Raw genomic sequence first — 132314 nt, 5'->3', positions numbered from 1 at the left:
GTTCCCTTAATCAATGGAGAGCTCTGGTGTGGAGTGGAGTGGAGTAAGTTCAGGATTCGCGAACTTTGCGAACGCTGCAATGGCGGCCAGATCAATTACCCAGCAAATCGATTTCAAGTGGCGGATCGGGAACGGGGGCAACCTGATGTGATGTCCTCCATCTTTACAGTGGAGCTTCGCCTATGGCATGCGCCACTCACTTGGCAATTAATATGCAAAATGCGGCAAGCCCATGAAGCCAGTTCTCTGGGGGCATTTTGAAAAATGCCAGAAATCAATGAGGGTGTGGCAGCCGACGCCTATAGGTCCGCACCAGACCGACTTTTCGGACCCATCCAAGATCGGATCGATATGGATATGGATGCCTGGAGACGATGCAGATGGAGATGGAGGAGTGGGGCAACATGCTGGCGAAGGCTTCTGAAAATTACCGCGGGCAATCTGCAAAACGAGCGGACTGCTTCAATTTCCACAGTCTGATGTCTGGAAGTTTGAAGTCTGGAAGTCCTGAAGTGCTGAAGTCTGGAATCTAAAGACTTCAGTCTTCTGGGCGAAAATATCGGAGCACCGAACCCATAATTAAGTTGAGTGCTCCGCCTGATGGACAGCTACAAATTGATCGAAATGCCCAGCAAAAGGTCATAATATCTGGGCAGCAACAATTTTAACAATTTTAGCCCGGCTTACACGGCTTCTGTGGCGAAATTCGCGGTCAAAACTTAAATGCAGCCACCAAAACGCATAATTATTCCGCGTCATTAACATAATCTGACAATAGAACCTTCTTCTTTGCCCGAAAATCGCAGCACATGCATATTATTTTATAATTATCAGATGCGATCGATTCCAGATTGATCCTCCTCGAATTCAGCAGGTGAGTGATCCACTAGAAGGTCGATTATTAATTATAAAGGAAAACATTTTTTCTTCTTTTTTTTGAGTCGTGCTGGAGCGCACAAATAATAGAATTTCGAGGCCAAGATCGCTGACTATATATAGGGACATCGAAAAAAACGAAATATGAAAACGCACAGCCATTTATCAAAATTTTACAAATGAATGATTCAGTTGTTTTATTTTTTTTTTGTTTTGTTTTTTCCACCATGCCGCGTGATTTTAATTAGTAAAAAGCAAATACATTTCGCTCGATCTGTATGGGAATGTTCAGCGATCGAAAGGAGGAGGCTGTGCTCAGCGTTCCCAGAGTTTCTCGGCACAACAATATGAGAATTATGACAACTGATCTGATAGGCGACACCATATAGGGAGCTCTATGCGCCTGCCAGATTCCTCAGCTCCTTGAGCGAATGCATTATTCATGAGGCAGAGGACTCCATTCCTGCAGTACCTTTCCGCTTGGAGGTAGCGCCAGTGGTCCAGTGGTCCAGTGGGCCATGTGAATTGGCCACGTCTTCGCATGGAACGTGGACCTTTCGATGTTGGCAGTTGGAGGATGCAGACGACGACGACTGGCAGGCGACAGTGCGCAGATAAGATCTGCTGGCCATGTGTGTGCCCAGTGAGCAGCAGTGCCAGTAACCAGTAAGCAGTAACCAGTAACCAGTACCCAATGCCCAATGCCAGATACCCAACTTCTGAGTCCCAGTCCAGTTTCAATGGCTTTGGAAATTTCTGTGAATCGCAAACGCAGCGATCTAATCGCAACTTGTATCTCGTGGGTCCACCAAAGCTGCCAGGCTACCGCGCTTCTGCATCGAGTCCCTCCCCCGCGACAATCTCCTCCAGATGACCAAGTTGATAGCACCGGACTGTAAGCGCCACTTGGAGCGGCTCAACCTCAACCTCACCATCACCATCACCCTCGCCGCCAATGTAAAGTAGATCAGGGAGGACCCAAGTCATTGGTCCATCGATCGTTCGGTGGGCTCCCGATGCTATCCTATCTGCCATCTCCAGAATCAATGGATGCTCCTCACGTAGCCACCGGGGCATTCCCAGGGCCTGCCCTCAGCTGTCACTTTACGGTTATGAATTTTATGATTTACGATCGCCGCAATTGAATTTTATTGACTTTTCAACAGTTTCACCTGAGCGTGCCTCAATCGGCACCTCCCATCGTCTTGGCCTTCTGATTGCCAAGGCTTTTCCCTTTTTTCTTTTTTTTTCTTTGCTTTCGTTTTCGACTTTGGTTAATTGGACTCGTGTGGTCCGAAATGGGAAAGACGCCAGAGTTCTGCGGAGGAAGAACCAAGCAATTGGTAACCAAGTATTATAGCCTGGGAAATTAAAGTCTGGCCCATACAAACTCAATTAATAGCAAATTCCATTTGCTCTAGGCCTTTCAATACCCTCTACCCCTTTTGTAATCCATCTCAATATTTTGCAAATATTGTAGTTGCACCTGCATCCTCGTAATTTTTTGCAAAATCTTTAAGGCACCGAGCAGTTTTTGTGTCAGTTTTGAAGGTTGACAAAAACGCCTGATTCCTTCGAGTGCCTTTTTCTCAGGCCATTTATCAGCCATCTGATTTATTATGCTTTTTTGCTGGCTTTCTACCAATTTACTGTCATAAACATGGAAAAAGTTTGCCCAAGCAGCTGTTTTTGCTGCTTAGTTAAAAGTCAGAAAGCGCTAAAATCAAAGACTTTTAGCGGTTTTGCCCTGTAGTGGGTCCTCAAGATCAAATAATCGGATAGCTGTGACTGCAGTCGGTGGAGTACTCAGTTGAAAGTTGGTGGTAAGGATCGCAAACTTATAAGTGGTCTTAACCAAATAAACTTTAAACCAAACCAAGCTTAAGAAATTAATTTCATGTAGTTATTATCGGCTAACGAGTTCAGTTGTTATGATAAGCCACAATCCAGAAAAGATAGTGAAATTAAAAATGTGTACGAATAAAAATGATGACTATAGACAAATTGAATTTAAACATGATTTTGCAATGCTTTCTACTTGTAACTTCGGTTTTTTAATTACTTCATAAATAAAAGCTGTTAATAGTATTATGAAAACCATGAATCTTTGAGTGAATCATAATTATAATCTGTTGATTGTATCAGTCTAATGAATAATATGGACTTTAATTAGGATCTCATTTCTAAGTTAACAGACATTTTCCTTCATCTGGTTATCTTGAGATCCCCTGTGGCTTAATGAATATGAATAACCATCATATAGTATGTACATCTAGATCTGACTGATTAGGAGACCCACCTGCGAGGCCGACGGAAAGCCTCCGTATCCGAATTGTGTGTAGGCAGCCATTTCGCTATATGACTATACGACTATATAAGACCTAGTCTTAAGATACTCTCTCTCTCTCTCTCTCTCTCTCTCGTGGGCAGTCTGCTGAAGGATATGTGGTGGAGCTGCTACATCAAACGATGTGCTTAGCGGGTTAACAGCTCAGTTTCGACTGGGTGTGTTCACAGTGGGCACTGGCACGATAACGACCATAACGACATTGGGCCAACCGAAAGTATCTCGTGGATTTTTTAGGTATTTGCAGTTGTATCTGTCACTGGCGGCGTATTTCCGTTAGGATTATTTGGCTAGCACTCGCAAAACGCGGCGGCAACGAGAAATCGACGAAATATCGACGGCAAAAACGCGGCGCTCTAGCACACGCTCCCTTTCACATGTGCACCTTATAACGTTCGAACACGAACTGGTTGCGAATGCCGTTGCTGTTGGCCGTGTTGCTGCTGTTGCTGCTGTTGCTGGTGTTGCTGTTGGGGCGCATTCCGCTGCAGTTGGCGCGGGAGCGGGACAACGCTATGCTGCGCCCCCCAGAGGAGAAGAGGAATGCCGCTCGCCTTGGAGCGCGCAACAAAACAATGAAGAGCCGGCAGACTGGAAGTGCTAGCACTTTCGGGCAACGCCCACCCGGTTCTCCGGTTTTGTATGGTGGTGGCATTTGGGCCGCTCTCTCCGCAATTCCAATCCGATTCCCCGCCAGCAGCTCGTATTCGCGGCACACACTGGAAGCGAGGCCATCGCAACCACCAATCATGGTGCTCCATGGACTTCGGCTGGCTGATTTAATGGACAGGTGCGAGGTCGCCAGGCAGAAGAAAGCAGAGGAAAAAAAGAATACAAATGAAATGGGGGGAAGGGAACGGGAAGCGGAGGGGAACGCGTTTTCACAACTGTCGATGGTCTTGTTTTCCCCACAATTCCCGGCAACGCCCATTTGTTGTGTTTGGCTAGTCATTTGTTTGTTTACTTTTCACAACTGTGAGCCCATCGCACTGGAAGTGCATGCGATCGCCAGCTGGAAGTGGCAACAAAGTGCTGCGGTGGCCAAAAGTGGCGACACAAATGCGTTAATAAGATCAGCAAATTCCAAGGCACTCGCACTGCACTTATCGTCTGTCATCATCTTTATCGCTGAATTGCGCTAGAGTTAACTCCCATTATCGATCCTCACTAATTAATCACTCCTAATCGGGTTTGTATGAAACATTTCCAGCGATCTTCGTTTAAATATCATGCCACTTGAATACCAGTTACTCGAAATATCAACAAGGTTTTAACTTTTTATAGAAGGAATAGATATCCTTACTCAAGCAGTCATCATTTCTACTTTTAAAGCTTTCGTAATACATTTAGCATATGTATATATAATATATATTGTGGCAATTGAATTTTAACGAACCTATGAAATGAGCATCTTAGAAGAATTTTTCTACATTTTCGATGTCTTGGCAAAGAGAACTTATTTGTAACACAGTGAGCAGACAATTAAGACACCAACTAAACCAATTGGTATGCTACTTAAATATGCTAGCCAATTAATCTCGCCCACTTAAAATCTCCTCTAGTACACAACCAAATTTAATTGCAATTAAATAGCATTTGACGTGTTTCCGAAAAACAAGAAAACACTGACCTAATTTTTTTGACGAATTGCACGCAACGAATGTTTCTGCACATACATATGTTGTAAATTGAAAAAAAGATTTTTCTGATATATATTTAGAGATAACTTAAACCTCATGTGCTTTGCAGCAAATTCGGTATTTTAGGAAATCATAAAAATATATTATGCTCAGAAAATTGACTGTCAAATTTAGGGCAAGGAATGGCACACTTATTATGAACTTTTAACTATATTTAAAAAACAAATAAGTTTAGTGGGTGCAGAGTACCCATGAGCACGTGAAAGTGGTGGTTGTGGAAAAGTTTCGCTATTAATGCGCACTAACATATTTGGACATCCGCTTTACGATCTATTTTTTACGATTACGATTCTCCGGCAGGATGAAGGACACCCAGGACACGCATTCCGGAAGTGGAGTGGCATCTCCGGCGAGAGTCCGCCGTGGATGTGATGCGATATGATGTGCCGTGAGGTAAACCTCAAATGTTTTTGCGGGTGCCGCGGATGTTGGCAAGCTTGTTTGCAGCGTGTTTCTGTTTGTTCTCGTTTTTTTGGTTTTTTTACGTTTGTTTATTTTTATGATAATGTAATAAAAGCAAATTAAGCTATAAAACCGAAAAAGTGCGACTTACACGATGGAATTGCGCCATAAGGTCTGGGCGTGTCCTCACCTCGCTCCGCACAAGATATATGTGTGGATGGAACGATCCACGTGGTGCGAATGGAAGTGTGGGTGGAGTTCGGAGTACGAAGTGGCTACGGCGAGTGGGTGTGGGTTTGGGTGTGGGTGGGTGGTTCTGGGGTGGTGCACCACCCACCGCGGCCAGCATCGCCGGAAAATGAGAGCAGCGTGTTAGCTCAAAGCAACAAATGACCAAAGCTGTTGCCCCTGCCAAACCCAAACGTGAATTAATTCCAAGGGAAGCCAAGTCATGACGAGGCCAAAGGCAAAACCCAGCGGCAACTGCACTTGGCCAAAATGGGGAACTATTTCCAGAACCCTCGATAATTTTATGTTCTTGATATTTTACAAGAAGCTATTGACTAAAAGTAGTCAATTTGCTTTAAGAGTTGGCTAAGCCATACATAATTACATGTTGTTTTAAACATTTCTTTCATTTGATCACTGATTTGTATAGGCAAGAATACATATTATGTTTATTATGAAACAAATATTTTCAGAGTTCACTGGATTAATAGATATATATATTTTATATATTTATTTTACTACCAGATAATAAAAACTAGCAGTTGTAAAGGAATATTACCATTCCTGAGATGCCTAAATCAGTTTCCATAGCAAAAGGCCTTAAAATACTTCAAAAATTGGAGGACCCATTTTTTCCGAGTGCAGCGGCAGCAACAAGAGCGGAGAGTCCGTTCCAAGTGCCCCTCCGGGTGTTAAGTACAATATTTGCTGTGTTGCGCGTTTTACGAGTGGCGCTTTTGCAAGTGGGGGCGGTGTGGAGGAGTGGAGGAGTGGCGGCGGGGGCGTGGCAGCGCCGGGCTGCAAATGCAATCAATCAATGGGTCAGCATGATGGTACACACCAGACGACGACGAGTGGCAACCACATGGGGCGTTTCCATTTGCGGCAGCCACACACTGACCACCCTCTGAGTTGGAGAATCGAGTGGCCAGAATCTGAAAGCAAAAAAACAAACCCTGGAGCCGAGATGCGGACTGGAATCGCAATTGGCAGTTGCCACTTTCGGTGGCAAGAAGTGCACTTCACTTACAAATCAGTCGACGGCACTTAAAACCTATTTTGACAATTGAGCTGTCCGCCAGTCAAGCTGACAGCGCTCACTTTTCACGCCACTCGATAAGTTATTCGTGTACTCGTATATACACACATATATACATATACTCGTATTTTGATCAAGGATATAGGCGTTTCGGTGGTGCTATTTCCTCCACCGTTTTATGCCGTTTTAATTGCAACATCTGTCACTGCGGTTTATGCATATATCAATTTCAAAATAGCCAGCAAATGGCAAGGGCAATGATTGCATTCGATGGTTCCAGAACCCAAACTCAAACCCAAGCGCCGTGGAAAATGAAATATATTTTTGTTTTTATTATATTCGCCGGCAAAAACTGTCACAACACTCGCCGTTGACGCCTGTCGAGTTCGGTTCCGTTTCAGTTTGGCTGGGATCCTCGTGGGAAGGGATGAGGATGAGGGATCCGGGTCTGAAAGAAGGGTCAGGATGCGATACGCACCACACACTCTATGTGGCAACCTTTCCCTTTTCTCTTTTTTCGCTCTGTTTTTGTTTTTTGGTTGTGCCGCCACGTTTATTGTTGTCATTTTCAGCGGGCCCGACTTTAATGGTTGTCGGAAAACATTAAAAATTGTCACATGAATATATCGCATCGGTAGAAACGCGTAATTGAGTTCTACTCATTATGCAATGTTTGGCTGATAGAATTGTAAGCACATACACATGTACCATTCACTTTCGAATGTGCACTGATTTTAGTGACTTTAACGGGCTCAAAATGTGCACAGGAATAATGATTTAATTAAACAAACAATCGAAATCGCATTTCAGGGGAGATTAAACGGAGATGGTTTGTAACCATGATATCTGGGTACTAAAATATATTCAAAATGAGCAATCATTTCATAATCACACGTCACAGGTTTTAGAAAGTTCGACGCGCCTTAATCCTTTTCCAATAACTGTCAGTACAAAAGCGAGGATATTATAATCAAATTATTAGTCATTAAAGAGAAAAGCTGCTTCAAGGTGTTATATGTTATGTTAAAGTTAATTAAAAGTATACTAAAAATAGTTAACTGCCCAAGATTTATGTTTATTTTATAGTCCATAGTAAGTTGGAGGTACAAAATGTGTTCAAGAGCAAACACTTTACACTTTTAATTAAAAATGGTATAATCAATAAATAAACCATAACGAAATCTATGGATAATATTGGAAAAAGGGGAAATGTTCTAATTAAATTTATATACTTTTCTTAAAAGCGCGTAACTTCTAACAACAAAAGTAATTTATTTCATTAAATAAAATATTATTCGCTATTAATATTTAAGTTTCCCCTTAACCCATTAGCCTCTGCCCTTAATCGCGAGTTAATAATTATTATCAGCTTAAGTTTGATGAACTCGTCACCCCAAAGTGTAAATATTTTGAATCAAAGCACTTAAATACCGATTCATTGTTGCTGAAATAGGTGTAATTGAAAATCTCTTAAGCGCCTGGCAAATATATCCACTCCAAGTTGGGCGAGCAGGGGCACAAGGACGCAGGATGCAAGGACGAAGGACGAAGGACGCGGTCTGAACTGCAGGCGCTAAATGAGTTTGTCAATCAAAATGCAAATGTCACCGGGGAAGTGACATAATCCCACTTGGGAGTCGGGCTAAGCCGAGCGAAACCATCCAAAATCCCGGTGCGAGCTAAAGCATTTGACCACAGTCCTCAGTCCTTAGTACAGAATGGAACCCACTCTATAGAGTATATATGGCATATGAGCGAATTCCCGGGCCCACCGACGGAAATGGCAACATATGACGAGATCTAAGTGGACGTGATGCCGCCGAATACAGCGAGAATTCAGCAGGGGATGAGGACCAAGTGCACCAAGTGGGGGTGTTAAATTGCAGTAATCGGCTCATGGGCTGGGCGACAACGTTTATGTTTTATGTGCTCATTTATAATGCGCAGTGCTCATTTGGTAATGGTTCAATAATGACTGTCAGACTACTTAAAAGGCTGCCCAGGATTGCGTGGCATCGCCAACATCTGCTGGGCATTACGGCTGCCCGGGCATTGGACTTCTTCAACCAGCCGTGCCAATCCAATTCGAACGATTCCCGGTCACAATAAATCTCCGATACTTGAGCAATCCGCGCTGACAGCTGCCCCGCATCCAAAAAGGGCCTCGTGTAATTTTAGGCGCCACTCTCCAGGGGTCAGGAGGAACTAAAGGAGGTGGGTATAAATAATGTCGAATTGCAGGTTAGAAATGAGCGAATCTTGGCTAAAACGAACACAGAAACAAACTCAATCCGACCACGACTTCGATGTGACTGGGCCAGATAGACGGCCGGCATTAGTTGGCACACTCGAAAAACTCAACGGACTCGTGAAGCCACTGAAAATGTAGTCAGGAGAGAAATGTTTATGACTTAAGCTGGTTTCTTCATAAGCCTGTTGAAGATTTATTAAAAAAAATTAAAACATTTTTTTTAGCTATTAATAACCATGACTTAGATGCTATTTTATCCACTCCACAAGCGGTGGTACGAATAATTCTTCGAGTGAATCCGCCAGTTGGCAAAAAAAGTCATAAAGTCGAGTGAGCCCAGTGCCATTCTCAGGCCCATTCCCAATCCTATTTCCAATCCACAGCCATTCCCACTCCCGTTGCCATTTCCCAATTGCCAATTATGCCGCCGCAGCAGCCCATTCCATCTTATAGCCATCCTATACCATTCCATCCTATAGTGGCCCCATCCTCCAGACAAGACAAACGCTGCAAGTTGCAAGTTGCAAGTTGCAACTATCGAGGATCGTTCGCCGTCGATCGCTGTCTGCATTCAACACTGACGCCAACCGGTGTACAAAAAGTAAAAAAAATACTAAGAGCTGGATATCGAGGGAGGGGGTGATGAAAAGTATCTGAGGGATACACCAGTCAGTATGCGCAGCTACAAGATGGCTGCTGCCAATCCTCGCCCGCACCAATGCCAAACTGCCTCGCATCCGAGAACGCGACTCCCGTCTCCTGGCCAGACGTTCTCTGGTCGTGCCCAAATGGCATTCGATGGGAAAATGAGTGCCTCCAGATACAGATACTCACTCGCCGCACTTCATATGCCACATAATTCCATTTGCGACGCTTATCAGGCGCCACTTTGCCACACAATCGGTGACAATTGCATAATCCGGCTGCAAATGCCGAACATTGCTCTAATCGCACTGAGTAGTCACTTCTCGCCTACCCGCAGATTGGAATGTCTTTAGTTGGGAGTTGGGATTTGGTAGCAGGAAAAGCTTTTAGTTAATTAATGTCCTCCAAAGAGCACGCTCGACTTCATCGCTTTGAAATTTCACACACTAGGTATAGTTTATAGGAAACTAAAAATCATATGAGTCGATTAAAAATGATATGACTAAACTGATAGCAACAGATCAGAATAATCATCGAAATGGTTTTGAGTATAAATTTGGTAATGAAGTATAATGCTAATAGATATCGTAATGTAATACTTTCATAGTATTACCAACCTAAACATTATTATTATACTTGTAAACTGCCCAGTTTACTGTTTCAAAGAACAATATTCATTTATTTAAGTATTATTGTGTGGAATTTATTATGTTTTAGCAAATTAGCAAGCAAATACCTTGAACAAACATGAGTTATATACTTTCGCTCGTGGCGAAACACGGCTCTATCTGGAACCCCAAATAAAGTGATAAATAAGGGTAATTTATTTGGGCACATTTATGAGGCGAGCGCGCTGCCAAGATACATTTAACCATTTAACCATCGGAAAGCGAATCCAAAGAGTGCGGGCATACAAATTAGTGCGCATCTGCGCCATCGAGGCATCCTGGAATTGAATCCTGCGGGGGAGAGATAGGAAGGGAGGAAGGGAAGGATATCCAGAGTACAACACATCTTGACATTTGCATCTTGAAATGCAAGTGAAAGATACAATCCCAATCTGTGTATCCAGATGCGCCATTGTCACTGTCATCGGCTGTGGCTTCCTTTCGGCTAGAACTCTGCTCTGCGGATGATAAATGACGTCGATTCAACAAATTGCCACACATACATGGCCCAAACCAAGCCCCAACGAACCATTTTGGCCAATTGAGATGGAAATCAACTCGGTCTGTGCCCCACATACACGTACTGCATAGTTAACTCCCCGATTTCGGTGGGGATGGGGATGGGGATGGAGATGGAGATGGAGATGGTGCTTTTTCCGCCCGATCCGCCCCTGAATTTACATTTGGCTGTCTCAGGAATTAATTCGGAACTGTTTTAATAATTCTTTGCATGGGGAAGCTACTTGGAAGCAGATGGATTCAAGTGGAATTAAATTTTATGCAAATTAACTACCACTTTGATTTACAAGTAAGAATGCCGATGGGAATTTGTCCATTGATTGTGAGCTTTTGTTGAAAATAACATTCGTCATAACTTTTTGCTCAATAAATAATGACAAATTTAATAGGTAAGCAAACTTATTGATGTAACTCTATTTTCGAATCAGCGTTTTTTGAAATTTGAAGAAAATACAAGATCATTATTTTGTGGATATATGTATATTGTCACAATATATTGTTTTTTCATTCTGAATTTTATAATTTTAATTTATGAATCACTTAATACATCATAACTTATAAAAAACTGCAATTTTCATATTAATTTTCACAAATAGAAAAATTTGGGCATGCCAAAAAATACAACGGTATCGAAAGTAATTTGCATTTACTTAAATCGATATCAAAATGTAAAATTTATAGTTTATTAGGTAATATAATGTTATAAAAATCTATAATTAGTTTCCTTGATTTAAAGTACTGGAGTTTAGCATTCAATTTCATTAAAAGCTATGAAAATTCGAAGAAATCATTCCGAACTGCGAGTTACAAGCCTGCCAGCCTTCTGTCATGCTGCAAAATCAGCGAGCTTTTTTCCGCGAAGCATGAGGGATGCAGCACTCGCAGTGCGCACAGTGCCCTGGTCGAATGTTTTTGTTTGTTGCGTTTTTTTATTTATTTCGTGTTTAAAAGTGTTTTAAAGTGAGGTTCCAAGTGCTATGGAGCTGCCGAAGGAGTTGTCCATTGCGGAGATCCGTAATTACATGTTGGCAAACGAGTGCAAGGTGACAAATCACGCCTTGGTGAAGCACTTCAAGAAATTCCTAACTCACCCGCAATCGCAAAGTGAGTCATTTGTGTGTGTTGTCTTTTGGATTTTGAGACCTGTTGAATGGCCAAAAAACCGATAGAGACTGGGTTATGAAATGGATGTTCCAATGATTAATTGCAGATGAGGCTCGCAAGCGATTCAAGACCTATGTCACACTGCTGTCCACCATTAAGAACGAGAACAATCAGAAGTTTCTGATATTGCGCAAGAAGTATGTGAACGAATGCCCCACGGATGAGGTTGTGGAGCGCGCGGTGGCCGCCGCATCCAGTGTTCCGGAGCCCTCGAGTCCCGGCGGCGCATCCCTGAACTTTGACTCGCCCATGAGGCAGCCACCGCCATACAAGCCCCCACCCATGGTCACCTCTCCGCCAGCAGTTTCCATGGCCAAGGAGCACCAGGAGAACTACCAGGATTGCGTGGACGAATTCACGGCTGCCATAAAGCGCATTGAGCCTGCCCGCTTAGAGAGGCAGTCCTCGGTCAAGTCTGAGGATCTGGATCAGCAGGAGAAGCGGGAAAAACCCTCTCGCTCGAATTCCATCGATGTGATCGACAACAAGGAGAACATACCTCGCTTCTCCTTCTCCTCAGAGGCCTCCTCGGCGTCCAGCACTTCAATCGAAAAGCCGGAGATGGCTGATCCCACTGCTCCCTCTGCCGAGGGCGATGCGGCCGAGAATCCCATCAGCGTGAAGGAGGCCACGCGCAAATTCAACCGGATGGCGTCCGAAGAAGTGGCTAAAATCATATCGCCGCCAGCCAAGAAGAAGCCAGAGAAGGTGAGTGCCTCAGAACCGGTTAGCCGGGGCATTAGCTACCATGCGGGTAATGGTTAATGGAAAGGGCTCGTCTCGGGTGCGGGTGTCTTTGGGGCCCTTCCCTCCCAGCTCTGCCACAATTCGTTCCATTTCCTGTGCGTCAGTGGGAAGATTCGCTGCAAGACAATTCAAATATGCGACGTTTTTTGCACGGCTTAGTTGTGATTAATTAGCACAGAGCTATGAATGTTTTTATAGAAGTGTCCACTGTGGTAGACGTAGTTCCACTTAACCAGCTTTTTTTTTCAGTCCATCGTGGACGAATACACACTGTAGAACGTGATTGAGAGAAGTAGTAGCTTTCCCATCCCTGCATATGACGGAATGGCAACAAAGAACGGCTGATATTCCGCTACAAATCAGGGTCAGATTAGATCTGGTGGCCCTGGAAACCGAGAGCAATTATTGTCAATGCATCAGTGGCTGTCCCAGGCTTTGGGCCACCTCAAGTGGAACTGCTGGCGGACTGCTAGACGGGCAGAATGGCAGAGTGGCTGGCTCAAACTAAGCCGGTCGGTCGGTCACCCAACTGTCTGTCAGTTCCCAGAGCCATGTCACGAATTGCCACCAGCACAGCCCGAATTGAATAAATCCATTAATTTTATTAGTGGACAATATAAATGTAAGTCTCATAAAACTACATGCGCCTGCATCGTTCCGTTTGCCTTCCTGTCCACTTTTTCTGTCCCGACTTTGTCGCCGCGCATTCAAAAGCTGCTGAACTGGAGAGCTGGAGAGCTGGCGAGCTGATGCCCGACATGTGTACGTACATGTGCGGACACATGTACTCCGATTCCGAATTCGATTCCCGCCCGAGTCCGATGTGTTTAGTAACTTTGTTCCATCAACTGGCCATGACGACACTTGGCAAGCTGTTTTCCCCGCGCCCCTTCATTTCTTTATTTTTCTTGATGGCCCAAAAGCCTATTATGTGTACAAACACATCGAGGACTTGCCAAGTATGAGTTACGTGAGAAATTTTGCGGCCGGCAAATGGTATGCATGCAAACACTCAGAAAAATGTCCAATCAGATGGAATTTAAACTCACGGTATATTTTGTATTTTAGTTGTTATCCAAAAATAACAAGTTGCATTACCAGAAACGTTTGAAACAACATTTTTATGCCATCTAAAATCTTTTTTTGGTTTCTGCGAACAAAGTTCTTATATAAATCATGTATTCCATGACAATTGAGAGACTAAGCTGCTTCCTTTCGAATACCGAAAGTCCTAATCAAACCCTTGAACTACAATTTTTCAACTGAAATAAATGGGAAATTGAAACCTTCAGCACTTCAACAAAATCCACTCCAAATACATAAATAACTTGTAGCGTGTCCATTTCGAGGTTCTAATTTAAAAGTATCAATCTCGGAGAGCATGTGGCAGTGGAATTTGTCAAGCGTTACGGAAAAATCGTTCCTTAGTTAATGTTACAAGCTATAGTAGTGCAATTGGGCCGAGTTGTCAAACAACTGTCATCCACTTAGGCCTGTCAATCACGCAATTTAGAGTTGAAAACGAATATCCCCAGTGCATAAATCATCCGAATCTGTCTGCGAGACGGATGGTCCCATCCGCATCCGTATCCCATATCCCACTCCATTCTATTGTATCATGTTTAGAGCAAGATGCTCCGCAGCAGTGGATGTACATCAAAGTGAGATTGTCAACGGCACGTCAGACGCTATAAAACCCCACTAAAACATCGGGAAGCGAACTTAAGTGCCTATTTGTACAGACACTCGGACATGGAAAAATCAAACTAGTCCTTATATTGGAAATCTGTTTCAAAGCATCACGGCCGCAACTTTGAATTTCTCACGTATTTCATGTTTCCGGATTTACGCAGCTCATTTCTGAGCAGTCAAATTAAAAATATCAAAAATTAAGTCTAAATTAAATGGGGGTTTTTTACGTGCAAGGCAGGCAAAAGCAGCTGGATAGCAAATTGGTTTTACTCTAAAACTTTGCCTAAAGATTCAAAAATAAATGTATGTATGCAAAAAGAAGTCGTTTAAAAATATGAATACTTGATTTAGATGAATGAATTCACTTGAATTGCTGGGCATAGGCCAATATCGCAAGTCATTATTAATTTGTCTGCAACATGAATCCGGCAAAAAGAAGGGCTATCATTCACTTGATACGGATCGGGTTGATAGCTGCTATTTAGACCACTGAGAATAAAGAAAGTATCTGTGGCGTTTTAAGCGCTTACAGCTTGTTAACAAATTGATTCGCTAACAAGACACAGCATCATTTCTGATGGCGCCAACCGTCTTCACGCAATTATTAAAATTCAGTTGTAAACAATATTGGGATAGGTTTGATGGATGCCCGTTTTCCCTATTATTCATCAAAGAAACTAACTAATCATCGCCAGACGAAAAGAAAGTGGCTCATCATGTTCCCCAGGAGTTTTAAAGGCGGCATTCTAGTTCATGGGATTCATGGGATCGAAAAACTGGGGAGCAAGTGAAGTAAAGTGAAGTAGATCCATCATGGTGTGCCGTGAAATTTTTGGCGTTGCAACTGTAACTATGGGATCTGGAGCCTCGGCTAGCTGATCAATTAAATTCGTTTCGATCGTTTTTAATTAGCCCGATGATTTTGCATTTTGTGCGCTCACTCAGCACCGTTGTGCGATGGCAGAGGATTGATTAATTTACGCCCCAAAACAACAAGCGGATTTAAAATGGATTTTTTGTTTAAATAACTAATATTGATAGTACCATAGCTTGAGTGTTTGTTTTTGATTGATGAAATTTGAGAAGGTTAACGGGAAACTACATAAACTTTTCGGTTCAAGGCTGAAGTTCTCATGAATTCCAGCTAAACCTTCAAATCTAAAAGTAGGCAAATTTGTGGCATCGTGTTGTTAACTGAAATAGCAATGCTAGAATTCCAAGAATTTTTTGAGCAATCTGAAACCTAAATCTTCGCCAAATCAATTAAAAACTAAAGGAATACAATTTTCCTAAAATAGTAATTAAAATTCTAAAGCCAGCTAAGGTTTCTCTAGGCAAACACCTTTTTCGCTTTCAGCCATCAAACTAAAACTAATGCAAACTCCTCTTGATGTTTTTTGAATCTAATTTAAGCCCCCTGCCACTGCAAATATTGCCTGAAAGCAAGGTCCCTCCCCAAAAGTCCTCCTGCAGCATCAAACAGACCGCATATATATTCTTATTAAAAATAGGAGTTCTCCTCCGGATTCCCAGAGTGCATATAAAACTGCCAGGCGACCCACATCGAAATGGGGCGTAGGCGGGGTCGGATGCCCTGGGATCGGGGGGCGTGGCTGTGGCTGGGGCTGGGGCTGGAGCGAAACGAACCCAGCGGCGAAAACCCTTTGCATGAAACAAGTTGGTGAAACATGTTAACATAGCCAATAAGCAGCAATAGAAATTAGTTAGGCAAAGCTATTCTCATCACGGTCATGCCAGCCACAAAGGACCCAATTAAAAATGTAAGGAAACAAACCAAAAGTTGTTATTGCTGTTAAACAACAACGGACTGTGTCCCGAAGCGGTTAAATTTACAACAGCAACAATTTCCACCCGTTCACCGCCAAAGTCCCAGTCCCAGCCACTCCCCTTACTGGACAAAAAACGGACGGAGTTGAATCCCCGTAGCCTGTAGCCCGTAGTCCGTTGCTTGTGCCCTGGAAATGGAAACACGACCATTTTGTGGCATCGGTCCAAAGGTAAGACTCGCCGGGCCAACGTAAACACTGAAGGGACATGGCCCAGACCCCGAGTTCCATATCGTATCCTCTCGTCCTGTGCAGTAGCACAGCCAGTGTCCTGGGCGCATGGCCATGGCCACATCCTGGCAAAGGACAACAGCCAGCTGTGTGATATAATATCGGGCATAAAGGGACACGGGACATAAGAAAACTGGCCAACAAACAAGCGATTGGGGAGCGGGATGAATTGGGTGGCCTGTACGATAGACAAGGGCAACCGGTGCTCCACCCCCAGGTCCCCAAGTCCCGGATTCAAAGTTGGAGTTCGAGCTGCTCTGGGCTTTGCCTTTTTTCCCCTTTATTTGTTTTTTGTTTGTGTCTCCTCCCAAAGCCATAAAAAAGCAACATACCATTAAATGGGGAGTCCTTGCAGTCGGAAAAATGTACATCATTAGTTTTCAAGGGTTTATATTTGTTTTATTAGAAATAAAATAATGAAGTACGTAGGAATACCAGAAAAGTAGTGACACTGTTCCTAAAAAATTACCAGATACATTATCCTTTCATATACTGAAATCTCTATACTTCATAACTTTTTAATACCTTTCTAATGTCATTTTAAGACAATAGATTCGCACTGTATTACAAGCCCATCTTTACTATAGTTAAATATCGTTGAAATACAAATCAGTAGTAATGTTGCCAAACTCTGAATACCTATGTGGTATTATGTTGAAGAGTACTTCACATTTACCTACTACTTTAATTGGCTATCATATTGGTTTTCCCAAGTGTGGTGGGCGTTTCAGTTCGGTTCGGTTCGGTTCGGTGGGTCTGGCCTTCTGCTGAATGGGGTTCTGTTCCGGGTTGGGCTCTTTTGTTTAGCATTGACATGGCCACTTGGCCAGAGGGCCTGCGTCTCAATGTTTGTACTGTTTTATGATGTTCGGCTGCTGTTTCTGTTCCTGTTACGCCTGTCGCCTCGCTCGCTCAAATGCCCGAATCCGAGTCCGTATCTGAATCCGAGTTCCAGTTCGCCCGTATTTCGATTTCTGGAATGGCTTTTGCAAATGGCGACTGCCCTTCGCTTACCTGGGAAAGCGGACAGAAAAACAGCCGTCCGTAATTGGAAAAACGTGAGCACTCCGGGAGTCAAGTGGCGTGTAAATAGAATGAAGGGGATGACGGAGGTCCTGGCACGCGTTTTGCGCATCCTGCGGCATTCAAATGTCGTCGTATTTATTAGCTGTGTTACGATGGGCCGGGATATTAGAGACCCGGCAGAGTGGGTGATGTTGTTCAGGTGAAAGTTGGGAGCGGGTATTCCGGAGATTCCGGGCATACCGGGTATTGCACAGCTTGTACGGCCCGCGAACATTACGCGAATGGATAATTAGTTGCCGAAAATGTGTTGTGCGCTCGTAAATATGAGGCACACATGTCGGGGGCTTCCATTCTTATTGTCGCTGGCACATGTGTTTGGGAAGCATTCGCCGCACTCCTCCTGCATCCGCGGAAACCCCCGCCCCTCGGAAATCATTAGAGGGCTCATTATCAGCAGCCGACTTTTGCGGGTGTGTGGATGTGTGTGTTGTCTTCTCCCCCGCCGCCTCCGTCGAGCGTAAAAAACTCTGTAAATCACCGAACCAAAAAACATCTACTACTTTCCTTTCGAGAGGGAGATGCTCGAGAAGAACCCAGCGCACTTTCTGCCTTAAGCACGCGCCTAATAAATAAAAATTATTACCTTCATAATTAGTGGAGGAACATGGCGATGGCGCCGTCGAATGCGTGAGCATAATTACCATCCAGCTTTTACACCCTCGCAACAACACACATCCCGATTCCATCCCCATCCCCCAATCTCGTGGGCATCCCATCTTGACACTCGGAAAAATGGGCTGACTAGATATGGAAATCCTGCTTCAAAGTGCTAGCTTCAATTCATATTCTTTAGTTGGAATTTCTATTCAGTGATTTGTATTAAGTATATTTTTGAATACAAATATATCTAAATTGCAAGAGATTGTTTTCTAGTTACTTGAATAACACCAAGCCTATTTGTGTTTATCCACAATGACTTTAAACATATTTAAATCAAATTGCTGATTATCATTAATACAATATGGTAGGTGCTGTCATTAGAATAAATGTAGCACTATTCTTGTTAAATTTTCAACGACGAACAGCGTTTTCCTTCTGGTTTCAATTTGTGCGCCTATGCGTGCTCGATCTAATTAGGAAAAACTAGATATTTTTGAAAGTGCACCTCCTGCCCGAATCCCATATCCCATATGCCCATATCCACTGGATGCCACACACTGGGATTGTGGGGCAATGTTAGCCGTGTGTGCGAGTGGGTAAATTAGAATCGTATATTCCGGGAGGCGACGACTGTGTTGGCGTTAATGCTCTCAATGGGCTTTCTATGTTTTATTCCCGCTTCGTGCCGATGTTTTTCATTTTCGTTTTGGTTTTTCTTTTTTGTTTTTGTTTTTGCTTTTCTTCTTTTTTGGATTTTTTGTTTTATTTTGTTAGCAGTGGTACAACGCCTCCGCCCACGCCCTCGCCCCCGCCCCCACCCCTACCTTCCCCGCCAAGTCGTAGACAAAGTGGCAGAAACATGCATAATTAATTTATGCCCCTCCGGGCGCACCTCCCGCTCTTCTGCTCCATTCCTTTGCAGCAATTAATCGAGGAGAAGGATTCACCGGAGGTTACGCTGGCGCATCCCAAGGCAAAGGAGTGGATCGTCTCGATGGCGAAGGCTAATTACCAGGAGCTGGCCAAGATGGCCAGCGAGCATCCGGAACTGGTTAAGCTGCAGGTAAGCCACACTCTCGCATTCCTTGGCCATGGTCTAGCCACTTTTTAGCCACCTTTTGCCACTTTTAAGCCACCTTTTAGCCACTTTCCACCCACGAAACTCTAACAAATGCGACAAGTACAAACTATTCATAAGCATTAATTACGACAAATTAAGCAGCAACGCGTTGTTTTTGCCATGTCGAACAACACTTAAAAATGCGAGGAAAAATATAATAACGACAACTGAGGGACCGGCCACAAAGAAGGGGCGTGGCACCCGCGGGGGGCGGTTGTCGCATAGCGAGCTGAAATACAAAAAAAAATAAATTAAATAAGCAACAACAACGGCAGTCGCCAGGCGACAATTAATTGTGAAATATGTTTTCAGCATTTTTAGCACTTGTAGCGCATGTTAAGAAGTGGGCGTGAGCACTACTCCGATCGACCATAGATATAGACAGAGACATACGCATAGATATAGATACATAGACATAGGCGTAGATATATGGCCTGACATTGGGTAACAACTGACGAGTGATCATCTCGCAGAGCGGGCTAGAAGGTGACACAATCGCATCTTTTCGCACTCCTGTTGCAATTGAGGCGCCTAATTGTCAGCAAAGGGATAATTGCATAAAGTTAGATACAAGGACATAGAATATCAAATTTGCAGCATCGAGATTTTATAAGAAAGATCTGTTGTCGTTACTCGACTTTAAAAGCTAAACAATTCAGCAAGGAAAGGGTTAAGGAATCCGCTTAAAAGCTGACTTTCGGTGGTTTTGGATTGACTAAAAATCATTATTACTAATCATAAGCATCATATTTTACATATTACATATAAATATTTATATTTTCCTTGTTCGATCTCAAAACTAAAAAGGAGATAATATAGTTCTGTATTTCTCAGATAACTTTTGATTTATTTGTATTTATTAGGTTTTTTTCCAAAGGGGGATTTAAAATTATTACCTAAGCTTCTTTTAGAAATTGTTAATTGTTAGTAATCAAAAATGTTTTGACACGATATCTGAATGAATTTTCCCCTAACTTATGACGGTGAAGAAATTTTGATTTAAAATATCATAAATAACAAAAAACAAGGGCTTCGTTTCTGATTGCTAGACTATTTTTAGTGACATGGGGTATATTAAATCTGGGCTATAGGAAATAAAATGCATGTGCGCTACAATATCTATGAACCTAGCGCCTTCAAAGCTATACATATTAAATAATTAGCATTATTTTGGAACTCAATTTGTGCACTTTAACAATTAGGTGTCCTGGGCCACACTTTCACTTAATGGTTTTAATATCTGGATTTCATTACCGGGTATTCCCTGGTCCATCACCCCTAGACCAGTTTTTTACACTTATTTATGACGTGCGTGTGACCCCACTCAAAAAACTCAAAAATTGGGGAAGAGCGAGCTCCAATTCTCGAGGGGTCGCCGCAAATGAGACATGGAAATATGGCTCCGCTCGCGACATCTCGAGATTCGGATTGGAATGGGAAAGGGCATGAGGACTGGGGGATTCTCGAGCAGGCTCAGTGTGAGAACTCAATATGGGATATGCCAGATTTGCTGGCCGTGGCTGCCTCTGGTGGTGCCTCTCAATTAGACAGCGTTTTTCGGAGTTTTGTACATCCCCGGGTATTTATGTCCCACATATAGCCATATATATCCAGCACTGATGATGATACTGGGGCGTCGGCCCCGTTGCAAGATGATTTATGCCGTCCGCAGAGGAACATGGGCCCCTGGGTTTACGGGTCTCTGTGGCGATGGCAAAGGCGATGGCAAAGGCGAAGGCGTGGTATATTATGTTCGCAAGCGGACTAATTGCCGTACAAATGCACTGTTCCCGGAAATAATGAATTCCGCACTCTGCATACGCATTCGCATTCGCATATGTACATGCAAATCTTGAATCTTGAGTCTTGAGGGCCATAAGTGCAATCAATTAATGAGTGAGCCACCAGCACCTCGGAGGCCTTTGGATGAGCAACTGCCAACTGGCAGCTCATTTGCGGCGCTTCCAATTCCTTGAATCACTGAAATCGCAACGAGACGGAAATAGCCATAAATCACACCGCGATTGCCACTTAACCTAATGCCTCGAGTTCCTTCGGGCTGCTCATTTTGCTCATTTTACTCATTCTGCTGAAGACAAATGTGAATGGCCGAAAAAACGGTTGTATCTTGTGGCTTTTTAAATGTTCACATGCGGATAATCGCTGCACTATTAGGTAATGATATTTTCTAATGAGCACTATGGAAAGATTAAATTTCTATCTATTGCACCTTAAAAATGTATTTATGTGATACCTTGGTGTATTACTCGTGGCTCGATTTTCTATTAATTGTGTTTTTTTAGTACTCACCTTGTGGTGCGTTTCGTCACTCAAATTAAATTCTAAGTGAAATCAGTTGGGGGGCCCAAAGTTATGCAGATGGATTCAGTTACACTTGTATGCTAACAGGATTATGTACAAAGTCCGGACTCACATGCCACTGACCATTTACATATGTACGCGTATGTAAATAAATGGGCGAGAATTTTGTGGAGAAACTTCAACTAAAAATTCCCCAGTCATCGGCGGCAGGGTGTAAAAAACGAAAAAAAGGGGAAAAAATATTTTTAATTTGAATAAGTAATTCGTACAACGGGCCAAAATCAAAAAAGAAACAAGTCGAAACAAATGCGAAACAAGGAAAATTCAATTTACCCGCATGTCAAACCGAATTGCCGGCTAGGTCAAACACGTTGATGGATGGACGGCCAAACGGACGGACAAACGGACATACGGACGGACAGACTGGCTGGCTGGCTGGCTTACGGCATGGATGCATGGTTGGCCAACTGGCGGGGGTGCGGCGGAGCACGGGGAGGAGGCGAAACCCAACAGTACAGCGGCAACATCACGGCACCACCAGCAACGTGGACAAGCTTAAATTGCAAAACGGTGCATGCTTGTCTATTTTGGGGCGGTCCCAACGCCCTACCAAAATCGGATGGACTGCAAACAATAGAGCAAAGCCCACATGTGTGTATTTATATAGAGGAGCACCTGAGTGCGCAAAGGAGCGGGGTGCAGAAAAAAGAAACAAAAAAAGGAATATATATACATATAAGTTGGTAAAAGTACACACACGAGCCGAAGTTTTTAATTAATACAAAACTTGTAACATTTTATAAGCCGCTACTACATATTAGCAGCGACTGGCGTTTTGAATATGCACATACTGATACATCCACCCATGTGGTTTCTATGCCCGGACAAGGGCATTCCATCAGCCCATGCCATTCCGATCCGACGAACATTAGGCACTGTGGATTGGCTCTGCGATGGACGTGGACTTGTGGATGTGGATGGCATGCCCAGGTGGACTATTTAACCGAATTCAAATGTGCATGTCCGTTTACACAGAGTCATGTCCATGACTGTGCATCTAACCCATGGTTCCATGCGGCAATAGTGACTGTGCTCGGTCCAATGGCAATGGCGATGCCGATGCCGATGCCATGTTGCCAGTGCTTGATTGCTGATGTCGTATGCCAGAAATTTAATTAAACTTGGGATACAAACAACCTCAAGCGGCTGGACAAGCCCATATTTGAGTACGACTACATTTCAGGCAATCGCAATCGCTGGCCAGCGCTCTCTGTGTTCCGCCATAATGTGTTTGGGCATTAAAATATGTACAGGCATTTTGGGTAATAAAATGGGAATACAAATGGTTTTTCTAAATACAAGTACCTCCTCCTATTATAATACATGTTGTAATACTAAAAAAAGAGATAAATTTATATGCTTATAAATAAATAAGATAAAATGCTATAGTCGAGTTCCCCGACTATCAGATACCCGTTACTCAGCCAGTGGAAATAAAATTAAAAAACAAAAAAATTCTAAATTTGAATGCCGATTTTTAGAGAATTGCGCCAGAAACATTAGAGGTATGCCATTTCGAAATCCGATTAAGATAAGTTGAGTAATGGAGTATAGAACTTCAATTTTCTTCTAATTATGAGGAATTACCTTTATCTTAACACACCAAGATGTTAAAATATCAATAAATTTATGCACATAAAATACCACCCAAAAAAAATGGAACAAACCAAAACACCATTTGCGGCGAATTTCGGCAAAACACCTGCATTTATATACGGCGAAGTGGGAGCACGGCGGATTTAAAACACAGCGAATTTGTCGCATCGAGACACACACACACATGAAAACGCGCGTCACCCGCTTGAATGCCAAAATTAAAAACCGTAAATTCGAATATTATATTGCATTTTGCGTTCGCACGTTATTACTAACATACTAACTAGCCGACAATGCATTCATTTTAAGTAGAATAACTCCTTTTCGATGTTTATTTAACATAAAATTGGCAGCTGCCACTTTCTGAAGCTCACACACACACACGTGTGCACCGAATCACGTGGTTTTTCACTTCTTGCAGGGTCTTTAATTACTCAAAATCGAAACAGAGAGATTAAGTAAACAGAGAGATAAAGATTACTTAGTATTAACACAAGTTTTAACTAATTCCGTACGCTTTTAGTTTAATTAAACTTATTGAAACACGTAATGCGAAAAAGCATCCGACTGAGAAAAGCGCAGCTAAGAACTGGCAGGTAACGGCGTACTTAGAGGAAAGGAAGAAAATGGAATAAGCGAGGATCCAACGGAACTTTGCTCTCTTTCGCTCTGATCATGTTAGCTACTGCAAAATGGAGAACTATGCGAATAGAGAACTATACCTATATACATACATAGGTAAAGTGTATGTAAACTAGAAATGCATATAAAATAATATCATTCTTATGTGTTATAAAGTAAATTGGAGTGCTTTTATTATAAAATACATAAATAATACTGCAAAATCACATAATAAATACATTCCTGATTTTAAAGCTGGCAATTTGACGGTCATCACATCAAAAAATTACAAAAAAATTAAAAATAAAATATAGATTGAGAGTGTTGGAGTGGGCGTGGCAAAATTTTTTTTTGGCAAATTAATAGGAATTTAAAAGTGTGGGTGTGACAGTTTTGGGCGGTTTGTGGGCGTGACAAAATTTGAAAACAAGTAACGGGTATTATTATATTTAAAGTGCTAAAAAGAACCAAGGAGCTCAACTATAAATAGCTTGGTACACATATTCATACTTTTATAACCATTTTGATGTAATTTTTTAATTGAATAATACTGGTGCAAAACGCATGAAGTGCCATTAAGTGCCCAAGATCTAAGGAGCATCTTCAAAGTCCGCCTGCCACTCAGGAAATCCACACATCGTGACCATGAACTTTTCAACAGGTCGTCCGCAAGGCAATAAAACGTCTGACACCTTTGACAGTCCCTGCGGCACACTCAGACTTCTGGATCCCCTCCAGCCCATAATAGTAGTGGTGTCTATATGTGTGTCAGCGGCATTGGTGGCGCCTTTGGCCAAGTGGCATATGATTGGCCCATTCCAGAATCCCGATTCCGGGTGGGAAGACATCAAACCAAACGGCGGCAGTGGCAGCGGCAGCGGCGGCGGCTTGTGTGAAAGATACTTTCCATGGGCGTCATTAAATCGAGGTGACAATTCAATCAACAATCCGTACGGACAACAAACACCGGCAAAAACGTCAAATGAGTGAAGCCTGAAAGCCGAAAGCCTTTCCAGAAATCAAATCAAATGTGTTTACGACGTCTGCCACGTTGGTGGCTCAATTTTATGTCGCTGTGCGGCTATTAAATTTAATTAGAGCTCTGTGCCGCCGTTGGACGTGGATAACGCATAAATGTCATCAAAATATTTCCCTGAAGGGTGGCTTTATATTTAGTCACTCTGCAGTTTAGAGTTCACCCAATGTCGCCGACGAAGTGCTGGAAATACTGGCAGTTGACATGCGAAAGGATTCCCTTCTGGGAAAGAGCAGTGCCAGTGGCAGTGGCGGTGGCGGTCGTGTCATCCGGCCATCACTCCGCACTGCTGGAGGTGATGTACTCGGACATAAAACCTATTTAATTGTCGTTGTAGATGGTCTTTGAAGTCGCTTCCAGATTTGGGTCATGAGCTTTCACTTGGTTTGGTTCCTGCGTGGCTATGGATTAGTTTGATGTGATTACATACTTGGCTATTTATAACTCAACTCAAATTAAAGCCGTCTTTACAGAATATTCAATTAAGTGGGTAACTGCTTGAAATGTTATAATTGAAATAGTACTATAATTAAATCAGTACTTGCTACTATAAGCATTTGGTAGTGGGATTAAAAGCACATCGCTGCCACGGAGCACATGTGTAACTGTCCACTCGAAAAGCGGTCTTTAACTGTCATTCCATGCCAAGTGGCGATTGCATCCGGACCATTCTCCGCCCGCGGAATTCGTCTTTATTATTATCTCACTGGCATTATTGGGTGGCGCTGTTGGCGCCAACATCTTGCACGTTCCAACGGATGTCTCCTGGGCAGAATGTGGCCAAAATCACCTCTACACGGTTCCGAACTGCCGATTGTCTCCACAATTATTGTCATTCACAATTACTGCAGGCTGCGTTGGTAATTTCGCATTTAAGCCAAGTCGAATTGCCCATACCCTTTGCCACAGAAACCGTCGAAATGAACTGATATGTACTTGCCTGTAGGCAGGGATCGAGTCACAAAGGATATACACTCGGTTATGACCAATGCGATGTATAATTCAAAGCCAGCGAGTGAACGGTTATGACCATTAAGGAGTTTTCAGGGCCCAAGGAAGAAGTCTTTTAGCGTGTTTAGCTCCGTGACTGGACTGGGATTGGGACTGGGACTGGGACTGCAACTGGGACTGGAATTTCTTATTTTTGTGCCATCCGAGGAAATCGGCGACATGTCTCGAAAACGTGAATCCCGGCAATGCTCCGTTCACCGATCTCCGTTCCTCGGCCCGCCGGTAAAGTGTCAGCAAAAACGAAATTGAGCTTATCTGTAAATGCATCGGCGGGAGTTCGTCCAGACTGAAGAGACGTCCTCTGCTCGACCGGCGAGCATCTTCTTGATGCAATCGTGCAGTCGTCAAATTAGCGACATTCGAAAAACTTCCCAGATAACTACTACGAAAGCCCCGAAACGAAAGCCACAGAAGAACTTCTAAAAAAACAAACCAAAGGGTACAAGAAAAAAAACAGAATCTCAGGAGCCTGTAGCCGTGTGCATTTTTTGTTCCTTATTTTGTGCCTCCTGCCACAGAACCCACCAGAGATCTGTCACAGCTCTGAAAAAAAACCAAAACCAAAAACAAAGCTCTGGTCCACGATCATTGAGTCCGTTCTACGTGATTTATTTGCTGCCTCAATTGAATTGTTTTGGAGTGGACCCAGCCTCGATCCATCCTGGATCCTCTGCGCTCCACGAGGAGCACCTACTTTCGCATAGTCAATCAGCAATGCGATTTCTATGACTTGATTGACATTTCATGAGCCGGCCATGGACATCCATTTGCCGCAGTTGCCGCCGTCGCCAGGTAAAAGAAAAAATGGGGAAAAAAGGAAGTCAAATAAAAATATATAAAAAAGAGGAACAATGGATGTGGCAGACAAAGGAGTGGAGAGCGTCAAAGTCATTGACGATCATCCCGACTGATGATCCGCTGACAATTCCCAAAACGACAAACTCAGGCGCCATGTTAACCACCAAGTAGTCCGGCAGACAATCGCCTCGCCTGGCTGACGAAGATGGATTCCTGACTGCTCATTCTTGATTCCTGATTCCCGATTCCCGATTCCTGACTCCTGATTCTTCATTCCTGATTGACTGGCTGCCGAATGACCATTGTTCGCTTTGGGCCAAGCGATCTGAACTGATTACAATCGCCCGAGAAGGCAGTAGAAGGCGATCGCCGAACGCTTTGCATTTTATTAAACACGATCCTTTTGATTATTACGCCCCGTTTTTATTTATTTATTTTTTTTGTTTTGATGGTCCCATAGCCGGTCAGTCGATCTGCGATATCGGTTTGATGGAGGTCATTGCTGCTTTATTTGGACATGCAACTTGTCACGTTTAATGGCATGAACCGGCGGAATAGCGTGTGTGTGCGATTATCTCTACACTGGGAAAATAAATCAGCAGTAACTCAGGGATTATATCATTTACCATCGATTTGCCCGTATGCACATACTTCTATATTAGTGGGTATATGTTAGTGGGTATGGCCGAAATCCAAGGAATAATAATAATATTAATTTTCCCAAAGAATCGATTTGTTAGGGTTAACTTTTTTGGGTGTCTTTTATGAATATTTGGTCTGGGCAATCATTTTTGGCCAGTGCATCCATATCGGCGAGTGTGTGAGCACCTCGGCAAAGCAATCAACGCCGATCCCAGCCAGGAACGTATGTATATTGATTAGCTTTCGCCTTGGGAGAATCCGTGTTCCTGTCGCAGCCAGTGCCACCGTTCCATGTACTAGCGCCAGCTACCGATTTCCGATTCCCCACCCTGATTCCCCGATTCCCCGATTCCCGAATGGCCAAAGGTGAATGGCGATCCCCAAGCGCAGATACTTAGCCTGGCCCATTCCCAATCCCAGTCCCAATCCCATTCGCAATCCGGATGCCTGTCAGCGGCGGCAGTGGGGCCCTGCAAATTTGTCAATACGTATGCCAGCGAATGCGCAGAAGGCTCAGCCGGGTCATAAATTGTTGAAAATGAATATGAATAATCCTGCATTGAGAACATTGAGAATCCAAACCAAACCAAACCAAGAAAGGGAAAAAATGGGGAAAATGGCCAGCGGGCTGGAGGAGCTGGTTACCCCACACATTGTTCCGTATACACCTCGGACAAAAGGAGGTGTTGCCTGGTTGTTATGAGTTTTTAAATCCGACTAAGCCCATTCGCCAACATTTATTCGAATTTAATCGATTTTTCAAATTGACTCCGCACTCGCCGTTCGCCGTGTAGTGTAAACCCAGTACAGAAATCGCTGACCGCCCATCGGTACGCCCATATTGGTTTTGCCTGTTTGTTTATTTACTCCTTGCTTTTTTAGTTACTTCTGGGAGATAAAAAATAAACAATTATTTATAGCCCCTATCCTTTCAACGGCTGCGGGTTTCTGCACAGGGACTGGGCCACTTTGGGCCTATTCCGCGAGTGTGGCCAAAAAGTAATTAATTCGCTGGGCTGGAACGCGTCAAATGAATTGAAAAAGTACAAATGATTGCTAATTATGGAGGGGATCGTTAAATGAAGTTATATTTCTCACGTCGTAATGAGCCGAAACTGCTTAGCAGCCACTAAAACTAGCCTTAAACATATAGCAATTCCCAGCCAGTTTTGTGGCCCATTTACAGCGTTACCATTTCCTTCACTCGTCCAATCCTCCACAATTACATAATAGTTTGAAACAGATGAAATGGCATTGGTGCGTGGGCTCCTGGCAGCGGGAAACGGGAAACGGGAAAGGGTGCTGAATGGAACAGGGACTTGTGCATAATTAATGAGGGAACCCGGGCAGGTGTGCTGGATGCGTAGGACGACAACCGTTGCTGTCAAACATGATGACAAAAGATTACATTTCGCAACTTGTGGCAGTTGCTGCTGCCGACCCAAGATTTGCGATGTTAGGCTGGCGGAGCAGCAGGCAACATGCTTAAAAATTTACATAAAACTTCTGATAATAGTTTTGCCTGCGCCCTGTGGGATTGCTCTGCCAGGGGCTACCCCATCCCCATCCTCGTCCTCATCTCGTCACCATCCTGCTCCTCCTCAGCCAGAGTTCTTGGGGTTCGCACGTTACCTAAAATCCGTGGACTGATGCTGCGATAGCGACATCATAAATTACGAAACTAAACTTTGTGCGAACGGGACGAATGCAGATGGAGCTGATGATGAGGACGATGCGACTGGAGCCTGGACTTTGTGACTCCAACCTGGAGCTGGGGTCTTACAAAATCGAAAAGAAAAAACAGTATAAGAGACATGCGGCGGGTCGCGATCGCACAGGCGGAGAAGCCATCTCCTCCAGGAATAAACCTCTGCTGGAAAAATAAAAGCTGTGGTGCTACATTTTTGGGCTGAGTGCAATTGCTTGTCAAACAGAAAAAGGTTACGCTGCCCAAAAAGCCAAATCATATAAATAAAATCGAAAAGGCAAAACTCTTGACCAGCTATGCAAAGAAGTTGCACCGGAATGGACGCCGAAAATCGTAAAATCAATTAACTATATTTATTTAGTAATAATTTGGAGATTATGTTCTCTGTTACTTCAAAAAGGAATTCGCTATAAAGTTTAAAGGAAGAATAAACTTGGGCACTTTTAAGTACTATGTAGCATCTATAGATCTTCGTATCTATAGCCATTAAGTACCATATCATTAATATCAGAGATTGAAATAGCTCCTGCTTACATTTGGAGTTTATAAAGTATCTTCTTATCCAGCTTCAGCTAATCACGGCAGCTGGCGTTAATCGCGGCCGCTTCATTAAGCATTCGCCAATTACTCAATGGCCGCTTATCGAGAATTCAATAATTAATTAGCAAAATTAACAAACGATTACGAGGAGGAGTCGTGGACGTTAACCGCTGCCAGCACGATTCGCAAAAGGGAGCAAAAGGGAGCGGAGTCTCGGCCGCGAATAACAAAATTCTGTTAGTCACGCATGCTAATCTTCGTGTTGTCTCAAAAAAGCTGGCAACTGGCAACCAGAAGTTGGCAGCACAAGTTGCAGCAACCTCAGCAGCAGCAACCTTTAAAAATCGGCAGCGGAAACGACAAGGCCAGAGGTAGAAGAAGACCAGGCCGGCGACGGTGGTGGCCGCGACTTGGTCATGAGCTTGGTGGCTCGGTGGCTTGGGCCACTCTGGTGGCTCCTGCGTTGCCCCGCCATCGATGCCGCATTGTTGGGGCCCGAAACAAATGATTATTGTGGGGCCTATTTAAGGGTAATCGTGTCGTCTGAGCAGGAGCCCCAAAGTCCCAGGCTCCTCGTGAGCCTGTGTTGGGTCCTTTGAGTTGCCCCGGTTACCCCGATTTTTGCGATTGCTGCGATTTGGCCTCCGATTTGCTGCTATGGCTTTACTATATGCCTAGAATAATTAAGGACGGTGCCACGTTTTTGGGTTAATTATGCTCGCAGCCTAGACAGTCGCACACTGAGCGAAAAGAGATTGCCATCTAGATTCCAGATTAAAGATTCATTGAAAGGCGGAGGCTTCTGAAGGTTTTTTATTAACCATTAAACATGGTGGGTGAAAATTCATGACCAAAGAGTAATATTAAGTTCAGAAAAGACTATTTAGAGGTACTTACGCCTCATACAGCACCATCTTGAATTTCAAGTAACTAATTTACTTTCAAAAGTAATGGCAATCTAGAGAAATATGAGGCACATCTTCAACACGTACTAACAGATATACTCAAATTTGCAAGAACTTTTGAAGTTGCGTTCAAGTTAATAATAATTCATATTAGCTGAAGTGGCAACTTCTACATTCTTCCCTTCCAAACGCCACTTTTTTACTGTGCATGCCATGTTCAGTGGCTCAAATTAAATACGCCATTTAATAAATATGGTGGCCATTATCGGATAAGCTTCTGGATCTTTTACTTAAACATGTCACTTCGCATTAATCTGGAGCCGTAAGGCCTGTGCTGGCGATCTGGCAACAGGTAAAGGCCGCCGGCGTCTGAGAACCAGTGGAACCAGAGGATCCGACTCCAACGAATCCAGTCTGGGGGCCACACGCAGTGCCCCAAGTTTTGATGGGATGTTCGCATGCGCATGCGCAACGCCAGTGGCTCCAAAATGACCTGACGTACTGGCTGACTGGCTGACTGGCTCACCTCGAACTGGGATCTGGGATCTGAGATCTGGAATCGGAGTTGGAGTCGGAGTTGGAGTCGGAGGTCTGGGCCTGCCACAGAATCGAGATTATCATAAATAATGTGGAGTAACAGTTCCACGCGCTGTGAATGCCTAGGATGGCCAGCCATGCCCATTTGTTGCACGTTCCGCAAGCAGTTTCTTCATTTTTTGTTTTTCGATTTCCCAGAAAGGATGAGATGAGGTCACTGTGGCCCGCTCACTCTTAATGACGTCTAATTTGTCATCGTTGAGGAACTAATTTTTTAGCCCGCTGATATAGGCCCAATAGAGCGCTACCTGTCTTGAACACGAACCTCGGACCTCGAGATTTCTGCGTAAGTTACGAAACCGAGGGTCCACTGTGCCGCTGGGACCCTTGAGATGGTTTTTTCGGCTTGGGTTCGGGCTTTGGGTTTGGTTTTTGGGTATGGGGTTGGGGTTGGTGGCTGATGGAGACGCATGTGAGAAGCGAAATTTACATAGCCATAGTTCGTGGAATAATAAGTATTTCCATTTAGTCGCTCGAAAAAGGAAACCCAAAACCGAAAACTCGCGATAAGATAAAGCTGTTTTCGCTTAAACGAAATCTTACCTGTAAATCCATGGGTATAAAATTTAAAATGCGGCGTGAAATCTATCTGTTGTGTGTAATTTGACAATTTATTTTATCGCGCAGTCAGTAGTAACAGGGACTAATTTACATTTTGGCCACCAAATGAAAACATTATGCTTGTAATGCGCATTTATCTGCTGATGATTTCCGAGAAGGTTAATGCGATATTACACTTTAAGTTGTATAATTGTGTCATCTTTCTGAAAAGCCCTGTTTGTAAGCTTATATATAAATTTGTTATATTTGGACAGAAATCGTTTCACCAGCAACAGCTCTTAAAATCAATTTAGAATACCTGTTAATTTGTATACTTTGAAGTTTAAGCGGTAAAGATAAAACTTAAGTGCTTCTTAAAACAACAAAATAGTATCTTTTAATATTCTAGTTGTCATTCCAAGAGAAATCATTTAAAGAATGAGATGTCAGTTATCACTAAAATGTTGTAAATGAAAGACGGACGATAAAATGTTAGGGTTTCAATATGGAGAAGATATATTTATGAGTATTATAAATAAAACTAAATGTCATTATCCATGTCCTTTTCATTGCACTTGATCTAAGCGAACTCCACATATCCCATGTGCCTTTAAAGCACTGCCACTTCTATTTAAGAGGCCTAGGGAAAGTACAAGATAGAGCCTGCCACAAATCGGCTAAACGATGTGTATAGTGGATAATGGTGGCAGGAGCAGGAGGAGCAGAAGCAGGAGGAGCATGAGCAGGAGCAGGAGTGGGAGGCGCAGGAGCAGGAGGAATGAAGAGGAGGAGGAGCATGTTTTACCGATTAACATATCCGGCGCTTATACCTGTGTACATTTCTGCCTGTACGAATGTACATAGCCACAAACATTCAGCGCTGTTTAATGTTTAATGTTTTATACTTTTTTGCTGTTTTAGTTTGGTTATATTTTTGTTGTGTTTTTTTGCGGCTGCCTAGCGCCATCTGATTGTCTGGCTGCATGTTCAGCGGCCATATTAATAATTTTCGAGGCGTTTTTTGATTTAGGGAGCATTTAAAGCGTGAACGACTGCATCAATAATTTCGCTTGCAATTTTATTGTGCATAAATTTCATTAATTTATAATTTTGGCCGTTGCCTGGCTGCGGCTAACATCCGACCCGCTGATCTCGCTTGCCAGTTGCCAGTTGCCAGTTTGCAGCTATATGGCTGTGCCCCTGCCACTTCACCTTGCCTCCGCGGCGGAGCATGGGGCATGGAGCATGTTGCGCCAATGTGTTGCCGCGGTCCGTCGACTGGGGCATAAATTATTTTCCGTAGTTTTGGCAGGCGCCCGATGACCGCGCGCTGCGTAGATTTCGCGATTTTGCGATTGCGCATAAGGTGAGGGTTATTCATTTGCCTGCGTATGGCGACTCCAGCTCCTCAGCTCCCCCAGCTCATCCCCAACTCCATCCTCGCCCCCATCGCTGCGAGGTCTGCTCTTCTTCGGTGCGAATCGCTGACCGCCTGTGCCGAAACATATGCACTGGTAAAAATAGGGGCGAGCCAATGATCGATGAAACAGTTATTACATATTTAGATATTTTTCTATATTCTAGGTATATTTTTTGAATTTAAAATTTTTTTTTTACCTCAAGAGTTCTTATATTTAGTGCTTATAACCAAAGAGAAATTTTTGGGGGTTTTGATTGTTCTCAGGATTTACAAACCAATTGCTGCAAAAGCATTGATAAACTTTCATACACAAACTTTCGACTTATTTCTTGGTAAGTAAGTTGCTCGACAGTTCCCCATAATCAAGCCCCTTTTCTCGCAGTGCAGACACATGGCTGATTTGGCTGTAGGAGTATCTGCGGTTGTTGCTGGCGTTGTCGAATTCTGGGCAGATGCTGTGGAGCTGCAGGCTTCATTGAGGAACTCGCGATTTGGCTCGGGCTTATGCTGGTTGTGTATGGAGTGTATGGTGGGAGCATAAGTATTTGGCTGGATCTGGAGAACGGAGAAGAGTCCTGCAACTGAGCAACTGGGCAACTGGGCAACTGGACAACTGGGCCCGGCATGTCGCCTGCAAATGTCTTCGGTTTGTGGCCGCGCAGTTAATTATAAACGCTTGGACATTTTCGCTTGAGTTCGCCTCGCATCGCATCGGTTTGTTTTCATTTCCAGATGCAGATTACATTATGATTTATGCAAAATAGTAAATGCGTCTGATGGCAACATGCGCCAGCTGCCAGACACGAAATCTCTGGCCAAGCCAACCAGCTCCTCCTCTTTGGGCCATGTTCGAGTGCAGCCATCGCGATCGGCAGCGGCAGCGGCAGCGGCATCGTAATCGGAATTAGATGTTCCACTAGCTGCACTACTCAAAGAACTCAGCCAATTGGCAAAGAGTGGCATTCTATGCTCATATACACATAATCGTATATCTCCATTGAATGGGAATGGGTGTATTTAGCGTACTGCGATTTTATTCGAGCCGATTTGAGGCCAATCGTAAAGCAGCGCCGTCCCACTGGCCGACAATAAATCAGGAGCGCCATGAAGAGCGGCCTCGTAAAAGTGCTTAAATTAATCATGCCGAATGTGTGTCCCGGCTTTACGATGCCCCGAACCATGGGGTGCCCCAACAGTCGCAACAGGTTGCCCCCGCTAAGCGCCATCCATTCCGATCATAGGCACCATAAACCATAAACGCTAACTTTACTGCTTAACTGCCCCGGATTGCCGGGCAGCATTTTGCAAAACGAGACGTGCATGTCCGGTTGGCCATATCTGTATCTGTATAGCTGTATCTGCATCTATATCTCTGGGTTGTATCTGCATCTACATCTGCATCCATCTGTCGTCGCCGATGGAAATGTACATGCACATGAGGAATGCCACCGGGAAAATGGCCAGCGCTTTATTAAATACTCACTTTGATTTAGCTGCGGCCAGGGCGCTGGAAAATTGCGCTTGAAATTGCATTGTTATTACATGTTTGGGTCAGCGCAAATTAAATTCCATATAGAAAAGCAATCTGCCCGGCGTCGAGTGTATTTATTTTACAAAGATCGCGTACGTGACAAGGGGGACGGGCTCGAAGGACCACGGCTACAAGATGTTTAACAGCGAAAATGTGGTGCAAGTTTACTGAGAGAGTCGGCAAAGGGTTCTGCGCTGGATATACGAGTGTATATAGGGGCAAGCCGAGTGCACTCAGAATCGCTATTAAATTAGTTTAGTGGCATTTAACTTAATCGCCTACAAGGGAGTTAAAATTTTCCTCTGCCCGTTTTTCGCTTTCGAGTTTTGCACTGCCTTTTGAGTTGCTCAAAAATTGGGCGGACGTGATTCGATTTTAAAGAAGCTCCCTGCGCTGATGGCAACAAGTGCTTTCGTCTTAATATCTTTGAATAGGCCACTCCACCTCGGCGTTTTGGCCCTTTCAAAACAACCTGCATTAAGGCCCAACTGCGCGCGTCATCAACTCGCCGATCGGCTGGCCAAATTGAGTTGTGCATCAAAAAAGCGACGGGTCCCTGGGGAAAATGCAACTGCATCGTGATGTCAGCGATGTGATACGGCTTCTGATCCCACTCCTGCTCCAGCTCCAGCTCCAGCTCCTGCTCCTGGCTCTATGGCGCTGCTCCCGAAGCGACATTCCCGATGCGTATGCTTAGTCCATATTCTTTGCATAAATCTCACCGATGTCCCCGGATGGACGGAGCTTGTAATTAAATTGCGACACGGGGCAGCTAATGGCGCCACAACATAGATTCGCTGGCAAACAAGCAGCCGGCATATGCATACAGACGTGCACTGCAAGAAAATGGTCCAGCAAAGTTAGCTCTTCGATTTTATCACACTTTTACTCCAATTAAGGGCATGCCAGTAACAAATTTTAAATCCAAATATAGCTTGGAGTACTTTCTTGTCGCAGACATAAGTTAGCTTAAATATTGAGATCGCTATCTTAACAGGGACTTAATTATGTTAATAGTTAAGCTTTGTTTTAGTATTAAGTGCTATTATTTTGAGATATGGCTTTTACCTTTCTCCCTGAACATAGATTCCTGATAATTTCGCCAAACTGCTATCTAAACTCTTCCCACTTCATTCATGATTTGGTAGTTGCTTATGTATCAGTCGTTTCTTTCTCTGTGCTATAGATTAAAGTGGGCAATTGTTTTTATCAGTGCACCCCATCGGCAGTGGAGATGGTCATGACAAAGCGGCGGGGACACGACCTCAGTTCAGTCGGAGCCTCAGCGTACAGGGCACGTTTCTCAATGAAATTCCAGACCGCTCTGGTCGAGCGTTTCTGTGTGTTCCACCGTTGTCTGCCCGGTCATCAAACATCGGACTGGGAGTCAGGAGTCGGGAATCGGGAGTTGGGAGTCGGGAGTAGGGAGTCGGAGCTGGAGACGAAGCTGGAGCCACAAAAAGTACTACGCTACTTGGGCGGCGGCGACACGAAATGAGTGGAGTGCAGTGGTTTAGTAGCCACCGCGGTTAATTAATTCTGCATGAAATTTAAGGTTTTTTGCGGCTCCGCAGCGCATAGTGCATATATGGCGAGTCATTGTCGCCGATCAGACGATGTTGGTCAGGATGTTGGCCACGTTGCTGCACGTACTCGGCTGTCTGTGGATCTCTGAGCTGCCCAGCTCCATCTCGAACTTCTGTCCGCTTTTGTGTCCCCCAGTGCTTGCTAATCAGCCGCACCTCATCAGTCTGGCAAATCAAGTCATTAAGTTAACCGAGTGCCAAATGGAGCAAATAATGCGGCATCTTGGGGGTTCGCCAGTGGGGCAGTAAAAAATCTCTCAATTAGTCAAACAATTAAATCAGCTATCGATCCGAACTTGAACTGATTCCATACCGCACATTACGTATTCAATTATGTACTCCATTTCACAGAGTTTTTTGCTCAATTGACTTCCTACTTGCCTCACATCTTAATTGTCTCATTGACTTTTAGCGTTTATTGGAAAGGAATATCTATATATTCTTGTGAATATCTATGCATTGGATTAGTAATATACAAAATATGTAAATATATTATATTAATTTACTTCCCTTCTTTTTAATTTCAGTGCCCAGCAACGGTAAGTTACTGACAACTTCTCTTCCCACCATTTATATTGCCATAATTCCATCTACCAATTTAATGCAAATGAATTCGCATACAACACCGTTTTCACGTTATAAAACAAAACAATTGACACGTTACTTTTTCAACCATTATTTCCGCGATCGTCAAGGACTTTTGTTTTGGTTCGAAACAAACCCGTTTTAATCGAAATTCATTATCTGCAGCATATTTTATTTTAACCACAAGGGTGCGCTCTCATTGCCACTTAATATAGGGGTAAATTTTGCAATTATCTTTTCCTTTTCGCGTAAATGCAACATGGTTATCTTGCCAAGTTTTTACACCAAGTATGCATACATTTTATTTATGAGCCAACTTGTGTTTTAGAAAACGCTCCACGCCTAAGTGCAGTGTGCCCAAGAATTTATGTTTAATATTTAACACCTAAATATAACAAACTATGGAAACATTGGCCCAACTAAATTTGATAATTTTGTTAATTAATTACTAAAAATTGCACCATATCCTCCCTGCTGGAATAGAAATATTTTTGCATTGCAGAAACTCAAAAACATACATTGAATTAGCTACTGCCATGTAGTCATTTGTGTTAACATTTAGATATATGGCACACGCGTGCTCGATATCTTGTTAATAGGTACGAGTATAAATGCACGAGCTGTTAAATGTCGCCGGCGGCGAGGAGGCACACACAATACACAATAAATACATAAAAAACGGGAAAAACAATAATTTAGCTTAACAACTTAATAACAAAAGAGCACTGTGCTGCGGATCACCTGTTCGTTGACGAGGATCGTCATTCCTTTGGACAGCAGTGAACCCTCATCGCCGCGACTACTGTGCAAGTGGATGGTGAACCAAAATATAAGAAACATACAGCAAAAAATCGCTAAAAAGTATAAGGAACCTAAGCCGCGGTCGCAGTTATGAGTTTCCACCTGTTCGCGAATTTATTGATTGCCACATTGACAAATGAGCCACCCTGCTGTTATAAAACCAATTAAAGGAAGGGTCCGTTTGCATGGCCGGCTCACTGGGATATTACGAATAAATTAGGTCTGGTGAGAATTAATTGGACAGTCGGGCCACCGGACACTCGGTGTGATATATAAATCATGGCAGCTATGCGGCCATAACAGGATTAGCCAGCCTCGAATTAATTTGGCTTAGTGAGCGAAAGTGCGTTCGCGGCGCTCAAAATGCGTCAGAATCCTGAATGCACTGGGAGAAATAGCCTAACGTTCGGTAAAGCACCAACAGCATATTTTAAAAACCACTTTATAGTGTACGTTTTATAACGCCTTTGAAGGCCAAGCTAAAAACTCCCAAACAGATTTTGCAATGTTGAAAAAAATCCCTTTTAAACTGAAGATAGCTAGCTAACTTTTCCACTACTATCCGTATTTATTTTACTATTTATTTATTATTTATTCAATGACTTTTTTTCTGTCATGTAACTTTTTCTCAGTGCGATGTGAGCCTAGTCGGATTAAAGTGCAAAGAGCTCTATAAATTACGAAGTTCCATTTTTATAGTAACTAGGTAAGCGATTTCTCGCAGTGCCTCCCTTTTCGCTGAGCGCACTAATTAGAGACACTCTCGGAGATGCCAATAAGTAGTCCCCGCGGCAGTGGTGGCCAGTGGCCAGTGGCCATTGGCCAGGAAAGAGCAGCTGCCAGAGCGGTGGACGCATCATTAATAATTCCGAGGGAGCGGCTAAGTCAGCCGCACGCATAATAACCACGATTAAAGCAAACAAGGCTCATTGTCGGTTAAATGACAAGTTTTGACAACTTGTGAAACGACAAGTGGCCAGCGATCGGCCCACGGACCAGTGCCCAGTGACCAGTGGCCAGTGGCCAAATTGGGCAGGGAGCAGGGAGCAGGGAACCGGGCGGAGGAACCCAGTTAAATTAATAATCCGCATAATTGGAGAACTTAACTGGCGGGCGCAAGAGAAAGAGAAAGGACATGGTGACGACAAAAAGAGCGTTATTTGCTTTGCGCTTAATATATCATTTAGATTGTTTGCCGCAGATAAAAACGCTGTGAAGACTTTTGGCTGTCATTATAATTCTTGTTTTATTTTATCGCGCCGGGTGATTATTGTTGTTCGCTTGTAAGGATTGTTAACTATGCTACCAGCATTCGGCTGACTGAATGGCGTGGCAATTAGACCTAGTTGTCGATTTGGTCAGCCCCGGTATTGATTATCATGCATTTATTACTCGCCCGGCATGAATCGAATATAATTGTTTCCATTTCACAATTATGTCCCACAAGACTGGCGGATTGCTTTCAATCGCTCTGGGAACTCGCACACCTTTCGCCTATGATAGCCCAACTAGATAGCCTGATTGCAGTCTTAAATGCCAGGGGTCAAATTATTTTCCCTGCTGATTCCAATCTTTCCGTAGGCCAACGCATAGCGATATTGTGATTTATATTGATTCCGGGCTAATGCTGGTACAGCAATTTAGGGCAAATTGTGGTCTTACTAAATATTTATAGTACTTGCGCAGTATTTGCATCATAAGCATCCACATAGTACATATATTTTTAATTACCATTTCCATTCTAACGCTTTCTTTTTCGGTCACTTACAACCATGTGCCAACATCCCCGATCGGAAATAAAAACAGGGCGTAAGTATGAACATGACCACTGTGATACGTAACTAGCTCGGAAAAACAAACACAAATTAAACTCTCATTAATGAAAAACATGACTTTGCTACTCATTATTTCAAGCTGCTGAGCTCTTGACAGTCGAAAATGGAGCGAGTGCACCTTTAATGATAAATTAATTTGCGAGTAATCTCCAGAGCACTCTGCTGCCCACCGATCGGCGACTCTGTGATCCAAAGTGCAATTACGGCAAGGAACAGCGAGTCTTAATTATAACCAGAGCTGGCCATGTTAAACATGACAGTTTTCGTGTCCTGGCGATTCATCAAAGTGACAGCTTCTGGGTTACAGCGGTCGCCGCTCTGTCAAGCGATACTCATGCCCGTTCCCGTTCCCATTCCCATTCCCAAACCCATTTTCATACCCATTCCCCTCTTATCAGCGCTATATCGAATTTCGATCAAAACGCCTCCGGGCGACGGAACGTTGGAAAACAGGCGCTCGACTTTTGGCGCTAAACGAACATCCGCACAGCGGAGTCACTACGTTTGCCACTATGCCCCCTGCACTTGGCTGCACTTCATCCAGTAGCCCGCATCGGAATTCCAGTTCCGACGACCCTCATTATCATACGTAGTTGGCACCATTAGGGCTTTTTGGCACAGGATCTTTCGAGCAGGAGCAAGGACACTCGCTGGTATGACTAGCTGCAGTTTCGTCCTGCGGATATTCGCGATATCCATCTGCCAGAAAAATTAAGTGAGGGGCTGTAATTGCCGTTGAAGCTGCCTCCTGGATGTGTTATTAACTTGTTAAGCGAAAATGGCACATATAATGGCCACTTGTCGGTCTTATCCAAATCCTGCCCAGAGGATCCTTTTGTCCTCCTTTTTTCTACTTTTTTTGCTGTGTGAGGAAGTTAAATTTGTGTCCGCTTTTCTGAGTGGTTTTGTGCGCCTTTTATTAATTATGCTTTCTGTTTTTATTTCATTTTATATTCCCAACGGATTTTGCGGAATGCAGTATGTGAGTATTACAAGTAACTTATATATAACACTTTAATCCTGCTAATTAAATGCTAGCTTAAGCTTGTGGCAATATATTTGCCTTACAACGAACTAAAATTGGAAGAAAATCGCATGTTCCATAAATCTACAAATATTTCATATGCAATAATTATATAATAATAATTTTACACTAGGAATAGAAGCATTTTAAGCTTAGATAATTGTTTGTAAGTCTGCGTATCTGTTTTTAGGCATTCTGCAACCAATTGAAATGTTAGAGATTTGGCTTTATACAATTAAGTATCTAGAATAATGTCGAGTGTGTCGAATAAGCCGGTCGTGAAAGCCTTGGAAAATGCTGTTTTTAGGCACCTTGAATAGTCCTTAAGAACACCTCGCACATTAAATGCTGTGTGAGATATTCGCAAACATCCTTTTATGATCATGAAGCAATAACGGATCAGCAAACACGGTTAAATGTCGCACGACCTAGGTATTGGAATCTCGGCTGCTGGAATTTCTGGCCACTTGGGTATGCGTATGCAGTGGGATGCGAAGCGAGGGCAGGAAGGATTCCGCATCCGAGTCCGAAACTGAATCTGAATCCGCAGTGGATGGAACGGAGGATGGCGGTGGAGGCTTCGGAGGATTCGGAGGATCCGGAGGAGAGGCAAATCGCTCTGTTTGCTTGCGGTGTGCCAATACAATGCCACAGCTGAACGAGACACAAGAATTTATGGCATTTCACTTTCAAAGACACAAAATTCCTGTCCCTTGCCACCATTAATGGAATGGACAATAAATTTAAACGTGCAGACGGACAACGTGCCATATGTAAAAAGGCTCAGACACTGTAGCGGCAACTTCCCGAAATGGCTAAAATCGCTCCGCAGCCCGCCAAACTGCGCGTGAGACGATTTGTAAGCCCGGCCCAAACCGGTCGCCGCCAAACCTTTCAGCATCTGCCATCCAGCCGGCTAACAAGGCGATAATCCTCGGACAATGCCAACTTCGATGCGAATCTCGGCCCTTTTATAATTAAACGCGGGCTGGGAAAGATGACGTCGACTTGGTTATAAATTCTATGTCCTAATAACTGAGTGATAGCAATTGGAACCTAAATGACACAGTGAAGTAATTAGCTAATTAGCCAGTATCTTAAACTTATAAAATAGTAATTTTGCTTTTCAAATCCTAGCCTACACATTTACCAAAATCATAGGTTTTTAATTTAGTTCGTCGGAAAGAAACAGGCTACCAAACTTTTAAGCACTTTTAAATGCTACTCTCTGAAAAATTAATAGTAATAGTATTTCCATTAGTAATTAATCATATTTTATTAAATAGAATATATTTCACGTTGCATATCGCCTAAAGGTTGCCCCAATAGAAATCAATCAAGATAGCAACAAATGCGAATCCGCTGATTGTTTAATTGTTTTCCCAGAGCAAACTCAGTTTTTGCCACCATGTCGCATCGGTTGAGAATTTAATTCCCCTTATCTAATGCGCTAAAAAATGCGCTAATTGAATAGAGACGAGTCGCAGTATCACTGTAACCAAATTATACTCACATTCCGACGCTCTCCCAGAGATTACCAGATGCCCAGCACCGCTGCCCACTCCGCGATTCCCAACTGGCAGCTCCTGGCCGTGATCATTGGTTGTGGTCGAAAGACAATGGACGAGATTAAATGCCAGGCTGGGCAGATTAAGATGCATCGACAGCAATAACTACGTCAGCGGCGGGAGCTGGGAGATGGAGCTTGGAGATGGAGATGGAGCTGGATGAGGATGTGGATGTGGATGTGGATGTGGCTGTGGAGCTTCTTAAACGGGAGACACGAAACAAATTTCCCTTGAAAAGAATTACATACCGATCGCCTGGATCGGCCAGACTATGGGAATTGACTGAAGCTCTGAAACTCTATTTGTTCGAAGCGATCTTGGGCCGTTCCGTTTGCGATCTTCCGATCTCTCCATCGTTGGATCTTTGTCGCCGTCCAGGACGTCCAGAAAGTCAGGAAAGTGACCGTCTTCATTGTCAACACATGGAGGATACATACGTGGGCTGCAGTGCGGCGGCAAACAATTCTATAGAAAATCAGACATGCACCGCCGCGCGCCGATGGAAATGCACTGGTGGTGGCGGGATCTGGCCAAGATCTGCCGTCCAAGATGCTCCAGCTCCGCTCCAGCTCCAGCTTCAGCTTCAGCTCCAACGTTCAGCTGCAGTTCCGTCCAGCCAGCAAATGGCTTATCGCAGTCGGGCGAATCGTTTTGCCATACTAAATTATTATGTTAACATGAAAATAATTGAGGCAACAGGCATTCGGCGGTGGCTGGCCAATTTATTTATATCGCGGAATCTCGGATACGGCAGCTGGGTCGAAGCCCCAACCCCAACCTCAACCTCAACCTCGTCCGCGTCCTCGGATCTTCGGGTTCGGCGGTCCAGGGGCCAATTGATGGCGGTACAAATAGTTCCAGAAGTGGGGCATCTGCGTCGCGATTGGGACACCGACTGCCGTTCGGATGGCGTGTTCACAATTAATCCCTCAACAAATATCTGTGAAAACTCGAAAATGGAAGCTTGCATCAGCGAGATGTAGCTAACATTAAATTAGTTGGTTTGCAATGGGGTCATCGCTACTCAATACAAATGATAAGTTAACAGAATTAAATGTAATTAAATTTAATTTGAAAATTAATTTAAAATCCAAACGCTTTGTAATGTAATGCCGCTGAATACTCATATGTATAATAGAATAAGACAGTTCCAAATGCCTTTAGTATATAACTTTACTAATGATTTAGCTTACGGTCTGCTGCTACGAAATTTAAAGAATTCCCATAGAAAGACGTACTAATCCCATACTAATTCCTTTCAGACCGCTTTGCACTGGGCAGCCAAGCACGGAAACGAAGATGTGGTTAAGCTAATTGCCGGCACCTACAAGGCGGATGTGAACGCCAGAACGGTAAGCGATTTACCTGAGATGCAGACGTGTAAACTTCAAGATATTAAAATGCCCTTTATTCCATGTGATCGCCTGCGCCAACTGTTCGCCAACTTTGCTGCAGAACGGGGTGAGTGTGATATGGACGTACTATGTATCTATTGGGGAAATTTTAATAATGTACGAGAACCGACTTATTGGCTTGTCCCAGTCGCGCGTGAATCTGCGTCATATGTCACAGAATCGCGGCGGAACATAACCCTTTCCCGGCGGAATTCTGCATTTTGGATAGGGCAGGCTGTGACAAATCATGACGAGCATATCCAATTGGTCCTCACCAGCCTGTCACCTCCAAGCCAAACGCAATCCTTTCGAGTTTACAAAATTTTAAATTGAACGCCGCTTTGTTCCGGCGAAATTAAACTCACTCAATTGTATTCAAATGTCACATCCACATTTGAAACAAAGTGAATTGTCAATCACAATCCGCAGGATTCGATGCGCCTCTTGCCAAAACAAAACAAAAACGAACCCCAAAATGGCAAAACACGCATTTGTAATTCACATGGGAATTTAGAGCGATTTAGCTCAGCTTCATTTTGAGTTACTATAATATTTCAAATTATTTTGTAAGCTTTACTTGCATTTACTCATTTACTTTTATTATTATATCTTTTATTTAGGGATACACGCCTCTACATTTGGCCACCCAATTCGGTAGAGATAATATCTTTGAACTACTGTGGAATGTGTACAGTAAGTATTAATATTATTACTAACATAAGAGTGCAACAAATATGTTACCAAAAGTAAAAATAATAACTAATATTTATTAATTGTTATATTGCTTGAAACACTTTATAAATAAGGGTTAAGTGGGTTTGTTGTGGGTTTTATGTGCAACTTATCCAATTAGAAAATTGTTTGCCGCAAATTGCGGTGTGCTGACATTTGCACAAGTTTTTTTGCGTTTTTGCCAAACTAGTAAATTTGCCTTGCATGATACAAAAAAAAAGGAAAACGAAATGGATCATAATTACGCGGAAATATTAGGCGGTTGTCCCAATAAAGGTCACAAGGGTAAAGGGCTCTGAATAGGAGAGATTTATTCTAAAAATGAATAGTTAATAGAGGGATTTCTTGGCTCCTGAAGTATTGCAACCAAGCCTTACCTGTTTTATCACTCAAAGATTCACTCTTCACATTAAGAATCGCAGAGAACAGCTCTGTTATTAAAATGCTGTTAGCGTTAGAAATCTGTTTTATCACTTACTTCTTCACAATGAGAATCGCAGAGAAGAGCTCTGTTAGTAAAATAATGTAAGCGTTAGAAACCTGTTTTATCACTCAAAGGGTAACTCTTCACATTCAGAATCGCAGAGAACAGCTCTGTTATTAAAATAACGTTAGCGTTAGAAACCTGTTTTGTCGCTTACTTCTTCACAATGAGAATCGCAGAGAAGAGCTCTGTTAGCAAAATAATGTAAACGTTAGAATCCTGTATTATCACTCAAAGGGCTACTCTTCACATTGAGGAGCGCAGAGAACAGCTCTGTTATTAAAATAATGTGAGCGTTAGACAGTCCGAAAATATTCTTCAAATACATTTTGACATATTGGCCCTCCGAAATGCACTCAAAGTCCAAAGTAAAACTTAAATTGAAATGTCAAGTGGCAGAGCTCTATTCTATTAAACAAATATGAATCCTTTTTGTGCCAATCCTGCAGAGGCCAATCGGGACATCATGGACTGGAGCGGCAACAAGCCACTGGACTACAGTCGCCAGCGGTCGAGTGTCTCGGCCTCGACCTGCAGCAGTGAGTATGAAAAGTATTTCGTCGGTGGGGCGGTGAACAGCAGCCTCCGCACGATGGGATTCATTGAGAGTAGTCAGATCACCGGCGGCACACTGAGCAGTGCACTAACCCGGGGCAAGAAGCGGGCCCAGAATCGGTTTGCCACCATCAGCGGTGGTTCGCTTGGCGGCGGCGGAGGCGGTACAGTGTCCCGCTCCCAGTCGATGATGGTCAGCCGGCGGTCCAAGAAGACCACCACCGAGGACAGCGATCTGTTGCCCTGCGAAATGGAGGGGCAACCGGTGCGTCGCAAGGAGAGCTTTCTCCGCAAGACCTTTCGAGCCACCGCGGGTGGCAGCCGTCGACCGTTGGCCAAAGATGTTTTTACTAACCCACCGGAGCACGGTTAATTGGTACACCGACTTCTCCCCAAATCTTTTAACTGCACTTACCCTTCCAATATTGCGCTAATGTATATAGCTCTATGTCACAAAGTTACAACAAATTGGTTGAGGCTGAACTAAAGTTATATTTTACACTTTTACACTGTAAATGATCCGGTATCTACATATGGAATTTTGTAATATAACTAAACTTCACTAGCTTTTAAGTACCAAAGCATGGCCCTACCATAATATATATTTTACCAAGGTGTATTAACCTACTTTAAGTAATCACACGTTTATGTACATATTTATAAATAATCGCATGTTTATCGGAAGGAAAAACATAATAAAATATTGGAGCCTCAAAGCCTAAAGCATTAATTTATGAATAAGTCGTATAAACCTAAAAAACTTAACTCAGTTCACACAGAGAATGCGCTTTCGAAAATAATAGTATCGACCCTCGTTGCAAACATCCATCAAACTTACTGAAAAGTATACAAACCTAAAGTCGAGCTAGTAATTAATGTAAAATGGGAACCTATCTATCTATCTATTTCCAATTTTGCTGCATGTAGAGATTCAAGCGATGCGATTCAACGGCGGACTCAACGGAACCTGGAGGCAGGTTGAGATCTAACGATCCTGAGTATTTTAAACTAATTAGTGTTGATTTTATACGGTGTTCAATTTATTTGCTAACTTAACATTGAATTTGCAACATTAGCTTTTATATTTAGCCTGTATATATTTAGCTTTTTGTACTTTGGTAGCTTTAAATCTTGTATTTTAGTTATATTTTGCTAGCATTTGAGTTGCATTCCCGTTTGCGTTGCTAAGTTGGTAAGTTTTCTTTATATTATTTGCGTTTATCCACATCGCCTGCATTATTTTATAATTATTTTCAAAAGTCCGCTAACCCTAGGCATATTTTTCAGTTTATGCACGTTCATTTGTTACGACCATTATTAAAATGCATAGATAGTAATGAATTTGATTGGTTTTGTCTACTTTGCAGAAATCAAGGCTCGCAAAAAGCATGCAAGTAAGTCATTTTAGCTTGCAAATTAAATTGTATGATTGAGTTTTCAATTTTCCATTGCAGTCGAAAAAGATTTGGGCTTCCTACGGATTGGTTCACTGAATGTCCGGGTAAAGAAGACCACCGAGGCGTTCAGCAATTTCTTGGGAGTGGGCAATGGCAGTGGGGTGGCTCCGACGGGCTACGGCAATGGCGGGGGAACGGGAACGGGAACAGCAAGTCGCCATCACCCTCGATCTCACCGAGCCCCTCATCAGCGTCATCATCACCACGTTGGTACGACACGGAGTCGCCATCCGAATCAGAGGGCAGCGATGAGCACACCATACGGAACGAACGGCGGCCTTCCGTCGAGGGCGAGCGTACCCAATAACCGGAACATCTACGACGGAGTACACAAGTCTTGGGGATCGGCGGACAACATACCACATCGGTCGGAGGAACTAATGCCGCCGCCCAAGACGGTCGACTATATCAGCAAGCGGAATAAGTCCTCGAAGCGTTCGTCCTATGCATCGAACACCACCGATTCGCCGCGTGACTCCATCTGCTCCTCGAACTCCAGTTCGAATCTCAATGGCGGATATAGCAGCATGCCCACCACCCCGAATCAGTTGCGTGCTCCTAAGGATATCGCCGCATCTTTCGCCGTGGATTCCGACTCGGACTCCGCCTGCGGATTCGACTCCAGCTGGTCGGTCAATTGTCGCGGTTCTTCGAGCAGCAATCCGTCGCAATCCTAAATACCTGAATACTGTTGTTAACTCAGCCTGAATGTCTACATACCACACAACTTTTAGCATTGACCATGTAATCATGAAAGTATTTGTTTATCAGCTAACTAAAGTATTTTTTAAGAACTGACTTTAAAATTTACAGTTTCTTGTGTTTGTAAAAGTTTAATTTAAAAGAATCTAACATTTGTTATTTCCTATTTTGCACCTTTTTATAGGGACTATATAATATATCATATGTGTATTTTTGATTTGAAATTAAACTTGTATGCTTTTTAAGGCATTTATGAAAAATCGTATTAATGATTTTATTTGGTATTACTTCTAATAACAATATATCTGTTTTATTAATTATATTTTAATCTTATCAATACATTGAACTTAAAATACAGAATTTGATTTTGTGTTGCGCGCGCCGTTTTAAATGAACCCGTTAGGACATTTCTCACAGTTCCGTAGAAAGTGCTCAAAATATGGTATTCTTGAAAACACCTCTTCTTCTTTTATTTATAAACGATACACGTGCGGCTAAAAAAGTTTGTTGACTTAAACTTCTGAGCCGAACTAAACCAATTAACATGGGCAAAAAGGACAAAAACAAGAAGAAGGGCAAGGGAGCCGAGAAAACCGCCATGAAAACGGACAAAAAGCAGGCGGCACGGCAAAAGAAAATGCTGGAAAAACTGGGAGAAGTACAAATCAAATGCAGCAGCCATCATATAATGTTTACTAATAAGATAAAACACTTTACAGGCAAATATAGCTGATATCATCCAATTATTGGAGGCCAAGGAGGGCAAGATTGAAGCCATCAGCGAATCCGTTTGCCCGCCGCCAACTCCCCGATCCAATTTCACCTTAGTTTGCCACCCGGAAAAGGAGGAACTTATCATGTTTGGCGGAGAACTTTACACTGGCACAAAAACCACAGTGTATAACGAGTTGTTCTTTTACAATACAAAGACCGGCGAGTGGAGGCAGTTGAAGTCGCCATCAGGACCCACGCCCAGAAGTGGACACCAAATGGTGGCTGTGGCCAGCAATGGAGGAGAACTCTGGGTAAGTTATCCATAAAATCCCTATCTCTATGAAAAGTTATTAGCATATGCGCTCCATAGATGTTTGGAGGCGAGCACGCCAGTCCCTCCCAGCTGCAGTTCCACCACTACAAGGACCTGTGGAAGTTCTCACTGAAATCCCGCAAATGGGAGAGGATAACTGCGCCCAATGGACCAAGTCCGCGAAGTGGCCATCGAATGACCGCCTCCAAGAAGCGCCTGTTCATCTTTGGTGGCTTCCATGACAACAACCAGTCGTACCAATACTTCAATGATGTCCACATCTTCTCCTTGGAGTCCTATCAGTGGCTTAAAGCTGAGATCGGAGGTGCGATTGTGCCATCTCCTCGTTCTGGCTGCTGTATTGCAGCTTCTCCGGAGGGAAAGATCTATGTTTGGGGAGGTTACTCGAGGGCCTCCATGAAGAAGGAAGCGGATAGAGGAGTAACACACACGGATATGTTTGTCTTGAGTCAAGACAGTAAGATTAAAACTATTTGACTCATATTCCTTACACTAACATCTCTTGTTTCCATTCAGAAAACGCTGGCGATGCGGATAATAAGTACAAGTGGGCACCCGTGAAACCGGGCGGATATAAGCCGAAACCGCGAAGCAGCGTTGGCTGTACTGTGGCTGCGAATGGGAAGGCCTATACCTTTGGAGGCGTAATGGACGTCGATGAGGACGACGAAGATGTCCACGGACAGTTCGGCGATGATCTCCTGGCCTTCGATTTGACCGCCCAAACATGGAGATTGCAGGAGATCCAAGCTAAGAGCAGCCCCGCTGAGAAGAAGGAATCGGAGGAGAGCAAAGATGTGGAGATGTCCGCTGTTGATAAGCCAGTGACCACCACCACGGATGGCATTTTCACGGTCACCGTTGGTGGTCCCAGTACCAGCACGCCATATGTGTCCAACATACCCAGTCTGTTCGCCAAACCCAAGACCACCAACGTGCCATCTCCGCGAATGAATCCCGGAATGTGCGTTTGCAAGGGAACGCTGTATATTTTTGGCGGGATCTTCGAAGAGGACGCCAAGCAGTTGACCTACAACGATTTCTACTCCCTGGACTTGCACAAACTGGAGTGGAAGGTGATAATCCCCAATAGCTTGAGGGCCCACGAATGGGAGGATAGCGACAGCAGCAGCTCTGACGAGGAATGCAGTAGCGGCGAGGAGGATAGCTCCAACAGCTCGGACATGGACACGGATTGATAATTTCAAATGACTATATATTAAATTTTGGTTAACAACTGTACACATGTATAAAAATGGAATATTTTTAACAGCTGAGTAAGCTCGGAGTTCTCACAGCTCCAGAATCTCAGTGAGGATGCGTTGCGTATCCTTGGGAGTATATACCCTATGACTAATGGTTCGAGGATCGCTATAAATCTCATAGTCATTGCCGCCCGGCTCCGTCTTATCACCGAAAAAGTGAATTTCCTTGAACTTGTAGTGGGCTTCGATGTGTCGCAGACAGTAGGTCTTATCCCAGCCGTGGGGGAAGACATCAAAGCTGATCTGACCACCAATGGAGTACGTGAGATCCACATCGGCAAACTCCTGCTTCAGGTCCTTGATCATTTTCTCCCGCACCTTGTGCTCAATGTCGTATTGGGCGAACATGTTTCGCTCCTCCCTAGTGCACTGCCTTCCAATGGGACACACGTTCATCATGCCATTCCGGAACTCAATGAAGGTGCCCCTCTTGATCGGCACATCCAGCTCGGATAGGTAGCGGAGAACAAAGTTGATGAAGCGCTTCAGGGTCTGCTCCCCCAGATGCGTGATGATGTTCTGCTTTCCCACCTCCTCTCCGCCCTCAATCTGTACCAGCCCGTTTTCCGGGAATATGAAGTCGAACTCGTTGAGGATCTTTCTGCCGTTCAGCTGCTCGAACATCTTCTCCAGATCCGATCCTCCGACGATTCCGATGGTCGCCCTGGGTTTCACCTGCGAGTAGAAAAACTCCTCGAACTCCGGAGTCACCATGGATCTGGGCATTGTTAGGGTGCCGTCCACGTCGAAGAGCAGCAGGATCTCATCACGCTTCAATGTTGCGGTGCTCATTTTGAATTCGACTTGTGGTGAAGCCGCAGGTATTTATTATCCAGATATTTATGTCCACGTATGATTCGAGATAAAGAACCTGGTAAGCGGCAGCGAATTGGTGAGAAATCCCCTAAAGCTTTCGATGCACCGGCAGAGAACCAGTTCCGGAACCAAAGTGCACTCAAAACTTGTATTTTAAATTCCGCATTAATACTACATTTAACTTCATTTGTAGCTAAAAAAAAAATATCAATTTAAACATGTAAGCAAATCCATGCGGCTTTTCCAGAACGCAATCTAACTTATAGAGTTCATGCTGTCAGAGGTCAAGTAGCTTGTATTTAAATAGGAATATGTACATTGCAGCTCTTTATCGAGTGAACTAGAATACACATATTTGGGCTCTTAAGTGTGCTTAAGTGTAACATAATTGGGGGTTCTACTGCCTTTTTATGTGCTGCAGTTCATCTCGCTTAATCTTGCTGTATTCCTGCAGGGTTTTGTATTTATCGGTGTTCAGCATCGGGTCCACAATCACAGGGTATAGCGTCAGGCCCACGGCGCCAATGATGCAGGACACGAAGCCGACGAATCTCCATCCACGCAGAACTGCCATTTAGCTGATTAAATTGAATGTTTTAACTGATTGCTCGGTTTGTTATTATAAAACACAAAACACCTGGTTGTTCGTAAGATGCTAGAAAACGCCAAAGGAATGGTCACACTACAGTGCTGTGCTTATGGTAAAATACAGTAATACCATAACTAGACTATAAAGGTACAATATTAAAAGCAGGTGTGTTTCAGGATAGTTTTCAATAAAAAATAATTGTTTTCCTTTGAATTAAATATTTTTTGGGAAAACTTGAGAAGAGTAGAAGTTTAAAATAAGATAACAGCTTCCAAGCTTAATTTAAGGATGTAAAATATAAATATCTTAAATGTATGTTCGTTGTTTAAATCTCACCTAGCCAATCCCCACTGTAGGTAACTGTTGGTATTTTTTGAAGTTATTCGCTTGTTATTCCTCCCCCGCTCTGGTAACACTGGCTTTCTTAAGCTGGGCTTGGGTGTGGTGTTTTGTTTGAGTAATTGTTTTGTAGATCTTTTTAGTCGATATTATTATTACTTATATCCCGAATATGGCTAGAAGCCTCGTTTTTGCGGCTCTAGTCGGCGCTTTATGTTTTACGCTCGCCAACGGTAAGTTGCGGCAGGAAAGCGAGAATCGCCGATTTCTAGGGCGTTGGTTGGGCGATGAATGTAAACCACGATTTTACAGCACAACATCACTACGATGAGCACAAGACCACACGGATGGTGTGGTGCACCAAGAGCCAGGAGGAGCAGTACAAATGCCAGAACCTGACGGTGGCCATCGAACGGGATCGAGCCCTTTTCGACGAGGTGTTCCTCAATCTCACCTGCTTCATGGCCTACAGTGCGGATGAGTGCATCCACCACATCGATCGCGAGAAGGCGCACATCACCACGCTGGATGCGGGAGATGTGTTCACTGCCGGACGGTACAACTCCCTGATACCCATCATGCAGGAGAAGCTGGAGGGAGGCTTTGCGGACTATCAATCCGTGGCCGTCATCAAGAAGGGATCCCTACCTGACTTGAATAATCTGCGCGACATGCGCAACAAGAGGGTCTGCTTCCCCTGGGTGGGCAGCTTGGCCGGTTGGATTGTGCCCATTCACACGGTGAGAATTGCACTCCTTCTTAAATAAATAACCTAAATAATTAAAAATTACCAAAGTATCTAAAGCATTGAGATTTGTAGTACCATGTCTAACAACCAAAATGAATCATTTTGCAGCTCCAACGGGAGGGAGGCATGGAAGTAGTGGACTGTAACAATCAGGTGAAAACGGCCGCCAGCTATTTCAATAATTCGTGTGCTGTATACTCGCTATCCGACAAATACAACCCCATTGGCGACAACTCTGATAAGTAATGAATATTGAAAGCCCTATTTCCCGCACTTTATCTAACAACAAACCATCTTCCAAACCAGGCTTTGTACACTGTGCACTGGAAAGATCCCCGGAGGACGTTGCTCGTCTGCAGATCCCTACTTTGGCTACGAAGGAGCCTTCAAATGTCTGCTGGAAAAGGGAGATGTGGCCTTTTTGCGCCATTCGACAGTAAATGAAATGCTGCAAACCACCGAATTCAGTGAGTCACCAGTGTCAGCCTTCTGAAAACCCATTACTGAACTAAGCTGCATTTTTAGAGAACATATCACCCGACACTTTTGAGCTGCTCTGTCGTGATGGTCGTCGGGCCTCCATCAACGATTATCGTCAGTGTAATTGGGGTCAAGTTCCCGCCGATGCCATTGTCACATCTTCAGCTCGCAGCTTCAGCGATCGAAAGCAATATCAGCAGTTCTTGAAGCGCATCGGCGAGTTGTACTCCGATGGCACCCGGGATGATCAGAGTAGGTTGGGAGGACAAGGCTTCAACAGCCGCAACAACTACAACGAGCAAAGCAACCGCAACAGCTTTAACGACCAGAACGGCTACGGGCAGTACGACAATAACGATCCCTACAGAACGCAGAATCAATACGACCAGTATCGCAGCGAACGATTGGACAGCAGTTTTTCGGAGGAAAGAAACCAGCAGGATGGCACCAACACTTCCATTCTCTATGAGAAGTTCCGCATCTTTGAGTCGAAACGATATGGCAAGCCAAATTTGCTGTTCCAGGTATGTGGATGATATCTCCCGTGATCTGAATTACATATTCTACATTCAATTGTTCTATTACAGGATTCAAGCCGTGCTCTAACCGTCATTCCTGAAGATGATCAGTCGTTTACCAAGTACCTAGGCCCTGCCATTAACTTCATCTACGGCATCCGTGAGTGTCCAGTTTCAGCGATGACGCTCTGCGTGACTTCGGAGAATGAGCTCGATAAGTGCATTAAAATGAGGGTGAGTTGAAGCTTGAATTTGTAGTCATCAAGGTCAACTAATTGAACCTTTATAAAATCCTCTTAGACTGCCCTGAAAGCTCACCTTCTGAAACCGGAACTCATCTGCAAGAAAATGCACTCGCACATAAACTGCATGCAGTTCATCGAAGCGGGCAAGGCAGACATCTCTGTTTTCGATGCCGGAGATGTCTACACTGGCGGTTTGAACTACGACCTGATTCCCTTCATGTCGGAGGTGTACAACCTGGGCGAGCCGGAGTATTATGTGGTGGCTGTGGCCAAGGAGGATGATCCCGATACGGAGCTAACTTACCTGAAGGGCAAGAATACCTGCCACACGGGCATTAATACCGCCGCTGGATGGACCTATCCGATGGCGCATTTCATCTCAAATGGATGGATACGTCCCTACGGTTGCGATTCGGTTCGAGCTGCCGCCGAGTACTTTACAAAGTCGTGTGTGCCGGGTGCCATTAGCAATGAGTACAACACAGGAGTGCCCTACGACAGCATGTGCGATCTGTGTCACGGAACTAGCTACCGATACTGTCGTCGCGATGCCTCGGAAGATTACTATGGACATACGGGTGCCTTCCGTTGCCTCGTCGAGGGCGGCGGTCACGTGGCCTTCATGAAGCACACCACGGTGATGGAGAGCACTGGCGGAAAGCGCAAGGAATGGTGGGCTAGGAATGCTCTAAACGATGACTTCGAGCTCCTCTGCACGGATGGCACTCGTGCCGAGATCCAGGAGTACAAGCGCTGCAACCTGGGAAAGGTTAAAGCCAATGCCGTGGTGACTCGCGGCGGTGTCAACTACAATGAGACCCAGATGAATGCCTACATCAACCTGCTGACCTATGCCCAACAGCTGTACGGTCGAAAGGAAGTGGACGCCTTCAGTTTTAGCATGTTCTCCTCGCCCATCGGACACTACGATCTGATCTTCCAGGACGCCACGCGGCAGTTGCAAGTCATTCCGCCCAATAAGCGCAGATACGATGCCTACTTGGGCAGCGATTTCATGCGCGCTCGCCGCATCACCGATTGCTATTCAGGTGCCTCCCAGGTGGCATTATCCATGGGTCTGCTTCTCGTGGGCTCTCTGGTTGCAATGCTCTAATTCACTAAACTCCCTTACTTACATAGATTTCAGAATTGTACAAGCATCTCTAGCACAAAGAGAAACATATCAATATTTTTACATTCCAAATATGATTAGATTTGGATCGAGATCCCTTCCGTCCGAAAATGAAACTCAAACTAGATTTTCTCTAGCCGAAAAAAACTAAAGAAGGCTAATATTTAATTTATAAAGTGCCTGTGCCTTATTATAGTGTTTGTTTGTGTACGTAGCAACTAAGTCCGTCCAAAAAATGTACCTATGTACGAGATGTAAGCCGAATCCTTTACAACCGCTTATATAAGTATACAAATAAAATAATGTAAAAAAGGAGTTATTGGACCTATTTTGAATTCAGAGTGTATTTCACATAGGTATTTTTATTTTATATATAAAATATTATGTTTAAGCCATGTATATCCATTCAAGGAATCCTATTATCTTGACCGCAATTATTGCCGCCAAATTCGAATTGGTATTACGCTGACATTACTTTAGAACAAAGCTGCTTTGAAATATTCGCTGCTAAATGTTAAATTTAACCATTACAGAGTTCGTTCTCTGTAATGGAAATGAAGTTAGTAAAACTATTGAAATTAAAGAAAATAACATAATTGCACGGCTCAGCACAGTGTGACCGTACGGCAGCAGGAGCGATGCGCTTAGCAGGGTGTAACGGTGCCGCGAACCGACGGTCACACCCACCAGCACACATCTGTGGAATTGGTAAATTTCGAAAATCCGGAAAAACCGGACGGAACCTTTCACCTTGCTCTGGACCAGTGGCACCACCCTCGAGTATCGCAAGATGTCCATTAATCTGCGCACCGTGTACGCGTTCGCCCGCGAGATGTACCCAAAGACCTCCAAGGAGACCATCCAATACGGAACAGCTGGCTTTCGCGGCAAGTGAGTTGCCTCCCTTAACGATCTTTGCGCTAATAATCATTATGCTAACACACCCACACGCTGCACACGTTGGCGCATTTGATTAGCATACAGTGATTGTTTGTTTTCTGATAGATGGGCAATTGCAAGGGCCGTGGTTCGGGATTTGGGCGTTTATTTTTAGACATTCTTCACCTTTTATCAATGGACATGCCCTTCTTTCGCCGCCTTGCATGTATGTGCGTGCATGTGCATGGGCGCATACATACTGACGCACAGTCGGGGTCAGCGCACTAGTGCCACAAGTGCAAGTTGCAAGTTACAGGTCTAAATAAGACTAACTCCTTTAAGTTTAATATACAAATATAATACATGTAATGTGGAAATACCATTTTTAAAGCTAAATAATTGCATGTTTTTGAAGGTAGCTCGAAGTAGATATATGAAGAATTTACAGATCTAAGAAATAGCAATTTCTGAAAAAGAACCAACCAAATATTTGTATGTAAAGTTTGTGGTTTCTGTGCCTTATTTTCTAACCACCATACAGCCAGATAACAACGTTTGCATGACACACCTACTGATAAAAGCAATTGCAACTAAAATGAGCAATACTGTGTTTCTATAGGCTTATCAATCCAGCGATAGCAATAGATACATAGTTAAAGTGATGATAAACACATAAATATACAAACTCCGCATACCCAAAACCCTGTAATATGCCTCCTAAAAGATACATTTGCATCTACATATATAAACCAAATGTAATAACTGCGTTCCTTTTCAGGGCTGAGTTCCTGGACAGCGTGATGTTCCGCATGGGCGTTCTGGCCACCCTGCGCTCCCGGTATCGTGGAGGCTCCGTCATCGGCGTGATGATCACGGCATCGCACAATCCGGAGCCAGACAACGGAGTGAAGCTGGTCGATCCCAAGGGCGAGATGTTGGAGGCCAGCTGGGAGGCGATAGCCACCGATCTGGTCAACGTCAGCGACCAGGAACTGGAGCAGCAGGTGGCCAAGATCATAAAGGACAACAACATCGATGTGACGACCAGTTCCCAGGTGTTTGTGGGCATGGACAACAGATACCACAGCCCAAGACTGCTGAAGGCGGTGGCCGATGGCGTGATTGCACTGAAGGGAAACGTCAAGGAGTACGGCATTGTGACCACACCCATGCTGCACTACTTCGTTGTGGCGGCGAATACCAAGGAGGCCTATGGCAAGCCAACCGAGGAGGGTTACTACGAGAAGCTGATCAAGGCCTTCGAACTGCTGCGCAACGGACGCCTGGAGAACGGCAACTATCGCAACAGCATCATTTACGATGGTGCCAATGGCGTGGGTGCCCGCAAAATGCTGCAGTTCATCAAGCGCATGAAGGGCTCCCTGAACGTGACGGTCATCAACCAGGGCATTGGTGTCGGCAAAATCAACGAGGACTGCGGCGCCGACTACGTGAAGGTGCAGCAAAGGCCGCCGAAGTCCATGCCCGAGGTGGAGCCCTTCACGAGATGCGTCAGCGTGGATGGAGATGCCGATCGGGTGGTGTACTTCTTTACCGACGACAAGGGCGAGTTCCAACTGCTTGATGGCGATCGCATAGCCACTTTGGTCGCCGGCTACCTCATGGAACTGGTCACACAATCCGAGATCAACTTAAGGCTGGGTTTGGTGCAAACCGCCTATGCCAATGGTGCATCTACGGACTACATAGTGGACAAACTAAAGTTCCCCGTCTCGTGCGTTCCCACGGGCGTGAAACACCTGCACCACAAGGCCTTGGAGTACGATATTGGTGTTTACTTCGAGGCGAATGGTCATGGAACGATTGTGTTCAGTGACAATGCTAAGGCGACGATTGCCCAAGCTGCCGAAACGAAGGAAAGTGCCAAGACTTTGTTGCTGCTAATCGATCTGATCAACGAGACCGTGGGAGATGCCATATCCGATATGCTGCTGGTGGAAACTATCCTGAACCACAAGGGCTGGGACGTCCAGGACTGGATCTCATCGTACAACGACCTGCCCAACCGACAGCTGAAGGTGAAGGTGCAGGACCGAAACGTCATCGAGACGACGGATGCGGAGCGAGTGTGCGTGAAGCCCGAGGGTCTGCAGTCGGAGATCACCAAGGTGGTGGCCAACTACAAGCGGGGTCGCTCCTTCGTTCGCCCCTCCGGAACCGAGGATGTGGTGCGCGTCTACGCCGAAGCAGCCACCAAAGAGGTAATCCCTAAAAGTTTACTAAACAATAGAACAACACTCAGTATGGTTTTTACGACAGGATACCGATGATCTTGCCTACGAAGTGGGTCTGCTGGTGCAGAAACTGGCCGGAGGAGTTGGTCCGGAACTGACGAAGCCCAACAGTGCCCACCTCTAAAGCGGAATAACGAACCAACCTCAAGGGAATCGACAATTGACACAGGTCCTATATGGAGCAATAAATCTCTTTACTCTAAGGTGCTCAATAACTTAAAAGTCTTAATTCTCAAACGCATTTATACTGCAACTGTTCACTGTCTTGTGTGTTCTAAAAATGACGTGTTTTACCCCTATTTATAAAGTTCTATTACTTATACGTTATGGGAGCTCTTATTTTATGTACTAGTTGTGCACTTTGCTAATCAGAAATGAAGAGCTTTATGGAAAAATGGACTCGATACGTTAATTTTTTGTTGAGCTATTAGCGGTAACTATTGAAATTATTAAAGAATCCATAATAGAGATTAATGACCCTAATCAATTTTGTATTGCTATTTTCTATAAAATATTTTTTAAACAAACTTCTTAAGAATTTCATTTTAGGGGGAATATAAATCCATTTCCATTTAACACAATTTAACGAAAAGTAAACACATCGCATATATTTATGACTACAAACTTAGCTTGGCTTTGTAAATAAGGATTAAATAAATTAATTAAATTGCTTATTTTTACCTTTTAACTTAACATTCAAATAAATGTTGCTACAGGTTGTTTTTCCGTTAAGCTAACAGAATTGAAAAACGCCACCTGACGCTTGGTAGTGAAGATGCATAGTGTGAGGTTGAATAATGTAAATTCGGTATATTTGCAATTGGTATTAAATGTATATATTAGTTGCCGGATGGTTTTCTTTTCTTTAACTCAGCCGGTCACACTATCTGATTGCCGTGCTGTCACTTTGGCTGATGCAATTGCAGTTTTTAAGTTAAAACAAAATTAATTTCCAGTCAACTAGTATTCTAAAAGCCCAAACACAATGGACGCGGAAGACGTAAGTTCCAGGAACACCGGATTGTGTGCTTAAAATTATGAAAACTTGCCTGGAAAATTCGCATATGTGCGTACATGTGCGCCCTTGTGTATGTGTGTGTGCGTGTGCATGTGTATTTACATGTTTGTGTATGAGAACTGGGCGAACAATGAGGTTATGTTTGCTTGATCCGGATTTAAACCATACCGAAATTTCAATGATTTTCACAGGGTTTTGATCCCACTTTGTTGAAAAAGAAGAAGAAGAAGAAGACCACCTTCGATCTGGACGCGGCATTGGGCCTGGAGGATGACACCAAAAAGGAGGATCCCCAGGATGAGGCATCGGCGGAAGGAGGTGCCGCCGCCGAGGAGGATAATCTAGATCTGGAGAGTTTCGGCAAGAAGAAGAAAAAGAAGAAGAAGCCCTTCAACATGGACGAGATCGAGGCAGCGATCCCCAGCTTCGGCGGCGATGATGTGGCCGCTACCGAGGAGCCCGAGGAGGAGGAGATAAACCTAGACATGGACTTCTCGATGGCCAAAAAGAAGAAGAAGAGCAAGAAGAAGGAACTGGACGAGCTGTTCGCAGACAAAGGGGACGACGACAGGAGCGAAGACAAGGAGAATGGTACGGTGTCCACCAGCATATGTTTTGAACGTTTCAATAACGAATTATTTATTTTCCAGTTGAGGATAATAGCTCGACCTGGTTTGGCTCCGATCGCGATTACACATACGACGAGTTGCTGAAGCGGGTCTTCGAAATCATTCTGGACAAAAATCCGGACATGGCCGCCGGTCGCAAGCCAAAGTTCGTGATGCGTCCGCCGCAGGTACTGCGCGTGGGAACCAAGAAGACCTCCTTTGCCAACTTCATGGACATTGCGAAAACGCTGCATCGCCTGCCCAAGCATCTGCTCGACTTCCTGCTGGCCGAGTTGGGTACCAGCGGCTCCATGGACGGCAACCAGCAGCTGATCATCAAGGGCCGTTTCCAGCCCAAACAGATCGAGAATGTGCTGCGTCGCTACATCAAGGAGTACGTCACCTGTCACACCTGCCGCTCCCCGGAGACGATATTGCAGAAGGACACGCGACTCTTCTTCCTGCAGTGCGAATCCTGTGGCTCCCGCTGCTCGGTGGCCAGCATCAAGTCAGGTTTCCAGGCTGTCACCGGCAAACGTGCCGCCATTCGAGCAAAAACAACCTAAATTCTCCTTATTTAAACTTTTTGAACTTTTATTACCAGTAAAATTTCAATACAAAAAACCCAATACTATTTCTGTGTTGTACGCTGTGTCGTTTTGTACCTTTGGTGCCAGTCGGTTAAGTAGTCCACGAAGCCAATTTCCATTTCCCGGGATCTGCCGCTGTCTATGCAGAACGAAAAGGTGTCCAGGCCGATCTTACCCCGGTACTTGTTCGGACGACCGCGCAGGAACAGACTGTGGCCCCTCGAAATGCGCGTTGGGTCTATGTACTCCATGGAGGCCTGCAGCAGCCGCATCATGCTGAGGGCAATGCTATTGTAGGTGGCGCTGGAGGCCAGCGAGGTGGCTTCACTGTACAGGCTGGAGATGATTCGTCCGTTATATGGGTTCTTGCTGATGCTGGCCTCCAGGGAGCCGGTGCCATCGTCTATCATGTACTTCATGAACGACTCGTTGTGGGTTCCATTGCCAGTCACAAAGGCGTATACGATGCAGGTGTAAAAGTGAATCGGATGCACATCGTCTGTTATGAATACATTTTCACTATCCGCATCCTGAGTTACTCGCAGGATCTGGGATATGGTCAGTGGCACGTTGTCGTGGACCTCCGGACCACACTTTCCCGCTGACTTTTCACTTTGATGCTTCTTGCGTATCACGAAGTTATCCAGCTGGCTTTCAATGTCCTCGAAAGTCTGATTGAAATCCATTATATTAGCTTAGTCTGCAATTTCAAAAGGGATTACTAGATTGCAGTGCATCAGCATTTTGCATTAGCGCCAAACAAAAACAGTTGGGCGCATGGGCGTAGGCAACATTCTATTTCGGGGTCAAAATGGGGTTTACCCATTTGGCCTATGAAAATACATACATTTCTTATCGTTATCGCGCTCATGGGTTTGACTTGAGTTGACTTGTTATTTTGCTATAAATATTAATAAAGCAGTATAAATATTTTATACATTTCGAATTAAAGTGCGAAATTCTATTGTTACAAAATTGTATTATTAGTAAGAAATACGGTCACATTCATTTGCAGTACCGCAAAATATTTTACATTGGACCCCCTTTATAAATTTCAAGTTTTTTTGACTACGCCCCTGTAAGTTTGTACTTATTAAATTAAAAGTTGTTGCTCGCAGATAAAAAAAAAGGTAAAGACTATATGCACAAACGTAAAATCGTTAATAAAATATATATATCAAACCATTATTTCACCACAAAGGGAAATGTATTTGCACAAAACGCCAGGTTGGCAGCCCAGTCTTGTGCGTAGCAAGTGGGCAGGCTCGTTGTATCGCTTGTGAAATTTGTGAAAAAGTACACTTTGTGCACAAACTGCTGATCTTGGAATGTCTGGTGGTCCATCCATAACGCTAAAAAGTCAACCAATCGATGGTAACAACACGGGCAACGCTGCGGCGCAACAGCAGCAGCAGGGAGCGAATGGCGCAGCATCTTCTGGTGCATCTGGAGCCGCTGGCAACGCTGGCGCCGCCCAGAATCCAGGACACGGAGGAACTGCGGGCGGAGCAGGCAGTGCGCCGGCGGAGGGTACGCGGCAGAACAGCCTGCAGCGGATCCAGCAGCGAAAGCTGAAGGTCTTCAATCTGCCCGTGCCACAGAAATTGGCCAAACTGTCGATGTATTCCGCCTGCCAGTCGGAAGGATGCCGCTGCACCGGATGGAAAACACCGCAGGAAAATCGCCACCGTGACGTGGAATCTTCCTACTGTCCGGAGTTCAACGAGGAGTGCCGCAACGCCAGCTGTCGGCATTCACTGAGGTCGCACATAGCCCATCTGGACAACATATCCAGTTCCAGCATGGACGAGTTATTGGGCGCCATCATAGACATGGAGAACCTATTCATGTCCATGCAGCGCGTCGAGGACGATGACACCAAGAAGGTGTACCTGTATCTCTTCCGTTTGCTGCGCCAGTGCGTCCTCACGCGCCAGCAGGCGGTCATCCGGGGTCCTCTCGGTGATCCGCCATTTGAGGCGCCCTGCATCACTAAGGCTGTGCTGTCGCTGGTCTTCTACAAGTACAATCACCTCACTACGCCGGAACTCCAAACCATGACCGAGGTGGCCAAGACGTTCTTGAACTTTCTGAATCACTACAACTTTGAATCGCCGTCGACAAGAAGGGGAGATCTCACCCACGAGGATGCCTCTAACTACAAAATCAACTACACTAGGTGGTTGGTCTTCTGTCACGTGCCCGCCTTTTGTAACTCCCTTCGCCAATTTGAAACGTCCCTAGTCTTTGGACGAACGCTCCTGCGCACTGTTTTCCAGTGCATGTCGCAGCAGCTCAAGAAGAAGTGCATCTCCGAGCGGGATCGCTTTCCCGAGGACAAGCGTTCGATCATCACGCAGATGCCCAAGTTCCTGGAAACCCTTCGCGCCGAATTGCTCAAGGATGATTCGCCCATTTGGGATCCCAGCTACCGCCCGCCAAATTCCTTTGTCATCCAGCAGAGAAAGCGTCATCAGGAGGTGGCAACTGTACCCATTGGTGCTAGTGTAGCAAGCATCGGTGGCAATAAGAGGGCCAGTGTGGGTGAACCGCTCCAAAAGAGAATCAAAAAGGAGCCCACAGATCGATCAAGCAGGTTGGTAAACGTTTTTATTCTTCAAATACTTGTACTAATCGTGCTGCCGCAGTGAGAACTTGGATGACCTGCCCACGGATGTAGTGATGCACGCCATGAAATCGGTGTCAGAGTCGAAGACCACCAACAAGGCGGAGATACTCTTCCCGGTAAATGTGTCGCGCGATGAGAACGTGAAGGCGGAGGAGCAGAAGCGTGCCATTGAGTTCCATGTGGTGGGCAATTCACTGACTAAGCCGGTGGACAAGCAGACTGTTTTGTGGCTACTGGGCCTGCAGCTCGTATTTGCCTATCAGCTACCCGAGATGCCACGCGAGTACATCAGCCAGTTGGTTTTTGACACCAAGCACAAAACCCTGGCGCTCATCAAGGAAAACCAGCCCATTGGCGGCATCTGTTTCCGCCCATTCCCGTCGCAGGGTTTCACCGAGATCGTTTTTTGTGCGGTCACCATGTCGGAACAAGTGAAGGGCTATGGAACGCACTTGATGAACCACTTGAAGGATTACAGCATACAGAGAGGCATCAAGCATCTGCTCACATTCGCCGATTGCGATGCCATCGGGTACTTCAAGAAACAGGGTTTCTCCAAGGATATCAAGTTGGCGCGACCAGTTTATGCGGGCTATATCAAGGAGTACGATAGTGCCACTCTGATGCACTGCGAGTTACATCCAAGCATTGTGAACACACAGTTCATAGCTGGTTAGTCAATGAACCAATAAGGAGTCGTGGCCAAATTTTACACTCAATTTCTTTCTTGCAGTGATTCGCAAACAGAGCGAGATTCTGAAGGAGCTAATCGCCCAACGCCACAACGAGGTGCAGAAAGTCAGGCCCGGCTTGACTTGCTTCAAGGAAGGCCTGCTCTCCATTCCCGTGGAATCGATTCCTGGCCTGCGAGAGATCGGTTGGAAGCAGCAAATTCGCCCGGCACGGTCATCGCGACCCCTCGAGGAATCCTCCGATCCAGAGAAGCTGGCCACGTCCTTTGCATCTGTGCTGCAGTCCGTGCGCCAACACACCAGCGCCTGGCCCTTCCTGCGCCCGGTGACCGCTGCGGAAGTTCCGGACTACTACGATCATATCAAGTACCCGATGGACCTGAAGACCATGGGAGAACGCCTGAAGAAGGGATACTACCAAACGCGCCGCCTGTTCATGGCGGACATGGCCCGCATCTTCTCCAACTGTCGGTTCTACAACTCGCCCGACACTGAGTATTATCGGTGTGCCAACTCCCTGGAGCGCTACTTCCAGACCAAAATGCGCGAGCTGGGCCTGTGGGACAAATGATGCAGTGATTCTGAGGACTGAGGAGCCCTGTATAAATGCGAATAATTAATCTAACGAACAGAGAATATTACTTCTATTTATTTCTAGAATTCTCTGCAGCAAAAGACAAACGCGGATAGTTATATATATATATATGTATATTATATATATAATTATATATATTATACATATGTAGGTTAAGCGTAGTATCCGTCTTGTTCTCTTAGACGGACACGCGATTTCATTGGGAAGAATAAATCAGATCTATCTATCTACTAATTTGCCATAATGTTGTAGGGAAACTCATTAACGAACCCTTCAGAAATGATGTGTAACCACTACGATTTGTCTTAACTGTTTATTTCACTTTTGATTTCCTACATTCATTGTTTTGCATGCTTTTAAAGTTAGGATTTCTCTTTGCTTTCGTTTGGTTTAGTAAACATTTGCTTAATGATTTCAGTTATAAAATTATACCGTATTTAATCTTAGGGGCGGGCGTTAAATCGAATCTCTATGTCATTGTACAAAGGCGGCTCCGAGGCTCCAAATCTGTTTCCTGGTTAAGTGCGTCGGATGTGGCAAAGAATGTATCGCGAATATGCCGATGGTACAATGGAAATGTTAACCGTAGTTGCTTACTGCTTGAATTCAATTATCCTTTATTACATGGTATTAGGTTTAAATTTCAATACGTGGTAGTCTTTACAATTTAGCCATTACTTGCGAAACGTGCTTTTTAGTGTTCAACTCGATAATTGCGTATTTATATACATACATACATATGTGGAGCTAATCGGAGTGAGCATATATGGAGATATACATATTACATACAGGTAGATACATAATTTATGATTACATAATATTGAAATGTGTGGTGACTCCGCCTCCTCCGCCTGCTCATTCTCCATGCGTGTTAACTACTGTCCTCCGCTGGCCAAACTGGACTCCGTTCGGCACGCGGCGGCTTGTGCTGAATTCAATACAAATATATATCTGGATACAAGGATAACAAACAAATATCTAAAAGGACTTCAGCTGGAAATACATATGCATGCACACGCGCAATTTACTCGCTTTCAAGGCCTCGATTTCAGCCGCAGCAGCCAGTGATCACACAATCTTAACAATTACTATGAGAACATCATATCATTTCGAACCGTAAGTAAAATCGGTTATAAATTCCCTTGCAGGCGTGGCGAGAAAACGTGTACTTGTTGTGTAGCCCAACCGAGATCAGAAAAAATAAACTTTACGAAAACCTAACTTTTGGGCTCTTCTTTCTGGACGTTAAATTAGTGACAAATTTGCTAATGATTGGTTATTTTTTTGTTGTGTTTTTTTGTTCACATTTTCATTCGAAGACTTCACTCTTCAGCTGGGCTGCATTGACTTTTTACAATTGTGCTTTTCAAAGAAGCGCGTAGCTGCCGATTTTATTTTCTTGTTTCTTTTTCATGTTTAAAATGCTCTTAAATAATAGTTTTAAATGCTAGTAAAACGGCTCGAGTGTTTCTCGATGTTTTACGCCCACAAGAAATACATTATTACAATCGATTTGTTACTCTTTCATTCAAATAAAAACGTATTAGTTAGCTTTTATTTTAGATTTGGGAATTCCATGGATTTAATTGGTTTACTCCATTAATTTCATTATTGTTATCGGATCGGCTCCTCCGCTAAATCTCCTTGCTCCTGGTAAATGGTTTGTTTGGTTTTTTTTAACTTTTCATACTTATGCTTACTATGTTCTTCACATCTATTACTAAATATATGTATGTATGCAGGTGTGCCATTATCTCCTCCTTATCAATACCGTGCTTTCTGCTCAGCGCAAGGCGTTGGAACCAGCCATTTACACAAAACCTAACACATGGCCGGTTCACATTCACAGTCGCTAATCGCTAGTCGTTAATCGAATCGTAGAGCGCTTATCATCGCCAAGCACACGGTGGTGGACGGGCAGCAGCGAAGTGCGCCCCAGGACGTCGTGAGAATTGTAACACTAATTTTAATTATACAAATATATTATGCCGCTGGATCCATAACTCGAAATTCCTGATAATAAGAGCCTGTGTGTCGTCGATCGTTCGCTCGGTCGGTCGGTTGATTGGGTTGCTTCGAATAATTAGCTTTGCAAAGAATAGGATATTTACTTTACTTTACTCTTCTCGATTCGCATCTATTGATTTGTTGTTGGTTCATTTAAAGTGGCTTTCCACTGGCTGGGCGGCACTATTGAGCTGCAAAAAGTAAACACATGTTTTCTACGCGTGCCAAATGAAGTGTATAGGCGTAATTGCTACTCACAAACTGCCGCCACCTGTTGCGTCTGCTCTGGCAAGAGGGACGTCGACTTTGTCGTCGTGGTTGTGGCATTTGGTGCATTGGAGTCCGTGGCATTGGATCCGTGCCCAGCGTTGTTGGCCGCCTTCAGCGCAGCAGCCGTGTTGCCGTTGGTGATGTTTGGCATTCCGTTGCCGCCACGGCCGCCACCGTTGTTGCGATTGTTGCTCCTGTTGCGAAAGTTGCCGCCGCCGCCCATGCGATAGTTGTTCCTGTTGTAGCCGGGCGCACCTCCGTATCCCGAGTTCATGCCGCCGTTGCCCGCTCCGCCCATGTTGCCATTATTGTTGTAATAATGGTTGCGTCCGCGGTAACTGTTTCGAATACATATTCAGTTGATCAGGCGCACATCATTTGCATGACTGCTTCAGTTGACTCACCTGCCACGTCGTGTAGAGGACACTCCAAAAGTCTCCGTGTTCAATTTGCGCTCCTGGCGCCAATCGTTCTTTTTGTTCTTGCTGCGATCCTGGGCAGCCTCGCACGAGATGTTGTCGAAGAACGATTTGGTCTTGTCGTAGCACACAGCAACGTCATCCTCCTCGGGCTCGTGCTCTCCAGCGCCGGTCTCATTGCCAGAATCATCCTTCTTGTCGGTCTCGCCATTCAACTGCAAGAAGAATAGATGGTGAAATGGTGGTAACTCTTAAAACGTTTATATAGCAAATTTACGTAGAACTTATTTTCAACATAAAAATAAAGAATTAAGAAAACTAGAAAACTCTTTAGTTGATAGAGTTGAACAAACCTTTAAGCAATCAAAAACAATTAAATGATATGAAATCAATTCAAACATGTTTTACCTCCTAGTATTATTAAGACTTTTTGTTTTAGCTAGTGCCCTTTATATATAACGTACTTTAAGTCTAATGTGTAGTGTATAAAAAATAAAAAGTGTGTTGGACTTACTGTGTGAACGCCTTCAACCTTCTGACCCACCTGCTCATTGGTTGCAGTTGTAGTGGCGGCCGTTGAATTGGTGGCTGGCTTGGGGGCACCATCCTCGGCCACCTTGAGCTTGGCCAGCTGGGAGCGCAGTTCCTCGAACTTGTTGTTGGCCTGCTCGAAGTCGAAGTCACCCTCAAACTTGATCTTGTTGCGAGGCTTGTTCTGATTATTGGCCGACTGCGGACGATAGCCCTGCAAAATGAAATCGCCAGGGGTTAATTAACCATCTATAGTACTTTGAGTCACCAGCAGGTGTACCTGATTGGGTCGCATGGGGCCGCGGGATCCCATGCCGCGGTTGCGCATGTTCATCATGTTGTTCGAGTTCTGGTTGCCGCGATGCATGTTCCAGGCCGGGTTGTTTCCACCTCCGTTCCCGCCGCCTCCTCCACCGCTGCCGCCGCCGCCGTTTCCTCCTCGTTGCTGCTGTTGCATTCCGTTGCCGCCACCGCCGCGATTGCGCTGATTATTGTTGTTGCTGTAGTTGTTGTCCATTTGACGGCCGGAGTCACGACGATCCCGCTGCTGGTGGTGCTGCTGGTTATAGAAGTCCGATCCACTGCCGCCGCGCTGCTGCTGCTGCTGCATGTTGTGGTTGGGACCGCCGCGCTGCTGCTGCGCCTGCTGCTGCTGATTCTGGTGGTTCTGGCGCTTATGTCCTGCATCGCGTCCGTTGCCACCCTGGCCAGCGTTCTGTTGCTGGTGCACCTGCTGCTGCTGGGTCAGCTCCGCCGTGGGACTCACAATCAGGCTAATGGGCGTCGTCGACCGCGAAGCACCGGCCAGCATGTCTAGAACGGAAACTGTACACATATAGAGGACGCAACGAGGACGAAAGGGAGAGAGTAATGCGTGTGGGCACCAAAAACATTAGTCCAAACAAATACAAGTGAAAAATTTTGCATATCCCCTTTTAAAATAAATACTTTTTCTTTGATATTTCAAATGGTCCTATTAACTTTATAAAGGGCTGAGTATTACAGAATTCCAGATAAGATAAAGCCATTTGTAAGTACTCAACCGTCTATATGAAATTATAGTATGGCAAGAAAAACTTTGGGTATCAACAAACTATTTTTAAAAAATAATTTTTAAATAGGCTTTTTGGATAAAGCATGTGCCATTTGCAGCAAAGAAATCGACATGCTTTCTTATCGGATAAAACCACAAAATTACCCATAATCTGAAAGTATTTCCGGAGATTGCGGTATTAGGTATCATTGGAATAGCTTATAAAATTAAAATTTAAAATATAATATATATGCATATTTGAACTCACTTATAAGGAGAAAGCTAATTTTTAATTAAGATCAAAAAGATTGCGCAAACATAAATCTAGCTGATATTGGTGTGCAATGTAATTTTAGTAACAAGTGTGCTCTAACCAAACTCACTTGGCTGTTTCTGCTGCTGGGGCTTCTGCTGTTGCTGGTTGCCGCCGAAGTGCATGAAGGGTCCGCTGCCCGGAGCTCCGGAACCGGGTGCAAGTGATCCGCCCGCATTGCCCACGATATTGGCCAGATTGGGGCCGCCCAGGTTGCCGAACGGATTGCCATTGCCGTAGCCGGGGCCGCCTCCACCAGGAGCTCCTCCACCGCCAGCACCACCACTGCCTCCACCACCAGCACCACCACTGCCTCCACCGCCCGGTATCTGGGGCGGTTGTTGCGACGGCACCTGCTGCTGCGGCGGAGCGTTTATCCCGCTGGGCATGAAGTAGGGCTGCGGCATCTGGGGCGGTCCGTTCTGGAGCTGCGCCTGCATGATCGCCGGGTCATTGTGGTGCGGCAGCGTGTGGTTGTTGACAACGCGAATGTCCTTGATGTCCGAGCCGCGGAAGAGGATGTAGTCGTAGATCTGTGACTGCGGCGCTATATGGAACTGGGTGTCCCGATCTTCTGTACCGAAGGATCGCACTGTGAAAGGTAAGAGGGTTAAATAGGTTATGTTATAATATTAAACCTTATGCATACGTTTTTTTGGGTACAATAATGAACATTTCTACAGCAAAGATTTCTTATCACAGCCGCCATTTTTCCCTTTATTCTTGAAAAGATCTTAACCAAAGCGAAACTTTTAAATTGACAACTTGTTTCAAAAGAAATAAAGTTAGGAACTACCTTTTTTAAAGAGTGATTAACCGGCATTTTAAGTCGGTTTTTGAAAGTTGTCCATGAAGTATAACTTTCGGAGCCTACATCTTCCACGTTTATATTCAATTTGTTTTAAAATGTATGCAGAACGTTCTACATTATATAATTCAATTGTTGAAAAGTCGAATAACTTGGATTTCCGGACCCTTGTAAACCCATTAAGGTTAGACCGCGCTTCCAATTTAACCTCAACTGGGAAACGCATGTTTTGCCGGTATTTGTGTTCTCCGTTTCTCCTTTTCGGCTTCCAGGGCAGTGACATCCGTAACGGGAGCCTGTGGATCCCGTTATCTGGCGCCAAATCGAAATTGTATTTGCAAATAAACAAATTGCATTGGGGCCTTGCTGGTGTTCGTTACTTTGTGTGCGCGTGTATGTGTGCCATTTAAATTGCAAAAGCAACACTGTACAACAACAAGCCAAAGACAAAAACAGGCCAAAGCCAACATGACAAACAAAAAGCATAAGTGAGAGAGCGAGAGACGGCTGGCGAAATGGATATGGAGAGAGCGCAGCGGTGGCGGCAATTGCACTCTCCGTCTCCGCAGAGTATGAAATTACTGTAAAAACTAACAAAAAGAAACGAACAAAAATGAAAGAGTAGAGCCACACACACAAAAGAAATGGACAGAATCCATTTTCTTTTGCGATGAACCGTTTCTTTACAGGGATTTTTTTTTTTTTTTTTGGCGCAGATTACGGCACCCACATATATCCCGTATATGTACATATATGGGGCTATATGATCAAATACTTCGGATCAAATACTTACCACTCGAGAGCGCAATGGTGCACTCCTGCGGATCTACCGTGTACAGGCGGCCCTCGTATCGAATGTCCGCCTTGGAAATGAGGCTGATTTTGGAGCCCAACTCCGGCAATCCCCCGCTCATCTTGAACTTTTTCTGAACTTCACTACGCACTCACTCCGAAAATACAAACTATTATTAAGTGTTTCTGCCAACAGGCACACGAATTTCTCTGGCCAAATCAAACAATTATAGCGAGCGCGACGACAACGATTTCTCGACGGTTTCAGTCTCTGCTCTTCTTTTACTTTTTTTTTCCGACTTTTTTTCACCCGCAATTGCCTTCCAGTTCCAGGGCGAATTTGCGGCCAATCGCCTTCCAGCCGCGTTTGCTAGATGGAGCTGGGTTTTTGCACAAGTGCGGCAAGCGCTTTTCCAATGTCTGTGGTGCTGCACACACGGCTCTAAATGTGAAAATTGCAATTTTTGATGCACAAATCTTTGCTCCGTCCGTCTGCGAAAACCTACCCGTCGAAAATGAACGATGGAAACGAGCGAGTGCCGGGACGGTGTTGGATAGCGCGGGTGGAAAGCAGCGGCGGCGGCAGCGAAATAATAATAATAACTGTTTTTGCTTATAGTGGCAAAATAAAAAAGGGAACGCTGCTGCATGTTGACAAAAGTAAAGAACTCTATATAAAAGTGCTTTGTGTGCACCAAAATTCCTAATTCATTATTTACCACCGGGCAACACTGCTTGCAACCCTAAATGCAACAGTGCTAGGTGAGCACGCATCCCTGGTTTTTCGGCTTCCCTCGGCGCATTTTTTTCAAAGCAAAACGGCAGAAAAATGCGTTGGCATTTTACGGATTTCTGAGTGTATTTTTTATGTGAAAAAATCTGAAATATTGAGAGTTCAACATGCCGCCCAAGCTGGAGCCGATTAGCGTGCGCACAGCGCGCCTCAACAACTTGATTCTGGGCAAAGGAGCTGGCGTCTGTGCGAAGCCCGCCGGAAGCGCCGCTGGATCGGGTATTCCCGCATCCACCAGGAGGAGCATTGTGCCCGTGAACACCACTAGCGCCGCCGTGGTCGAGGCCATCTGCCGCGAGGGACTCCTGGACGCCTTCTGCCTGCTGTACAACGAGTGCGACAAGGACACGCTAAAGAAGCGCGATCGCAACATCGCGGAGTTTGTCAACAAATGTGAGTCAACTGCACTGGTCAGCAGGGTTTTAGGAATATCTACGATCTATTAAGGCATAGAACTCAGGATCTACTTTTGCTGATCATATTCTATAAAATAAAGTTATAATGTTCCGTATTGGCTGGGATAGTTTTATAGGTATTCAGCATTTGCTAATTCAAATTAAAAGATATTTATTTTCTGTTATATTCTTCCCCAACAATCGAGTTCATGTCTAGCTACCTATTACTATCCAATTTCTTCCTCCAGTTCGTCCCATCATAGAGGAGACCCGCAAACTCAGAGTCAATGCAGATGACTTTCTCATCAAGACACTTATTGGCCAAGGATACTTTGGCAACGTTCACCTGGTGGTGGAGCGCCAAACCAACGACATATACGCCATGAAGAAGATTAAGAAGTCGGTGGTGACCACGTCACAAGTCAAGGAGGAGCGCGACATCATGTCTATTCGCAATTCCGAATGGCTGATCAATCTGCAGTATGCCTTTCAGGTTTGTTATTTTCATACTTTCGCATATTTCGGTATTTAAATTAACTTTTGTTTCTCAGGATAACGACAACCTGTACTTGGTCATGGAGTACATGCCGGGCGGAGATCTTCTAAGCTTGATGTCTCGCCATGGACCTTTCGATGAGGACTTGGCTCGTTTCTACCTGGCCGAGCTCACAGTGGCCCTGCACACATTGCACGAGATGGGCTATGTGCATAGGGATATAAAGCCAGAAAATATATTGATAGATCGTTTCGGGCATATAAAACTGGCTGATTTCGGTAATGCCGCTGCCCTGAATCGGGATGGACATGTGCTAAGTTTGTCGCCCGTGGGAACACCAGATTACATTGCTCCAGAGCTACTGCAAACCATATCCACCTACAAGCTGTCCAAGTCGTTGCACGATGTGAGTAGAACTGTACGATCGCAGAGTTTGGTTAGGAAATCCCATAGCTAAAACATGTAATTATTTTGTAGGTTAGCTGCGATTATTGGTCCATGGGTATTATAGGATATGAGTTGATATGCGAGACAACACCTTTTCACGAGGATAATGTACACGAGACATACTCCAAGATTCTCTCCCACTGCGAGGAGAGTCACCTAAAGGAGCTCATCAGCTTTCCCTCCGACTTAAAGGTGTCTGTCAACTATAGAAATTTGATTGAGTCACTGGTCACAAATCCCTCAAAGCGATTGGCTTATGACCGCATTAAAAGTCACCCCTTCTTCAACGAAGTGCCGTGGGGTTCCATTCGCTCCCAGGTTCCTCCTATTATACCAACTGTTAGGTCTGACGACGACACTTCCAATTTCGAGGACGGAATTCGTCACAAAACTCGCAGAGAACAGGGAGTTGCCAAAAAGTCCCTTACAACCAACATGAAATCGAATGACTTTAGTGGCAAGGATCTGCCATTTATTGGGTACAGTTTTGTCCACATGGAAAAGTCAGCAATTTCCGCTACCACTGATGAAAAGTTGCAGGAGAAGCTAAAGGAACTGCTGCAGAAACTGAAGACTAGAGAGAATGAGATTTCCATGCTTAAACAAGATCTTTTGCGGGCACAGCAATCGCTTAGGAAGACCGATAACAAATCCCAAGTGGTGGCCGATGCTAAAATGGAGATAAAGAAACTGCAACAAATTATAAAGGAGAAAACAATGGAGCTGACCACCTGCAAGACACAGATTAAGACCCTCCAAAGTTCGGCCAAAATAGACGAGGAAATGTGGTCTAAAAAGGAAGCCACTATCACCGATCTCCTCCGCCTGAATCGGCAAAAGTACGAAGAAGCCAAGATCGCTTCGGAGCAACGATATGAGAAACAATTGGCAGACAAAAAACAAGAGCTGGCATCCACGATACAAAAGTTAGATGCCCGTGAGCTGGAGTTCAATGCCAAGTTCGAAGAGTGCAAGCATCTTTCCATGAAATTGCAAAACTACAAGGATATGCTGCAGCAGATCAAGGAACAGAATCTCAAGTCCGAGACAAACCATGAGGAGCAGAAGCGCCAAATGGCCGAGTCATATGAGCAAAAGCTGGCAGATCTCCGGAAAAAGGTTCGCGACTCGCAAGATACACACCGTCGCATGACAATGGAGATAAAGGAAATCCGCACTGAGCTGGATGAGTCCATATCCTCCAGTAAGTCAACTCAGGAGGCGAAGAACGCTACCGAGCGGAACATTGAGGAAATATTACGGCGTCTGAACCAGGAGATCGCCTCCAATAATGAGCTTCATGCGGAAAAGGTCAAACTGGAGACGAAGCTGCAACTGAAGGAAAATGAAACCCAAGAAGTTAGAGCAGAGTGTCATCGACTTGAGAGGGAATTGCAGGTAGGTGGTTATTCATCTAAATAATGTTTAATTCAATCAATGCTATGTAGTGGCTGTGTAGTGTAGTTGAATAGATAGACAGGTAAGCAGGCTGTGACTTTTGTGTCAACTTAAAATGCTTAATGATTCCTAATAAAACATATAGCTTTTAATTTAATTATTGAATAACTGGCAAATAACAAAAAGTATATTACATTTTCTAACCTAAAGATATGTAATTTATAAATATATTTAAATATATTAAAATAGCTTGCCGAATGCCGCTGCCAGCTGGCTGAATCCTCATTAGCCAGCCACGTTTCCCCCTACGAAACTGCGCCTGGATCCTTGACCGAACTGAATGCCATCGAAGACCAACTTCGCGCCGACTTGATAGCCGCCAAAGAAAGCGAAAACCATCAGAAAGGACGCGCCGATCAACTCCAGACACTGGTCACTAAGCTGGAGCAAATGCTGGAGCGCTTTAACGAGCAGAGTCTTTCACCTACGAAATCCCACTCATCGCGTAAGCAAGAAGGTGAATCCGTGGGAGATATGCTCGAGCGGCAGAACGAGAAGCTGGAGGATAAATTGGCGGCAGTGCGGGAGCAGATGATTGTGGAACGTCAGGCAGCGCGTACAGCCAATCTTTCGCTCTGGAAGGTGGAGAAACAGCTGGAGGAAGCTTTGTCCGAGAAGAAGTTACTGGCACGTCGCATGGAACTTACCGAGGATCGCATCAAAAAGGTGCAAAACGCAGGAGATGAATCACAGAGAATGCTTAAGACATCCCAGGAGGAAACTCGCCAGCGGGAGTCTCGCATCGAGGAGCTTAAGCAGGAACTGGCGGCCGCCAAAAGGGATGTCCTCAAGGAGCACCGCCAATGGGAAAAGGCAGAGCAGGAGCGCATGAAGTGCAAGTCGGAGATAATCGAGCACCTAGCCAATGTGCACAAACTGGAACAACAGGAGACGGAACTGCGTCAGAAACTAAGGCAAATCCAGTCCCGATTCGATGGGCTAACGTTGGAACAGAAGAATACCATGCGGGAATTGCAGGAGGAGCGCGAAAAGAGCAGAAAAGCCAACGACTCTAGTCTGACCTTACAGAAGGAGCTTAAACAACTCACTGATAACTTCCAGAGGCTGAAGTACGCTTGTAGCATTACCGACAGTCAACTGACCGAAGTTGAAACCATGCTGAAATCGGAGCAGGATCGGAATAAATCCCAGAAATCTCAACTTGACACCGTTCATGAGAAATTGAGAGAGCGCAACGATCAATTAACTGAACTGCGAAAGCAACTATCTGCGGTGGAATCCGAAAAGCGACTGGCGGAGCAGCGCGCTCAAGTTCTAGCATCGGAAATCGAGGAACTTCGCCTGAACCTGAAGGAGCAGCAAAAGAAGTTGGTGGCGCAGCAGGATCAGTTGGTGGAGCAGACAAACGCGCTGTTTGCAACTCAAGAACGAGCTGATCTTTTGGATGGCCAAAATGCAAATTACGAAGCCCAAACTGCGGACTCCAATCGCGAAATGGTTAGCCTGAAAGAGGAAAATGCTAGAATTCTCAGCGAGCTGTTCCACAAGAAGGAGGAGGTGGGCAATCTTCAGGCGGAGATAAGAGACTTGGAGTCTGCACAAGCGAACTTGCACGCGGAGATCGATTCCCTTCAGGATACTTTGGCCGAGAAGGAGCAGTTCTATGTGCAGCGGGACATCAAATCAAATGCCACTCTCGCTCAGCACAAAAAGCTGATTGACTACCTTCAGGTATTTATATTTTTAGATATTAGATATTTTTAGAGAATATTTAATGAACCTGAATACATGTCTATTTTAGCTTAAGGTAGAGGACCTGTCTTCCAAGAAGAAAAAGACATTGGCGGACAAGCTCTTCGGTTCCAGCCATACAAACAAGGAGAACATGTCACCCAATGACGTGGAATCTTCTATTCTGTATAGGGCTCTAAAGGAGGAACTGAAGCGCGAACAAAAGATGAACAGCTTGCTGAAGGAGCAGCTGGCTCAGTTGAATGGTGAGCTTTCTTTAGATTTCGTTTAATGGTGGTATCATATACTGATTTCTACAATTATTTGTTTACTTATTATAGGAACTGCAACCTTGCGCTCTCCGCGCAAATCGGCAGCTGTGAATGGCGACTCCGATGCACCCAAACAGAGACCAGTTAGCATTGCTGCCTTGCCACGTTCCCCACAGAAGCAGCAGTCCCTGAAGCGCACCACCAGCCAGGTGGAGTTGAAGACCACGGAGAAAGCGACTAAAGTAACTAGTGAGGACCAGCAGGCTCATCATCGTTTTGAGCTGGCCCTGCAGGAGTCCAAGGTCGATGCAGCCAATTGTGTGGTTTGCGGACAGCCCGTTGTTGCCGGCTCGCCCTTCTGGAAATGCAAGGAGTGCAAAGATGTTACGCATCGCAAGTGTCGCTCCAATGTTCAGGGACAGTGCGGCACCAAGCCAACCGCACCACCAGCCGATGATCTTAGCAGTGTTCAATCTGTCTCCAGCTTAACTTTAAATAGCATAGATGTTGCGGGTGGTACAACCAACGGCGGCGAGTACATTGGATCGCTGGTATACAGTTCGGATGGTCCGGAGGATCAGGCGCGAAAGGAGATCGAAGTGAACTGCGCCTTTGAAGTGGCTGAGCAGCAAATACTCCTTTTGGGCTGTAACACGGGATTGTATGCGTATCACCTGGACTCGCAGCGACTGGTGCACATTTCTGGCCTCGAGTCGGTGAGCTGCATGTCCATCTGCAAGCGCCTGGCGAAGGCTATCATGGTGGGCACTGTGGGCGAAAAACTCTACCAATGTGACTACCGGCAGCTAGAGTCACGTTGCCAGAGCTCCAGTTCGTGTCATAAGCCTATGCTGGAGACCTCTGCCATTGAACTGCCCTTTGCCAATCGCACGCCCTCCGAGAAATGGAAGCTAGTGCTGATTTCCGAAGAGGCGGAGAACGCATTGGATTCGGTGGCCATTGCAGCCACGTCCACCAGGATTGTCATCTTGAAGTATGACCTTAAGCTGCACATGTTTAAGCCAGTTCGAGCCTTGGACACGGCCACTCCGGTCACTTCTATATTCTTTACGCGTCACTCAGCTATCGTAAGCTCGGATAAGTTTTACGAAATCGATTTGGACAACTATGCGGCTGAGGAATTTGTGGATCTGTCCGACAAGTCAATGGAAAGCACTGCCAAGTGTCAACCTCTTACTGCTGTGCGCATTTCTCGGCAGGAGTACCTGCTGTGCTTTGCCGAATATGGAGTCTTTGTGGATGAGTTTGGCTGCCGATCCAGGCCCTACGATTTGAACTGGGTGTATGCACCCACTGGATTTGTTTACCGCGAGCCATTCTTATTCATTGCTCATTACCAAAGCGTGCAGATTGTCCGTTTGCATCGGTCCTTCAGCAAGGAAATTTCCAACGGGGACAATGCCTCGCAGACTTCGGAATCCCCGGAGCTGCAGCGCGTCTATTTGCCCCACTACATGTCCACTTTGCTGGCGAACAGTGGCGATGTCAATCTCTATGCCGTGGCCATCGATCAGAGGCCTTGCAACGGAACACAGAAAATCTATCACCTGGACACGATGCAGGCATTCAAGCAGAAGTTCAATATCTCCATGGAAACCCTTTCTTCGGTGGCCACTTCCGTGTCATTGGGCTCAACGGTCACCGGAAATAGCTTATAGATGAAGGATATATTTTGTAAGCAAGTTGAACAAAGCGTAATACTACAAACTCAGTAGTAATTATTTCTAGTGATAAGATACACTATATATTATTATTTTTACTCGTCAGAACTTTTGTTTTTTAACCATCACTTATGTGGTACAATTGCCTAAATCACTTGACAAATTCTAAGCTGAATTACTTAAATATTACCTAATTTACTATTTAAATTCCTTTGTGCTCCTTACACAAATAAAACTTTAGTCTTGCAAAGGAGATTCCATTTTAATACAATTTTAATATTTATTTGGCTCACTAAAATAACGAAGCATATGAAAGGAAATATTGTTTATCCCGAAATAACTCAATAATTAAAGAATTTGTATAATATCTAAATGCAGTATTACTATGCAGGATAGCTTTTGGAATCAAATAGTTGGGGGCCAGTGGGCGCCAAGCTTTTGGGGCTGATCCCACACAGCTTTTCGGCAGCAGCTTTTAATGTCCCGCAATTCGAAAGCCCCGGAAATGGAATCGTGGTGTTTGGTGTCTGCTCTCCGCTGGCATTACTGCCATCGAGGGGTAAGCTGCTGGACGCCGGACAGCCGCCGTAAATTGCGACAATTGATTTCAATTTGTTGCATGCTGGTTGAGTGCAGAGAGAGTCGCCAGCGACACCATCAACGATGTTTGATTCGAAGCTGAGTCTGTGCGCGGGTCGCATGTTGGCCGATTCCACCACCACCCCCGCAATGGATGGATGCGATGCGGTCAAGACGCTGATATGCCGAGCCTGTCTGGTGCTGCTGGGTCCGCAGGACCCTGTCCACAATCTGGACAACGAACAGGACCTGGCCAGCAAGTACTACGGCTGCACTGGCGGGAATCCGGGCAAGGATTTGCCAACCCAGTTGGTGCTGAAAGGCATCTGCGAGTGCTGCTATCAAATGGTGCAAAAGTTCCACGACTTTCAACGCATGTGCGAAGAGTCCTTGCGCAATTTTGAGAAGCTGCTGCAGGACATCGACATGGGGTGCCTCAAGCTGGAGGACCACATGCCCGACCTGGACACCCCCTCGGAGAGCAACGAATCCACTAATCCGGAAGCCCAATCGGACGCACCCCGCCTGGAATCGCCGCAGGAGATTGTGAGTTTTATCTGGGCACAAGTGTGCGCCTCTGCCGTAATCTTATCTAGAATCACATTCGGTGCCCTGCTAGATGTGTTGCCTAGCAGCAAAGACACTACTTCTCCCCATTCCCCAATCGCGGCCATAAACAATAACATTTCAGGCGTTTGTTTGTGTTGTACTATTTTTGTTTGTGGCCGAATGTTTGGCGGTGATAGCACTCGAAAAGGAGGCGCGTCTAATCTATAGGTTATTTTTAGTTTTTCCCCTGCACATATAGGAATTCATAAAATTAGGCAGATAGCACACACCTCAATTTATGGCTGCTCCAAACAGAAAGCTGATTTTAGAGGCTTTTTAAAATATCCAGTTTTATCTAGAATATTAGGTTCCTTGCTTTCACGCATTTTAGATATTATTTATAGGTCCGTGTATAAAATCTTAAACAACTTAAGCTGATCAGTTACCCTAATGTTCAGGTCCCAAAATATTACTTGCATTTTATCATCTAAGTCGGGCGATAAGATAAAAGAGTGTATTCAGTATCATGCGAAAATTTCCACTTTAAAGAAATGGGTAACCAGATTTAGTTCTTACCCTTATTTTAAATTACCTACTAAGCCAGAACAGCTTTTTATATAATTTAATTATCTTACATTTTGAAGTTGTAGAATAGAAATATTATTTTTAATAGATGTTGTAATCATCTGCGAATCGCAGTTACCTTAATAGAAACGAACCCCGTGTAATATGGATACAATACCTACCTACCTTACCACCAAATTTCAGTTTGCTATGGTAATTAAATATAATGCCCTTTCTTTTGCAGGAGGAAGTGTACGTAGTAGAGGACGAGTCGGCCAAACAGGATCTGGGCACGGAGAAGCTACCCATTGCGACCATTAGAAAGTGGCTGGGCACAAGAAGGCGACGAGGAGTGCGACACACCCTCGAGTGCCGCATATGCCATCGTGGCTTCTACAAGTCCTCGCTGCTGGAGGCCCACATGCAGCAGCATGAGGGTCTGAAGCCGTATACCTGCGTCCATTGTGCCAAGAGTTATGCCAGGGCCAATCTGCTGGAGTCACACCTGCGGGATATGCATCACAACAGCGCCGCGAGGATAATCTATCCCTGTCCCAGCTGCAACAAGGTGTACACTGCGGACCGAAGTCTCAAGTATCACATGAAAAGAGCGCACGAGAACAGTCATATGCCAGAATCCTCCGATGCCCTGTACATTTGTGAGGAGTGCGGCAAGTCCTTTGTGCGAAAGGCACATTTAACGCGCCATAAGCGGGTCCATGGAAGCATAGAGGGTCGGAGATACTGCTGCGAGTACTGTGATCAGAGGTTTTACACCAAGGAGAACATGGTGGATCATCTGCAGCGAAAGCACGGAAACAAGAATCTGCTCAGATGCAAGCAATGCGGACGCATTTTCAGGAGCAGTGTGGAGCTTAGCGCTCACGCGAAGAAACACGAAACGATGTAGTTCAATAATTCGTTTTATTTGTGGTTTCAATAACATCAAGCTAACTCAACTGTTACAATGATTCGAATTACTTGGAATTTGTTACACCAGTATTGTAGGAAAATGCCGCATAAACGGAGATACTAAGACGAATGGTTGACGAATCGATGAGGCTGCCCTAAAATTAGCTAACATTCACATAATGGCCGGCGCAGCACAGTCGCTTAAAAAACATCAGTACAAAAGGCGGGCGGCGAAGGCGACGCGCGCAATCGTTCTCAAAAATAATCATGCGTATAAAAACAATTAACTAAAATTTATGCTTAATCTTAAAGAACGGACAGTTTTAAAATTACATTACCAATACATTCATATATCATTAATTTGTAGGGAGGAAAAAAATGAGAATAAAAACCAGATTATCCGTCTATCGATCGGCAATTACATAAGAAATGCACGGGGTCTTCTGCCAAATGAACTATCAGCATTAAACGTTGTAGAAATTGATCTGGTGATCCGGTGATACGGTGGTGATTGATGATTGGTTGTTGGTTGGCAGTACGATCGGATGAGTGGAGTTGCTTGCACTACATGTAAATAAATACGCCGCAATATGAGCATAGGAAATAGGACATTAGATTGCCAAACTCTAGGTGTCCTTGTGTTTCTCATAGAAGGCGTCTAGATATTTTTTGTACTCCTTTTGGTCGTTCCACATCATCGCGGCCTGCGCATTCAGTGGACTCTCGTTGTTCGGCTCGCCCAGCAGGGATTGTATGGACAGCAGAATGGTGCGCACATCGTACAGGGCTGACCACTTGTCCTTCAATATGTCCAGGCATATGGCGCCCTGCAGATCAACATTGGGATGGAAGCAGGACGTCAGGAACTTCACCACGGGCGCTGCATACGGGTAGGAGTTGGGAAAATCCAGTGACAGGCGGTACGTCTGCCCCGAATACACCGTGTTCCGTGGTCCCGCTATGGTGCCCACCCACTTGAAGATGTTCTCGCCGTCCGGGAACGCTGAGATGCCCTTCTCGTTGGCCATCATCAGGTTCATCAGTTCCTTGTGCAGTCTGTGGGTGTGTGTGTGTGGCGGCGTTGCATTATCTAGGCTGCTCCATGGGCCAATGCCCCACCATGTGTTACTCACCTTTTACTCACGGCGTGATTGTCTTTCACGGGCATGGAGTCATCGCTGTGCTTGGTGCCGCCGCCTCCTGCTCCACCACTTTGTTCGGGGCTGATATTCTGCGCCATGACTATATCTCTCTATGTGGGATGCTAGTGCTATCCGCTGTTTGGTTTACAGTATATGCGTGTCCTAATTTTGCGCGCGTCGTGGCGGTCGGGTCTCAATTCTCGATAATGATTATATGTACTGTATAGTGGAAATTTTGTTTGATCGGTCGGAATACGCGTCTGTTGCTTTTTCAGATATTTTTTTTTTCACTTTTGTGTGAAAACAAAATGGAAGGAGAACGAGAAGAAACTGTGTTTGGGCACAGGGTTGTATTTCATGTTTTTTTGGGGGAGTCGATACGCTCGCTTGGCTTGGTTGAACGGTCACACTGATAACGGACAAATATTTTAAAAATAATTTAAGATCCTAAACCAATAGAACTAAATGCTATTATTAAGGCGTACAAATATGTTTAAGTTTTTCATTGGGTAAATATATTTTTTGGTAGGCCTAATAGTAGATCTAACGAAATGATATGAAAGGGTTTTAATACCTATATAATCTTTGTTATATTTTAAACAATTAAACTAGAATATATATATTTAAAACCCTTTAAGCAATTTAAATAATTTTATTTCATAAAATTAAAATTTGTTTTTATTTTTAAATGTGCTCCAGAGTTGCAACCTGGTATGAATGCTTACCAACACTATTAGGTACACCGTCTTGTGTACGTATGTTGCGTACCCAGATATTTAGCGAAATCAAAACATTGAGGTAATCTTGGAAAATGGATGAAAATAGCTTGATCTACGGACTGGAACTGCAGGCTCGCGCCTTAACACCTCAGTATGGAGAGAGCAACGATGTGTGCTTTTTCATAGCCACCAACTCCTTGAAACCCACGAACCAGGTGCACCTAATTCAGTACGAGGAGGAACAGGGATCCGTGCAATCAAAGGTGAAAATCTGGGCTTACCAAAGGATGTGCTAAGTATATATCTCCTCACAGGTCTTTGAGCATGCCCTGGGTGAAGTGTGGAAACTGAATAGTTGCCCGCGTAATCCTCGCCTGCTGGCCTCCGTCTACAATGTGCAAAAAGGAGCACAAGTTCTCACCAAAGCGGCTCTGTTTACGCTGCCCGAGGATCTCAATCCTGATCCCGAGCAGCTGAAGTCGGAGTACCTGCCCTGGGAACAGGTTGAGGTCCTGGAAACTGAAGCACTGGGCGAACGTGTTAAGACCATCGAATTCCATCCCAATCAGGACACCCTCGCCTGTGTGGTGGACAACAAGGTGGCTGTGATGCAGCGCGCTGAAGCCTCCACTCGCGTGGTGGCTGAGGTGTCGGTTAGTGGGTCCTCCAGTGGATCTGCAAAGCATACACAGCATTTCACCACCGGCAAGTGGTCGCACCACCATCAGGGACACCAATTTCTCACCCTCCAAGATGGCAATCTGAGTGCCTACGATGTGCGGGATACACAGCATTGTGCCTGGAGCATCAACGATGCGCATGGACAAATGGTCCGTGACCTGGACTGCAATCCCAACAAGCAGTGCCATTTGGTCACCGGCGGTGACGATGGTTACTTGAGAATCTGGGACTGCCGCATGGCCAAGGCTCCGGTTTTCGAGCGCTCCGATCATTCGCATTGGGTTTGGTGCGTGCGCTTCAATACATTCCACGACCAACTGCTCCTCTCCAGCTCCAGTGACTGCAAGGTGCTGCTCACCTGCGCGGGATCTGTGAGTTCAGAGACACAGGTGCAGGCTGGACTAGATGATTCAAACTTCAGTGGTGCGGATGGCGAGGAGAGGCACAAACTGTTGCCAGATGGTCTGTTGCAGACCTTTGATCAGCACGAGGATTCCGTTTACTGTGCCGAGTGGAGCAATGTGGATCCGTGGATCTTTGCTTCCCTCAGCTACGATGGCCGCGTCATAATCTCAAAGGTGCCCAAGCAGTACAAGTACCAGATTATATTTTAAGCCATTAGTTTCTTAAATTATTACACATATTTCATAGTTTAAACTAACTAAACGGATTGTGTCCTTGTATGTAGCAGGTTATACAAATATTAAACCAATAAGTTATTAAATGTAGACATATATACCGAAGGAGTAAAGCTTATTAAGAGCATTTGCAATGTTCAACCTGTATCCTCAGATGTGCAGTCGGAGGAATCATTGGGATTTGCAGTTTCCACGGAGCAAACTCGTTTGATCAGCTCGTTTTCGATCTCCACAGTGCCATTGTCCACTGCCTCCTCCATCTGCACGTACTCGATGGTGGCGGCACTCTTTTTGGTGGATAAGACAGGCTTTGGTGCAGCGGGCGCAGGTGTTTCTGTAGCCTTTTTGGCCTGGGCTTCCGTATCATCCTCGGCTTCCTCCGCCAAACTGCTTCTCTGCGGCTGAACTTCGGCGTAAATGGCGGGGAACTGCAACTGCAGCTTCTGCTTGATGACCCTTATCTTTCGAAATATGTAATCCAGATCCTTCTTCATTTCGCTTAGGCATTTGACATGTCTTTTGAAATCCTCGCTGGCACTTTTCAGACGACTCTGCGACAGGGCATTGCAGTTGAGCAGCATCTCGTTGGTCTTCTCAAAGCGCTGCAGCCTGTAGAATGTATTTTGTTTAATTAATATAATCTCTGTGGTTAAATTGCATCGCTTACATTTGCTTTTGAGCCCTAATCATGGTTTCCACATCGCCCTGATTCACCATTCCTGCGAGACTTTGAATAAAAGCCTCGGCGGCGGAGTTGCCAAAGCCAGTGAAGGACTCCAAGTCAGGAGTGGCATCAGCGGACTGATGCACATCCGTAAGGCCCAAGTGGCTCATTGTAGCCTAGAAATCATTTGTTTATATTCTGGGGACTAACAATAATTGATTTGTTTACTTACTTTTCAAGGTCTGTTTCTTTGAGACAAGCTGAACTCTGCTTTGTGTGCAGTTTCCTGGCAGTTTTATTTTTCATTAATTTGTGTTTACGTTTTCAAATAGATTTCATGTTTGTATCTATTTTAAAATTTCTTTTGGAAATTTATAGAAATTTATATATAGAAGATTTCTATAGGAAAAATAAAAAATATGTTCGTAACAGCTGATTTACTAGGTATTAACCAGTGCTGCAAAATACCAAATCGCAGAAGCACTGGCCAAATTAATTTTAAACACTTAAATGAAACACTTGTATGAATAACATTTGCCTGGTTATTTGTTCAAGAGTATTATTTGTTCAAGAATAACCAAGCAAATGTTATTCATACAAATGTTTGAAATGTTATAATATTTATTTTAAAATATTTATTCATAAAAAATATTTAAAATACAATATAAAATTCTTGTTAAGAAATTGATTACCCTACACTGAAAGGGTCATATATTTTTATGTTTATTCGTATACAAAGTGCTACTAAATTAATCACGAGCTGTAAGTAATTAAATAATAATCTATTATTTTGTCATAATTATATTAGTGAGCGAAATAGTGAGGTCTTTAATGTGAGTATTAAAAATTGTCTTAAATAAAGCCTGAAGAATGCTTAACTTACTGTTGGAACACAGAGTTACTGCCGCTTTTCATATTTGTTTAGGAAACATATTTTCTTGTAGCCCTATAATTCCCAACTAGTTCTGGTGAAGACAGTAAGGCATGTCTTCTAATTTAGAGTTACCGGTCGAGCAGTGGGTGTAGTGTATGTGTAGTGTATGTATGTACGTATGTACGTATGTATGTATGTACGTATGTATGTACGTATGTATGTACGTGTGTGTGTGTAGGTAAGTATGTAGGTATGTATGTATGTATGTATGTGTGTATGTATGTGTGTATGTATGTGTGTATGTATGTATGTATGTATGTATGTATGTATGTATGTATGTATGTATATATGTACGTATGTATGTATGTATGTATGTATGTGTGTATGTATGTGCTACTTGCACAAAGTAGTAAAAATTGTCCTAATTAAAGCCTGAAAAATGTTTTACTTACTGGCGGAACACATAGTTATTGCCGCTTTTAATATTTGTTTAGGAAACATATTTCCTTGTAGCCCCTTAATTCCCAACTAGTTCTAGTAAAGACTGTAAGGCATGTCGTCTAATTTAGAGTCACATAATATTTCAAGTAATCAAGTAATCATCATTTCAAGTGATGATAATATTTAAAATATCATAAAAAAAGTATCGATATTTGGGCAAAAACAATATCACGATATAAATATACAATTTTCAGAAAAAAATATCGATACATTGATATTTTGATATGTTATATTATCAACAACCCTAGTTTCTTCATTTATTCTTGGTTTAAACGTGCAATATGAAGCTTGCTCCGACTGTTAAGCTAAACAATGGCTACGAGATGCCAGTTTTGGGTCTCGGCACCTACAACGTAAGTTTATACTTATCATCGCTAGTGCTTATCAATCAAGAGACTGATATGTTCATGGAACATTCTACCTTTCCATTCCAATAAAGCCCAATTGTGAAATTGAAAGTTAATTATGTTATCTGTAGCTCAAGAAGTCTCGTTGTGAAACAGCAGTGTGCCACGCACTTGAAATGGGCTATAGGCATATAGACACCGCCTATTTGTACAGGAATGAAAGCATTATAGGCAAGGTTTTAGCTAAACTTATAGGCGACCAGAAACTAAGACGCGAACAGGTGTTTCTGGTCACAAAGGTAGGATATAGTATATATTGTTACCAGAACATGTATACAGATCGAAAATCAATATCCAATTAGCTGTGGGACATATATCACGAACCCAAGATGGTGAAACACGCCTGTGAAATGCAATTAAAGCTGCTGGGCGTGGATTATATAGATCTATATCTGATGCATTCGCCCGTGGGTGTGGACTATGTCTCAGATGATGATCTGATGCCCCACGAGAATGACCAGCTAAGAACCAAGTGAGTTTTGGATACAAGAAGCTTAATGCGGAGTAATCGAATTTTCTGAAACTTGAAACTGATCTTTGGAATTCGTAGCGATGTGGACTATGTGGACACCTACAAAAGCATGGAGCAATTGGTACATCTGGGACTGGTACGCAGTTTGGGATTGTCCAACTTGAATGCCAGGCAGCTGAAGAGAGTACTAGAACACTGCCAAATCAAGCCTGTGAGCCTTCAAATCGAATGCCATCTGGAATTGGTGCAAATCCCCTTAATTGAGCTCTGTAAATTCCACAACATCACGGTAGTCGCCTATTCGCCACTGGGGCGTCCCAAAGCCTGTAATCCTCTGCCGGAATACTATACTGATTCCAAACTACTAGCGTTGGCAACGAAGTACGGCAAGACTCCAGTTCAAATCATCCTACGATACTTGGTATAAACAATCTTGATATTGGAAAGTGAAGATATTTATGGCTAAAAAATAAAAATGCTTCACAGATCGCCATTGGCACAGTACCTATTCCAAAAGCTGCCCAGCGAGCCCATCTCGTCGAGAATCTGGATATATTTGATTTCCACCTAACGCCGGAGGAGTTGCTTCAGTTGAAGAGCTTCAATACAGGGCGAAGAATCTGGAAATTTGAAAAAGCCAAGAATCATCAGTACTATCCTTATTAACAATATATTATATAAATTGTAACAATATAAATAGAAAGAATCTCGTTAGTTAGTTTACATCGTTCCAATTAATTAGTTCAGTTTTCACATACTTGAGTTATTTTTTTAATTTAGTTATTACAACATTATAAGAAGTTATAAAACGTGAAAAAATTCACCTTCAAGTGCTTGCCAATTCATCATACATATATAAATATATTATTTTGTGCTAGATATGATCTGAAACCGAAGCAATGATATGAAAAGCGAACACGACAAGTAAATGCAAACAGTCATAACACATAAGCAAATTAATCTTTAAGTGCTTACCTGGCGAAATAATAATTTGTATTTTAAATCGTCTCATCAAAGATTATCGTATCTTTCCTGAGCTTTTCGACGTTGCTCAATCACATAACCTCGGATGTGGTTTCGATTTGTCATTTCTCTCACTCCGAAGTGCTTACAATGTCCTTTGTGAAACGAACCCGATTTTCTGGTCGAAAAAACAATAAACTGATCTCCAAAGCCGTCTTATAAAACACATAGTTGGTTCTGTCGAAAGAAAGAATGTTATTGGTGGATTTCATATTCTTTATTTGCAGTCTAAGGACAACGAAGGCGAGGCCGCTGTGAAGCACGCGATCGATGTGGGCTATCGCCATATAGATACTGCATATTTATACCAAAACGAGGCCGAAGTGGGCAAGGCGATTCGGGACAAAATCGCAGAGGGAGTGGTCAAGCGAGAGGATATATTCCTGGTCACAAAGGTAAATGACATGAATATGTTCTAGTTCTATCGATAAGATTATATTTTGTTGCAGCTTTGGAACGTTTTCCACGATCCTGAGCTCGTTGAGGGCATTTGCCGCAAACAACTGAGCAATTTTGGCTTGGATTACATCGATCTGTATCTGATGCACATGCCAGTGGGCTACAAATATGTTGATGACAACACCCTGTTGCCTAAGAATGAGGACGATGTGCTCCAACTAACCGATGTCGACTATCTGGATACCTACAAGGCCATGGAAAAGTTGGTGAAACTGGGGCTGGTACGCAGCATTGGAGTTTCCAACTTCAATAGCGAGCAGCTGGCACGTGTTTTGGCTAACTGCGAGATCAAGCCCGTCAATAACCAGGTGGAGTGCTCTCCTACCCTCAACCAGAAGGCTTTGACAGCCTTCTGCAAGAAGAACGACATTACTTTGACTGGCTACACGCCTTTGGGAAAGCCCAAACCGGATATCAAGAAGCCGGACTATATTTATTCCCCGGAGGTGGCTGTAATTGCCAAAAAATATAACAAGACTGCACCCCAGGTTGTCCTGCGTTACCTGGTAATTGAGTACTTAGCCGACCTCAGCGATAGCATCTAATTTACCTTTATTCCGCAGGTCGGTCTGGGTGTCATTCCCATTCCCAAGTCATCGAATACTAACCGAATTTCTGAAAACTTCGATATCTTCGATTTTGAGCTGACAACCGAGGAAGTGGCCGTTCTCGATGGGTATAACACTGGCGAACGTGTGGCGTCATTAAATTTGATCAAGGATCAAAACCACAAGTACTTTCCCTTTTCAATTGAGTTTTAAAACCAAAAGAGAGCCTTGTTGCTGTAGCACAAATATAGTACATACATAGTAATACATTTGTTACACGTATACACTTGTTACAATTTGAATGCACGAATATATGTACATACCTTCTTATACACACAAATCCGTCCAGTTGCCAACTATCCACACACCACCATGGAACGTGTTCCCAGAAAAGAGGAGCAAATGGAAGCATCGATCTTTGGCACGGCACGTTTGACATCCAAGCTGAAAGGTGAAAATGTTTGAATAAGACCAAATGAAAATATTACGCTTTTACGACCAATGGTAATGCGAATACGTTTTCTTAGAAGAAATTTGTCTGCTCTGCCTAAAATAGTTATAATCCTTTAATTTCCATATCATTTTTAAGGACACATTTTTGTTTAACAACGTTCTCGTATCAATGGATCTTACATTCTGATTTTTCGCCAAAAAATATCATGCGGAAGCTTTTATTTGCGCCAGAAGCATACATGAATCATAAAAGTATTATGGCTATTAGTTGATGTACCAATTACACCCGAAAAATAAAAAAATATTTTCGTAACAAGTTATTAACCAGTGCTGCAAAGTGCCAAATTGCAGAAGCAATGGAAAAATTAATTTTGAACATATTGCAAAAAAAAAAAATAATAATAATTGGCATTTATTACAATATTTGCTCCATCTAGGCTAAATAATCTTTTAATTAGCTTTTTAAACACTTAAAAATATTTCAATAATAAAGCTTAGCAAAATGGCAGGGGTATTTTCCTGCAAAGCCGTTTTGGTCACACTACGCTCACCGGCTTTCATATTTAGCAATTGAGTTTATTTATTCTTGGTTTAAACGTGCAAAAGAAGTCTCGCTGTGAGGCTGCAATGTGCCACGCCCTTGAAATGGGCTATAGGCATTGCCTATTTGTACATGAATGAAAGCATTATAGGCAAGGTTTTAGCTAAACTTATAGGCGACCAGAAACTAAGACGCGAACAGGTGTTTCTGGTCACAAAGGTGGGATATAGTATATATTGTTACCAGAACATGTATACAGATCGAAAATCAATATCCAATTAGCTGTAGGGCATATATCACGAACCCAAGATGGTGAAACTCTCCTGTGAAATGCAATTAAAGCTGCTGGGCGTGGACTATTTAGATTTATATCTGATGCATTCGCCCGTGGGTGTGGACTATGTCTCAGATGATGATCTGATGCCCCACGAGAATGACCAGCTAAGAACCAAGTGAGTTTTGGATACCAGAAGCTTAATGCGGAGTAATCGAATTTTCTGAAACTTGAAACTGATCTTTGGAATTCGTAGCGATGTGGACTATGTGGACACCTACAAAAGCATGGAGCAATTGGTACATCTGGGACTTGTGCGCAGTTTGGGATTGTCCAACTTGAATGCCAGGCAGCTGAAGAGAGTACTAGAACACTGCCAAATCAAGCCTGTGAGCCTTCAAATCGAATGCCATCTGGAATTGGTGCAAATCCCCTTAATTGAGCTCTGTAAATTCCACAACATCACGGTAGTCGCCTATTCGCCACTGGGGCGGCCCAAAGCCTGTAATCCGCAGCCGGAATACTATACTGATTCCAAACTACTAGCCTTGGCTAAATCATCCTACGATACTTGGTATAAACAATCTTGGAATTGTAAAGTGATGAAGATATTTATTGGCTAAAAAATAAAAATGCTTCACAGATCGCCATTGGCACAGTACCTATTCCAAAAGCTGCCCAGCGAGCCCATCTCGTCGAGAATCTGGATATATTTGATTTCCACCTAACGCCGGAGGAGTTGCTTCAGTTGAAGAGCTTCAATACAGGGCGGAGAATCTGGAAATTTAAAAAAGCCAAGAATCATCAGTACTATCCTTATTAACAATCAATTATATAAATTTTGACAAATTAAATAGTAAGAATCAATAAGAATTCAATTAATTAGTTTAGTTTCTTGCTTTTTTTATTAGTTTACTTAGGTATTACAAAATTACAAAAAGTTATAAAATGTGAAAAAATTGCCATAAAAGTGCGTGCCAAGCGTAATCATATATAAATATATTTTGTGCTACATATGATCTTCTAAAACGCGAACACGACAAACAACTGCAGTCATAAAACAAAAGCAAATTAACCTTTTAAGTGCTTACCTGGCGAAATAATAATTTGTATCCTAATCGTCTCATCAAAGATTATCGTATCTTTCCTGAGCTTTTCGACGCTGCTCAATCACATAACCTCGGATGTGATTTCGATTTGTCATTTCGCGACTCTCCGAAATGCTCACAATATCCTGGGTGAAACGAACTCGATTTTCTGGTCGAAAAAAACCATAAACTGATCTCCAAAGTCGTCTTATAAAACACATATTTGGTTCTGTCAAAAGGAAGAAGGTTAATGGTGGATTATTTGCAGTCCAAGGACAACGAAGGCGAGGCCGCTGTGAAGCACGCGATCGATGTGGGCTATCGCCATATAGATACGGCTTATTTCTACCAAAACGAGGCTGAAGTGGGCAAGGCGATTCGGGACAAAATCGCAGAGGGAGTGGTCAAGCGAGAGGATATATTCCTGGTCACAAAGGTAAATGACATGAATATGTTCTAGTTCTATCGATAAGATTATATTTTGCTGCAGCTTTGGAACGTTTTCCACGATCCTGAGCTCGTTGAGGGCATTTGCCGCAAACAGCTGAGCAATTTTGGCTTGGATTACATCGATCTGTATCTGATGCACATGCCAGTGGGCTACAAATATGTTGATGACAACACCCTGTTGCCTAAGAATGAGGACGATGTGCTCCAACTAAGCGATGTCGACTATCTGGATACCTACAAGGCCATGGAAAAGTTGGTGAAACTGGGGCTGGTACGCAGCATTGGAGTGTCCAACTTCAATAGCGAGCAGCTGGCACGTGTTTTGGCTAACTGCGAGATCAAGCCCGTCAATAACCAGGTGGAGTGCTCTCCTACCCTCAACCAGAAGGCTTTGACAGCCTTCTGCAAGAAGAACGGCGTCACTTTAACGGGGTATACGCCTTTGGGAAAGCCCAAACCGGATATCCAGAAGCCGGACTTTATCTATTCCCCGGAGGTGGCTGTAATTGCCAAAAAATATGGCAAGACTGCACCGCAGGTTGTCCTGCGTTACCTGGTAATTGAGTACTTAGCCGACCTCAGCGATAGCATCTAATTTACCTTTATTCCGCAGGTCGGTCTGGGTGTCATTCCCATTCCCAAGTCATCGAATACTAACCGAATTTCTGAAAACTTCGATATCTTCGATTTTGAGCTGACGGCCGAGGAAATGGCCGTTCTCGATGGGTATCACACTGGCGAACGTGTGGTGCCATTAAATTTGATCAAGGGTCAGAACCACAAGTACTATCCCTTTTCAATTGAGTTTTAAAACCAAAAGAGAGCCTTGTTGCTGTAGCACACATATAATATAATAAATTTGTTACACATAAATCTATGACAACAATTTGAATGCACGAATGTACATACCTACTTATACACACAAGGTCAGTGTGCCTTGATGCTTTATTAAATCCGTCCAGTTGCCAACTATCCAAACACCACCGTGGAACGTATTCCCAGAAAAGAGGAGCAAATGGAAGCATCGATCTTTGGCACGGCACGTTTGACATCCAAGCTGAAAGGTGAAAATGTTTGAATAAGACCAAATGAAAATATTACGCTTTTACGACCAATGGTAATGCGAACTGCTCAAACTTGGAGCTCCCCAATGGAGATCTGGGCTTAAATGTTACATCTGGTGAATACCAGCATTATTTCCATCATTTCTATAGTTTTTGAGACATTGATTGATGATTGTTTTGTGCACAGATTTGGCAAACTCTAGTGCTATTTTCGGAAGTGCAACAAGCTTTTCTACAATAATTTGAATAAAATAGAAAAAAAGGTGCGTAAATGAGAAATGCAAAACTATGTGGCTTTAAGATACATATGATATGATATTTAGAATACTGTTTCTTAGAAGAACTTGTGCTGATTACCAGCTGTAAGTCTATAATAGTTATAATCCTTTCATTTCCATATAATTTATGAGGACCCATTTTTGTTTCTCAACGTTCTCTTATCAATGCATCTTACATTCTGATGTATCGCCAAAAAATATCATGCGGAAGCTATTAGTTGCGCTAGCCGCATAAATGAAGCATGAAAGTATTATGGCTATTAGTTGATGTACCGAATTACGCCCGAATGGCTAATTATTTTTGGATTGCTGAGTACATTTTGGGTTAATCGCTGCCAGAGACCTTTGTAAATAGCACCTCGCCATGGGGTGACGTCAGAGCCAAATAAGATGAGCACGGACTGAATGAAATTGGGGTCGTCTAGCCTTTGAGCCGCCCCAAAGCAGCTGTGACTTCTGGGAGACTGGATGAGTGGTGGAGTGTGGCTCACTGCTGCTCCGCGAGGCAATTAGAGGAGAATCTCTGGCATGCGCCACCTTGACCCAGGCCAAGAATATCATAACAAGAAGACGTCAGCCTTTCGAAACCACTTTCCATGCAGATGGCATCTCCCAGCTCGGCTTGTGCTCCACTGAGCCGCTGAGCCGCTGAGCCGCTAAACCGCTGAGCCTCTCCACTCAACCAAAATGCGACTCAAACGATTGAGTGAGTGAAATCGCTTCGGCCGAGAGCGAGGTTTAAATAAATTTTCAGTCAAAAAATTGGCAGTTTCGCTCCAAGCGTGCCCACGTTCACATCACGTCGCCAGTTCAGTTGCGGAACTCACACGGATATATATATCTTCCGGCGATCAATTAGAGCCCGGAGTTCAGGCAGCGCGTATAAATATTGTTACATAAGATTAACAACTTGTGAAATCCACGCAGTGCCAGTGCGTAAAACCAAAAGTGAGTTGAGCTCAGAATTACCCCCCATAACGTCTCCAACTAGCGCCTCGCTTACAAAACCAAAAAGGATCCAATCGTGCATTATGTAAAGGCCCGAGAAAAGCTGGTGGCGGTGAAAAACTTTCGCTTTCACCCAAGTACAGCTCTCTGCAGCTGTTGCGCATGCGCAGATACATTTGCAGATTGCTACTGTTTGCCGGGGATTTCCAGGCCGCACTTTGTTGCACGGCAAAGTGTCGACTTGAATGGATCAGGTTCCAAAATAGGATATATTGGTTATATTGAAGGAAAATGGGTTCCTAAAGCGATTATATGCGATATTTAACTAGCTTTATATCTAAGTACAACCTTTTACATAAAGTGCCTTGTTAAATATCATAGAATTGTTAGTATCCGATAGATACATGATGTGCATCCTGATTTCAGTAAATTCTTATGTTAAATTTATATATTTTTTAAAGGGGTTTCTTAATAGGTTTAATTAGAACAGTATTTTTTGTTTACTTTGTAGATGTGCCAAAATATCACAAAGCAAAACTAATGTATTTCAGTAAATTAGAGATATTTTTGACATATTTTGCAAGCTCCATTTCAAGCTCTTTCAAGAATTTTTCCCGGTGTAGCACTTGAGCACCTTAGAAGCTGGCACTAAACTAGGTGCGAGGGTGGAGCCAAACGAAAATTGTATAGTTTTTTTTAGAGCCTTTTAATTGTGCTTTATTGACCCACTGCGAGTGCTTTGCGCCAGCCAATTATTTTACGGCCGATAGTTTGCAGCTCTTCGAGAGTTTTGTAATTCTGTTTGCTGGCTTAATTGCCCAGCCACAAGAGGCCCGGCCTACAAGGTCTTCTCGGCCGACAGCCGAAGTTGGCCAACACAACACCGTAAAAGCCAAGTGGTTGGAAAACGTACTCAGTGCAATGCAATTTGTGCGGTTCGCATATAAATATTCATGGCAAGTGGCTATTGTGCAATTGCCAGGGACACACCAATCGACGTGACGGTTTCCTTTGACCAACAGCCACGACCTCGTCGTTAATTCTGCAGAATGGGTGCCGCATATCTAGTACGAGTATGTCCACCTTCGGTGGCCAGCTTGCTAGTTTTCCAGCTTTTCAGTTACAAGTGCAGCCTAATGGCGTTTAAAGGCCCTGCCTTGACCAACGGAATGGGCCCCAAAGCCTTGGGATTGGAACGTGGTTAGCCTGGCTAATGAATTCCGCTCTCTGTAATCAGTGCCATTAGATTCTGACACATGAATATAAAGCGCTACTCATCCGGGGAACATTAGCGAACTGTTGTCGTAATTGTGGCAAAATGCAATCTGCATGATAATCCGGAAAGGCAGATGCAAATCGCCGAGTCGTAAATTCAACTGTTTGCCCATTCGTATCTCGAAATTGAGTCAAAGCAAACCAATATTGCCAATGTGCACGGTCATGGGGTGGGATTGGGCAAGTGCACGGCGAGAAATTTTGGGGTTTTTTTGCGCAAAAAACCTTGCTCTTGAATCTGCCCTAATCATATTTGTGGACAATGAGGCATGGCTGAAAAACACCAGTCATTCGATGAATACTCGTACCTGTTACGCCAAACAACATGTATTCGATAAGGGGATTTACATAAGATTATAAGGCATTAATAATAATAAGATCTTTGAGGTAATAGGTGAGATAATTATAGGGTATCAATCATAATCGTTTGGTTAATTGGATTGGATCTTCACTAGATATTATCAAGAATAGTGCAAGTCTTGTTGTTGATATATTGAGTGATTTGATATGACATCTTGATGGTTCACATTTTTTGAATGAGCAGTGCCGGATGCGAGTCGCAGTCATTTCTCACCGTGTAATGGGAGTGGACGGGGTCGAGTGGTGGGATGGAATAACCAGTTTTGAGCATTTCTCGGGCATTTTGAGCCTGCACTCTTTACTCTTACCAAAAGTTGGCGACTTGGTGTGCGGGATCGCTAAGACGGAGGTACTTCGGTTTGCCAGCTTTTATGCTGTGATATGATGTAACCGGCGGGCTAATTGGCGGATCGGAAAACGGACGCAACAGAAACGATAACGAAATTACAAATCGCATGTTTCACTGGTCCCAGTGGACGACAGACAGCGGATAGCGGACAGCGGACATCTTCAGCACGCCATGGTATCGCATGGCCCATAAATGATCGAGTTACCACAGCCCGGACTTTCATACTATATACATACCTATACTTATATTGGACGTATTCAAAGCGGGCAATTCCACACGTTCAATTTATTTTACTTCAGCGGTTCGATTGCGTTGGAAACTGTGTGAAGGCCATGAAAGTGAACAAACTGGTCATAAACAGTTTGTTGACCAAAAAATAGTTGGACCATCCAACCCAGAGCCAGCCCAGCCAGCCCAGCCAGCCAGCTGCCATCCGATCCGCAATTACTGGGCGGTTACTCCGCAGCCTGGCGCATCTTTCTCTCGACCTTCGTCGGGGTTTTTACGACTAGAAATTTAAATGGGCTCCGAAATGACAACACCCGTGGTGAGCCACCAAACATTCGATTCGTATGCAAAGCAGTCAGTCTGTCAGCCGGCGGATTGGATTTTGGGTCACGGTCAATGGACCTGTGTAAGACCAATGAAATGTAGTGAGGCGAAAAAATAGCGGAAATGCCAGCATCTCTGGGCGAGATTGGCCAACCGATCGCATTTGGCTGTGGGCAACTTTTTTGACTCCAACTGCCGAAGTAACCCACGCAAGCCATTGCACCCTGGTCGCTTGAAGCTATCGCCATCACCATCACCATCACCATCGCCATCGCCATATCCAGTTCCAGTGCCAGTTCGCCAGACATTGTGCAGTCAAGAGTCAAGTGGGATTAATTGGTATGCATAGATATACGAGTGATACTCGTATGGAGGAGCTGGTGGTGGTGGTCCAGTAAACTGCGCTGACCCTTGAGAGTTCGATGAATTTTAACATTTTGGATTGCACAACCGCCACCGACCAAGGGCAACCGGCCAATTATGAGTCGGTGGTGTCAGCCGTGAAGAAATCTGGCTATCTGGCAGCGGCCACTTAGCCACTTGGCCATTTTAGTCCATTATTTCGCTTACTGCCGGCCAAAAACTGCAGTTCGATGTGGTTAAGCGATATATCGCTTGGGAGGGAGAAATATTTAAGCTGGTCCATAAATTGCTTATTCGCATTCAAGCGATCCCAATCTAAGATAACTATGACTTCATTTTACATTCGTTTACATATATTTTCGTTCATAGAGTTCAAGTTTAAATCGGTAATTAAAATGAGGAAAACAACCCTATAGCTTTTTCAGCAAAGTTATAATTTTTACAGTAGTTGTAATTATCTATGATGAACACCAGGGCAGTAGGGGAGTAAGACTTAGTTTTTTTGTAAAATAAAAACGCAACTATTTTAAATAGTTATCTTAATAGTTGCGTTCAAAGAATAGAAATGAATAATACAAATGTTGTGTTTTTATTTAAATAAATGCATAGCATTCTTCACAAATCAGTAATCTTACTTAAATAAACCAAAATTCTTATGTACACATTTTCATCGTAGTTAAGATTACATCTTTTGAAATACAACACTCGAAATTTTATTAATACCTTTATGATTAAGCACGCATCCATGCATCATGAATTTACTATCATTTGGAGCAGTGTAATCAAAGGGAAATTCAGCAGGTAGATCGTAAACTTTTTAGGGAAATCGAGTAAACATTTGGCAGCTGTGCCCTAAACTAAAAGTGAAAGTGTTAATTGGACAGATAGCAATTCAAGCTTTTCAAGCCTTTAACCACTGAAATCCGTGACTTTATGAGTTCTGCTCTCTTGATTTCGACCAAATAAATTGCGTAATATAGTATTGAATCAAGACATGCCGCTTGGAGTGCATCGCTTGAACTTGTGCAATAGAATTTTGCAATTAAAACGTACGTATCTTACCCACTTTCAGTGCTTGAGACCGAGGTGCTGCAACAACCGAAGCTGAGCGGACCGGCTGCCAGTAGCGGCGGCGACTATGACTATCCGTACGTCTGCGGACTGAGTCCGGCGATGAAGCTGGTGGCCAAGGAGGAGCTGCACGAGGACGAGAACATACGGCGGCAGGCGCTGGCCCAGTTCCGCGAGTGGATCGAGAAGCATCCGCACATCCGCAAGTGCCGCACGGATGCCGTCTTCCTGCTGCGCTTCCTGCGCACCAAAAAGTTCTCCGTTCCTTCCGCCTGCGAAATGCTCGAGCGCTACCTGACCATCCGCCAGCTGTTCCCGCACTGGTTCAAGCAGCTGGACATCAACGATCCGGCCATCAACGAGATCTTCGAGAACGGCTACCTGGTGCCGCTGCCCCAGCGCGACTCCACCGGACGCCAGGTCATCTTCTCCGTGGCCGCCAAGTTCGATCCCTACAAGGTAAGGATCAGCAAGAAGTCAGATTATTCCCTATATTTAATATCGCTCCTATGTGCATTCCAGTTCACTTCGGTGCAAATGGCGCGAGTGCACAGCCTGATCTGCGAGGCACTCCTGGACGACGAGGACTCCCAGGTGGCCGGGTACGTGTACATCAACGATGAGAGTGGCATGAACATGGGCTTCGTCAGCCTCTGGTCTCTGACCGACCTGCGCAGCATTGTCAAGTGCATCCAGAACTCGACGCCCATGCGGCACAAGGAGACGCACTTCGTCAACATTCCCCACTACGCCAATCGCATCATCGAGCTGGGCGTGTCCATGCTGAGCGATAAACTCAAGAAGCGCATCATTGTGAGCTCATTTTGCTTGACATTATGTTGCACGTGCTGACCATATGACTTCTTCCTGCAGGTGCACAAAAATGTTGACATCCTGAAGACGAAGATTGATCCCGCTATCCTGCCTAAGGAATATGGTGGCACCGTGCCCATTGCCGATATGATCGCCCAGTTCAAACAGAAGTTGCTGCAACGCCGGGCGGCAATCCTTGCACTCGACGACATGCAGATCGAGATCACCAAGGATGCGGCCAATTTCGCAGGCAATGATATCGGTGACATCGATGCCGGAGTCGTGGGCAGTTTTAGGAAACTTGAGGTGGACTAGTGCCCACCTTTGAACAATCCCGGTTCCGTAGGCTAAGCTAGGATAGGTCAGGATACCATTGAGACAATCGACAAGACGCGCGGGCATGCACACTTCGTACCTATTTAAAAGCATCACCACTAAGTTGTATAACTACGGTCTCGCAGGAACTATGATCCCTCCAGTGGGTCGTGTTCCTCCAATCCTCAGAAGCCCATAATTGCTGGGCCTGTGGCTGAGTTTCCCTGTTGTATATTCCATCCATGCGTTACGTTATGTTAAATGAATGTCTATTTAAATATATGTATATACTTATTCTTGTGAATTTGAATCGAATGTCATCAACTTCTTGCTTGTTGACCCAGTTGTTTTCGGCCATGCGTTTGTCATGGTAAAGGATTTGAGGGGCTAAATACTCTGAAGCACCTATACTTTTGTTAGTAAAAGATATCTTTTAATCGGACTTTAATGCAACACAACCTTATTGTGTTAGAACAATCACTTATCGTCATTTATGTCGAGCTTAAGAGAAATGGCAGCATACATATATTTGTACTGGAAAAAAATATCAGCAGAATGGCTCTTTTTTTTCTTTCGAAAGTTTGTAGAAGAAGATGGAACTCAGCTGCTTTACTTTTTCGCTTTTTATTGGGATCTTTTCATACAGTCACGTTCATAAAATAATATGTTTGTTGATGCCCAGGTTTATTATTAGTGGGTCCTAAGGATATTGTAAATATATTAAATTAACCCAACTGTTACCAAGTAATGCAAACAAATCGCAAGTAAATATCCCAACCATTACCGCAGTCAATATTACGTACATGGCAGTACCTATGTAGTACATATAATTTACTAAGATAATACGTATGATGATGTTCCTAGGCCGCATCTAGAAACTACGCAGACCGTTTATAGGACGATACTGGGGAGCACCTTTGCCTTAACTCCAAAGTTACTTGGTAAAACAAAAATAATGGGTATCGGTTTGGGTTTGGTATTAGGTTGTGTGTACCTAAGCGTACTATGTGAAATATTTGTTGGGGCATTGGTTGGAGTATTGGCTAAGGTATCTGGTAACCGTAATGGAACACATTTATGCTAATGGACGATTTATTGAGGAGTAAGAATGAAAGATGATCTATTATTATTGTTACTCACTTACAGTTCATGAACGTATTTACTGTGCAAACTGTAAGAATGGCAGAATGGTAACGTGAAAATTAAATCTACAGCGGAGTTGCTAAGTGGTAAATTGTGCGGTGAGATGAGCGAAGGAAAAAAGTCGTTCCGCCGATCTTCGTTTTCTCAAGAGGTTTGTAATAGGTTGTCTGTGGCTGCTGTTCTTTTCTTTAGCGGTAACTATGACACAAATGGCGTTGAGAGAATCTGAGTGCATTCTACAAGCACAATAAGAGAACAAAAGTTCTTTGGCTTTAGGTGTGAGCGTTTGTTTGTGTCGACACTCGTGCTCACAAGTGGGGTCAAAGAAATACCATTTATACTTAGTTACCAGTTAAATAACGAATTACCTTCTTGAAACATAGGTACACATCTAGTTTCTATGAAGGGCAAATACTTCTATGTACCGAACCTTAACTCCGAATGACAGTAACTTCCGTTTCCTTTAGTGACATCTGTGAAAGATGCTATATTTTTACCCGCTGCTGTACGTGGAGCGCGCGAATGTGTGTCGGCATTATGATTGTACGCTTATTATTGTGGCCGCATACGAAGTAATTTCCAAGTTAACTTTTCAGTTGAGCGCTGGAACAGCTGAAGAACGCGAGCGTCCAGATCGGATCGCCATCCGAATTCGTTTCAGAATCATTCAGATTCAGGTTCATATTCTCGTTCTCGTTCTCATTCTCACTTAAGTTGCTAATTGTCGCGCCAAGTGCTCTGCTTAGTGTGCTGACCCCAAACACTTGTTGACATCTCAACATCGCGAGTTGGGCAATTCCGCGCAATCCGTTGGTTTCTGTGATCTAGTTCGGATTTTATGACCGCTTCTTCTGGGAGATGGATTCGTGAAGTGCATCTCTTGGCTGTAACCTCTCCAAGATACTTTTGCACACATCCATAAGATAGAACCGCTCGCGTATCTCATTCCAACGGTCACGATTACCTATTGGGATTAGGATTGAGATTGGGAGTGGTGGGGAGTGAGCTTTGCGGTGCAAAAGTTTCCAGTCATCAGCTGTTTGGGGAGCTTTGGTGTTTATTTTCCCATCTCCAAGCTGAGAGCACTGCACTTTGCTGAGGGAGAGAGATAAATATACAGAGAGAGAGAGAGAGAGAGAGAGTGGGGCAGGTTTTATCAGTTTGAAGTACGATTCATAGCGATAAGGAAAAGTCGGCGGCGGGTGTTAAGTCACTTACACAATTTATCGCTTCTTCGCCTTTGCGCAATCGAATGGAAAAGCGGTTGGCATTCCATTCCCGGTTCAAGTAGAAACCGGAGCACACGGACGTCATGAACAAACTACGGGCCCTGCTGCCCGGTCAGCACTCCGGCTCCAATGGCGCAAACCGGCACTCCGTAACTCTGGAGCCGGAGATCGGATTCCAGATCACAATCGACAATCCGAAAAGCAGTGATCAAAGTAAGGGCTCCACGGCGGTGCCCGAACTCAACGTCCACCTCATCGCCGCGCGACATCTGCCCTCCCTCTTCGGCTTCAAGATCGTCCAGGGGTATCAAATAAAGGTAAATTAGTGCTAATTAGTCACGATATGAGACATGCCACGGAAATAGCCTGAGATAAAGGCACTCAATTTGGCAGATAGGAAATTGCTTTGATTCTCAAACAGTTTTTCACAGCGCAGACCGTAGTATCCTATGGTCTAACAGAATCCTAACAGTATTACCATGAGAAAATCAATCAAATAAACTCTTTTCTACCAAACAAAATTTATCAACTTTGTTAGCAATATATAAACTTTGAGATAAAAGCTTTTGCTTGGCCAGGAGAGGAATAATAACTTTTTATATTCCAAAGATGAGTAGATCTTTCTGACAACGGATGACTGTCATCCTAAAAATATTCTTATCATCTAATAGTATTTTCATAATAATAATAAAATTTAAAAATGATTATGATAAACGTGAACTTTTTGTGGCCAGCACTTGAACAAATAAGTTTTGTTATATTTTATTGTTTAGAAAACATACGATTTTTTAGATATGTTGCCAAATAAACAATCAATTGAGATCAAATGAATTAAGTCGAATACTTTTGAGTTATTTTCCTATCTCACTTCAAAGACCCTCAGCTCATTCCATAATTTATTTATTTGTATATCAAAATATTTTAAATTTCTCACCTTCCCGATCCATAGGTAAAGCTATTCCCCGGATCGAAACGCTTGGACAGCAGCATTCAGACGAATACATGGCCAAAGTTCAATGAGAATTTCAAGTTTCCCCTGGTGCCAGATATCAAGTATGTGTGATATGAAAGGAATTAGCAATATTATCATTCAAAATACTAATTGGATAGATCCTCCATGAAGCATGTGGCCCGCCGACCCGCAAATGGACAGGCAAACAGCGCGGATCAGGAGCCAGATCAACTCTTCTCCGGCCAATTTGTGGTGTTTACGGTCTACGCCCTGCTGGTCCTACCGGCCACAGTAAGTTGGCCATAACTAGCTCACTAACGTGGATTAAATTCCCTTCCTACCAGAACTTCAATCGCTTTAACAAGACATACCGCTCGCTAAAAGACAGAAGCACCAGCTTCGTGCAGCGTTTCATGGATCCCACTGCGGGTGCTCCAAGTGAACCAAGGACTGAAGCTGGCGGAGGACCAGGTGACGAGGGAAAGGGAAAGAAGATGTCTGAGAGCTCCGCTCGGGATGCGATGCCCCCGCTGACCATCAGTGAGTCGCGCAGGAATATAGGTAATGTATCCATGTTGGCTAAAAGCAACTGCTAAGCTGTGCAAGCTAAACACCATTTTACAGCATACTTTTGGACAAATTTCAAATTTCTCAATAATGTTATTGGCCTAGAATTTGCGATAGTAAGGGGTATATATTCATTAATGATCAGTAATGATCAGATTACTTTAACTATAGCATACCATAAAAGATGCGACTTGTTTAAATTCCAAGTCAGCAAAATACACTGTTTGATTTGTTTTGAAACCCTCCATTGGCACATTGTGTTATATCTTTTTGTCAGATATCTATAATTTTTTGTTAAATCTCTTTGTCATATATCAATATCTTTATCATACGTATATCTATAGTTTTGTGTCTTCTCCGCCCCAGGTTCCGTCACCTGTTACCTGGAATCGAAGCTCTTCCAGCGCAACAGCCGCACGGGCTGCTATTCCACGGAAGAGTTGTGGCTGCCCATAAAAGATATCACCACCACGGTGGCCAAGTCGTCACCCAGCAACAACAATGTGAGTAGGAAAACATGTGTAGGTACCTGACCCAGAGCATTGCTAAACAAGTTCACCCGAAATTGGTGTTACAAAACAAAATGCGACATGGGGCTCCGAGTGTTTTCAAATGTAATGGAGATGTGTGCCCCTTAATTGTGCAAAGTGAAAGCTTCCCGTTTGGTCGGGAAAACTACAACAACACCGCCACTATAAAATTTAAATGAAAGCAACTTTTTTTAATTGCAACCAACAAAAAATTAAACATTAATGTGTAAGCTGAGTCAATATTATGCCGGAAAAAATGAATTAAAAGCCAACCCTTCGCGTTTTTTCCCTCACCTAATGTGGCGATATCTGAATCACCTATGTGTTTGAACCAATTTTCAGTGTGGGTCAATTTGGCTTTTAATGATAAGATAAAAGCAATGCGATTTCAATTTGTTGACAAACCTTATAAATCCAGAGCTTTGAAAGCCCGAGTGGGTAGCATATCGTCAGCATTTTGTTTACGAAATCCCATTTCTGATTAAATATCTAGTCATAAATGCATATATTCTGAGTTAAATGAATGGTGCGGTTTATGGGAATTAATTTCTAAGATATTTTCCAGTACATTAGTATTATTATTTTTCAGTTGGTGAACTCCACCAAGGGTGTGGTCGAGCTGGCCCTCGAGGTGCGAGATCTTCTGGAATGCCTGGAATCACCTGTGGATACTTCACTGCCCCCTGCCACGCCCTCAAACACGCCCACTACGCCCACGCCACCTGCCATCCATGCGGCCAACAATTGGCAACGGATGACGGCAGAAGTGAAGCGAAAGATGGGCATCAGCAATGCCGGCAACAGCGACTCCGGCAGATACCTGCTCCGGGTGACCACCACACGGATGCGCTGCTCCAACAAGGTGAAGGACGAGCTGGAGGTGACGGCGAGCTCCGGTGTTTATGTGAAGACCACGGCCTTCGAGCACGGCATCTACATAGATGCCTGGAAGTCCCCCATCTTCTTTCCCTCACTCTCCACTAAATGGGACGATGGCTTCGGCGAGGGAACGATAGACATTCCGCTCCAGAGACTCGATCAGTTGGAGAACATCGTGCTGCGCATCACATTGGCCACCAAGAAGATGGGCAAGAAGCTGGTACTCGGCACCGTCATAGTCGGTGGTGGACAGCCGGGAGATACGGGCTCCGAGCAGATGCGTCTCATCCGGGAATCCCCGCCAGGCCAGCGGGTGGCCGCCTGGCACTGTTACCACTAAATCGAACTCAGAGCTACACTCCAAACTAAATGTAAATAGCAAAAATCTTAAGTTAATTTATATAGAAATTCCTGTCTGCTGTATGCATTTGCTTTTCGATCGTTAAAAATATTAAATTTAATTGCGAATTGTAAAATGCTTCTTTGGGAAAGTTTGGCTCATTTGAACGTCCATGGAGTGTAACACTTGGTTTACTGCCCGCAGTTCATTGGTAGTAGCTATGCAGTGAAGAAAATTGTGCTGTTGTTGATTTTGATTTTTGTATTTGAAATTAACAGCAGAGTTAAAAAAATTCTGGAATTCAAAAATGTAATCCCACCAGCTGAATAATGGGTACCAGTTAGTCGAGAAGCTGATTATGAGTTAATGAGATCCTCTGCATAAACAAAAGTAACATTGGTATCGAACTGGATTTTTTTGTCGAACATCCACATTAAAGTTAATAGGTCATATAGGTTATACAATTTATAGTTAAATTTATCCAATTTAAAAGCGCCTAAGTACTTACGAGGAATGATAATGTGTGGTTTAGGTTGGATAAATCCTTGAAGATATCGAACAAAAGGATGCAAGTAACCAAGGCTTAAATCCGTTGGCCTTCTTAAGCAGCTTGACATGAACTTTTATGTTATTGGCCGGATGTAGAACAGTTCCATTTAGGTTGAGTATGACCTTCTCACGACTGATCGCATTCAGGCGACAATAATGGAACACAAACCACGATTGATTGCGAAATTCGTAACTTAAAGACGACTGCATCCTGTGAAAATTCGATTCTTTTAGTACTTAGTAATACTTAGCAGTTCTCAGAACTCTTTTTACATTAAAGTCAACGATGAGAATGAAAACTGCTACGCAGAGAAGACTAGTAACTAGCTTTGACAACATGGTACTAAATCTCCTTGTTATTTATGCTGATTGTATTTTATGCTTAATAGAACTTCTAATCGATGTAGTAATTTTGTCAGTTATCTGTGTAATTTTGTAATCTAAATGATTTTTTGAATGCATAGTTTTGATTTATTAAAAGTAAGGCACCCCTTTTTTGAGTCTACCGAAAAATTCCCAATTTTTGTTGGCTATTTGAAGAACCAACTAACCATTTGGATACAATTTGATTAACTTTTATAAATCATTATTAAAAATAAATTACATTAATATCTTCCCAAACTATACATTTGTTTGTTTAGGCTGTAATTATTTTCAAATTACATCATAGTTATTAGTAAGAAACAGTGATAAACAAATATTATCAGTAGGGCTGCAGAAAACATTTCTAATTAGAGGCAGCTGAAATTGCTTTGCTGTACATATTATCTTACCCGTTACTAATATAGACAAAGGGTATACTACATTCGATCAAATATATTTGACACTTTTTACATTGGCTTGATATTTGAATAAACAACGTTGAAAAGCGTGAATTCCTCAAAAATATGATATACTGCTTTTTTCAAAGTATTAACTTTTAGCTGACTAACGAGTATCTGGTAGTCGAAGAATCTCTTGTTCTAAAATAAAACAGTTTATTTTCTTTATTAAATTTTGTTTAATTGTATCATTTATCAATAGTGAACATTTTTAGTTAACAGATTTGCTATTAAGTTTAACATCTGAATTTTTCTCGGTGTATTGGCACTTTTCCTATTATTCGCATTTCGCAGAAATAGTGGAAGCATTTGTGCGTCTGCCTGGGATTTTCGAAGCGATTCGCACATTTTTCACCCGGTTCCAGGCCACTGTGCACGGCCAACATGTGTGTGGAAAAGTCAACGGCAACGCGACGTTTTTCAGCTCGCCGCGGAGCGTTGGCGTTTGCTTCGCTCAGTCTCAGTTCTCGAGAAGACGTCGTTTGGATCGGATCGGATCGGATTGTATCGTATCGGATTGGATCTGAACGGAACGGAATACGGAAAACGGAACGGTTGGGCTTGCAGAGGAATCCGGGTTGTTTACGCGGAGTTTGCGAGGCGACATTCGACATCCGACGTGGTTCTCCAATGTAAAAATAAAAATTTGCTTCAATATGTGTGCGCGAAACGGATTTTGAAACATTTTCGAAAAACCCCGAGCGATACAGTAGTGTCAACCAGGTAATCGTTGGGTAAATTAACGCTAAACGGTTGACAGTTCAATATTAAAGTCATAAAAGCCAAATGTATGGGCCAGTTAGCCGTGTTTATATGCAAAGTGCGTCGGTTTGCATGTGGATGCGGATTGGTTCCTAACCGATCCAAAAGTGCTCCCAAGACGCTAATCGAAGTGCAGCTGAAGGAGACTCGGTGCCAAGTGATAAATGGAATAAAAAATGTTTCATTCATGAAAACAATCCGCGTTCGCATAGCCACAAACACCCATGAACGCAGATGTATTTGGATCTGCACGCATGCTATTTTACACATGCAGTCAAAATAATAGCAATGAAAACGCACAAAAACTAAAATATAGTATGAACGATGCCATGAATCATACAAGATTCCCCAAAAATAATAGTGCTATGTCGTAGCACCTAAAGAAAAAGCCCCTAATTAATTATGTTCTTTGGTCAAAATTTATATCTCTGGGACATTTAGTTCCCCAGAAGACATTTTTGTGGTTGAAATATTCGGTTGTCTTCAAAATAAATTATGTTAATGAGAATTTGGAACGGAAATGTTTATGAAACTTGAATAAAACCAGAGGTGCGAATATCTGAAACACCTTCCCTAAAATATTTTGGAAGCTATTTCACAGAAATCATCTGTGGAGTTACATTTATACAACTTTTTACTTATTAGGCTGAGATGACTGTATGATGCATTTATATTCACTGTAATGCATTATAAATATATATTATATGTATTTTTATTCACTGTAATATCGACAGAGGTCTATAAATTATATCTGGTTACTTGATGAATGGAATGATGATTGATGGATCTACGAAAAAGTACACAAAGCGTTTGTTTATCAATCTCGAAGATACATGTGTGCAATACACTGCTATTATTTTGACCCCATCTGTGGGTGCATGTGTGTTTAAAATGCATTTAATTCATCTGTGGAAAATTGGGTGTTCTGGTGGCGCGGCGGGGCAGGGGATCCACGGATGCGTGGATGTGGACTGCTGGATGCTGGGTGTCTAGGATCGCCGGGATGTGGGGTGCTGGGCGGAGGCAGTTTGTCGGCGTCTTTGCGATGCCATCGATGTCGATGAATTGTATGAATTGGTGCACTTGTGTGCGCCGTGGATGCAGTGTGCGTGGATGCGAAGCATGATTTATTTCCAACACTTCCGCTAATACTCATGTGGCCGATGTCGCACAGCGGACTTAATGCCCGGCCGATTACAAAAGGCTGACTAATAAATTAAGCCGGCCAAAATCTGTAGACAATACCAAATGCCCAAATGGCCAAATGCCCAAATGCCCCATTCTGCCCACGAACTGCCCACTTAGTCGGCAGATAAATAGGAAAAACAAAAGCCAGCGACAGCCAACTCGCTGCGATTTGGTTTTTTAGTAGCTGGTCACGTCATTAAAATTGCATTTGGTTAAACGGGCCCGCGGACATGCAACACACAGGCACACACACACAACGACACTTGATTGGCCATACCAGACATTGTGGCTAGCCGGCCAAAAAGCCACAAAAAATAAATCAGTCAGCTGCACTGCGAAAAAGTTCTATCGGCTAAAAAGAAAAAAATAGGGAAAGATTTTTTTTAATTAAGAAAAAAAAGTAAAACAATTTGTATCTTTCTATGGCATTCTACCTGACCTCCCGCTATTTAAGTATGGTTCATCATGGATTTGTGTTGGTTTCCGTTGAAGCAGCCTTTGCATATCTACCAAAACAACGATAAATATGAAATCAAGGGAATGCTTTATCAAGTTTTTGATTCGTTTGCATGTAAACAGAATTAGTTTGTGCAACTATTAACATATTTGCTCGGCAAATAAAAAAAAGTTTTACAAACAATAGAAAAATAACTTAAAATCTAAACTAAATTAAGAAATAGCATCCCCTTTCAATTAATGTTTCCCTAATATTTTTCCACAAAGAAAAGGCAAAGGCAATACAATTTTATTTAAATAACAACTAGAATACCAATTATTTCTGCCAGTGCAGAAAACTCAAGTCTCGATAAGCGGCTGGCCAGATCCAAATTAGTACATTTTCATTCATAAAAAATCGTGTGGTCTACTCCGCAGCCATTTAAGACCGAATATAAAAAGTGAAAAATAGTTCGACCGCATGCCGAGTGGGCGTGGGCAGTGGGCGGTGGGTGGTGGGCGGTGCTTGGTGGGTGGAGGGTGGGCGATCCACCTTGTTTGCGGAACTGGTAAACACATCATAATACACGCTTTTGAGTGCCCCTTACTCACCTGTAGGAATCCGACATACTGGTCACTGGATACGCGGTGAACGCCATCTGGGAAATATTTTGATATTTACGAGATGCGTACTCGACCCCGTCACATTTGCTTTTTAATCGCACTTTGTCAAGGTAAGGCGGTTGTTCGGGGGCGGGCCAACTACTGCGGTTTGTTTATACGGAACGGATTGGAACGGATCGGGATGGCAGCGGTACGGGAGCGGTACGGATCCGGAGACGGGAGGTTGTTGCTGCTCTGTTTGCTATGCGGACGCATCGCGATCTAAATTAAGAAGCAGCGTCGCTCGAAGTACACACAAATGTACATAAATATTTTGTTTGAGCGCTGGGGTGGACATTTTAGTAGTTTTCCAAAGCGATCATTTCAGCCAAATCGGCAAAAAATGAACCAGCCACAATATATTCAGTTTTAATATGCGTTTTTGCGTTAAATTGGCCTTTGGATACAGCCAGAACGTGCAAAGTTTGGCGAAATATGAAACCTTTGATGGACCAACCATCACAAAATCAATTTAAAGCTGTATAAGCAAACAAAAAGAGGAAACTATAGACGTTTTTTTGGCAAACAAAGAGGAGGGTTTAAAATAAATATGTTTATAATTTAACTTGCTAAACATATACAATCTAATCATTTTTTTGAAATTTATATATATATTGGAATTCCTCACTAAATTTAGAGACAGAGGTTCTATTAGTTTTGAAAGACTATAATCTGTTGTATGAAAAACGTCATAATGGAAGACCACCTTACCTTCACTTTTACTTTCCTCACTTGAAACCAAGTGCAACTGATAAGTTACGCAAATGTTACTAAGTTGCCTTGCTTAATCTCGCCAATAATTTAACTCTCTCCGGAATAGTTTGTAAATCATTTTGTTTACTTGTAGATGACGTCACACAGATTTGGTGGGGAAATGTCCGCTGCCAAGTATAAATCATGTGTCGTCAGGTGTGTTAAAATAGTTTCTAGTGGTTTGTTTGTTGTCGATCTTTGTATCCATCAAACCGGCGAAAAGATTCTTCACGCATCGCGGGTTACTCAATATTGGATGCTTATAAAATTGAATATATATCCGCATGTTTGTTCAGTGGGCGCTGGATGTATTTCACATTGTAAATAAATCACATCCCAGCGATTGGTACACCCGAAGAATTGGGATCAGTGCCTTGGCTTTGCGCTTTATTGGTGCACCGATTTTATTGGAATTTAGCGCGGCATATAAATGGCCAATTTGCAGCAACCTGGCCGGGATGGCGGTGTCGAATTTGGTCATTTGGAATAACCAGAATGCCGAATGTGGGAGAGAGGATCGTGCGATGCATTCAACTGGTAGGTTGCCCCAGTGCATCTGACCTTATATGATCGCTAGTAGTTGGGGCGCTACTTGGGTATCTGAGTATACGCGTATCTGAGTGTCCGCGTATCTGAGTATCCGCGTATCTGAGTGTCCGCGTATCTGAGTGTCCGAGTATCTGAGTATCTCAGTATCTCGGATGTGGCCAAGATCCAGTGTTGACGCAAGTTCGAAGTACGTTGTACTTGTTCGGTTCTTCTGGGTCTACTTAAAATTCCGCGGTGCAGTTGGAAAATGAAACGAGTAAGATACAAAACCAGACCTTTCATACAAAACCCACTTATGCAGGAAAGCATAGCATCAAAAGCACTCGGCACTGCTATATGTTTTCAATTTTCCCCGTTCTCCCTGTGGCTTCTCTGTTTGTAATTACATGTACGGGTATGTAGCTAATTAATTTCACTTTTTTTAAGATTTTTTTTAATTTTACCCAGTGCTTTTGATCGCTTTGGGCTAAGGTCCCAGACAAGTTCAAATATTTGCTTTGTAGTTGGTGGCCAAAGGCGGCCGCTGAGATAGGGAGTCGGGTGAACGAACAGATTCACCAGACTCACCAGATTCACAATATATTCACTCGATCCAACATCGGCATTGGCATCGTTTAATTGTGCAGTGCGTGGGGGGCACTCTTTATGTTTTTGGATGGGTCTACTTTGACGCAAATGAGTCGCTTAGTCAGGGTAAATTGGGCACTTAAAAGCATAATACTAGTACAAGTACAGGTTCAAGTACGCCCATGTTGGTGTGTTAGCCATGTTATATAACTTAATTGGGCTATCCCACAGTGAGGAGGAATTTCAGTGGCCGCTATGTTGAGTAATCCCATCGGGTCAGCATAATTGTGGGGAACTACTTTCATATGAGAGCATTCCAGAGAAATGAGTTCGTTTATACAACTGAACTTCAATTGAACTACTTAGAGATTCTATATCCACAAGCTATGAGTCAGAAACTCAAATTAATTTTATAGAATTTGGATATCAACAAGTTATGCGGGTCTATAATGCTCATTATCCAACTGAATTTCAAAGAGTTCAAGGTTAAGTTCGAAACTTTAAATTCGTATGAGCTTCTGGAACACCCAAACACACACATCAATCCACTCAATTCACTCACCCACATTTTATTTCTATTCGCAGTGCATTTGTCAGGGTCTTTGGATTCACGGATTCACGGATTCGATACGGTGGTATTTGAAATTACCGATCGATTTTCGAACGAGACAACGAGTCGACCAGAAGCAATTGAGCATGAAAGTGGTGTTTTTGGTTTTTGAATTCCTGACGGTGGTTCAGCTGCTGGTCGAAACTCAGGTGAGTGTATAAGTCGATCACCCACTTGTCGAAATCAAAATCAGAATCAAAATCGTATATTACGTCAACCCGAAGCAATTCGTTGGGAACTGCGAACTATTTATTCACAAATGCAAGGTCAATTACCGCAACCAAATTAGTCGCACTCTCTTTTTTTTTTATTTTGAATTATTTTGTATCGGAATCGGGTCCCGGAACGATATACATGTAGTTAGTTCTCCTTGAGCTTGAGGTGCACAGAGCGGTTCGCATTTCCGCATGATTTGATGGGAATGTTTCGGTTTTCCATTTCTGAATTTCAGTTTTCCGATTTGCCCCTGACCTACGTCGGTTTTCAAGTGAGTCCAATTTATTGGCACCTCATTATGCGAACATAGTGTGTTGGTTTATTTGATTCGACTAATTTCAGCTGTAAACATGGTCATTCAAATAATTTAGCTACTCAATTCATTGACTAAAATCTCTTGATTACCCTGTTCTGTTTCACTGAAACGATAATAGCTTCCTGTTTTTGCAATAAAGCAGATGATTAGGTGAAAGAATTTGGTAGCTGGTTGAGTAAATGAACTATTTTGTTGCTGGATTGTCATTTGAGTGTACCGGTTATGCTGATGTCCCCAGCGTTTTTAGAGCCAGTCATTGAACTAATAAAACTTTTTGAAGCCGTCGTTAATTTCGAATCTCCCTCTAAGGTCAGACAGGCTCTAAAACGGCGTCGTATTACTATAACTGGTACTAAAACTAGCTGAGTAAATTTCAAATAAAAGTTGGCCATCTTTCATACAGATTTTTTGCAGAGTGTGAGTTTCAGCTCATTACAGCTCAATTCCCAAGTTTAATGATAGACTATCATCACTTCACAACATGAAATTAGTCATACCAGAATTAATGCTATGAATATTATTCACCACCTATCTGTAACTCAAACCAGATCATGACCGCCTTCCAGTAAATATACGTAAATGCATTACACTTAGCTGTTGTAAAACTTGGCCCATTTACACAGGCGAGACACCATAAAAAGTCCAGGTCCAGGGTATCTGGCAGCCGGGTATCTGGGGCGTTGGTGAAGAGGTTATGGCAATCGGTTATGTCGGTCCTCGACAGACGTCGAAGCCTATTTTAGACTGGGACGGATGCAGGGATCCGCCGGATCGGTCGGCGAAAAGCGTGAGTTATTTATAGAGCGGCGTCGCCTGGCGTCGCCTGGCGTCCCATTTGGAACTGGAGCTGGGACCGTGGTGCACCATGGTGTATCGCACACTTTCCTCGGGGATCACACTGCGAGGGCAGACACGAAACTGTCGAGAGCAATGACACTTCAAATAAAAAGCGGCGACATGTCTGATTTATAGTGGTTGGATGCGGATGACGCTGAGGATGAGGATGAGAGGGCAGCAGGCAGGAGGCAGGAGAGCAGGGAAGCTGGACAGCGAATGTGGGCTCCTTGAGGGCAGTAGAAGTCGTAGGGCGCAGATCGCATTTCACACTCGACCCCGCAGTAAAGTGGGAAATCCAAAACCCAATCTCACACACGTACATTTTCCCATTGTTTCCATCCATCAGAGTGGCTATGTGCAGGAGACGGAGAGGGAGATTTGGGACACGATGGCACACCATCGGCACAGCCACCATCAGCACCACCACGGATCATCGCATTGGGTGGACGGGCGGCGGGTGCACCGCCTGCGGATGTCCCACCCAGAGCGCTGGAGTGGGCGGCGGCGATCCCTCAATCACCACCACCAGCCCTTCAGCCGCTGGTCCCAGTGGTCGCCCTGCGACGAGGAGTGCGTCCGGCGGCGGGAGCGGTTCTGCAAGGTGAAGCGCAAGTGTGGACACACCAAGCACGTGGAGCAGAGCCAGTGCCGCCAGTGAGTATGCTTAAAATGAAATATACAATAAGTTTTATAATTTAACAGTATGGAAGTTCTTGGTTTTACATGAATTTTAATATATAACTTGAATGTATTTTTTAAAAATATTTAATTTAATTATTGCGGCTTGGCTAAGTTTCTTTAAGTGTTTCCAAGTTGGTCTGGCGCAAATTAAGAGTTCACAGTATATTGAATTATTTTTAAACCTATTTAGCACATTTGGTCTAGCACTAGAGTACATGTGCATTTTCGAGTATGACTATTAATAGCCTTGGTTCACACAAATATTAGGAATATTTTTTAGGCCACATTTTATAGTTTGTTTATTCCCAAAGTGTTCTAATTTAGGCAGCATCTCGCATTACTTGCCATACTTTAGTGTGAAATACCTTCAGATCTTGAGTATCTTTTCATATTCCACAGTTGTCATCCTGCACCTCCGATAAAGTGGCAGACGCCGTTAATTCTGGATGATAGCCACATCCGCGAGAGAATCCAACCACTTCCGCAACCACAGCCGCAACCACAACCACAACCACAACCACAACCTCCTCCGCCTCCGTCGATTATCATAAATGCGGCGGCTGCGGCGTCAAGTGGCCCCACCGTTGATTATCGCTACTCCGAGTACAAGCCCCCACCAAACTATGCTCCACTTTATCCATCCACACATCCACCTATTTATGCCCCAACTTACCCTGCCGCTCATCCTCCAACTTATCCGCCGACCCACCCCCCAACTTATTCCCCAACTCATCCACCAACCCAGCCACCAACCCATCCACCAACTCATCCACCAACTCATCCACCAACTCATCCACCAACTCATCCACCAATTACCCCGCCGACTTTCCCAACAAATCCTGAAGAAATGGTTCGCCACCTGCCAAAATATCCGGGCAAAGATTCATTTAGTGACGAGGATGTGGAGGATGAACCTGCACCCGAACCTGACGAAGATCTAATAAGTTCCGATGAGCAAGGAGATTTCTTCGTGCTCAAACATCATCGCCACAGAAGAAGGCAAAATCATAGAAGGCCCTCCCATAGGAAACCTCCAAAGGCCTACGACTATGATGACGAGGACTTTGTGGACTTCAGCGAGAGAAAGTCACTGAGACCCAGACATTTGGGCGAGGATAGCAGCGTGGAGGGTGATGTTTTCCAGTACGAGGACTTCGATATGCCGGACACTATGTACGCGGATTCCGAGGAATCAGAGGGGGAATTCCGCAATATCAGCTGGGTGACACCAGCCAAGGATGGAATTGCTCTAAGGCGACGAAGGGTCTACTCCAAGTGGAGTAGATGGACCAAATGCTCGCCAAAATGCACGACGAGGAGATATAAGTAAGCTACTACTTTATTTACTTCCCCCTTCCCAGTCAGTTTTTTCGAATTCTTAAAAATTGTAATGGATTTTATTGCGATTTACACAGTATTTGTACAAAAATATATATAGATCAAAGAAATATCTTAAAAATTCCAAACGATAAACAATTACAATTTATAATCGTTTTTCACACAATAACGAAATGTTTAATATCTCCAGGAAATGCCGCATCATGGATCAGTGTGGCCGGGAAGTTCTCCGGGAGATCGCCTACTGCTACACGGAGGGCAGCTTCTGCCAGCAGTGGCTGCAGACGCAGTTCCAGAAGACTCCAGCCTTCGAGACGCGGCCGGGATCTGGGTCACCAGCCAATGCGATGCGAAGGATGCAATCGGAGCAGCCGGAAGTGTCCATGAATGACCTCAACTACATCATGACGGGAAAGGGTTACCGAGGACCGGAGTACACTCCCCTGAAACTGAACTGCGGCATTGTACGCAGCGGAACTGGACGGAGGAGCATGTCCAACATGCTGAAGATAATCGGAGGACGGGCGGCGCGCAAGGGCGAGTGGCCCTGGCAGGTGGCCATCCTGAATCGCTTCAAGGAAGCCTTCTGTGGGGGCACCCTCATTGCTCCCCGATGGGTGCTAACTGCCGCTCACTGTGTGCGGAAGGTTCTATTTGTTCGAATAGGTGGGTTCAATATTATGGATTCCCGATTTCGAAAGTTACATCAGTTTCACTGCTTTAGGGGAACACAATCTCAACTATGAGGATGGCACGGAGATACAGCTCAGGGTGATGAAGAGCTATACTCATCCCAACTTTGACAAGCGCACGGTGGATAGCGATGTGGCACTTTTAAGGTTTGGAGTTATATAGTGGAAATGTTATAAATATCCCACTAAAAATTACCTTTTTCACAGGTTACCCAAGGCAGTTAATGCCACCACTTGGATTGGATACTCCTGCTTACCGCAGCCCTTCCAGGCCCTGCCCAAAAACATGGATTGCACCATCATTGGCTGGGGAAAGCGTCGCAATCGGGATGCCACGGGCACCAGTGTGCTCCATAAGGCCACCGTGCCCATCATACCGATGCAGAATTGCCGCAAGGTTTACTACGATTACACTATCACTAAGGTACAGCCACATGGATACAGATTTTGTTACGGAATAACTTATAGCTATATGTTCTAGAACATGTTTTGTGCCGGGCATCAGAAGGGGCACATCGACACGTGTGCTGGAGACTCAGGAGGTCCGCTCTTGTGTCGGGACACCACGAAGCCCAACCATCCGTGGACCATATTTGGCATCACCTCATTCGGCGACGGATGCGCCCAGCGAAACAAGTTTGGCATCTATGCCAAGGTGCCAAACTACGTGGACTGGGTGTGGTCGGTGGTCAACTGCGATGGCAACTGCAAGATGCACTAGCATCCGGCATCTCGGTGGGTACTTAGTAGACATGGACTTGGGTCCGTCAAGTTGCAGAGGCTGTGAAAAACTAATTTACACTTTAAGTGTCCGATCCGTGGGAGAAATCTTCGCATGATCGATCACCACATCACAATTTTTATGTGCTCATTTTTAACTAGAAGTTGCAAAGGAACAAAGTCGATTGTAATGTAGACAACCAAATATTTATGTAATTAAATTCTAAATCACCTAATAATCCTTGAAATCCCTTTATACATTTAAAATTCTAACTTTCCTAATGTACATAACTGAACTCCTTATGTTTTATGCTAAAGAGATACTAATCAAATTATTAATTTATTTTTTAAGATATATATAGGTACAGTAATCGTAAGTAAAAACAGGAATCTGAGATTTAAGGTTGTAAAATAATAAATAAATCTGATGACGATATATAATTGAAAGCCATATGAACTGTAAAGAATATGAAATGGTAGTAAAAGTCACATATAACACTCAGATACTCTAAAATGGGCAATTTCCCCTATAGGCGTACCAAAGAATCACAGATATTTATATTACTTATTAGTTTATTATATTGGTGTTAAATGCTGCACAGTTTTGCTTCCACAATAAAACTATTTAACGTGATCCCTATACACATTCTTTCATTACTACTACGAGTACACATTGAATTATAAAAACAAACGATCACAATAGAGAGATGAGTGCGTGGGCACACATGCAATTAATGTATCTGTATAAAAACATTTCGTATAAATTGGTTTATTGGTTCGGGCGTACCAGCGTCCCAGCTGCCTACCGCTCGGCTAGGACATAGTGAAGTGCCACGGAGGCCAGGAGCACCAGCAGGGCCACAGCGATTCCCACCATGTAAAGGCTGCGCGAAAGTTCCGGCTTTGGCATCGAGCTGGTCATAATCCTAGAATCGTCGGTGCAATCAGCGTCTGTCTTGCCATTGTTGAAGTTCGCATCATCCGGGAGACCCTCTGCCTCCACGGAAATGGTCTCCGGGTCCAGCTCCACGTCCAGGATCTGTTTCGCCTGTGCCACCACAACAGTGGGAGCCTCACCGCGGAATAGGTACTCGGAAAACTGAACCACTGCGCCGACTGACGTACTAGGGCCCTCTGAAGGCAGACTGAAGAACACTCGTCTTGGCGGCTCACTAATGTATAGAGCTTCGTTGGTCACATATGGGTCGGTCAGTCCATCGCAGTACACTTGAATACGAGTTATCAGCGAGCGCAGCACATCGTCGCGTAGGAAACGCTTGACATCTGCTATACTATTCCGTGGACTGCAGAAAATCTTTGTGGCAATAATGCCGCTCATGTGCAGCGTTCCACTAAACTCGCGCACCTTGATGTCCGTCGGTTTGCTTAGCTGGCATTTCATTGGGAGCACGATGCTCGCCCGGATGGGTTCAGCGCCTCCGATGATTCCTTCCGACGCAAGCTGGGGCAGGGAGTCAGTGGTGTTGCTCGCAGCAGTGGCCGTACCACCTGTTGTCGATGTCGGCTTCAGCTTGTCCACTTTTGTCCTTTTCTTTTTGATATACGCCTGAAGATCGATGGTATCCTCGATGACTTCGTTCTGCAGGAACACCTCACTGGCCAGCAGGTTCTTGCGAATGGACACAATCATGTTCTGGAACTGGTCTTCGATGTTGACGCGACGCGATGAATCCAGTATGGGCAGGACATCATCGAAATCGTAGTTGCACTCCAGCTGAATCCACTCGAAGGGCTTGTCCACAAACCTGAACTCCATGTTAGAGAAAGTGCCGCCGCTGTCAAAGGAAACACTCATATTATATTTATGCTAGAAATAGCGTGAACATAAACAAACTACCATATAAACATTAACAATCCTAATGGTTAACTAACACATAAAATGCATTCCAAGAAATAAGAAACACAAGAACAAGGATAGCAAAGAAAGTGATTATTGAACATAGAACAAAGGTTATGAAAGTACATAGTTCTCAACTTGTTAGTTACCATATGATGCATTTTATGTTTGCCGTAAAATACGTTTTTTTGCAATGTCTAGTTTTAAATTGTAAGCGGTTCGTTCGGTGAAAGAAAGAATACACAGTGAGACCCGTATCTGTGATCAGGGGTTACGTTTCTGATACTCACTTTCCATAGCTGTAGTTCTTGCAGAGCACCTTCTTGTCGGCCAGCGAGTACGAGAGGAATACGAAGTCAGTCTGTACAATGTCGGTGGTGTAGACGCCAAACGCGCTGTTGCTTTTCAGAAGCAAGCTAAAAGGTAGGGAAAGTGGTCATTTCGGATTGAGAGTCTTCTATATAGTTAAGGGCTTACTCGTAGATATCAGAAAACAGCTTTTTTGCATTCTTAAATTCGGCGCTCTGTTCATTTACTACATCGGATCTTACTGAAGACACAAAGATTCCTGCAAAGATAAACAACTAATTATTAAATAACTAACTACAGGTAGTAAATCTTGGAATCTTCCTAAATTTCATTACCCAAGTTTACTGCCCATTACTGGCAATAAGAGATATATCAATATTGTTAGATCAAAAGTTTCCAAGTTACAGATAAAACAGACACAAAAAGGGTTTGGCTGCAGTTCTAATTCCTGGGCAAAGACATCTACCCATAAATAATATTCCCTAGCATTCTCTGATGTTTTCTGGGTAGGGCAGATAAAACTCCAGGGGCAGCACGCAAACCCACCAATGACGTCAAAGGAACCAGGACACATTTTGCTGGCGCTAAGCCACTGAGAGGCCAACGCCTGTGAGTTGATGTCCGAGATGGTGAGCCGGACGTCCGTCAGGTCCTCCAGATCCGCGTCCTCCTCGTTGTTCCTGGCCAGGTGGACCACCACGCTCTTGGTGAGGTCCGCTTGCTGTCGTATCCGAACCGGATGAATCCAGGGGAAAGTGAAAGGGGAGATTCAGTTGAGCGGTGGAACCAAACAAAATCTACGTGGCGGATGGGATGGCACTTACATGGCCCACGATTATCCCGTAGGAGAACTGGTTCTCCTGTGCGCATTTCTCCAGGTACAGCTCATCGTGTTTGCTCAACAGCACTGTGCGCATCGTGGATATCGGGGTTTCTGTTTGTTCCGTAAATTTAATGTTAACTATATTCGTTCCGAAATGACAAATTTTTAGAGCTGGGTGCACCCCCCACGATAGTAGCTGTAATCGAATATTTACTATCGAGGCTCTGTTTCGATACTAAGCAATAGAGCTATTCAAATTTGTGCATCACTACAGTCCGCTACACATGCCATTGTTCTTCCTTTGATTGGGATTAGGAATCAAATCCTTTAAACTGAATTAAGTACTGTTTAATGTTTGTTATTTACCAAATTTACAAAGTGTTGAATATGCCGACTATCGATACGCCTTCAGTTCCACGGATTGGTGTGACCGGATGTTATATTGTAAACCTACCTTTTTATCGATATTAAACTGAGTTTATTTTAAAAAGTTTGCCATCTCCAGAAAAACCGTTCAATTTCAAAATAGATTCAGAATTTGAAAAGGTCCAAATATTTCTACTGCTACTGCTATATTGCTACTAAGAATAATAACTAATTTTTAATATTTTGGTCTGGAATTATTTGAAAATATAGTATTTCAAAGACCATCTGCACACCAAAATTTTTATTTATTACCTTAAGCGTAACTAAATATATTTTTTAACCTGTTTCTGGCAATTTAATACAAAAATGGTTTTGACAAACTAGTATGTTTGTGTATTTATTTTAACAAAGTTATATTAGTTTTATAAAAATAAATACTTTTCTTAAATAGAAAAATGAATTCATTAATTTTAAGGGATTGATTAGTGAAAATCCAACAGTTACTTAAGGACGACCCTTCGATATAATAGGGTTGTTTATTATTGAAATGTAATTGCAGTTTTGTTTTGATTTTTTTACGATTAGTTAAAGTTCTTGAGTGTTTATCTTCCTAAACTTTAGCCACTCGACCTAAGATATTAAGACTTAATTTACCTCCGTGGCTGCGAAGCGATGAAAGTATGTACCCCCTTGGCAAGTTCTTCAATTAAGGCCCCCTGCTCCAGCTGCAACATAATCCCCATCTCGATCTCCCAATCCAGCTGCAGTGCATCTGCTGCCGTGGGGCGATTACGCACGAAATCTGGCCAAAGAGCGGACCCCATAAGTACGGATCTGTGCCACCCAAATGGTCAAGTGACCGGTGGACTATGGCGCGAACGGACGCGATCGGTAATCGAATTAGGTAAACAAACACTCCATGGGGCGGGCGTACGTTGATAATGTGTGCATAAGCAAATAGGAGACGGGATTGGGATTGGGGCTGGAACTCTGGACTGGATGGATGGAGGGATCTCGAGGAGCGGGTTGCGATTGCGGCGGCGATGACGGGCGAAAAAACTAAATGAAATTTCATTTAGGTGGTCGCCAACGGCTGCGGACCATCTGCTTGTGTGAATGCTTGATTGTTGAAGTGCCACTCGATGGGGCGAGGGCGCACGCTACTCGCAGGGATCACACTGCCAAAAATGGGGGTGAAATGGTTACGAAATATACATGTTACTATATTCTATAGTAACTTGGATCAACCCTTTAAATATTGTTTGAAAACCAGAGTCAACTTCTAGCTCTAGGATTATTTATTATCAAGAATTGATCATTAAACATTTTTTCTTTAATTTTTCAGTTTTTAATAAAAAATTGGTATTGTAAAGCTAATAAAAATAAGTTTTAAAAATATGTTTGGGAATCTTTAAAATATGCCAGTTGATGTTTAATGTAAGATAGCTCAGTGATGTGAAGTTTCTTGGGTTGGGATAAGTGCATTTTCAACGCAATATGTGCTGCAGGCTTGCGCAATTTCTCACTGTGCAGCGATCGGCATCCAGATATTATTTACTTAGTAAATTATTCCTGTTCGATTGTTTGCGTTTGCTCTGGATATCTGGCATGAGGGCACTCGAACGTCATCGTCAGCAGCGTTTCATTCATGATTCGCCTTTCACAAATCGGAGGAACATATATGCACGAGTGTTCGGATCATTGTGCACTTTGCATTCGAACAGACAAATAAATACAATGGCAGTTCTGATCAGCTTAGTGAGACATCTCATTATCGCCAGGTGATTCTGCTGAACCATACCGTTTCGCATCCAGATTTCTGGACCCCATCCCATCCCATTCCATCCCATGCCATCCCATTCGGGAATCATTTCAGGTAATTGCTTTTTAACTCGACTCTCAGCTTTCAGCTTTCATCTTTCAGCTTCCAATTTCAATCCTGCAGCGCCGGGAGCCACTCAATCCGTGGGCTTTGATGCAATTTGGCTTCTGTGCAGGCCACTCTGCCACTATGCCACTTGGTGGAGCCTGTTCTGCACCGTTCTGTTCTGTGAGCTGTGATCTGTGATCTGTGTGGCTTTCTGATCACGCCATGTGTAGTTTAGTTGCAGTTTCGATTCACATCGGATTGCCTTGCCCAGGCAGCACATCAATCATCCATCACGCACCAAAGGCCGGGAGACAACGACCCAAACTGGCAGAACAAACCTGAATGGCAAACGGCCCATGCCACGCATGTGTTTTGTATACTCGTACATATATCCAAGGTCCAGGTTGGATCGCAATGGATGCAATTTGCCCACTTCGCTGTCTATTTGGCCGGATTAAAATTCCTTTCAAATAGTTGTAAGCCATTAAGTTCTTTCAAACTGCAGGCTTTTACTTATAGAGATTGATATTTAAGGAACATGCATAGAATTGAATATTTAGTTTGGATAAACATCAATCTTAATCTTAAATGATGTTTCAGTAAATTAATGTTTAAAATTTGAGTATAAAGAGATAATTATAATTTATAAAACAAATATTAAAGAACTGTGCAGAAAAAAGCTATATAATTATATATTATATTATTATTATTTATGTTGCCTTTGGTAGTACACGAGAATGATAAACCTAATAATAACCATGTTAACATTCTTTCAATAGTCCTGTTTAGACAACATTATTTAATATTAAATAGATGTTGAGGTAGTTTTATTGATTTATTTATGTTAAAATTGATAAGATAGATATTGTGTATTATTTAAAAAATACGTTGTGTATTTGTATATATGTTTTGTTTATACAAATATATTATAAAGTAAAACCGTGGCAGCAGATATGCGACCATACTATTGAAATAGTATTAAAGGTATGTTTACAATTGTATATTATATAATCTCAATACTTAATATTCGGAAGTAAATGAAACTCGGTTTTAATATACGGCAATATACCATTCTTCTTCTTACAATTTATTTTGCTTGCGTTAAATTTTAGTGATTGTATATATGTATGCACATCTGAAAATGAAGCCCATTTGTACGTAGATTGATATGATAATCAAGAATTGGTATTTGAAAGTGCCTACTTATTGGGGCCATGGTCTCTGCCGTTAAGTAACGAAAAATTGAGTTCATTACTCAACAGAGAACATAAAGAACTATGTATGTAAATGTTCCTAAATGATAAAATTTAAGCTGTACGGCAAATTCAATCAATTAGAATGGTGCATTAGGCGAGAAATGCACCTAAAGGTTGCACCTAAAGGTTGACTTCTAACGCGCTCTATCCGAAGTACATTTGTACATTTGTGGTAAAAATAAGAGGGTTCCCCAACGCTTCTTCTTCTACTTCTTACTCTGGTTCTTGTCACTTCCCCAACGCGTTCCATCTCTCTCTCACACTCACTCCTCTACTCTCGTCTTCTTCTTCTTGCCACTGTTTATACTCAGCGCTTTGCCAACAACAACGAGTTTATAATTGTTTGATTTGTGTGCGCGCATGTGTCCATACGGTTGTCCCGCTCTCGCACAGAAGAGCGAGAGAGCAAGAGTTTACCTCAACGGGCGCCATTATGAAAGTACGGTACTCGCAAACCGGTTGGCGTTTCGAAAAGCACTCAAAAACCGAGAGAAACGGTTCGAGTGGAGCGGAGTGACCCGGGTGACCAGGTGAAATTCAAGCGCTCATTGTGCTGAGAGCAGCTTTCGCGTGAACAACGTTTCAACGGAGCGCAGCGTTCGCAAGAAATTCAATAAAAAGAAATTCTACAATAAAACGAAGAGGAAGAGACACGCAGGAGCGTTTTCTAACTGTTTCTGTCGGGATCGACTTTCGTGCATCTGTGTGCGCGCGTGTGTGTGTGTGTGCGAGTGTGAGTGAGCAGCACGCTATGAATCCAATTGACCGCATTGCGTTTCCATATCCGTTTCCGGTTGCATTCGCTATAATCGATACCTCTGCCTTGGATGTGCGACATTAGTGACTGTGATTGTGACTGCACTGTGCTCCACTTGCTGGAACCGTTATACCCAAAACGAAATTAATCAAAATCAAAATATATATAATAACAATAAATAATAAAGAGAATTGGAAAGAGCGATTCTTAGACATGTTGATTGAGCCGACTTTAAACCGTGACCTTGGCTCGCTTACTGTCGCTAATTCTGGCCTCTCGGCCGCGCACTGGAAAATGGAGCCCCATCCCCAACGCATCACATCGCTGGCCCCTCACGCTTCCAGTGGTAAGTGCCCCAAAGTGCTCCTGCTGGAAATTAGCCGACGGCAAAGCCCGGCTTGGGGATTTTGTAAAATATCCAGAAATCATTTACATAGATATCAGAAACTGGGTGAATGGTGTAATATGTCATTTAATAGTTTCGCTAGTTTTGCATACATACATAAATATTGTAGAACGCGTAGTTTTAATTCAAAGAATTATTCAAAGAAATCCGAAACTGGGTCAATGATCCACGATGTTTGTATCTATGCTTGAGAATGTTAGTTCTAATTTTTCGACATACAAATTGTGACTTAAATGATGTAGAGCTAGTAACTACATATTGATTAAACAAAAGTACAAAAAGTACAAAAGTGTTTCAGTTGGTACGTACTTACGCATTATGTAAGTCAAGGAATGGAAATTGCAAGTAAATAATACAAAAGTCCATGTAAGCCTAGCTTTGAAGTAACTTTTTCAATTTATTAAGTAAATGAAGTGCAATCCTTTATAGAATTTGTTAAGTTCGTACTGACTTAGCTCAAAATAAATGTTTTATGTTAAACCGAGTCAAATCTTCAGTCATAAACAAACACAAATAGTTACGCATGCCACAATACCGAGTGCGTGGCTCATTTGGCAGTCCCATTTCCTTGCTTTTCACCTTTCAATAGACCGAAGTAAACAAAACTGGTTCGCATTCGATGGGCGGCACAATTGATTATGGGCCCATATACATACGTATATATTCAGTTAGGCACGACGGGAGGTGCGCGTATTTTTTAAAAATATTTACTTGACAAACAACAAATGTGAAACGCGCATTTAAAACGCTAATTGACAATTTGAGCGACGAGTTGCCCAAGCCGAATGATATATGTAGGTTTTTTAAGCGAAGGCAAATACAATATTCTGTCGAATTAACGTAATACACAGTTGTTTTTCCTCTTTTTTTTCTTTGTATCCAGCTGAGTACATATTTTAATTTTCGCCTTTTGTACTAAAAGATCGTTGTCGTTTCAATTAGCTTGATAAATCTGCTCGTGCCTGGAAGATTAGTTTGCGTGTCGCCACCATTTTGGCTATTCGATTGGCTTAGACATTCGCTGGGGGAATCGGGAACGCTAATACTCGCAGGAACCATCAGTCATTTCGGTTCAGTCAACACAATTAACGCTTAATTTATCATAATTAACCATTGTGGCCGCGACAGCTAAAGCCACAATATACCCGTAATAACAATACCCAATTATCATTCAATTGCAGTAGCGGCGGCATCCGTGGCAGCAGCAGCAGCAGCAGCGGCGGCGGCGGCAGCAGCGGCGGCCGGAGCGGGATCGGGAGCGGTATCCGGTGGCGGAGGGGCCACATCCACATCACCCACATCTGTGCAAATACCACCCGGCTTTGGCGGCGGCGGCTCCACTGGCGGCATTCCGCCGGGCGCAGGTGGAGCCACTGGGAGCACACTGAACACCCTGATGTCGCAGCATCGCCTCCTGGAATTCTCACGTTTCGGTGGACTGCGCGGCTATGATATCGCCCAGCACATGCTAACACAGCAGGGAGCTGTCTCCAAGTTGCTAGGTGAGTTGTGAGCCCTTGCAAGGGACGACCCCTCAGTTCCTTCATCAGATAACTAATGGGTACTTTGTTTTCGATTTGTTTGCTAATTTTTATGATAAACATGTTATTATCCTGCGAGTTTCCCCTGCCATCCTTCATGGCGTATCCCTCGTGTGCGCAGCCGTGTAATTTGGCCACTTAAAATTGCATAAACTCCTGGCTGGCGGTGGCCAAAACGCGGCTGGCTCATTAATCAAAATGCGGCTTATTCACGGGCGGGTACTCCTTGGTGGTTGTGGTGGTGCTTGGTGCGTGCTCTCCTGGCACTGAGAAAAATTGTAATATAGTGGAATATATCCCATTAAATAGTTAGTGCCATTTAAACGTCATTTATAAATGTAAGCACATTTATTCCACTTTTAAAGTTCTTTAGCCTCAAGTCTTTTAAACCAGTCTTGCCAGTATTATAACACACAGTATTTGATCTCATGCTATTTTAAGTGTGTCAATGAGCGGATGAGCTTAACTTTTACTAAATTAAAGTTATAAACGGGGATTTAACATAACATAATCATAAGATAATCAACAGATTAAGCACTCTTGTACAAAGGACGCGCTGTTTCTAGAAGTGTATTTGCACGGGCATGTATTGTATTCCCATTCATATTTTCCGTACATCATGTTGATGAAACGAGCAGATAAAGATATTAGCAGCAAGGGATCATCCTTGCTGCCAGCCAAAAACAGATGGATTGCCAAAACCATTCTGGCAGACCCATAAATCTATTGTCTCATAATTTAAGTGGGATTCTGCTCTGATTCTTGCAGGCTCGCTGCGACCACCGGGCTTAATTGGTGGCTCAAAGCCCAAGGTGGCCACGCCGACGGTCGTCTCCAAGATCGAGCAGTACAAGCGCGAGAATCCGACGATCTTCGCCTGGGAGATACGCGAACGCCTGATCTCAGAGGGTGAGTGTTCCACATAATTGCAGCTAATCCGCGGACGCAGATTGCACGCTGATTGATCGGCGGTCGCTTTTAGCTTTTAGCTTTTGATCTCGATCTCCGACTGGTCGGTAATTGCGTAATCCCGCCTTGCAGGTGTCTGCACCAATGCCACCGCTCCCTCGGTGAGCAGCATCAATCGCATCCTGCGCAATCGAGCCGCCGAGCGGGTGGCCACCGAGTTTGCTCGCACCGCCGCCTACGGCCTGTACCCGCCACCCCCGCATCCCTACGGTAGCTTCACCTGGCATCCGGCCGGCAATGTGCCCGGCGGCCAGGGGGTGCCGCCACCGCCGCCTCCATCCGCCCTGTGGTCCGTCGCCGCTCCCACGCTCGCGAATCTGCCACCAAGCGCGGCGAGCGCTGTGCCCGTCTCCACTTGCGGCTCCCTCAGTTCGGCGCACTTGATGGGTGGCGGAGCAGGTGGCACTCCCACCAATCGGGCCATCTCGCCCGGCTCTGGCAGCCATGATACCTTGGAGTCTGCGGACGAGAACCGGCACATAGACTCCGACTACCTGGATGACGATGACGAGCCCAAGTTCAGGCGGAACAGGACCACCTTCAGTCCGGAGCAGTTGGAGGAGCTGGAGAAGGAGTTCGACAAGAGCCACTATCCTTGTGTGAGCACCAGGGAGCGGCTGTCCAGTCGCACCAGCTTGAGCGAGGCTAGAGTGCAGGTGAGTCTGGGGAAGAATAGATTTTGAATAGTAACTTTATCACAGAACATGATTTAGAGCGGGTAATGAAGTAGTTTCAAAGTATTTGGCTCAAACATATGAAAAAATAAAATCCTTCATCATTATTTAATGCCATTTATTTGTGCCCCTTCCAGGTGTGGTTCTCCAATCGGCGGGCTAAATGGCGTCGCCACCAGCGCATGAATCTCCTGAAGCGTCAGCGCTCCAGTCCCGCCAATCCGCTGCACTCGCAGCAGTCGAACGACGCGCCGGCCAGTTCGCCCACGCCCAGTAACCACAGCAGTGCCTCCACCTCCGCTCCAGTGGCTTCCGTGCCGCCTCCTCAGCAGCCCCAGTTGCCGCTGTGCGGTGATCACTCGCCACAGGCTCCGCCGCCTTCGGTGCTGTTGCATCCACTGCATGGTCCTCCGGGGGGCCACCATCACCATCATCCTCTGCACCTGCCCACGCATCCAGCTGCCCTCCAACTACTCAGCCACTACCACCAGCAGCAGCAGCAGCAACAGCAGCAGCATCAGCAGCAGCAACATCATCAGCAACAGCAACTCTCACCCACTGGTTGCAATCCTGCGGCGAGTCACCTGTCCATGGGCGGGGAGCGGAGTGCCTTCAGGAGTCTGGTGAGCTCACCCTCGGCGGCCGCCTTCCTGGGATTGGCCAGGCAATATGCCGTGGCAGCCTCACTCACGGTGGCCGAGGAGCAGCGCTCCAGATTGCACTACTCCACGGGTGGCTTGGGCAGCGGTGGTGAGAGCACAGGACCCACCACCAACACCAGCGGCACCACTCAATCTGGTGGCTCAACCATGACGGTGGACAACTCGTCATCGGACTCGGATGAGGAGATCAACGTGCACGACGATTCGGATGGTGAAATTGAGTCGTCGGCGGCGACGGCGGCAAAGGTGGCCCGCCTGTCATCCTCCGATGCGCCGGCCACGCTGCAGTTCCTAAAGCATGACCGCTAGATGGGCCACATGGGCCAAGTGGTTTAGATGGCCCACATGGTCTAGATGGGCGGCGGCAAAGTCTAATTGAAAACCTGAGTTGTGCGCGCCTCTGTGATTGACAGTGACAACAAAAACAGCAACAGCAACAGCAAAAGCAACTACTGATGCAACTGCAATTGCATTTGAAATTGCAGCTTGGTGGACTGAAACACGAGAAGCGACTACACACACAGTGGGCAAACAAATCGAAAAACCAAAGTTAAAATGCTGCTCACCTACTTGGCTGCGGTTCGGGGTCGCTAGAAAAAAAAAAAAAACAATAATAAATAAGATAAAATTGTATCAGAAAACAGCAGCAACAACATAATGGGCAGCTCAAGATTAGCTGAAATTGTAACTAATACGAGATACGAGCACGCTTGTCCCACTTGAAATGCACACACCTATTGTATACCCTACAGTTATGCATAATTATACTATACTTGTTCATTCGCCGGCTGCCGACTGCCGACTGCCGACTTACCTCATCACCATTTAAGGCTATAGCATATGCAATATCTAACTATATGTAACTCTAACTTTAAATAGTCCTAGGCCAATCTATTTATGAATGCGTATTGTGTAAGGATTTGATTCAAGAGTTGGTTGCGTTTGAACTGATATTTTGTGTAGACTAAGTGTTTTTGGCTCAAATCGAAATTTGACTACCAACCTCCGCTGAGTGAGAAACCAATAAAAAGTGCAAGAAATAATCAAGAATCTCTTACTTTCTTTTGAAAAAAAAAAACAACAAAAAATATTACCAGGAAATCGGTTTGTATAGCCTTGCTTTGGTTTGACAACAAATTTATAAACAATTTATACGTTCGATTTCACGCATAATTAACCATTCAAACACACTGAAAACACACACACAAAACACGGCCGACGAGCATAAATAAGCATTTAACACTCGAAAGCTTCTTAAAACGTTATTAAATATTAATACAATCAATATTCATTGTGTGACCACCGAACGAAGACAGTAGAAAAGCCAAACGAAATCGAAATCTGAAAATAAAATCCAAAATACGCGCATAGAAATCGCTTAAATTTCGAACGTAATGGCCAATATGTCCAAATCTGGCTGATAACATCGACATTTTAATTATAACCAAATGAAGCCGCGCGCACAAACACAGTGGGGACAAGCTAAACGAGACGAGGAGATGGTGTGGTACGGCATGGTATGGTAATGGTGTCGTATGGAATGGTATCATATGGTGTCGTATAGGGCAGGGGTACTACGCTGACCGATTAAAAATGCCGAGCCAACTAAGCACATAAATCAATGTAAATTATGGTGTTAACAAAAGGCGAGCTTGCAGGCTTGGATTGGATCCGATCGGATCGGATGGGATCGGTTTGGATCGTTGACTTTTGTAGGTTGGGAAACCGGGTGGATGCGCGTCTTTATTTCTGGCCTGGCCGAGATTTAAATGAGCTCCGGCCTCCTCGATGCCCTCGCATCTGATAAGCGAAAGAGCGTGGAGCCCATTCGTGTCGATACTTACAACTCCGATCGGAATAGGGATCGGGATCGGGGACTGGGGTTTGTGCGTTCAGGGATTTGAGAGTTTTGGGTTCGGATGGGCATCGGGTGTCCACAAATTCAATTTGCTTGGGCTTTTATGAGCAAATGGCCCAGCCCCAACGCCCCTCCCCCATCCATCCAATCCGAACCGACTTATTCTAATTTAGTGCGGAGCTGCTCGTGAGCATTCCTTTAATAAATTTAAATCACCTTCTATTGAAAATATTTTCACCTCTGGCCCATAAATTATACATTATACGATATTTATACAGTCTGCGCCACGACTGTGCCCGTTTGAATATATATACGTGTATTTTCGGCGTTTATTTGCCTTTGGCCTCGCGCATATTCAGTGATTTCGTTTAGTGTACTTAATTTTGATTTGACGTCCTGGGGATTCCATCAACGTCCTGTTTTTGCTGCTTGGATGCTTGGGATGGGCCGGAGGACGCCTCGGTTTGATGGAGCAGGGCAAAGTGGCGCTCTCATGAGCGCCATATAATCGCAGTCAAACATTTTTACGATGCAGCATCCCAAGCTCGTATATCCAGCAACTCCGACGAGCTGATCAGTTGGCCACTTGATGGTCCAAGGATCCTGCAGATTGTTCTGCAACTTTGTTGCCAAATGTTTGTGGCCCGCTGTTGGCTATGAGCAGTTTTTATTGTTTTGGGTTGGCGGAAATCGATGAACTTTACCAAGGCTCCACCGCCGGACTCGAAGCACACAGATAAACAAACTGATTAAAACTGCAATATTTACATATGAAGATGGGTATAATATGATTGATGGGAAGTATCTATGATATATCTGTGGCTTATACAAGCAGTTCTATTGGTACCAATGGTAAATATAATATATTATATGGATATATGAATTTTGAGAAATATTTTATATTTATTTTATTTCCAGTTTTTGCCAGTGCAAGTGGGTCTTTGGGCCTCCAGAGGCAAGGAGCCGGTGATAAATCTGTTGGCGAGCCGGCGCACCATCGCCATTGCATACTTCTAAATGGACCATAAACGTGCGAAGTCGCAACACCAGCAATAACTAAAGTTAGTTACGTTTACTAATATGACAACAATGTTGTTCGTGGGCCCTTCCCCATCGCAGCACTCGGATGTAAATGCGAGCTAACCAGTGCCAGGCGAATGTCGTTCCCAGGTTGTGAATGGGTATGGGAATGGGTGTCGTTATTCCGCCATTACATTTACGTCTTACAAAAACAAATATCTCAAATGAAGGGCTCTCCCTGGGCCTCAAAATCTCCTCCCCGGCAATCAAACACGCAAAAGCAATTAAGTCGCACGGGCCGAAAAGTTGTAGGATCTGCAATTACATATCCTATGCTTTGCATATGGTCACGAACCCTTACTAAATACATAAATACATAAAGAGTACGAAATTTGGTCAAGAGTCAACTAAAACGGCTGCTAATCAATAATACAATTTAGCCACAAGATCACCTCTGAGGTATTTGTTATAATTTGTTGTAGACTTGAGTTGATTTCCCTCTTGTTTCGTTCTAAGTACTTTCACAGTAATTCGAAAATTGTTATTCAAAGTAATAATACCTTATGAAATCATTAATTCCGATAATTCTGGTTTTCCGATGTTATGTTGTAGAAATTCAAAAATGTCCAAAGAATGAAGTTCTAGGGTCCTTAACTCAACTTATCTTGATTGGATATTGAAGTGGCATACCTCTAAATGTTTCTGGAGCAATGCTCTAAAAATTTGCATTAAAATATAGAATTTTATTTTTTTTTGTAATTTTTCCGATGTTATGATTTCGAGGAAATTCAAAAAAATAAAAAATGTCCCAAGGCTAAAGTTTTAAAGTCCATAACTCAACCTATCATAATCGGAATCCAAGGTGGCATTTTTAAAAAATGTCGTGATATTTTTGTTACTTTTTTATTAGTCTTGTAAATTTCTATCGACTTGCCAAAAATTTTTACCGAATTTCCAATAAATGTTGTAATTTCTCGTTTGCACTTTCACTAGCTGAGTAACGGGTATCTGATAGTCGGAGAACTCGACTATAGCATTATATCTTGCTTTTACTATAATATTGCCAATAATATTATAAATATGCGTCAAACAAAGGTGGTTTTATTCTATTAACTTCGCTATAAACAAATTGAGTTGATATATATAGAGGGAAGTAACATATTATATATCCAAAGGCACGCCCGTGAAACATGTGGGGATATTGAAATGCGTGAGAGTGTCGCCGTCCAGTCGACTGATTTATGCCCAAACTTAAATGGCCACAATGGCGATTCAGATGACCCGACCCAGGTAATCCCCGCCAGAGCCCCCGGATCCCCCAATCCGAAAGGTTCGACGTCAGAGTCGCTGTTAATGAGCCGAGCGATTAAAAAATGTGCATTTGTGTTTGTCCGCTCCTTAAATGAGCTCGAGCTTTTAACGCGCAGCTCTAGGAGTGGATGGATGGGGATCTTGGGACTTATAGAGGGGGTATACGAGGCGGGGGCAGAGTGATTTTGTCTCGTTGTCATCTCATTTGGAATTGGGCGATAAGACAAATTTGTTTTCTTTGTTTATAACTTTATGCAGATACAGGTTTCGGCTTGGATTCGTCTTCGGATTCGGATGTGGATGCGCTGCTCCACTGGGCATTGCCGACCTGGGCTTTTTCCAACAAGCCCAGTTGAAATACCCAGTAGAGTATCCCAACTTCGCCGGCAGCTAATTGAGTTGGTATATACATATATATATGTTTAATCTTTGTCGCCTCGCAAGTTGGAGCCTCGAGTCTGGTATACTGAACATTGATTTGAATTTTGAATTCAAATGTCTCCGTTTTTGTGGCTCTTTGGGGTTTTATTTCACTTTGGCTGCGGCGGCAGCTGCCGGTGACATCTTCATTAACGAGGAGTGTGATCAAAAGAGTAATGAGGTGTTGATAGTGCCCCAAAAGCGAGAGGGGCTTTATGCATTCCCCGTGGATTAATTAGGAACAATGCCACTAGCTCGGCTCTGCAGAAGTTGTTCTAGTATGCCCCCATCGGTAATTGGGGGCCTCTTGTTCCACGGATCGTTTCTGGTCTTTGATGTCTTTTCAGTTCTTTCGTAGCTCTTTTCAAATCTTGTGATCCTAAGTCTGGCTCCGATTCCGATTCTTGTTCGTGCTCAAACTGAAAACTCAAACCGAACCCGTATTCAACGCAGCTGAGGCCTTTGTTATGCCTGAGCAATTTGCATATGATAAATCTGCTTCCATATTTTGTTAAATTGCTGTGCGGGTTTTCTCTTATTGGCCTGAACTGGCCTGGCCTGGCCAAAAGCAAAACCATTGGCGCGTGGTAAATTGGTTGTATTGTAAGGCATCTAATTAGCGGCCGGCTACCGAATTATGACCAATTATAACTATTGATTGATTGTGGGCTATAATCACTGGGCTCCCCAACTCCCGTTGCTGCGGATTTCGGATTTCGGTTTCAAAACATTTCGTTCTTTCGCATTGTCGTGAAAGTTTATCGGTCAAGCCAGCCAGTTTGGGAACAAAAAATGTCAAAAGGTTAAGAGCCCCACACCCAGAAAAAAAACACATGTGTTTATTATTGTACAGAACTGTTGGGTTGCTAGAATCACATTTCTGAA

General features: G+C 43.8%; 26 protein-coding genes, 2 long non-coding RNA genes and 1 pseudogene across 46 annotated transcripts in view; 18 read left to right on the top strand and 11 right to left on the bottom strand.

Annotated features, from left to right (window-relative positions):
- Positions 1-3739, bottom strand: part of LOC6545175 (homeobox protein araucan) — a 15202-nt gene extending 11463 nt beyond the window's left edge. Inside the window, exon 1 of one of the 2 annotated variants that reach the window (XM_026977647.1) lies at positions 3176-3739. In XM_026977647.1, coding sequence (XP_026833448.1) covers positions 3176-3226 — 51 coding nt within the window. In that variant the 5' untranslated portion in view covers positions 3227-3739. The remainder of the gene's footprint in view (positions 1-3175) is intronic. The other variant, XM_001972525.3, reaches the window with a different exon arrangement.
- A 7780-nt stretch (positions 3740-11519) lies between these two features.
- Positions 11520-36649, top strand: LOC26526400. 2 transcript variants are annotated; one of them, XM_015158784.2, is made up of 4 exons: positions 11520-11779; positions 11886-12547; positions 18965-19105; positions 36603-36649. In XM_015158784.2, the coding sequence occupies exons 1-4, from the start codon at positions 11653-11655 to the stop codon at positions 36624-36626; spliced, it is 954 nt and encodes a 317-aa protein (XP_015014270.1). In that variant the 5' UTR covers positions 11520-11652; the 3' UTR covers positions 36627-36649. The 2 variants fall into 2 exon arrangements, with proteins under 2 accessions (XP_015014270.1, XP_026832967.1); XM_026977166.1 differs by lacking the exon at positions 36603-36649 and adding an exon at positions 23664-23687.
- A 3613-nt stretch (positions 36650-40262) lies between these two features.
- Positions 40263-47287, top strand: LOC6545172. Its single transcript, XM_015157677.2, has 7 exons — positions 40263-40278; positions 43151-43240; positions 43344-43349; positions 43903-43975; positions 44948-45037; positions 46421-46447; positions 46508-47287. The coding sequence occupies exons 1-7, from the start codon at positions 40270-40272 to the stop codon at positions 47185-47187; spliced, it is 975 nt and encodes a 324-aa protein (XP_015013163.2). The 5' UTR covers positions 40263-40269; the 3' UTR covers positions 47188-47287.
- A 344-nt stretch (positions 47288-47631) lies between these two features.
- On the top strand, positions 47632-49502 carry LOC6545171 (kelch domain-containing protein 4). Its single transcript, XM_001972521.3, has 4 exons — positions 47632-47870; positions 47932-48237; positions 48297-48717; positions 48777-49502. The coding sequence occupies exons 1-4, from the start codon at positions 47757-47759 to the stop codon at positions 49457-49459; spliced, it is 1524 nt and encodes a 507-aa protein (XP_001972557.1). The 5' UTR covers positions 47632-47756; the 3' UTR covers positions 49460-49502.
- LOC6545170 (probable phosphomannomutase) lies at positions 49467-50472 on the bottom strand. The gene has a single exon (XM_001972520.3). The coding sequence runs from the start codon at positions 50315-50317 to the stop codon at positions 49553-49555; it is 765 nt and encodes a 254-aa protein (XP_001972556.1). The 5' UTR covers positions 50318-50472; the 3' UTR covers positions 49467-49552.
- A 134-nt stretch (positions 50473-50606) lies between these two features.
- Positions 50607-51071, bottom strand: LOC6545313. The gene is made up of 2 exons (XM_001972519.3): positions 50979-51071; positions 50607-50919 (listed from the first exon to the last, which is right to left on the bottom strand). The coding sequence occupies exon 2, from the start codon at positions 50913-50915 to the stop codon at positions 50739-50741; it is 177 nt and encodes a 58-aa protein (XP_001972555.1). The 5' UTR covers positions 50916-50919; positions 50979-51071; the 3' UTR covers positions 50607-50738.
- Positions 51072-51317: 246 nt separating this feature from the next.
- Positions 51318-54707, top strand: LOC6545312 (melanotransferrin). The gene is made up of 7 exons (XM_001972518.3): positions 51318-51502; positions 51582-52009; positions 52126-52259; positions 52324-52484; positions 52543-53021; positions 53085-53249; positions 53316-54707. The coding sequence occupies exons 1-7, from the start codon at positions 51442-51444 to the stop codon at positions 54372-54374; spliced, it is 2487 nt and encodes an 828-aa protein (XP_001972554.1). The 5' UTR covers positions 51318-51441; the 3' UTR covers positions 54375-54707.
- A 328-nt stretch (positions 54708-55035) lies between these two features.
- On the top strand, positions 55036-58053 carry LOC6545311 (phosphoacetylglucosamine mutase). The gene is made up of 3 exons (XM_001972517.3): positions 55036-55283; positions 56050-57493; positions 57552-58053. The coding sequence occupies exons 1-3, from the start codon at positions 55183-55185 to the stop codon at positions 57648-57650; spliced, it is 1644 nt and encodes a 547-aa protein (XP_001972553.1). The 5' UTR covers positions 55036-55182; the 3' UTR covers positions 57651-58053.
- A 311-nt stretch (positions 58054-58364) lies between these two features.
- On the top strand, positions 58365-59786 carry LOC6545310 (eukaryotic translation initiation factor 2 subunit 2). 2 transcript variants are annotated; one of them, XM_001972516.3, is made up of 3 exons: positions 58365-58526; positions 58736-59135; positions 59195-59786. In XM_001972516.3, the coding sequence occupies exons 1-3, from the start codon at positions 58512-58514 to the stop codon at positions 59716-59718; spliced, it is 939 nt and encodes a 312-aa protein (XP_001972552.1). In that variant the 5' UTR covers positions 58365-58511; the 3' UTR covers positions 59719-59786. The 2 variants fall into 2 exon arrangements, with proteins under 2 accessions (XP_001972552.1, XP_026832231.1); XM_026976430.1 differs by lacking the exon at positions 58365-58526 and adding an exon at positions 58632-58679.
- Positions 59719-60538, bottom strand: LOC6545309. Its single transcript, XM_001972515.3, has one exon. It carries the CDS (start codon positions 60426-60428, stop codon positions 59784-59786), a length of 645 nt encoding a protein of 214 aa, XP_001972551.1. The 5' UTR covers positions 60429-60538; the 3' UTR covers positions 59719-59783.
- Positions 60539-60977: 439 nt separating this feature from the next.
- On the top strand, positions 60978-63892 carry LOC6545308 (histone acetyltransferase KAT2A). The gene is made up of 3 exons (XM_001972514.3): positions 60978-62338; positions 62391-63043; positions 63105-63892. Exons 1-3 carry the CDS (start codon positions 61071-61073, stop codon positions 63632-63634), a joined length of 2451 nt encoding a protein of 816 aa, XP_001972550.1. The 5' UTR covers positions 60978-61070; the 3' UTR covers positions 63635-63892.
- A 1126-nt stretch (positions 63893-65018) lies between these two features.
- On the bottom strand, positions 65019-70353 carry LOC6545307 (protein LSM14 homolog A). 5 transcript variants are annotated; one of them, XM_015158445.2, is made up of 7 exons: positions 69833-70353; positions 68302-68823; positions 67166-67710; positions 66869-67099; positions 66340-66569; positions 65924-66273; positions 65019-65856 (listed from the first exon to the last, which is right to left on the bottom strand). In XM_015158445.2, exons 1-7 carry the CDS (start codon positions 69951-69953, stop codon positions 65849-65851), a joined length of 2007 nt encoding a protein of 668 aa, XP_015013931.1. In that variant the 5' UTR covers positions 69954-70353; the 3' UTR covers positions 65019-65848. The 5 variants fall into 5 exon arrangements, with proteins under 5 accessions (XP_015013931.1, XP_015013930.1, XP_001972549.2 ...); XM_015158444.2 differs by having other exon boundaries at positions 66899-67099; XM_001972513.3 differs by having other exon boundaries at positions 67166-67698.
- A 116-nt stretch (positions 70354-70469) lies between these two features.
- LOC6545306 (citron Rho-interacting kinase) lies at positions 70470-77439 on the top strand. 2 transcript variants are annotated; one of them, XM_001972512.3, is made up of 7 exons: positions 70470-71017; positions 71268-71512; positions 71571-71921; positions 71993-73360; positions 73610-75112; positions 75183-75378; positions 75454-77439. In XM_001972512.3, exons 1-7 carry the CDS (start codon positions 70732-70734, stop codon positions 77061-77063), a joined length of 5559 nt encoding a protein of 1852 aa, XP_001972548.1. In that variant the 5' UTR covers positions 70470-70731; the 3' UTR covers positions 77064-77439. The 2 variants fall into 2 exon arrangements, with proteins under 2 accessions (XP_001972548.1, XP_015013165.1); XM_015157679.2 differs by having other exon boundaries at positions 71571-71933.
- A 55-nt stretch (positions 77440-77494) lies between these two features.
- LOC6544928 (zinc finger protein 718) lies at positions 77495-79762 on the top strand. Of its 3 annotated transcripts, none has more exons than XM_026976428.1 (2): positions 77495-78191; positions 79003-79762. In XM_026976428.1, the coding sequence occupies exons 1-2, from the start codon at positions 77730-77732 to the stop codon at positions 79666-79668; spliced, it is 1128 nt and encodes a 375-aa protein (XP_026832229.1). In that variant the 5' UTR covers positions 77495-77729; the 3' UTR covers positions 79669-79762. The 3 variants fall into 3 exon arrangements, 2 of the variants coding, with proteins under 2 accessions (XP_026832229.1, XP_026832230.1); XR_003407641.1 differs by lacking the exon at positions 77495-78191 and adding an exon at positions 78437-78598 and having other exon boundaries at positions 79003-79078; XM_026976429.1 differs by lacking the exon at positions 77495-78191 and adding an exon at positions 78612-78749.
- Positions 79666-81192, bottom strand: LOC6544927 (ubiquitin-conjugating enzyme E2 C). Its single transcript, XM_001972510.3, has 2 exons — positions 80804-81192; positions 79666-80726 (listed from the first exon to the last, which is right to left on the bottom strand). The coding sequence occupies exons 1-2, from the start codon at positions 80908-80910 to the stop codon at positions 80297-80299; spliced, it is 537 nt and encodes a 178-aa protein (XP_001972546.1). The 5' UTR covers positions 80911-81192; the 3' UTR covers positions 79666-80296.
- A 352-nt stretch (positions 81193-81544) lies between these two features.
- On the top strand, positions 81545-82948 carry LOC6544926 (EARP-interacting protein homolog). Its single transcript, XM_001972509.3, has 2 exons — positions 81545-81794; positions 81846-82948. The coding sequence occupies exons 1-2, from the start codon at positions 81624-81626 to the stop codon at positions 82824-82826; spliced, it is 1152 nt and encodes a 383-aa protein (XP_001972545.1). The 5' UTR covers positions 81545-81623; the 3' UTR covers positions 82827-82948.
- On the bottom strand, positions 82803-84002 carry LOC6544925 (kxDL motif-containing protein CG10681). The gene is made up of 3 exons (XM_001972508.3): positions 83747-84002; positions 83518-83690; positions 82803-83459 (listed from the first exon to the last, which is right to left on the bottom strand). The coding sequence occupies exons 2-3, from the start codon at positions 83682-83684 to the stop codon at positions 82988-82990; spliced, it is 639 nt and encodes a 212-aa protein (XP_001972544.1). The 5' UTR covers positions 83685-83690; positions 83747-84002; the 3' UTR covers positions 82803-82987.
- A 950-nt stretch (positions 84003-84952) lies between these two features.
- Positions 84953-88065, top strand: LOC6544924 (aldose reductase). 3 transcript variants are annotated; one of them, XM_001972507.3, is made up of 5 exons: positions 84953-85242; positions 85368-85535; positions 85599-85768; positions 85847-86189; positions 86255-86585. In XM_001972507.3, exons 1-5 carry the CDS (start codon positions 85171-85173, stop codon positions 86432-86434), a joined length of 933 nt encoding a protein of 310 aa, XP_001972543.1. In that variant the 5' UTR covers positions 84953-85170; the 3' UTR covers positions 86435-86585. The 3 variants fall into 3 exon arrangements, with proteins under 3 accessions (XP_001972543.1, XP_026832506.1, XP_026832507.1); XM_026976706.1 differs by having other exon boundaries at positions 85185-85242; positions 85329-85535; XM_026976705.1 differs by lacking the exons at positions 85368-85535; positions 85599-85768; positions 85847-86189; positions 86255-86585 and adding exons at positions 87019-87186; positions 87241-87756; positions 87814-88065 and having other exon boundaries at positions 84959-85242.
- LOC113563883 lies at positions 86304-88633 on the bottom strand. Of its 4 annotated transcripts, none has more exons than XR_003407659.1 (4): positions 88432-88633; positions 88122-88345; positions 86593-86968; positions 86304-86388 (listed from the first exon to the last, which is right to left on the bottom strand). It is a non-coding gene; the product is annotated as an uncharacterized LOC113563883 (long non-coding RNA). The 4 variants fall into 4 exon arrangements; XR_003407660.1 differs by having other exon boundaries at positions 88122-88242; XR_003407657.1 differs by having other exon boundaries at positions 88122-88633.
- Positions 88634-88635: 2 nt separating this feature from the next.
- On the top strand, positions 88636-91519 carry LOC113563691 (annotated as a pseudogene).
- Positions 89021-89922, top strand: LOC6544922 (alcohol dehydrogenase [NADP(+)] A). The gene is made up of 3 exons (XM_026976707.1): positions 89021-89244; positions 89323-89640; positions 89710-89922. Coding segments are annotated over exons 1-3 (462 nt in total). The 5' UTR covers positions 89021-89101; the 3' UTR covers positions 89711-89922.
- LOC113563884 lies at positions 89804-91539 on the bottom strand. 2 transcript variants are annotated; one of them, XR_003407661.1, is made up of 3 exons: positions 91514-91539; positions 90158-90383; positions 89804-89843 (listed from the first exon to the last, which is right to left on the bottom strand). It is a non-coding gene; the product is annotated as an uncharacterized LOC113563884 (long non-coding RNA). The 2 variants fall into 2 exon arrangements; XR_003407662.1 differs by lacking the exon at positions 91514-91539 and adding an exon at positions 91263-91345.
- Positions 91540-92715: 1176 nt separating this feature from the next.
- LOC6545012 (clavesin-1) lies at positions 92716-98307 on the top strand. Its single transcript, XM_001972503.3, has 4 exons — positions 92716-92894; positions 96866-97323; positions 97387-97677; positions 97738-98307. Coding segments are annotated over exons 1-4 (1005 nt in total). The 5' UTR covers positions 92716-92893; the 3' UTR covers positions 97993-98307.
- A 1096-nt stretch (positions 98308-99403) lies between these two features.
- Positions 99404-103755, top strand: LOC6545011. 2 transcript variants are annotated; one of them, XM_015157682.2, is made up of 6 exons: positions 99404-100681; positions 101314-101417; positions 101475-101607; positions 101682-101877; positions 102250-102386; positions 103003-103755. In XM_015157682.2, exons 1-6 carry the CDS (start codon positions 100448-100450, stop codon positions 103630-103632), a joined length of 1434 nt encoding a protein of 477 aa, XP_015013168.1. In that variant the 5' UTR covers positions 99404-100447; the 3' UTR covers positions 103633-103755. The 2 variants fall into 2 exon arrangements, with proteins under 2 accessions (XP_015013168.1, XP_001972538.1); XM_001972502.3 differs by having other exon boundaries at positions 99405-100681; positions 101661-101877.
- Positions 103756-103937: 182 nt separating this feature from the next.
- On the bottom strand, positions 103938-104520 carry LOC26526117. The gene is given in 4 exon segments (XM_026977425.1): positions 103938-104140; positions 104143-104199; positions 104202-104385; positions 104455-104520. Coding segments are annotated over 4 exon segments (459 nt in total). The 3' UTR covers positions 103938-103988.
- Positions 104521-105461: 941 nt separating this feature from the next.
- On the top strand, positions 105462-115969 carry LOC6545010. 2 transcript variants are annotated; one of them, XM_026977182.1, is made up of 9 exons: positions 105462-105725; positions 110505-110678; positions 112245-112552; positions 112979-113905; positions 114108-114583; positions 114642-114756; positions 114817-115033; positions 115091-115344; positions 115418-115969. In XM_026977182.1, the coding sequence occupies exons 2-8, from the start codon at positions 110616-110618 to the stop codon at positions 115328-115330; spliced, it is 2346 nt and encodes a 781-aa protein (XP_026832983.1). In that variant the 5' UTR covers positions 105462-105725; positions 110505-110615; the 3' UTR covers positions 115331-115344; positions 115418-115969. The 2 variants fall into 2 exon arrangements, with proteins under 2 accessions (XP_026832983.1, XP_026832982.1); XM_026977181.1 differs by having other exon boundaries at positions 115091-115969.
- Positions 115970-116082: 113 nt separating this feature from the next.
- LOC6545008 (protein odr-4 homolog) lies at positions 116083-118556 on the bottom strand. The gene is made up of 5 exons (XM_001972499.3): positions 118321-118556; positions 118043-118217; positions 117665-117755; positions 117478-117603; positions 116083-117125 (listed from the first exon to the last, which is right to left on the bottom strand). The coding sequence occupies exons 1-5, from the start codon at positions 118411-118413 to the stop codon at positions 116132-116134; spliced, it is 1479 nt and encodes a 492-aa protein (XP_001972535.1). The 5' UTR covers positions 118414-118556; the 3' UTR covers positions 116083-116131.
- A 2221-nt stretch (positions 118557-120777) lies between these two features.
- LOC6545007 lies at positions 120778-121083 on the top strand. The gene is given in 3 exon segments (XM_001972498.3): positions 120778-120874; positions 120877-120941; positions 120943-121083. Coding segments are annotated over 3 exon segments (249 nt in total). The 3' UTR covers positions 121030-121083.
- A 1262-nt stretch (positions 121084-122345) lies between these two features.
- On the top strand, positions 122346-127428 carry LOC6545006 (homeobox protein Hmx). Its single transcript, XM_001972497.3, has 5 exons — positions 122346-122914; positions 124156-124476; positions 125284-125424; positions 125557-126140; positions 126296-127428. The coding sequence occupies exons 1-5, from the start codon at positions 122782-122784 to the stop codon at positions 127127-127129; spliced, it is 2013 nt and encodes a 670-aa protein (XP_001972533.1). The 5' UTR covers positions 122346-122781; the 3' UTR covers positions 127130-127428.
- The last annotated feature ends 4886 nt before the right edge of the window (positions 127429-132314 follow it).

The sequence above is a fragment of the Drosophila erecta genome, unplaced genomic scaffold (assembly GCF_003286155.1).
Source record: "Drosophila erecta strain 14021-0224.00,06,07 unplaced genomic scaffold, DereRS2 tig00000021-arrow-pilon, whole genome shotgun sequence".
In the NCBI taxonomy this organism is placed as follows: Eukaryota; Metazoa; Arthropoda; class Insecta; order Diptera; family Drosophilidae; genus Drosophila; species Drosophila erecta.
Note: the sequence above shows the minus strand (reverse complement) of the source record. Positions and strands in the feature narration are given on the sequence as shown.

What these genes read in the sequence shown, in the direction of transcription:
- LOC26526400 (XM_015158784.2), top strand. Translation starts at nt 11,653, where the DNA reads ATGGAGCTGCCGAAGGAGTTGTCCATTGCGGAGATCCGTAATTACATG. An exon ending in AACTCACCCGCAATCGCAAA is followed by an intron (nt 11,780 to 11,885) that starts GTGAGTCATTTG and finishes GATTAATTGCAG; the next exon opens with ATGAGGCTCGCAAGCGATTC. An exon ending in CGGAACTGGTTAAGCTGCAG is followed by an intron (nt 19,106 to 36,602) that starts GTAAGCCACACT and finishes TTTTAATTTCAG; the next exon opens with TGCCCAGCAACGGTAAGTTA.
- LOC6545172 (XM_015157677.2), top strand. An exon ending in ACTACTGTGGAATGTGTACA is followed by an intron (nt 43,976 to 44,947) that starts GTAAGTATTAAT and finishes CCAATCCTGCAG; the next exon opens with AGGCCAATCGGGACATCATG. An exon ending in GGCTCGCAAAAAGCATGCAA is followed by an intron (nt 46,448 to 46,507) that starts GTAAGTCATTTT and finishes TTTCCATTGCAG; the next exon opens with TCGAAAAAGATTTGGGCTTC.
- LOC6545171 (XM_001972521.3), top strand. Translation starts at nt 47,757, where the DNA reads ATGGGCAAAAAGGACAAAAACAAGAAGAAGGGCAAGGGAGCCGAGAAA. An exon ending in TGCTGGAAAAACTGGGAGAA is followed by an intron (nt 47,871 to 47,931) that starts GTACAAATCAAA and finishes AACACTTTACAG; the next exon opens with GCAAATATAGCTGATATCAT. An exon ending in GTTTGTCTTGAGTCAAGACA is followed by an intron (nt 48,718 to 48,776) that starts GTAAGATTAAAA and finishes GTTTCCATTCAG; the next exon opens with AAAACGCTGGCGATGCGGAT.
- LOC6545170 (XM_001972520.3), bottom strand. Translation starts at nt 50,317, where the DNA reads ATGAGCACCGCAACATTGAAGCGTGATGAGATCCTGCTGCTCTTCGAC.
- LOC6545313 (XM_001972519.3), bottom strand. Translation starts at nt 50,915, where the DNA reads ATGGCAGTTCTGCGTGGATGGAGATTCGTCGGCTTCGTGTCCTGCATC.
- LOC6545312 (XM_001972518.3), top strand. Translation starts at nt 51,442, where the DNA reads ATGGCTAGAAGCCTCGTTTTTGCGGCTCTAGTCGGCGCTTTATGTTTT. An exon ending in GCTGCAAACCACCGAATTCA is followed by an intron (nt 52,485 to 52,542) that starts GTGAGTCACCAG and finishes CTGCATTTTTAG; the next exon opens with AGAACATATCACCCGACACT. An exon ending in ATAAGTGCATTAAAATGAGG is followed by an intron (nt 53,250 to 53,315) that starts GTGAGTTGAAGC and finishes AAATCCTCTTAG; the next exon opens with ACTGCCCTGAAAGCTCACCT.
- LOC6545311 (XM_001972517.3), top strand. Translation starts at nt 55,183, where the DNA reads ATGTCCATTAATCTGCGCACCGTGTACGCGTTCGCCCGCGAGATGTAC. An exon ending in ACAGCTGGCTTTCGCGGCAA is followed by an intron (nt 55,284 to 56,049) that starts GTGAGTTGCCTC and finishes GTTCCTTTTCAG; the next exon opens with GGCTGAGTTCCTGGACAGCG. An exon ending in CCGAAGCAGCCACCAAAGAG is followed by an intron (nt 57,494 to 57,551) that starts GTAATCCCTAAA and finishes TTTTTACGACAG; the next exon opens with GATACCGATGATCTTGCCTA.
- LOC6545310 (XM_026976430.1), top strand. Translation starts at nt 58,635, where the DNA reads ATGTGTATTTACATGTTTGTGTATGAGAACTGGGCGAACAATGAG. An exon ending in AGAACTGGGCGAACAATGAG is followed by an intron (nt 58,680 to 58,735) that starts GTTATGTTTGCT and finishes TGATTTTCACAG; the next exon opens with GGTTTTGATCCCACTTTGTT. An exon ending in GAGCGAAGACAAGGAGAATG is followed by an intron (nt 59,136 to 59,194) that starts GTACGGTGTCCA and finishes TTTATTTTCCAG; the next exon opens with TTGAGGATAATAGCTCGACC.
- LOC6545309 (XM_001972515.3), bottom strand. Translation starts at nt 60,428, where the DNA reads ATGGATTTCAATCAGACTTTCGAGGACATTGAAAGCCAGCTGGATAAC.
- LOC6545308 (XM_001972514.3), top strand. Translation starts at nt 61,071, where the DNA reads ATGTCTGGTGGTCCATCCATAACGCTAAAAAGTCAACCAATCGATGGT. An exon ending in CCCACAGATCGATCAAGCAG is followed by an intron (nt 62,339 to 62,390) that starts GTTGGTAAACGT and finishes GTGCTGCCGCAG; the next exon opens with TGAGAACTTGGATGACCTGC. An exon ending in GAACACACAGTTCATAGCTG is followed by an intron (nt 63,044 to 63,104) that starts GTTAGTCAATGA and finishes TCTTTCTTGCAG; the next exon opens with TGATTCGCAAACAGAGCGAG.
- LOC6545307 (XM_015158445.2), bottom strand. Translation starts at nt 69,953, where the DNA reads ATGAGCGGGGGATTGCCGGAGTTGGGCTCCAAAATCAGCCTCATTTCC. An exon ending in CCAGCAGCAGAAACAGCCAA is followed by an intron (nt 67,711 to 68,301) that starts GTGAGTTTGGTT and finishes ATATGTGTACAG; the next exon opens with TTTCCGTTCTAGACATGCTG. An exon ending in AGGTTGAAGGCGTTCACACA is followed by an intron (nt 66,570 to 66,868) that starts GTAAGTCCAACA and finishes TTCTTCTTGCAG; the next exon opens with TTGAATGGCGAGACCGACAA.
- LOC6545306 (XM_015157679.2), top strand. Translation starts at nt 70,732, where the DNA reads ATGCCGCCCAAGCTGGAGCCGATTAGCGTGCGCACAGCGCGCCTCAAC. An exon ending in TGCACGATGTGAGTAGAACT is followed by an intron (nt 71,934 to 71,992) that starts GTACGATCGCAG and finishes ATTATTTTGTAG; the next exon opens with GTTAGCTGCGATTATTGGTC. An exon ending in AGCTGATTGACTACCTTCAG is followed by an intron (nt 75,113 to 75,182) that starts GTATTTATATTT and finishes TGTCTATTTTAG; the next exon opens with CTTAAGGTAGAGGACCTGTC.
- LOC6544928 (XM_026976428.1), top strand. Translation starts at nt 77,730, where the DNA reads ATGTTTGATTCGAAGCTGAGTCTGTGCGCGGGTCGCATGTTGGCCGAT. An exon ending in TGGAATCGCCGCAGGAGATT is followed by an intron (nt 78,192 to 79,002) that starts GTGAGTTTTATC and finishes TTTCTTTTGCAG; the next exon opens with GAGGAAGTGTACGTAGTAGA.
- LOC6544927 (XM_001972510.3), bottom strand. Translation starts at nt 80,910, where the DNA reads ATGGCGCAGAATATCAGCCCCGAACAAAGTGGTGGAGCAGGAGGCGGC. An exon ending in AATCACGCCGTGAGTAAAAG is followed by an intron (nt 80,727 to 80,803) that starts GTGAGTAACACA and finishes ACACACCCACAG; the next exon opens with ACTGCACAAGGAACTGATGA.
- LOC6544926 (XM_001972509.3), top strand. Translation starts at nt 81,624, where the DNA reads ATGGATGAAAATAGCTTGATCTACGGACTGGAACTGCAGGCTCGCGCC. An exon ending in AGGGATCCGTGCAATCAAAG is followed by an intron (nt 81,795 to 81,845) that starts GTGAAAATCTGG and finishes ATCTCCTCACAG; the next exon opens with GTCTTTGAGCATGCCCTGGG.
- LOC6544925 (XM_001972508.3), bottom strand. Translation starts at nt 83,684, where the DNA reads ATGAGCCACTTGGGCCTTACGGATGTGCATCAGTCCGCTGATGCCACT. An exon ending in ATTAGGGCTCAAAAGCAAAT is followed by an intron (nt 83,460 to 83,517) that starts GTAAGCGATGCA and finishes TACATTCTACAG; the next exon opens with GCTGCAGCGCTTTGAGAAGA.
- LOC6544924 (XM_026976705.1), top strand. Translation starts at nt 85,171, where the DNA reads ATGAAGCTTGCTCCGACTGTTAAGCTAAACAATGGCTACGAGATGCCA. An exon ending in TGGGTCTCGGCACCTACAAC is followed by an intron (nt 85,243 to 87,018) that starts GTAAGTTTATAC and finishes CTTTATTTGCAG; the next exon opens with TCTAAGGACAACGAAGGCGA. An exon ending in AGGTTGTCCTGCGTTACCTG is followed by an intron (nt 87,757 to 87,813) that starts GTAATTGAGTAC and finishes TTTATTCCGCAG; the next exon opens with GTCGGTCTGGGTGTCATTCC.
- LOC6544922 (XM_026976707.1), top strand. Translation starts at nt 89,102, where the DNA reads ATGGTGAAACTCTCCTGTGAAATGCAATTAAAGCTGCTGGGCGTGGAC. An exon ending in AATGACCAGCTAAGAACCAA is followed by an intron (nt 89,245 to 89,322) that starts GTGAGTTTTGGA and finishes TGGAATTCGTAG; the next exon opens with CGATGTGGACTATGTGGACA.
- LOC6545012 (XM_001972503.3), top strand. An exon ending in CCAAGTTCGATCCCTACAAG is followed by an intron (nt 97,324 to 97,386) that starts GTAAGGATCAGC and finishes TGTGCATTCCAG; the next exon opens with TTCACTTCGGTGCAAATGGC. An exon ending in AACTCAAGAAGCGCATCATT is followed by an intron (nt 97,678 to 97,737) that starts GTGAGCTCATTT and finishes TTCTTCCTGCAG; the next exon opens with GTGCACAAAAATGTTGACAT.
- LOC6545011 (XM_001972502.3), top strand. Translation starts at nt 100,448, where the DNA reads ATGAACAAACTACGGGCCCTGCTGCCCGGTCAGCACTCCGGCTCCAAT. An exon ending in TCCAGGGGTATCAAATAAAG is followed by an intron (nt 100,682 to 101,313) that starts GTAAATTAGTGC and finishes CCCGATCCATAG; the next exon opens with GTAAAGCTATTCCCCGGATC. An exon ending in TGCTGGTCCTACCGGCCACA is followed by an intron (nt 101,608 to 101,660) that starts GTAAGTTGGCCA and finishes CCTTCCTACCAG; the next exon opens with AACTTCAATCGCTTTAACAA.
- LOC6545010 (XM_026977182.1), top strand. Translation starts at nt 110,616, where the DNA reads ATGAAAGTGGTGTTTTTGGTTTTTGAATTCCTGACGGTGGTTCAGCTG. An exon ending in AGCTGCTGGTCGAAACTCAG is followed by an intron (nt 110,679 to 112,244) that starts GTGAGTGTATAA and finishes TCCATCCATCAG; the next exon opens with AGTGGCTATGTGCAGGAGAC. An exon ending in AGCGATGTGGCACTTTTAAG is followed by an intron (nt 114,757 to 114,816) that starts GTTTGGAGTTAT and finishes CCTTTTTCACAG; the next exon opens with GTTACCCAAGGCAGTTAATG.
- LOC6545008 (XM_001972499.3), bottom strand. Translation starts at nt 118,413, where the DNA reads ATGCGCACAGTGCTGTTGAGCAAACACGATGAGCTGTACCTGGAGAAA. An exon ending in CTGTTTTCTGATATCTACGA is followed by an intron (nt 117,604 to 117,664) that starts GTAAGCCCTTAA and finishes CCTACCTTTTAG; the next exon opens with CTTGCTTCTGAAAAGCAACA. An exon ending in AAGAACTACAGCTATGGAAA is followed by an intron (nt 117,126 to 117,477) that starts GTGAGTATCAGA and finishes TTCCTTTGACAG; the next exon opens with CGGCGGCACTTTCTCTAACA.
- LOC6545006 (XM_001972497.3), top strand. Translation starts at nt 122,782, where the DNA reads ATGTTGATTGAGCCGACTTTAAACCGTGACCTTGGCTCGCTTACTGTC. An exon ending in AGCTGTCTCCAAGTTGCTAG is followed by an intron (nt 124,477 to 125,283) that starts GTGAGTTGTGAG and finishes TGATTCTTGCAG; the next exon opens with GCTCGCTGCGACCACCGGGC. An exon ending in TGAGCGAGGCTAGAGTGCAG is followed by an intron (nt 126,141 to 126,295) that starts GTGAGTCTGGGG and finishes TGCCCCTTCCAG; the next exon opens with GTGTGGTTCTCCAATCGGCG.